The sequence below is a fragment of the Danio rerio genome, chromosome 16 (genome assembly GCF_052040795.2).
Source record: "Danio rerio strain M-AB ecotype USA chromosome 16, GRCz13ab, whole genome shotgun sequence".
NCBI lineage: Eukaryota > Metazoa > Chordata > Actinopteri > Cypriniformes > Danionidae > Danio > Danio rerio.
The window spans coordinates 7947493-8091671 of NC_141036.1; the positions used below are offsets into that span (position 1 = coordinate 7947493).

Here is a 144179-nt window from a genome sequence, read left to right on the forward strand (position 1 = left end):
CTCTTCTGTGAATTGCAAATAAGTAACTAATACATAACAATAGTCTAACCTTTTCAGTAAGTCTTTCATGTTTTGTTTAAAATGCCACATAAATAACAACAAAAAAAGTTTGATTCTTGTAACAGTATATAGCAAATATTTAGCTCTTTAACCAAGCACTCCAAGCTATAAGCCCTTGTGTGACTGAAGTCATGTGATGAGAGCCTTGTGTGATTATCCTATGAAAGTCATGAGACAGGAATCTGACTTTGCCAAAGAGCCTCTTTCCTACAGACTTACTTACTGTATTAGATTAAATAATCTAATCATTTGTATGTGCAAATAGGCTATCTTATTTATTAGTGCAGTTCAGATAAGTCCTACTGTTACAGTCACAGAAAAAAACGAAATCAGTTTTAATTGAAAGAGGCGACATAACTGTACTGCATTATTAATAAAACACGGTATACAAAAGGCAAAGTGTGTGACGCACGCACATAAACCGTGTAGTATGAATCCAGCCATTATTCTGTAGAAGACATTTAGGTGCCAAATGTTGTCATTTCATTGCTGTTCTATTAAACAAACGTTATCTTCCTCCAGGGGGCGCCCTGTGGCTCAAAATATTTGAGTCATTAGTAATAAATTGGGCAAAAAACGCATAAAATAAATATATATTTTACAATCATTTAATACAATGCTCATCCACACTGAAAAATGCTATTATAGTTTTTAGTTAATACTATAGCATTTTTGAACCATACAGTAGAATTAAAATGACAGTAATTATTATATATATATATATATATATATATATATATATATATATATATATATATATATATATATATATATATATGTAAGCTTATATTGCTGTTTTATTACCACATTGATAATATAGATTTTATGTAAAATTATCATTTTAATTCTACTGTATGGTTAAAAAAAAAAAAAAAAAAATATATATATATATATATATATATATATATATATATATATATATATATATTTTTTTTTTTTTTTTTTTTTTGAAACTATACAGTAGAATTGTTTCACTGGCCACTTTATTAGGTACACCTAGAATCAAGTTGGACCCCTTTTGCCTTCAGAACTGACTTAATCCTTCATGGCATAGATTCAACAAGATTGAATTGCTCTAAAATTTCTGTCCATATTGACATGAAAGCATTTCACGATTTGTAGACTGCACATCCATGATACGAATTTTCAGTTCCACCACATCCCAAAGGTGCCCTATTGCATTGAGGTGACTGTGAAGGCCATTTGAGTACAGTGAACTCATTGTCATGTTTAAGAAACCAGTCTGAGATGATTCGCACTTTATCACATGGCGTGTTATTCTGCTGGAAGTAGCCATCAGAAGATGGGTTCACTGTGGTCATAAAGGGATGGACATGGTCAGCAACAATACTAATAACAATACTAATGTGACCAAAGTGTGTTAAGAAAATACACCATTACACCACCACCACCAGCCTCAACCGTTGACACAAGGCAGGATGGATCCAAGCTTTCATTTTGTTGATGCCAAATTCTGACTATCTGAATGTCTCAGCAGAAATCGAGAGCCATCAGGCCATGAAATGTTTTTTCAATCTTCTATTGTCCAATTTTGGTGAGCCTTTGTGAATTGTAGCCTCAGTTTCCTGCTCTTAGCTTTAAGGAGTGGCACCCGGTGTGGTCTTCTGCTGCTGTAGCCCATCAGCCACAAGGTTGGACGTGTTGTGCATTCAGAGATGCTCTTCTGCAGACCTCGGTTGTAACAAGTGGTTGAGTTACTGTTGCCTATCTATCAGCTGGAACCAGCCTAACCATTCTCCTCTGACCCCTGGCATCAACAAGGCATTTGCGCCCACAGAACTGCCGCTCAATGGATATTATCTCTTTTCGCACCATTCTCTGTAAACCCAGATTGTTGTGCGTGAAAATCCCAGTAGATCAGCAGTTTCTGAAATACTCAGACCAGCCGGTCTGGCACCAACAAACGTGCCATATACAGAGTCACTTAAATCACCTTTGTTTTCCTATTCTGATGCTCGGTTTGAACTGCTGCAGATCGTCTTAACTGTGTCTACAAAATACAGGTGTACCTGATAAAGTGTATATACACACTGTATTACTACTGTGGCATTCATTAACAAAGTTATAAACAAGCTATACTATGTATAATACACTTGAATATAGTAGGCTAGGCTGTTTCACTGCCAAAACCTAAAAGAAACACATGACAGCTGTAATGGTCCAGCGTGATTCTAGTCATATTATCTAGTCAATAATTTGCACATTATAGAAATAATAATAATAACATTAACATTAAGCGACATTAACAAAGCAAATAAAAGAAATAAGTTAAAGTAGACCCGTCAAAACAGAAATCTAAGCTCCGCCTATTAGTGTTACCGCTATGATCGTGTGTTTCCTTTCTATTCATTTCGATTTCTGTGAGAGGAGCAGCGCATCGCCGCCGCATCTGAGCATCACAGTCACAGGTATGCGATTCATTCTCACTCTTTACGTATTGAAACCGTTCGCTTTGTTGACATTCGTGCAAGCATATTTACATAATTTCAGACGTACATAATTAGTCCTTGTTTTATTGCAGCGACAGGCCTGCTGAGCCGTTACCGACGTGAAATGTGTTGCGTTGCGTACGCAGTAGCCTACATTTTCTGTATTTGTTTCAGGTTTATTCATTTACGTGTTTTATCTACTGCTATTTTCAGAAATATGTAACCTGTACATAAAATAAGTCGTTTATTTATATTTAATGCGCGAACACAGTTAACCTAAAGTGAATGTGATTTATGGCATCTGATCATGCAGCTGTTGTTTTTCAGTCATCATGTCTTACGGAATGATGGACAGCAGCCACTCACAGTCACAGCCGAGAGATTTCAACAACCTCACGCAGACATGCAGCTCAAACATCCAGAAAATCACACAAAACAGTAAGTAGATATATTGCAGACACACTTAAAGTGATCGTTTAAATGAAATGCGTGCAATTACACTGCAAAAAATGCATTTCTTGCTTAGATTTTTTGTCTTGTTTCTAGTCTAAATATCTAAAATTTATTATGTCAAGAAGCATTTTCTAGACAAGCTAACCATATTGTCTTGAGAAATAATATGCCAATATTAGGTGAGTTTTTCCTTAAAACAAGCAAAATAATCTGCCAATGGGGTAAGCAAATTAATCTTGTTTTTTCTTTTGACGTAAGATTATATTGTTTACCCCATTGGCAGATTATTTTGCTTGTATTAAGGAAAAACTCACTTAAAATTGGAATATTATTTCTCAATACAAGACAATATGCTTTGCTTGTCTAGAAAATTATTCTTAAATTAGGAATTTTTTAGCTATTTGGACTAGAAAAATGACAAAAGATCTAAGTAAGAAAAGCATTTTTTTACAGTGTAAACAGTTTACTGACCCTGAAGATACTTTTCTTCTTTTAGACAAGCACAAAAACAATGACACAAAGTAGTTTTCTGGCTTAATTTTTTTTTCTACACATACACATCAATTTTAAAAAAGTAATCCACATGACGACTCCATGGGTAAAGATGGTTTCTGTAGTGAAGGAATTAGTTTTTGTCAGAAAAATATCCACATTTAATGCTTCTCCAGTGTGCACATTCTCAAGGGAAGTACCCTATGTACGATAAACCTGACTCTTACTGTAAATTATTCCCAAAATCAGAGGGGATTAATATACTGATGTAGATTTGCATAACCCTAAATGTAAGCCTAAACTTAAACATAACTGTAAACGTATTCCTTAAATCTAATTGGCTGATTGGAAACACAGATATTGATCCAGAAACATGTTGCTCGATGAATTCAGATGACTAACCGTAGGAGCATAGTGTAAATCTTAAATTAGAATTTTGGCAGTTTTGGATATCCTGTACATTTGTGTTATTATTTATATTAAAATTATCCATGTTTATGTCCTACTTCATATGTGATAGCTTGGCTCTTACTGTATGTCAATACAGATTTTTTTCCCCTTAGAGAGCATTGAATAAAACGCTGTAGTGATATGGATTATTTTTATGGAAATCTTAAACTGGGGCAGCATCAAATCCTATAAAAAATATGGGAAGTTTTTTTTTTTTAAATAACTCTGTGTTTGTCTGAAATAGAAAGGCATGTTGTACAGTACATCTAGGATGGCTTCAAGATGAGTAAATTATGAATTATATTTTTCACTTGGTGAAGAGTTCCTTAAAGAAAAGATTGCATTATCTGTTAAATCTTTAACTATTTAGTTTGAATAGGTATTAATGGGCAGTTCATTGCGCTGTGGCGACCCCGTATTGTTAAAGGGACTAAGTGGAAAAGCAAGGCAGGGCAAGTTTATTTATATAGCACATTTCATACACAGAGGCAATTATAAGTGTTTTACATAAACAGGAATAAAAGAAACAAGAGTAAGAAAATAAAAACAAATAATAAGAATTATAAAAATACGAATAAAAATAAATAAAACAGATAAAAATGTGTTAAAATATGTTATAAGATAATGAAAAAGAAAAAACATAATAGTGCGATCTGTCGATGCAGCACAGTGCTCATTCAGTAAGGGCACAGCTAAACAGATGTGTTTTCAGTCTTGATTTGAATGTGCCTAATGTTGGAGCACATCTGATCATTTCTGGAAGCTGATTCCAGCAGTGAGGAGCATAGTGGCTGAAGGCGGATTCACCCTGCTTTGACTGAACTCTCGGAACTTCTAGTTTATATGATCCTAAAGATCTGAGTGATCTGTTAGGTTTGTATTCAGTGAGCATATATGAAATGCATTGAGGTCCTAGGCCATATAGTGATTTATAGACCAGTAATAATACTTTAAAGTCTATTCTGAATGTAACTGGGAGCCAGTGTAGAGACCTGAGGACAGGTGTGATGTGCTCTGATTTTCTGGTTCTGATCAGAATCCTGGCTGCAACATTTTGGATGAGCTGCAACTGTCTCACTGTCTTTTTGGGAAGGCCAGTGAGGAGTCCATTACAGTAATCCACCCTGCTGCTGATAAAAGCATGAAGAAGTTACTTCACTGGAAACAAAGCATTCTGATTCTTGCTATGTTTTTGAGATGATAGTATGCTGATTAACTTACTGCTTTGACATGACTATTGAAACTCAGATCTGACTCCAGAGTCACACCAAGATTCTTGACCTTATTTTTTGTTGTTTGACCTTTAGTGCCAAGGTACGCATTCACCTTGAGAACCTCATCTCCGTTCCCAAACGCAATGACTTCAGTTTTCTCTTTGTTCAACTGAAGAAAGTTTTGGCACATCCAAGTGTTAATTGGAAAAGAAAATAAATGAATGAATAAAATGCATTAAATTATAAATGCATTTATGTGTGTGTGTGTGTATATAATTTACCTTTTATAATGTCTCACATTTTCTGTGCATAGCTGGCCAAATCAAGAGCATGCTGTTCCAACTTGGCACGAGACCAGACACACCTGAACTTCAGGACAGACTGTGAGTGCCGTTATTTTCATCACATCAGAGCCACAAGAGGGGGAGGGGGGTGTTGGTGTACAGGTCTATGTGGTTTATAGCGACACTAAGTTGTTCAATGACTAAAGGCCGGTATACATCAAGTCGACACTAAACGACTAGAGCTGACAAAACCCAGCTGAGTTTTTGCTTTGCGTCGGCTCACGTCTGGTTCGGTTTGTACCAAAAAGTTGCAAGTTCTGCACCTGTGCAATAACACGTGCACTTCCACAGAGGGCTATATGTGTTTTCTCATTCACAATGGGTAACCTGAGCTTACGACACAGATATGCAAAGCTCAAACAAAGCTCAGTATCACCGTAATTGTCACTCCCTCTGTGTTTCTTCTTGATTAGTATTGTTTGCTTGCTATGTCATGTCACTACATCACACTCGCGCTCTGATTCGTTGCAAAATAACCAGTTAGAGTGCTCTCTTTAGCAGACGGATGACGCCGATTGGACATGCTGAATTGGGCCAATGAATTCCGAAGTTAACCTAATGGGAGGCAATGTGTGGAGCACACCAAATCAAATAATCGGACTAACGTAGCCCAATGGCCAACTGTCAGCTTGGTGTGTCGCCTTAGTTGTACTCTATTAAGATGTTTTTTTGACATTCAAAATTTGCAACGGGGATTCTTCCATTGGGTTTAGGGGTAGGGCCATATAATTTTTTTTTTTCAATGTAAAATTTAAATTATGCTGGCATACATTACATTGGCTCAAATCTCTTTGTGTTGCAAACAGCCAGCAAGTGCAGCACTACACAAACCAGTTAGCAAAAGAGACCAACAGACACCTGAAAGACCTGGGCACTTTACCACAGCCACAGTCCCCTTCAGAACAGGTGAGTGTACTCTACTCCCTACCCACCCCCCTCCTCCCTCTATTATCAACCTGCAGCTCGCGCCATATTGACCAGGGGCCTCATGTATCAACGCTGCGTACGCACAAAAACTTTGCGTACGCCAGGTTTCACGCTCAGAATCGCTCACGTTTGGATTTACTAACGATGAACTGAACGTGGGAATGTGCGCAGCTTCACGGCAGCTTTCTGGCTGGCGTACGCACATTTTTTGTGCGTGTCTGTTTTATTTCCATTGGCGACTCCTAGAGGCAGTTGTGTTAAATTGCACTCTACAAAGTGTCTGATCCTTGCAATGGCAGCTATATGAGACGGGTTCATATAGTAGGTATGTAAGGTTTCCATACCATACAGTTGACCAGCTAAACATTAAAGCACAATTTGCAGCGGTCGCCTGTTTTCCCAATGTAATCTGAGCTATCTACTGCACGCACATTGCTATAAAGACACTATCTGAAGATAAATTTGCATGCGTGAATCAGAAACATTTCCATTCAATAAATGTGCAAATAAAATATGATGCACAAACTTATTGATGATTCCTACTTGTCTTTCTCGTGATAAATAGTTGGCAAAATCTGATATGTAGCGGGAAAAAAAAGAAGAAAGAATTCATCAGATGCTGGATTCGAACCGAGTTTGTGCACGAACGTGTTAGTACATGATCATATGCTTCTTATGAGGTGCGCCACTGAGACTGCTAAGAGTACTGCAACATTTTACAGTTATAAACCACACTATTTCTTTTTTAAATGCACTCAGTGCGATGTTCAGACCCAACTGTGTTAACCGTATCAGCTAAACTCTCCCACTCTATTTTTTTCTTTTGTTGTTAATTCCGGAGAACAAACTTGCAAATAACACCGCTTTTCTCCGTTCTACCTCCGAAAGCAGCACCTCCAATTCACATTCTGTTCAAAGTTTCTCTTTTTGTTTGATTTTGCCTTTGCTTTTTCGTTGGGTTTTTCCATTAGCATAGTCATTAGCATATTCATACGGGGGAGGAGGCAGGGAGGGGTTTTGCGCTCGTGCATGTTGCGCTCAGTTTCACGTTCATTCGGATGTACAAAAGAATATGCGTGAGATTCGGCGTACGCAGTGTTTCATACATCTGAATTTTTTTCTGCGTACGCACATTTACAGCTTTGTGCGTACACAATGATTTAGTAAGATTTCCACGCAAGTCTTCGTACATGAGGCCCCAGATGTGCTAATCCTAATGCTCTTTACAGCGTCAGCAGAGGATCCAGAAAGACCGGCTGATGAATGACTTCTCAGCTGCTCTCAACAATTTCCAAGTGGTCCAACGGCGAGCCGCAGAGAGGGAGCGGGAATCAGTTGCGAGGGCACGAGCTGGATCAAGATTCCAGGTAACAGCTGAAAAATAAACTCAACCGCCACTTTATATATATATTGCGATCGTAATTTTCGAAAGTATTACAGCGCTTTGAAAACGTTTATTATTAACATTTGATGAGTCTCCCTATGCAATTTGATAGATCCCTTGGACCCGTAAGCCGCTTTGCGTGATGTCACACTTAACAAGAGGATAGATAAATAATTACATTGTTTCAAATGTATAACATTAGAAAAACAGTAAGAGTACTCAGTTGACATACTACTTCTGGCAAGACTCTGAAGTGTGCTTCAAATGGACACTTTATTATCCTGTGATGCCACAAGGTAGAGTTTATGAATGAGAGTGAAGTTGCTAAACTGACATGGGATGGTCATGTGACAATGACAAAATGGCAGATGAAGTGTGTCTGGATTTCAATCACTGCATCCCAAATGGCACACTATACACTAGTGCACTTTGTACTTATGCACTTACACACTCAGCAGCATAGTATATGAATGTAGTGTCATCCCAATTGGAACACTAATGTTTTTTTACTAAGCGGAAATTCAAACCGTTTCCCTGATGACGTTTGTCGGTTGCCAAATTAGTGAAATAAATGACCAAAGTACCAAATATTACCTGCCATGAGTATAATCGCATTCACCATCGGAGGCGCCATAATCACTCTCGTAGGAGAATCTTGCTTTCACAATCCAAAATAATTAAAGGTATGCGGTCGGGCATTCCCATTTCACACTTCATTTTCCGGTTGAACGAGTGTATTATTGTGTAATTTAAAGTGCACTTATTATTATCATTATTATTATTATTATTATTATTATTATTATTATTATTATTATTATTATTATTATTATTATTATTAGAGTTTTCAGTGTGAACCTTCTACTTACACTATTTATACTACAAAACGGTGAAGAATAGTGCATAAGTATGCGATTTGGGATGCACCTAATCATTATAATCACATTCAAGTACATTTAAGTACAAATAGTATGGTACCTAGTTAAGTAGTATGTGATTTAGAATTCATCTCAAGTAGTTTTCATGGTTAAAAATGGCTTTTATTTTGCAGGTGGATGAGCTCAATCAAGATGAGCAGCTTGTGACATTTGAAAAGTAGGTCTAGCTTATTTGTTTGTGACACAATTCTGTCATAACTGTTCACTCAGAAGATCTGAAAATGTTATCGTTTATTCACCCTCATGCCTTTCCCAAATTTATATTTACAGATGCTTAAGAAATATGCTAAGTGAACATTCTTGTTTATCAGAATTACAATGCTAAATTCAAATATTCTGCTTTGAAAATGTGTTTTCCATGCCGGAATGTCTTTGTTTTGGTCCCTTTAACCCGCAGAATGCCAGTTTACCCAATTAAATTGCAATCCTCCCGGGTTGTCTTGGTGGAAAACTACATATTTGATTCATTTAGTCATTAAAGCTTCTAAAGTATGTGCACGTGACCAAAAATGCGACCTCTGGTGGACAGTGGCAGACTCCGAAATGAGAGTGAATGAGTTCCACATGAGGTGGTTATTAATTAGCAAATAATATAAATATTACAAACATAAACATTTGGTGAGCATGTTCTAGTGTAACCCTGTGTCCTAACAACATGCTACTTGACGAGATTTGCTGTGATAACCAATTTGGCTGTTTGCACCACACGCAACACAAACGGAAATTAAAATACAGCCATTCAGAAGCACAGAATAGTGCACTTACTGCACTCCAATAAATGGGTTAGGTATACAATCTAATTACTAAATATTAAACTTCTGTAACATTATTAAATGTACATGCTGAATCACTGATATGGGTTGACTTGAACTGAATCACAGTTCTAAAGTTCAATCTCAAACGGTTTATTTTATTTTCAAGATCTGAGGTAAACTATCTGCTGCTGCTTTCAGTAGAATAGCAATAAATGGCATGTAAAATGGCATTCAAACTCACATTGTTAGCATTTAACACTGGATAAAGCACATGATTTGTACCTTAGGTGATTATTAACAGTTTTCTGTTGTTCACCTGTGAGAAATACAGTAGAAGCTGTTTCTAAAATAGAACTGTCAGGGGTTTGTTAGGACAAAAACTCATTTTAATATGGCAAATATTCTTTCTATCACGTGCCTTTGCTTTTATTTAAAACAAGATTTAAATCAGCCTTTAGGGTAGTCAGACTCGCTCCTATTGATGTCATCAAATCACAAACTGCTCTTGCGTGTGGTCATCAGAGCAGGGGCAGAGTGAAAATGTGTTTTGAACCAGGAGTGCAATCCCTAATTGAACCACTGGGTGTCAAACTTACATATTCCACCTTTAGGGCTCTATTTTGACGGTCCATGCGCAGAGCGCAAAACGCAGGGCGCAAACGCTTTCAGGGCGTGTCAGGACACGTTTTTGCTAATTTAAGGACGGGAAATCTGCCTTGCGCATGTTCTAAAAGGGTTGAGTTTATTTTCTTAATGAGTTATAGGTGTGTTTTGAGAATAAACCAATTAGAGTCTCATCTCCAATTCCCTTTAAGAGTCCGCTGCATCGAGCCAAGAGCGCATTCGCTATTTACAGGACGCAAAGTAAGTATAAGTGGAAAAAATGAGCATTTCACTAGTAAACAGTTAACAGTTTTTTAACCGAAAACAGTTAAACAGAGCATCTACTGCGTGAGAATGAGAGATAATAGATCACTTTCACTTTCGCTCTTGGATTGGGAAACCTTTACGCACAGACATCAATTAGCCTATAAATAAATAATTTTGTTTGTTAAGCGCAAATATTCGTTTCAAAACTATTTCTAAATTCAGTTCTAATTTCCAGCAAACGAATAAATGAATAATAATAGCAAAATGTGCTCAAAAACCTGAGTTATATCCTCAAACACATGCTGTGCCCCATATGGTCTAAAACCTGACAGGTGGGCAAATCTAAGCTTGTTTTTAATAAAACAAATATAAATATAGGTATAATAAATAATACTGCTAATAATAATAACATTATACAAAAGCAAATTGTTATGAATGAACTGAAAAAGCCTCCCGAGATGAAGAATATTTATGTAGGCTAGAAAATAATATGTTTTGTAATATTTTAATCCTTTATATTTATATTCTATATCTATTCTTATTATATCCTATATATATCCTTAATATTTAAACTTTTTCATATGTAAAGATATTTGCCTATTGCTCTCTTGTGTGTATTAAGCAGTGCGTAAGCGAGGCGCAACTCTGCGCTGGAGTTTAGACCAGGTTAGTTTTGGTCTAATGAAAAATCTATTATAGTTTCTCAAAATAGCAACGCGCCAGCGGTCCGCCTTTGAACGCCTTCCTTTTTAGACCAGAACGCCTATGGACGCATATATGAGCGCTAATGCATTTGCTATTTAAACAGCGTAGCGCAACGCCTCAAAACGACTCTTGCGCCAAGCTGAAACTACCAAAAGACTATTGCGCCGCGTCTTGCGCCACACTGCGCCGGGTGTATGATAGGGCCCTTAATGTTAACTCTAATTAGCCTTCATACATTATTTGACCCTAAACTGAACCCAGGCATCCAACACCCTCATGAGCCTTTATTTTGATCAAAATAGACATCCAAAACACAGGATACAATATGTATAATAAGTTGATTTAAAGGTCCCATTCAATGAAAAAAAAAGGTGTTAGTATAAGTATGTTAGTGGTAATGCTATCTATAAGCTAGTGTGCTCAAAAACAGTGACACAGTTTGCATGTAGTAGATACAAACATCCAAAGCTTGCAGTTTGTCACTTGGAACAACTTTTTTTTTAACCTTACCTCATACTCCAGTTCCTCATCAAATCTTTTAACCAATCAAATGCTCTCTACATGCCCTGCCTCCCTTCAAGATGCTTCTCATTTGCTTTTGATTTGATGCGCTTGATCTCAACCACTCTCACTGGCAGAGCTGTGATAGAACTAAACGCTATTGGCTATTTTTTTTTTTAATAAGGAGCTACTATATGTCCTGCCCAGTCTTCATGTTTCAGAAAAATGCACAATTCAAAGCACTTCACGGGACCTTTAATGTGTATCTATTTTTTAAATGCAACAATACAATAGTAAAAGATCTGAAAGCTGAAATATTCATAGCTATTTTTATTTGAAAAGGAATGAAGGCTGGAGAATGCAGACAGAAGAGGAGCCTGTCACAGAAGAGGACCTTGAGCTTATTAAAGAAAGAGAGACCAATATCCGTCAGCTGGAGGTTAGCACACCTTACATACAAAAATCCAACATCACTAAACAACAACAATAAGAATAAGTAATGTCCTGGAGATTCATATGCATTCAAACACTTTTTTTAGTTTACTAATTTCTTACATAATTATTAAGACTATTGTGTTTATGGGAGTTGTCCGATTTTAAAGTATTATGTGCTATTTGCTTTCTGGTCTTGATTTAGTCAGACATAATGGATGTGAATCAAATCTTCAAGGACCTTGCTGTTATGATCCACGACCAGGGTGACATGATAGGTAGGTTAGTCTAGTTATTTCTAAACTGTTTTAAAAGGCATTTAAATTTCCATACAGTTATTTTGTTTTGTTGAACCCTGGTTTTGTCATGTCATGATACACAGATAGCATTGAAGCCAATGTAGAGAGTGCAGAGGTGCATGTGGAACGAGGGGCCGAACAGCTCCAGCATGCTGCATATTACCAGGTATGTTCACCATGGACATTTATATGACATTCATTTCTTTATATATACAGGGGTTGGACGATGACATTGAAACTCCTGGTTTAAGACCACAATAATTCATTAGAATTGTGAAGGGCCTCCTTTTGCAGCCTTATTCTAAAATGCGGAAGTGCGCCTGTTTTCGCGATTGTCTTAGAACTTCCGTTTCAGTCACCTATGGGAGAAATGACTAGGAATAATAAACGGCAAAAAACGGTCAAACTACTTGCTCTACAAACAAATGTTTGCATGACTATACAGACCAAGTAGAATAATATAACAAGGAAATATCAGACAGCGAAACGAGCAATTTTTAATGTCTAAAAATGAATGGAAGTGAATGAGACCGGAAGTCTCGTGCCAAAAAGATTCAAATGGCAGCGCCCGCTCGTCTGCGTAGAATCAGTACAGCATCAATTTGTTTTGGCAATGACTGATACAAGTCCTGCACAGTGATTGGAGGGGATTTGAGCCATTCTTTTCGCAGAATAGCGACCTGGTCACTACTTTATGCTATTGGAGAAAATATTTCCTAACTCGCTCCTCCAAAAAACCCCAAAGTGACTCAATAATATTTAAATCTGGTGACTGTGCAGGCCATGGGAGATGTTCGACTTGCCTTTCATGTTCATCAAACCACTCTATCACCAATCCTGCTGTGTGTATTTTTGCATTACCATCTTGACAAACGGCATCGCCTTCAGGATACAATGTTTGAATCATTGGGTGCACATAGTGCTCCTGAATGGTTAGTCCTTGGCCGTGATGCGCCCATCTAACACAAGTATTGGGCCTAGGAAATGCCATGATGCCATCAACAGTACAAAATTTACAAATTTGACCTTTTCCAAACAGGGGAAACCAGCAACAACCAAGAATGCTTGATTGTATGGATTATATGTCATGGCTTTGCAATAAAAAAGTAGTTATAGTGGAAGTCAATATGGCAAAATAAGCCACAAATAAATGCCCAGCGTGTACTGTTGAATTAATAATAATAGTTTCTCTGAAACACAAAGAAAATTGTGGCCTAATTAAGACTCAAAATCACCCCAGAGGTGATGAAAACATCCCCAACAGCACACAAGTGTTAACAAGACTGCATTTATTTGATGAAAATACAAAAAAAGTAATACTGTGAAATACTACTACATTTTTAAAAAAAATTGCTTACAGTGAATGTGACCGATATTGTACATACACATATGCTTTAAATAGTTTTTGCACTACTTACTGTAGTTTGTCCACAAGGTTCGACACTGAACAGTGTTATATAATGAGACAAAATGTCTTTATATTTACAAATATTTGTTTCAAAACTATTTCTAAATTCAGTTCTAATTTCCAGCAAACAAATAAATTAACAATAATAACGAAGTGTGTTCAAAACCTGAGTTATATCCTAAAACACATGCTGTGCCCCATATAGTCTAAAACTTGCAGGTGGGCAAATCTAAGCTTGTTTTTAATAAAACAAATATAAATATGGATATAATAAATAATATTGCTATTAATAATAACATTATACAAAAGCAAATTGTTATGAATGAACTGAAAAAGCCTCCCGAGATGACATAAAAGCAGTGATTTTACATATTTATGTAGGCTAGAAAATAATATGTTTTGTAATATTTTAATCCTTTATATTTATATCCTGTATATATATTCTTTTTTTCCTATGGAAAGATATTTGCAAATTGCTCTACATCTTGTGTGTAGGCTATTAAGAAGTGTGTAAGCGAGGCGAAACTCTGCGCTGGAGTTTAGACCGGGTTTGTTTTGGTCTAATGAAAAATCTATTATAGTTTCTCAAAATAGCAACGCGCCAGCAGTGCGCATCATAACGCCTTCCTTTTTAGACCAGAACGCCTATGGGCGCACATATGAGCGCAAATGCATTTGCTATGTAAAGAGCAAATGCACACATTGTGCCAGGTGTATGATAGGGCCCATAAACTCTAAAAAAGTGTTTCGAGTGTTCGTGTACGGCAATTCGTAACTTTTGATTTAGAGGCTAATTCATATGAATTCGTACAATCTCATTTGTACAATTTAGTACGATTCGCTTATCAACCAATGACGGTTGGGTTTAGGGTTGTGGTTGGGTGCTATGCCTACTTTTTTATATCATACATTTTTATACGACTGAACTTGTACAAATTAGCCACTTAACTGACAAAACGTGAAATTGTTACGTTTCCTTGTGAGAACACCTCAGTGTGGTATGGCAGGGCATAACTGTGGTCTTTCTGTCTGAGAATGCTGTCAAACCGATGCTGATTCAGTATTCTGAATTGGATTAAATTAACAGTTTGCAATTGCTATTACACCATCCAGTGGACACAATTGGAACAGCAGTTTCGTTTATTGAAAAATTGCAGCTCATTTTTATACTTTACAGAATCATCTCGCGGGCCAGATCAAACCCCTTTGTGGGCCTAATCCGCCCTGCGGGCCGTACGGGCTCTGATCTAAAGCAATGTGAACAGACGAATGTGATCAGTCCCTAAGAGACTTCAAGAGTCTTCAAACTTTTAACCTTTGGTGTATTTAACAGCTGCATATGCAATGTGCTGTACTGTTTTGAACTACTAATTTATTTATTTTATTTACACATTTTAGAGAAAGTCCCGCAAGAGGATGTGCATTCTGGCTCTTGTCCTGTCTCTAGTGGCCACCATCTTTGCCATAATTATTTGGCAAGCAATCAGATAAGATGAGAGCAGAATCCGACCAACGCTGAGGATCCAACTGCAGTGTGAGTGAATGACGTTTATGTGTGTGTTTACTGTGTGTGTGTGCATGTGCAGGCACATATTTAAGACAAATGAACTTGAATTTCTGTAGGAATGGCTCATAAAATGTGAAAAGTAATGTCTTTTTGACCAATATCATCTCTTCTTATCCGTGCCATTTCTGAAGCAACTCGATTGCACTTTTTTTAAAAAAATTTAAGGGTACTTGTAGTGTACTTACTTAAAGGTCCCCTGAAGTGCCTTGACATGCGTAAAGCTAAACATTCAATAGTGATGGGTCATTCTTGAATGATTCTTTCATTTTAAACGAATCTTTTATGTGACTCGAGAACAAGGAATCCTCTTATGCTGTGTTCACACCAGACGCGGAACGCGTGGATAAATCGTGCAATTCGAGCGTAAATAGATGCGTCAACATTTGAGTTTACTCGCTTCATTCGAATCTGCTTCATTGGAAGCGATAACACTTAATATTTGGCCCTACCCCTAAATCCAGCCCTTACATGCAATCTGTGTCAAATTTTAAATGTGAAAAAAGTATTATTTTTATTCATTTGCATTATGAGGACACAAGCCATGTGCTCATAAATCAACTTAATGTTATAATACCAATGTCATATCCATATCATCCCCACTCATAAACCACTAAAACCAGTACACACACACATAGGTTTGGGTTGCTTACGTGGACAATACATCGACATAATGTATTTTATACAGTAAAAACAGCCTACAACCCCTAAATCCAACTCTCACAGGAAACCTCTGGCAAATTTTAAATGTAAAAAAAGCCTAAATCTTATTTTTAACCATTTGCATTATGAGGACACAAGCCATGTGCTCATAAATCAACTTAGTGTTATAATACCAATGTCATATCCATATCATCCCCACTCATAAACCACTAAAACCATTACACACACACATAGGTTTGGGTTGCTTACGAGGAGAATACATAGACATAATGTATTTTATACAGTAAAAACAGCCTACGACCCCTAAACTCTCACAGGAAACCTCTGGCAAATTTTAAATGCAAAGAAGCTTAAATCTTATTTTTAACCATTTGGATTATGAGGACACAAGCCATGTGCTCATAAATCAACTTAGTGTTATAATACCAATGTCATATCCATCTTATTAATCAGTCATAAACCCCTAAAACCAGTAAACATGCGCACATTAGTTTTGGTGGTTTACGAGGACTCCCCACAATGGTTATGAATTTTATACTGTTAAAACGCATACGGCCCCCAAACCCAACCCTCACAGGAAACCTGTGGCAAATTTTAAATGTAAAAGCTTAAATATGATTTTAAAGCATTTACATTATGAGGACACAAGCCATGTACCACTAAAACCGATACATACACATTGGTTTGGTGGTTTACAAGCACTCTCCACAGCTGTAATGTATTTTATACTGTAAAAACACTTAATATTTGGCCCTAAGTCCAACCCTTACATGAAATCTGTGACAAATTTCGAATGTGAAAAGACCACATTAAGTATGATTTGTAAGAGTTTGTATTACAAGGAAACACGGCATGTCCTCGTAAATCAACTCAGTGTTGTAATACCAACATCCTATACACATTTGCGTCCTCGTAAACCACAAAAAAAGTATAGGTTATTATTCTCTTATGAATGTTTGCTAATGTGAATACATGACCAATTTGAGCCACATTTTGTACGCGAGAGAGCATTAGATTGGTCAGAAGATTTGATAAGAAACTAAAGTATGAGGTAAAGTAATAAAAATTGCTCACTTATTTTGGCGGCAATGACGAAAGCCAGGGTTTGAATGTTCGTATCTTGTGAACGATGCTTTCGAATTGTGGTGCTGGAGGCGAATAATGCATGGACAGCGAGGATCACAAACAAAACGATTCTGGAGCGTGTCAAACAAAATGTATCGCTAGAGGGCAAAATCACCAAGCAGCGTCTCTCGTTCTTTGGTCATATCATGCGAGCCAACTCCATGGAAACAGCTTTAATGCTCTGAGCAGTAAGTGGATCAAGAAGAAGAGGGCGTCAGAGAACACGATGGCTGGACACAATCAAGACTGAAGCGAACTTGAACATGGAACAACTGAAAGAAGCAGTCAGAAATAGGAAAGCGTGGCAAATTACGATCCATAAAGTGGCCGAAAGTCGGCGTCGACTGTTTGGCTAATCATCATTATCTTGTGAACATGAATTTTGTCATTGTTTTGAAGCACACTAGCTTATGGATAATCTTAAAACTGACATACATATACTAACACCCCTCAAAAACAAACTTTAATTTTGATTTTAGGGGATCTTTAAGAAAGTACTGGGTTTGGGTTAAGGTTAGGTTCAGGGGTAGGTTTATTAGTTATTACCGAGTTTATGTGTTGTCTATTATAAGTAGACGCACATAAAAAGAGGACTAAAATAAAGTGCTACCAGCATTTAATCAGCTTAGATCTTACAGAGGCTCACAGAGGCATACTGGCACTCTAAACAGTGTACTTAGTTTATTAATATGGATCAGATCCCAATGAGCCATTCATGCAGAAAAGCAATCACGTCAAAGTGTTCTCATTAAATCTGTACTTACTGTATGTGTTAAACATTGCTAGTAAGAGAATAGTCTCCTTTATTAAATGTGTGTCTATCAAAAAATCTGGAGCATAAACAGCACAACATATGAAACACAAACACAAGATGAAGATCGCAAGCCACTTGCATGAATGTAATTTTATTTTACAAATTGTTTAATGTTTTATTTTTAGCTTGGTCTCGGTTAATTTTTCATTTGAAATTATGCAAAACAATAATACTTACAAATAATACAATGAAAATGTATTCCTTAAAATGATTTCAATGAAACAGTTTTATTGGTGTGTATGTCTAATGCACAGTGCTCTGATTCTTCTGTAAATGTATTTCTTAGTAGTACATAATAAACAAGAAACATGTTTTAATGTATTGTTCAATTATTATCTGCATATGTATTTTTATTTGACCAGAAACAAGTTACTCATTAGTTTGTCAGATTTTATTTTCTTTTTTTTTTGAGTTATTAAAATTTATTAATTAATTAATACAATGAATTAAAACGTAAACTGCCCAAAAGTAAAGCTATACTACGTTATGAAGGTTTAGAGTTCGAATTTATTGCTTGATTGATTGATTGATTGATTGATTGATTGATTGATTGATTGATTGATTGATTGATTGATTGATGGCTGCTTATGTACAGTATAGAATATAAAGTCATGGTGCAGTGGAAAAAGAATTAATATTGTGTATGACTACCATGAGCTTGGACGACTGCATTCATACATCTCTGCAACGACTCAAATAACTTATTAATAAAGTCATCTGGAATGGCAAAGAAAGCCTAGCAGGACTCCCAGAGTTCATCAAGATTCTTTGGATTAATCTTCAATGCCTCCTCCTTCATCTTATGCCAGAAATGCTCAATATTGTTCATATCTGGTAATTGGGCTGGCTAATCCTGGAGCACCTTAATCTTCTTTGCTTTCAGGAACTTTGATGTGGAGGCAGAAGTATGAGAAGAAGCGCTATCCTGCTGAAGAATTTGCCCTCTCCTGTGGTTTGTAATGTAATGGGCAGCACAAATGTCTTGATACCTCAGGATGTTGATGTTGCCGTTCACTCTGCAGATCTCTCGCACACACCCATACTGTATGTAAACCCAAACCATGATTCTTCCTTCACCAAACTTGACTGATTTCTGTGAGAATCTTGGGTGTGGGCGAAGCAGTGGCGCAGTAGGTAGTGCTGTTGCCTCACAGCAAGAAGGTCGCTGGGTTGCTGGTTCGAGCCTCGGCTCAGTGGGCGTTTCTGTGTGGAGTTTGCATGTTCTCCCTGCATTCGCGTGGGTTTCCTCCGGGTGCTCCCCCATACTGAATGTGTTTCCCCCACAGTCCAAAGACATTTGGTACAGGTGAATTGGGTAGGCTAAATTGTCCGTAGTGTATGAGTGTGTATGTGTGTGAATGTTTGTGTGGAAGTTTCCCAGAGATGGGTTGCAGCTGGAAGGGCATCCGCTGCGTAAAAAACTTGCTGGATAAGTTGGCGGTTCATTCCGCTGTGGCGACCCCGGATTAATAAAGGGACTAAGCCGACAAGAAAATGAATGAATGAATCTTGGGTGTTCCAATAGATCTTCTGCAGTATTTGTGATGATTGGGATGCAGCTCAACAGATGATTCATCGGAAAAATCTACCTACTGCCACTTCCAAATGATCAACTATAAGTTGCTCTCAAAACTGGAATCGACGTCAAGACTTTTTGTCAGGTAGTGTATATATGTGTACAATGTTACGTTTTTATTGTCAGTCGAAATGTAGTTTTTTTTGGAAATAACAGATGTCTTTCAAACAAATCTTACCAACACCAAACGTTGATTTTTACCAATTTTTTGTTTACCAAATCTGGGTCTGGTGTGAACACTTAGCTTAGTATAAATCATTAAATTTGATTAGACCATTAGCATCTTGCTCAAAAATATGCGCCGCCTGAGAATCTTGCAACCATGGAGACATTTGTGAGTGATGATTCAGAACTATTTTCAGACAGTGTAATATCACTGTGCCGGCTGCAGTCATTTTACATAATAAAAGTTATATGATTATTACGTCAGAAACACACTAGTTCCTAGACATATTGAACTGACTAGCAACTTTTCCTTTTCTGTTAGTCTTACTACAGAGTAACTACAGAAGAAACTGGTAACTTCAGAAGTTTCAAGCTTTATATAGGAAAAATATAAAAACTCTTTGGTAATTTTTGAACGAGATGCTAATAGACTAATCTGATTCAATGACCTATGCTATGCTAAGCTAAAAGCGCTCATGCCCGTCACAGAGATCGACTGAACAGATTCAAAAATGGTAAAACTCAACTGTTTATAGGGAAGTTGAAATATAAGCCTGCTTTCAAAAAGTGCAGTGTTCTTTTAATATAGGTATATTTGGTCTATTTTCCACCATATGGATTTGGTGTCTTAAAATACATTCCAATGCACATTCTTTAAAAAAATATCAATATGCTGATTATCAAAAAAGTGAAACGCCTCTTAAATAAACAGTAATGTTGCAATATTTAGTTACAAGCAAGACAGCTGTTTCAGTAAGCTATATACCGTTAATAGTAATGTTCACAGTTACTGTTTCATCCACAAGGTGGCACAATTTTAACACCAATAATCATTGTGTCTCCATGGTCATCGAAGGTCACTGGTGCTTGTTGTTGTGAGTGTTTAGTTTTTCAGTCAGGATTCGTATCAGGGTTCCAGCTTCACAAATTCTAACTTTAAAATGTTAATGCTGAGCTTGTTGAAGTTATTTTTGAGTGGTCCTTAGTCGTCCTCTCATTGGCATAATCAGCAAGCAAAACACCCCCACTGTCCTCCACTGATTAGCATGACTAACCCTCAGAACAGATCCACATGCACATCTTATATTCAAAGTGACACTGGGGAAAGTCTTGATTATGATTGCACATGGAGAAGTGTTTATGGAGCCGCCACAGGGAGTGTGTAGGAGTTTGAGACTTTGCTTTGTATCTTAGTGACAACTTTAGATTAATGCAGCAATTTCAGAAATGCTCTTTATTTGAAGGCGCGTTAGATTTAGGGAAATGTTAACGCAAACAGGGTACACAGAGGTGGACAATTACAACCCCAAATCAAAAAAGTTGGGACAGATTGAAAATGCAAAAAAAATAATAAAATAAAAAAATGTAAGTATTTATTACCAGACTTTGAACATAGCATGGTTGTTGGTGTCAGATGGGCTGTTCTGAGTATTTCAGAAACTGCTGATCTACGGGGATTTTCACAAACCATCTCTAGGGTTTAAAGAAAATGGTCTGAAAAAGAGAAAGTTCTCTGGGTACAAATGCCAGGTCAGAGGTCAGAGGAGAATGGCCAGACTGGTTGGAGCTGATAGAAAGGCAACAGTAACTCAAATAACCACTCGTTACAGCCGAGGTCTGCAGAAGAGCATCTCTGAACACACAACACGTCCAACCTTGAGGCAGATGGGCTACAGCAGCAGAAGACCACACCGGGTGCCACTCCTGTCAGCTAAGAACAGGAAACTGAGGCTACAATTCGCACAGACTCACCAAAATTTGACAATGGAAGATTGGAAAAACATTGCCTGGTCTGAAGAGTCTCGATTTCTGCATGGACATTTGGATGGTAGGGTCAGAATTTGGCATCAACAACATGAAAGCATAGATACACCCTGCTTTGAGCAGTTTACAAAAAAGTGGCTAAATTAATATGAATGTGTGCCAGCTACAGCATTTTTCAAATAATCTTTTTTGTGTGTTCAGCATAAGGAAGAAACCCAAATAGGGTTTCTTGCTTCATAACTTGTACTCCGGTAAGCTTACTTCAGAACTTAAATGTGTCAGTAATTCGTAATGCAGTTCGTAATTGTTTTTTGTTTATGGGGTGGATAAAAAAAAAAAAAAACAGGTGTCTGGCATTTTTTAGCAGTCCAGTTCTATTCGGTGTCTCATTTTCCACGGTTAATTAACACAAGACATCTTGAAATTCTTTAGGAGAACAAAGAGTCCTAAAAGAAAGAAAAGGTAAAATCACCTCTCGTGTTTGGTTGCTTTTTTGTATGTGCTTTGAAAGGGAGAAAGGGGGGCTGTCTGTCATATTCCTTTTCATCTTAGACCACCTTTTCCCTTCAGTCTTTTTCATTTCCTGCTTCAGAGCTTATTCTTTGTAGAAACACGAGAACAAAGGAAATGGGAGTTGGTGGTCCTGAAATGTGTGCCTATGCGTGTGAGTCTTATTTTGCAAATCCAGATGGTGTTCTAGAGGCTCTAATGACAGTTGGTCTTATCAATTCTATGCTACACTTCATTGTTTGTAGCTACTGTATTGATACAAAACATATGAACATGAACATACAGTTGAAGTCAGAATTATTAGCCATCCTTTCATTTCTTTTTCCCTTTTTTAATTATTACTTTAATGATGTTTAACAGAGCAAGGAAATTTTCACAGTATGTCTGATAATATTTTCTCTTCTGGAGAAAGTCTTATTTGTTTTATTTCGGCAAGAATAAAAGCAGTTTTTAACTTTTTAAACACAATTTTAGGGTCAAAATTATTAGCTCCTTAAAGCTTTTTTTTTTTCCGATAGTCTACAGAACAAACCACCGTTATACAATAACTTGCCTAATAACCCTAACCTGCCTAGTTAACCTAATTAACCTAGTTAAACCTTTAAATGTCACTTTAAGCTGTATAGAAGTGTCTTGAAAAATATCTAGTCAAATATTATTTTCTGTCATCATGGCAAAGATAAAAAAAAATCAGTTATTAGAAATAAGTTAATAAAACTATTATGATTAGAAATGTGTGGAAATAAATCAGCTTTTTGTTAAACAGGAATTGGGGAAAAAATTAAATGGGGGCTAATAATTCTGACTTCAACTATAATTACAGTCAAGAAATATTTCTGCTGCTTGTTCAAACTGCTTATTTAAAATGAGTAGAAACAACACAATTTTTTTGGGACAACTTAATTGTTTTATGTTCAATCAACTTCAAACTGCAAAAGCAATTACGGTAAGTAAGACAGCATGAGGGAATTAAATTAACCTATTAGTTTTTACAAATTTAGGTGGATTGAACAGAAAACAATAAAATTGTGTTTGGGCCCATTAGTACCGATTATGCATTGTGTCAACGCCACAGCCCACCTAGTATTGTTGCTGACCATGTCCATCCCATGGCCATGCAGGGAATTTTAGGAAAGTCAATTTACGGTTATTTGCCATATATATAAAGGAAACATACTGTTAACCAGCTTACGAATTTTTACTGTAGCATTTTTACCGTTTTTTTTTTCTTTTATCACAGCCATTTTTTACAGTGTATTCATAGATGTAGCGTATAACCAGCCTGATCTCATGAGAAAAATGTAAGTATTTTACGTTTTGCCAGTTTAGTGGCTAATTTGTATGAGTTCAGCCGTACAAAATTGTACGATTTTAAAAAGGAGGCGTGGCACCTAACCCCACCCCTTACCCCAACCGTCATTGGGGGATGAGCAAATCAACCTAAATTGTTCAAATTAGATCGTACGAATTCATACGAATTAGCCTCTAAATCAAAAAGTTACGAATTGCAGTGAGATTGTGTTGGTATAACTTCACAAAGACACTGAAGTGAATATGCAAAGACAGAAGGTGAGGCTTCAGTCAACTGTTGCCATGTTGCAGAGATGATGTGTTTTACTGTGAAAACAAGCTAAATTGTTTGGCCTGGTAATCAACGGCTAAGATTTATTATCAAACTGTCCTTCAGTACAACCCAAAACTTTTTTGTGTACAGAGCATTTTCTAAAGGACAGCTTCCTGAAACTTCAAGATGATAAAGCAGGCTAAACACAAAGCCTATCCGAGGAAAATGGGACAGTTCCCACTTTGCTTTGACAGTCTTTGACGCTTCTGTATCACAACCTGTAGGCAAGTTGGACTATTTGATGAAGAATGTGCTAGTGGCGTGTTTAAATGTGCACTTTTATGTTGTGGCCCAGGGTTAAATTTCTGAGCTCTGTCTAAAAATGATTCTTACTGTGTCCCAGTTCAGAGGCTGCATCGTTTGAAGGCGTCCATAAAGGTTGAACTGAGTGTCGTTAAATGGGACGGTCAAGCCTATTGAGGACTATGTTTGTCGCCTAGCAACCATGACACAGATGAGTGTGGTGAAGGACGGTTTCTGAAACCAAATACATCGAAACCCAAAGTAGAGTGAGATTGTGGCAAAAGCACGCAGCTGTGATGCCTTTTCTTTTTTAGTTTGATTTGAAAACAAAGGGACTGGATGCGTCAGTCGATATTAAGCTGAAATATCATGCACAATGACAAGCTGACCGACCAAAGGATGTTAGGATATGCAGAAATGTCCCTGGGGGATTTACAAAAAGATGGCACGTATTAGAAAACATGGCCCAGTAACGTATTTAAGATTGTCAAAAATCTACACAGCACTCTCTAGTGGATTTATAAAAGCAAAACTACGGCTGCGTCCGAAACCGCATACTTCCATACTATACAGTATGCTAAAATCAGTATGCGAGGCGGGTAGTATGTCCGAATTTGTAGATATCAAAAAACAGTATGCGAGAAGTACCCAGATGACTTACTACTTCGAGCGAGATTCTGGAGTGCGCATCCCATGCACGCTGCACTAATCCATGATGCCCCGCGAGCGAATTCATGAATGGGAGTAAAGCGATGCAAATGACGCAGGTAGGTTACGTGACTATGTCAAAATGGTGGATGTAGTACGTCAAAATTCCATTCATACTTTTCACATTCATACTGTATAGAACATACTTTTCAAACGGCCAAGTAGTATGTTTAAATTAAAATGGAGTACCTACTGAGTAGTAGGCGGTTTCGGACGCAGCCCACAAGAAAGAAGTAGCCACATCTACATACTTCTCAGTTCCCAAAAAGGTATCCCTGGGCATATTATTCCAATGAGCTAGGGTTGACGTCTTGTCATCAAAGCTGGAATTAGCTTGGAATTCATGGCATTCACAGAGCTTCCCATCAGCCCAAGCAGATACTGGTGTGGGGTATTTTAATCACACACTCTGGTCCATGCTAATCACATTTGTCTTAGACATTTACACTTAATTCAAAATGCAGTGAAAGGGAAAACATGAGCAATTCTTAGGTTTGTAAATTGCTGAAAAGATGAGACCAACAAATAAAGTCGTCAGACAAATAAACACGTATACATTCTATAATTTGGCTAGTGAGATTACATTATTTTGTTATGCACTATGAACAACTTCAGCATTGAAACATTTGAAGTAAATGTTGTTCCTCACTTCATTTAGGAAATGACAGGGTCCTAAACTGGTTCTCATTTAGTCACATGCTAAAATTTGAAACCTCATACTCACATACAACTCCATTACTATTTCTGCCGTTTAATGATATGGTAAAAATAGTAAGAGCATGCCTGTACACAGTGTCTGAATTCAACATTAGTGAGAGGCATGTTTGTCACAATATGTAAAAAAATATTGTAACAAAAATTAAAAATTAAAGATTCTACAGGTTTTTAATCTCAAATTACACAATACTTTTTTCTTGGACTGCAGAAAATATTGTTTTGTTTTCAGATATTCACTACCTTACAAAAGTCTTGACGTTGATCCTAGTTGTACGAGTAAAAAATAATAACTTGACTTCTAGTTGATCATTTGGAAAAGTGTCAGAAGGTGGATTTTTCCGATGAATCATTTGTTGAACTGAATCTCTTTGATGTAGTAAAATGACAAAATATGGAATTGAAATAATAAAAAAGACAATACAACACAACTATATTAGTCAAAGGTTCTCAAAAGGTCATTTAAAAACATACAAATCTAATATGCACCGTATCAGCGACTAATGTGATGCTGTACAAATGAAAACTGTTTTTATTCCTGCCCTTTGACAAATCCAGGCATGTATTAGACATACTACTCATGCAAAAGACTCCCCGTGTGCACTGTCAAAGATATTTTAAGACGTAATAAGATGCAATTTAAGAAACCTCCAACAATGAGCACTGCACAGCTCTCTGGGTGGTGTTCTATTTTTCAGTAACACCTCTCAGCCAAGGTCCCAAAACTCAGTGCTGTTCTTCTAGATTAATGACCCAGCAGGTTCTTCATCTGTCAGCTGAGCATGTGAGCATTGACATACAACCTAATACAATAAAACTGCTGTGTACTTTTTCACTAGGTTGGAAGTACATTTGAACATCTCTAACCCCAGTTTCTAGCTCTAATTTCATTTCTCTCCCTCTCTCTTTTGAAAAACACACACGAACATACACACAGAGAGAGGGAGAGATGGTTGGTGGTTCACAAGGACTCTCCATATGTGTATTTTATACTGACAAAACCCCCTATTATAGCCCTGACCTACCCCTAGCCCTAATCCCAACCCTTATATGAAACCTGTGGCAAAACTTGAACATCAAGAGACCCCATTAAAGAAGGACTTTGAAAGGAACGTTGTTGTAAACCGTTGTAAAAGAGTACAAATTTAGGTCATAGCCATGTCATTATACAAAAAACTGTCCTCGTAAACCACCAAAACCAGTACACACACAGGGACTTTCCACATGCGCAATGTATTTTAAACAGCAAAAAACACTTATTATGGCCTGACCTACCCCTACCCCTAACCTTAACCCTTATAAGAAACCTGTGGTAAAATTTGAATATCAAAAAACCCCTTGAAAGTATGACTTTGAAAGGAACGTCCTTGTAAACAACTTTATTAGTGTTCAAATTTAGGTCATGCCTCGGCCCACCCGGAATCTGTGCGCGCAGAATTCCGCAGATTTTTAGCCCATCATTAATTCTGTTGATTTACTTGAGTTCAGTTATTTAATTAATATCAGTAATATTATTGACTAAAGTGAAAATGTTCATCTGATTTAAGTACAATACAGTTTGTACGGTATTATTTTCTGTCTTTTAATAGATAAAATTATATGACAAACTTGCTTTTTTACCAAATAAATTGAATCTATCATAATGGGCCCTATCATAAACCCGGCGCAGTGTGGCGCAAGGTGTGGCGCAGTAGTCTTTTGGTAGTTTCAGCTTGGCGCAAGAGTCGTGTTGAGGCGTTGTGCTACGCTGTTTAAATAGCAAATGCATTAGCGCTCATTTGTGCGCCCATAGGCGTTCTGGTCTAAAAAGTAAGGCGTTCTAAGGCGGACCGCTGGCGCGTTGCTATTTTGAGAAACTATAATAGATTTTTCATTAGACCAAAACTAACCCTGTCTAAACTCCGGCGCAGAGTTGCGCCTCGCTTACGCACTGCTTAATACGCACAAGAAAGCAATAGGCAAATATCTTTACATATGAAAAAATGTAAATATTAAAGATATATATAGTATATAATAAGAATAGATATAGAATATAAATATAAAGGATTAAAATATTACAAAACATATTATTTTCTAGCCTATACATAAGTATGAAAAACCACTGCTTTTATGTCTTCTTCATCTCGGGATGCTTTTTCAGTTCATTCATAACAATTTGCTTTTGTATAATGTTATTATTATTAGCAGTATTATTTATTATATCCATATTTATATTTGTTTTATTAAAAACAAGCTTAGATTTGCCCACCTGTCAGGTTTTAGACCATATGGGGCACTGCATGTGTTTGAGGATATAACTCGGGTTTTTGAGCACATTTTGCTATTATTATTCATTTATTCGTTTGCTAGAAATTAGAACTGAATTAAGAAATAGTTTTGAAATGAATATTTGCGCTTAACAAACAAAATTATTTATTTATAGACTAATTGCTGTCTGTACGTAAAGGTTTCCCAATCCAAGAGCGAAAGTGAAAGTGATCTATTATCTCTCATTCTTACGCAGTAGATGCTCTGTTTAACAGTTTTCTGTTAAAAAACTGTTAACTGTTTGCTGGTGAAGTGCTCATTTTTTTCCACTTATACTTACTTTGCATCCTGTAATTAGCAAATGCGCTCTTGCGCTCGCAGCTGACTCTTAAAGGGAATGGGAGATGAGACTCTAATTGGTTTATTCTCAAAACACACCTATAACTCATTAAGAAAATAAACTCGACGCTTTTAGACCATGCGCCGCAGCGCAAGGCAGATTTCCCATCCTTAAATTAGCAAAAACGTGTCCTGACACGCCCTGAAAGCATTTGCGCCCTGCACATGGACCCTCAAAATAGAGCCCTAAATCTTTAAAAATTAAATAAATGTTAAAAATATATAATTTTTTTATTTCATATAATAAGGTTTTAGTTATGATACTCCCAAAATAATTCCGCAGAAATCCACAGATTTATACCAAAATTCTCTGCAGAAATAGCAAAAAATGTCCGTAGAATCCGCCTGGCCCTATAGATGCTGTAGCCATGTCATTATTCAAAAAACTGTCCTTGTAAACCATCAAAACCAGTACACACAAAGGGACTTTACATATGTGTAATGTATTTTATACAGCAAAACACACTTATTATGGCCCTGACCTACCCCTAGCCCTAACCTCAATCCTTATAAGAAACCTGTGGTAAAACTTGAATATCAAAAGACCCCATTAAAGTATGACTTCAAAAGCAACGTCCTTGTAAACCAATAGTGTGCAAATCTAGGTCATGGCCATGTCATACAAAGAACTGTCCTTGTAAACCATCAAAATCAGTACACACACACGTACACAGAACCTTTCAATATGCAAAATGTATTTTATACAGCAAAAAAACACATATATAACCCTGATCTAGCCCTAACCTCAACCCTTTATGAGAAAACTTGAATATCAAAAGACCTGATTAAAGTAGGATTTTGAAAGGAACGTCCTTGCAAACTACATAATATAGTACAACTATAAGTCATAGCCATGTCATTATACAAAACTTTCCTTGTGAACCACCAAAACCAGTACACGCTCACACTAACACAGCCGCTGACAGATATTCTGGGGTCTGGATCTATATATAGATGTGCTAGGGTGTCTGATAGCCAGCATAAAGTCAGAGCTGTTCATGGCTGACCCTCCAATACACATCAACTCTCTGCAATTCTATGCTATCCTTGTTTTTTTACAAAGAGAATGCAATAGTTATACTGGGGAAACATGATGTTTATTGTATGCGATTGTAGGATGGCTGCAGAGATGGTCAGTCCTGGATTTCTTTCTCAGGTGAAGTTTGTTTTCATACCCCCAGAGTGTGCATGAAAGGCACCTTCAGCTGCCAGGCGACGGGATAGGGGGGGTGGGGTGTTTTAGCAATGAGTTATTTTCAACCAGAACAAAACTGCCGCTGCTGAAACAACCCGATTTGTGTCCCAATGAGAAATGAGCTATCCCAGTGTCATACATGATATCTCGGGCCTCATTATAGTGTGGTGGGTTTTTTTACACTGAGGGATTGTCTGACCTTGACATTCTCCCTTATACGTGAATTCTTCTTGGGAATTGTTCTGTGTATGCAGCCTTTATTAGCACAACAAATATGTGCTGTGGGGTAAAAATGTCTTCATTAATTTGAGGCGTGTTTGTACATTGGCTGTATTGTGATTGCGTGAATGAGTGTGTATGCATGTTTACCAGTACTGGGTTGCAGCTGGTTGGCGGTTCATTCTGCTGTGGCAACCCCAGATGAATAAAGGGACTAAGCCGAAGGAAAATGAATGAATAAAGTTAACTGAATTCCTTCATGTTTTCCCAACACTAATTGTGATTGTGTTGGATTACTGCTTCAGTGTCTTGATGACAAAGTCCTGGATAGCTCTTAATTTTTTAAGTTTCAATGAATAAAATGGAAGTCATGGTTTTCGGGGATTGCACTATGACTTTCACAGTTGATTTGAGTGCCCTAGCCCAGCACATCAAACCAACAATCAACAAACCATGGGGTTAAACTCGATACTGACCTAAAGTTGGACAACCAAATAGGGGCAGTTGTCAAGTCTAGCTTTTTCCAGCTGAGTACCCAGCTGAAAAATCCAGCTTGAACCAGCCTAGGCTGGTTGGCTGGTTTTAGCTGGTCAACCAGGCTGGTTTTAGAGGGGTTTTGGCCATTTCCAGGCTGGTTTCCAGCCATTTCCAGCCTGGTCTTAGCTGGTCAGGCTGGGAGATGACCAGCTAAAACCAGCTTGACCAGCCTAGCCAGGCTGGGAGCCCAGCCAAAACCAGCTATGTCCAGCTTAAACCAGGCTGGTCAAGCTGGTTTTAGCTGGATTTAGCTGGTCATTTTCCAGCCTGACCAGTTAAGACCAGGCTGGAAATGGCTGGAAACCAGCCTGTAAATGGCCAAAACCCCTCTAAAACCAGCCTGGTTGACCAGCTAAAACCAGCCAACCAGCCTAGGCTGGTTTAAGCTGGATTTTTCAGCAGGGTAAAATAAAGCCATTTCTCCAACTCAGGCTCATTCTGAAAAAGTAGTCCCATTGATGTTTCTGAAGACCACGAAATACATCCCGAGAGGTGCGTTTTTTTTTGCAGTTTTTGTTTTTGCGAACCCACGGGAGGCCGCTGTGTAGACTTTTTCGTATCTCAAAAGTGTCTCGCAAGTGCCGTACGCACACTTGCTGTTCTCGTGGAAACCCACCAGAGGCCGCTGTCGAATGACCGTCTGTCTGACTGACTGAAAGATTGACTGTGCGACCGGCCAATCGACTGACCCACCTTCCTCCATCCCTAAATTTTATAATTTTACAGATTGACCTGCCCACCCACCCACTTCTCTAAACCCAACCAACAATTTACAAAAGCCATCTAGGAAAAGAAAAGCCCTCTCTGATTTTTTCCTTCTTGCTGTGAGGCGATCATGCAACCCCCGCGCCCCTATTTAAACATATATCCTGAATCCAATTTGCATAAAAACACTACATTTAATAAAATTTATTAAATATATTTAAAACACATTGCCTCATTATTTGTTACAACAACATCAATAAGTCATTTATCATACTTAAACTAAAATGAAATTAAAACTGTCTGAAACAAATATTTGCATAGATTTGTCTGTATTCCATGCACTGTAATTCATGGTGTTACAAAATTAGATCTCTGGTGTGGTTTCAGACCAATTGCAAACACAACTTACTGATGTAAATTCTGAATCCAATTAGCATATAAAACACTACATTCCATTCTATTTTAAAACACATAGCCTTATTAACTGTTCATTAATAAGTCATTAAAATATTACACGTAACGTAAAATGAATTAAAAGTGGTTTGAAATAAATATTCGCATTTGTCGGTATTAGATCCAGAATAATTTATGGTGTCACTTACTTATGTAAACATAAATCCTGAATCCAATTTGTATAAAAAACTTCTATTTTAAAGCAGGTATCCTTCACTGCTACAAAATGACATTAATAAGTCATTTCAGCATTTTAAACTTTAAGCTTAAATTAGTAATGACTGAAAACGTATTTTCTGTATTCCATCCACTGTAATTCATGCTGTTATTAGATTAGATCTCTGGAGTGGTTTCAGATCGCACATACCTAAAATAATCGCAAATACTCTAGTACTTTATTGCGTCTCAAAGCAGCGAGCAGCCTCTGGGTTATAATAATTCCCTCTAGTGCAGCTGGAGGATTTGGTTTCTCTGTGCGCAAAGGAGAGCGCTTCACAGGACCTTCAAGACGATCATATCTCAACACAGGAATACACAGGGCGATTATTAACGCAGCATTCGTTCACATATACGATTCACACTGTTAAGATTATTCATAATCCACAATGGATCTTTTACCTGAGAATAACGTGACAGAAGAGGTTCTGGAATACCCGGTATGCTCGGAATGGAAGGAACATCCCGAAGGATCGGTGTTTCATCTCGCGCACATTTTGCTGGTTTTGGGATTTATGGGAGGCAGTGGCTTTTATGGATTACTCTACATGTTCTGCTTTTTAACGCTGGGCTTTTTCTGTTACTCGATCTGGGCTTGGTCTGACCCCTGCACGACCGACTCGTTTTCGTGGACTTTTGCGCTTTTCGCCTTCTGTTTGGGACAACTTATCCACGTGGCGTACCGATTACGAAGCGTCACTTTTGAAAAGGAGTTCCAGGATCTGTACGAATGCTTATTCAAAAAGCTGGGGGTGTCCTTAATACACTTCGGGAAAATCGTGGAGTCATGTGAAGGCGATGTGCACACTATTGAGAAAGACCACTTCTTCGCCATGGAGGGTAAAACGCCTATTGACAAACTGTCAGTTCTTGTTTCAGGCAGGTGAGTGGATTAACCCCTGGTGATGATAATAATAACAACAGCCCTTAGTGTTCTTATGTGTGTGTCCCAAAAATTAAAGTACTCGTTTACTTTCCCTTAAGTGAAGGAAGACATTTACATGTTTCTTTATTCTGTTGAACACACGCAAAAAAGTATATTTAGAGGAAAGCTAAAAACCATATTGACTTCAATACAGAAAAAACAAATACTATGGAAGTCAATGGTTACAGGTTTTAAAAATGTATTAAAAAATATTTACTTAAAATGAGTTGAAACAACAAATTAGGCTACTTGTTTTATGTGCATTCTACTTAAATTTGTAAAAGCTAATAACTTAATTCGTCTTATTGAGGGTTTTTGGGGACAACTAAATTGTTTTTGTTTAATCCACTTACAATTGTAAATAACTATAAGTTAACTTAATTCATTCATGTTGCCACAACACAAGTCGATTGTGTGAATTCATTCTTGTACAGTATTCTTTAAAATACACTATAAATTGTAACATGTCCAGTTTACTTAAAACAAAGTTTGGAAACCGATTGCCTTATTTTTGCAATAAAAACTTACAAGGAAATCTTAAATAGGTTATTGTTGCCTTAAAGTAAGAAACCTGAAACTTCCAAAGTAAACTAACTGGTAAAAATCAAGTTAGTTTAACAGAAAATGCTTAACATACTCTTGAATATTTTTAGGTTTTATAGTAAGATTACTTTATTAACTCTATTTAACCAATACAGTTATACCATGTTCAGTTAAGTAAGTCCTAAGTAATGTTGTAAACATTTTAAGTAATGTCAACTAAAGAAACTCTGTGCAATCGGTTTCCACATTTGCTTCAATTAAACTGAACATAAAATATGTAGTTCAACTTACAAGTAATAACAATACAGGTCTTAAATGTAAACATTTTATTTAAAAAAAAGAGCAGAGTTTCACAATACACTTGTGATATTTTAGTATCACAGTACACTTGTACAAAATCCATTTAGGTAAAAACCTGTTCAAAAGTGCACAATAGTGCTGTAAAATACTGCAAACAGCAATAGAGACAAAATATAATTAAAAAAATGTAAAACCTTGAAATACAAGGTTCTAAAATGTTTGAAAATCTATATTTATATATATATATATATATATATATATATATATATATATATATATATATATATATATATATATATATATATAAAAACTTAAAGTACTTGATAGGAAAAAATATATAATTAAATTAGTGTAATTAAACATGCCATTGCACCAGCACCTTTAAACATGGCAGCATAGACACTCACAGAGGAACAGATGTTTAGCTTTAAAGCTGATTTGTTAGACTGTGGAATTAAGATTTTCCTACAGAGAATATCACATTAGTGTTTTCAAAAGTATTGAGTTGGCTACTATTACTGAATTTTGGTATCAATCAGTACTGAAATATTAAACATTTGAGGCTATGAGCTCGTTCTTAGGGCCTACTCACACTATGCCATCCGTACCGTGCCCAGGCCCGTTTCCCGGATCGTTTGAGAAGTGTGAGTGCGCTGAATCGGGCTCAAGCACGGTTCACTTGGCCGGCCCTGGCCCGGTTGGAAGAGGTGTGCCTGAGCGCGGTACACTTGGGCTTTGGCGCGGTACGCTTGTGTGTGAGCGCGAAACGCGCCAAAGCCCGAAACCGAAAGCGAGACGTGACTTTTAAGGGACTGTTTGATATGGATTTATTAATCATTCTTACTGTTCAGTGATCGCAAACTGCCGTAGTTTATTAAAGACGCAAACTCCTCACAGCACGCCAGCTGCGCGCCTTCAGCAGATCTCCTCATTCCTGCAGCACGAGAGCTTTGATTGTTTACGAGCGCCAAAAGTGGCGGATCTGTTCGGTAAAATATCTGACTGTGTCCCCGCATCCCTAAGGACTGTTTGGCGAAATATTTGACTGCATGTCACTGCATAACAAACGACTGAAAGGATATAACTAGAGAAATCTCCACTGTGCTGCTAAATGAGAGCGTATGGCAAGCCGTTTTAACATTTAAACCTTGTTCTGACTATCCATAAATATATTTAGAGATATAATTATATATTTTGACAAGTCATTATTATAATTCGACTTGTCAGAATGACAATTAGAGATATCTGCAATTACAATTGTACTAGTACGAAATCAGATTGGAGATATCTGCAAATATATTATGACTAGTCATATTCCTCCATTGACTTCCATTGAAAAATATTTGCAGATATCTCTGAGTTTTGACTCGTCAAAAATCCAATTCAAGATATCTACAACTGTAATTCGACTATTAGTAAATTAATTAGAGATATCTTCAAATATATTTGTAAATATCTCTAAATATTACGAATTAAAGACATCTGTATGACTAGTAAAACTCAGTTAGAGATATCTCTAATTACAATTGTGACGAGTCAAAACTTATTTAGAGATATCTGCAAATATTTTTCAATGCAAGTCAATGGAGGAATATGACTAGTCATAATATATTTGCAGATATCTCCAATCTGATTTCGTACTAGTACATTTGCAATTGTAGATATCTCTAATTGTTATTCTGACTAGTCGAATTATAATTATGACTAGTCAAAATATAATTAGAGATATCTCTAAATATATTTATGGAGTCAGAACAAAGATTTAAATGCTAAAAAGGCTTGCCATAGAGAGCGCTTCTGAACAGCGCAGCAGCGATGACGTAAGCGTGCCGTGGCCCGGTATGGTGTGAGCGCGGGCCGTCGGGGGAGACGGGAGGGGGGACATGCGTGCTTTGGCCCGGTTCGAGGCAACTGTACCTAGTGTGAGTACGGCCTTAAACACCGCTGATTGGCCACTGTGTTCACATGCTCAACAGAAATGTAAAAAATAAATTTTGCTGCTTGTTCAAACTACTTATTAGAAATGAGCCGAAACAACACAATTATTGAGCTTTCTTTGGGAAACGTAATGGTTTAATGTTCAATCAACTTAAATTAGTAGCGTTATCTTAACGGATTTGTGTTGGGACTACATGAATGAATTGTGTGCAACCCTGCATTTTCTACTGTGTATTCTCTTGTGATCGACAGACAGAAGAAAAGACACCCATAAAGGTTTGAAACAAGTGAAGAGTAAATAAATGATGACTTATTTTAATTTGAAGTATTAGGTGAACTATTTAAAGAAAAGATTTACGACATTTTATCACTAAAACAGGATACGAGTGACGGTGAACGGGGAGTTTTTGCACTTCATCTATCCATTTCAGTTCCTGGACTCTCCAGAATGGGATTCCCTCAGACCCTCAGAAGAAGGTTTTTTTCAGGTAAATATATTTTAATACATCATTTGCTCGTCTGTATGTTTTGTTATTAAACGTCTTGCTTCATTGTAGGTTACATTACGCGCGGATATCCGTTGTCGGTACGTGGCGTGGCGGAGGAAGAAACTGTACCTGCTGTTCGCGCAGCACCGCTACATCGCCAAGATCTTCGCGCTGCTGGTGCGCAATGACATCGCGGAGAAACTCTTCTCCCTGAACGACAAGGCTTTCGACATACGCGGGTTCCGCTATGATCTCCGGTTACCGAGCTTCTGTAACGGGCCGGGCCCAGAAATAGCAAACACAAATGAATCTCGGCCAGTGCTGGGACAGAGTGAAACCAAACCGGCAGAAAGAGACTCGTGAAAAGCGCACACTCGAATGTCTTAAATGATTGTGGTCCTAACTTTTTATTCTCCATTTTTTATATATCTTGAATCTGCGTGAGAATGTATGAGTGCTTCTTTTTTTTTTTTTGTATATTATTGTATTTAATTTTAGTTTTCACAGTTGGGACCCTGGACCACTAAACCAGTATTACGTTGCACAGGTAAATAAAAATTATTAGAGTCTTTCATACAAAATAAAACATTAGAATAGTAAGGCATTGATACAAATGCTTCTTATACAGTTGAAGTCAGAATTATTAGCCCCCCTTTGATTTTCTTATTTTTTTTACATTTTCCAAATTACAGTATATCTAACAGAGCAAGGAAATTTTCACAGTATGTCTGATAATATTTTTTTCTTCTGGAGAAAGTCTTATTTGTTTTATTTCGGCTAGAATAAAAGTAGTTTTGAATTTTTTAAAAACCATTTTTCTGACAAAATTATTAGCCCCTTTAAGCTATATTTTTTGATTAACCACAGAACAAACCATCGTTATACAATAACTTGCCTAATTACACTAACCTGCCTAGTTAACCTAATTAACCTAGTTAAGCCTTTAAATGTCACTTTAAGCTGTATAAAAGTGTCTTGAAAAATATCTAGTCAAATATTATTTACTGTCATCATGGCAAAGATAAAATAATCCAGTTATTAGAAATATCTTCTCTCTGTTAAACAGAAATTGGGGAAAATTAAACAGGGGGCTAATAATTCTGACTTGAACTGTATATCAAAAAATTTTTTTTTTTATTCGTACGCCCTGCTAAAAACTTTACTTGGACAACTTTAATGGTGATTTTTAAAAACATTTATGTTTGTTGGACATCACTCAGATTCCAGATATTAAAATAATTTTCTACCCTGTAAAAATGATTGATGCTTTTATTTTTTTAGCTGAATCAAATAAACTTTTCTAGTCATCTCAACTTACATCAATCAAACCGACTAAAAATATAAATTTAAACTTAGTGTAACTTAAAAAAAATTACTGGTACCTGATTAACTTATTAAAATAAGTTAAAGCAACGTAAAACATTTGTTGTCTTGACTTTTTGTCCTTCGATTTTTTTACAGTGTAATAGCTACAATATCAATAGAAAGCTTATTCAGCTCTTTGATTATGTCCAAATCTTAATTTTCAAAAAAGCTGACCCCATATTATTGGTTTTGTTGTCCAGAGCCACAATTTATTTAAAATTTCCAGTTTCATGAGAATATGGTATTTAATAAAATATTATTGCAGTGTTTTTCTAGGCATGTATTTCTGAAAATGCTGTTTGGATGTATGAGAGATCCCACATGAAAAAAATATTATAGTAGTTTGTTTTGTGGTAAGTACTAGTGTTTCTGAACCAACGTATTGTTTATGAAGTTTTCAGCATACTGTAGTATAAAATAGAGAACTGATAAACTGTTATAAATACTATTGTACACTTTATGCTATACTACGGTTAAACTGATGTATTGTAGTATAATATTTAATTAGTATTGGGTAATATTTGCTACTATTGCTGTATCACCATATTAACAATGTGCAGATGAATTTTTTACTATGGTTAATAAACACTATTGTGTTACTATAAATTGCTGTAGTATTTTTTCATATGGGATTCATATAATTTTTGTGAAACCTTTCCTATTAAAGCACAAATATGTCAGTATATCTACTTTATCCATAAATGATTTCACAAAATAAGAATACATGCTCTACAGAGCTCTGTGCCGATGTGATATTTGACTGTTGCCTGTGTCGTGTTTGCTTTACACACATATTAATTGTTCATCTTAATGTTCATTATTGTATGGAATAAAATAAAAATGATAAACAATCAACAGAGGTCATTCCGGAATGGCATAATGTGCAAGATAAGCACCTTGTCACTTTCGCTCACAACATTCCTGGAGCTGTTGAAGTTATGGTAAACATTACTTGCAGGTGTAGCGTCCATCAGAATCTTGCCGGAAGTAGTAAATCTGGGTACTTCTTGCATAGGTTACTGCTTTTCGAATACTATGAATTCGGTCAGAGTGGCGCTGTGGGAAGCACGATCGCCTCACAGGAAGAAGGTCACTGGTTTGAGCCTCGGCTGGGTCAGTTGGCATTTCTGTGTGGAGTTTGCATGTTCTACCTGTGTTCTCGTGGGTTCCCCCTTGGTGCTCTGGTTTCCCCCTCAGTCCAAAGACATGCGCATAGGTGAATTGGGTAGGCTAAAATTGATTGTAGTGTATGTGTGTAAATAAGTGTGTATAGGTGTTTCTCAGTGTTGGGTTGCGCCTGAAAAGGCATCCCCTGCGTAAAACACATGCTGGATAAGTTGTCGGTTCATTCCGCTGTGGCGACCCCAGATTAATAAAGGGACTAAGCTGAAGAGAAAATGAACGAATTCGGACCTACAACTCGGATACTGTTTTTATCGTACTATATAGTAGGAAAGTATGTGATTTCAGGTTCAGCGAAGATGAACGTGGAGCTGCTTTTTCATTGGTGTCTGAACACAAAGTGCTGTATGATAAGTGCAACAGAAGAAGTGGAGAGTAGCAAATAGGATTTAAAGGTGAGTTTAAAGGTGCAGAAGGTGATTGTCTCCAGAAACATTTTTTGTTGTGCTGGTTGAAAGTCTCTTCACAGTCCAATAGTACTGATTAAAGTATGATCTAAATGTGTTTATATGTATTTTTATATGCTGTGTAATGGAACGTTCATCCATCCAGACTAAAGAATGTTCATCCAATTAAATATTGTCGGGCTGACAATTCTAACGCAATCTCGCATCAATTCGGAACTTTTTGCTTTAGTGGCTTATTCGTATGAATTCGTATGATCTAATTCGTACAATTTAGTACGATTTGCTCTTCACCCAATGATGGTTGGGATTAGGGGTGTGGTTAGGTGCCACGCCTCTTTTATAAAATCGTACATTTTCGTACAAATTAGCCACTAAACTGACAAAACGTAAAATACTTACGTTTCCTCGTGAGATCAGGCTGGATAATTCCCATAATTCTGATAAGTAGCCCAAACTGTCTGTCAGCAAATGTAGATTTAAACAACTGCGCACCCTTTCATGCAGTTCCGCCGATGCACGACACGAGTGACAGCGCTAAAAACAAATGCTGAATTAAAATTTTTTAAAGTCCATAATCAGTATTGGAGTTACTTTAACACACTGGAGGAAGGACGACGCTATGGCTGAAGTATTTCTTTTAGACATGTTATGTTTTAAAACTATTTAGGTGACGCAAAGCTGATGTATATTGTGTTGTTTTGGGTTATATGCACAGAAGTGTTGTTCAGTCACTGAAATCTTCCAGCGAAAGATTGATGTGACTATCTTTAGTTTCATAAGGGACCTTTTACAGCATTGATAATTTATCCAATCATTCATTCATTTCCTTTTTGGCTTAGTCTCTTGATTAATCTGGGGTCACCACAGTGGAATGAACCGCCAACTTATCCAGCACGTTTTAAACAGCGGATACCTTTCCAGCTGCAACATCCATACAAACTCATTTACACTCATACACTACGAACAATAGCTTACCCAATTTACTTATACCACGTCTTTGGACACAGCCTCCAGAGCGCCTGGAGGAAACCAACGTGAACACGGCAAGAACATGCAAACTCCACACACAAATTCTAACTGACCCAGCCGGGTCAGTGCTACCCACTGCACCACCATGCTGCCCAGCATCGATAATTTAGTTTAGTTTAACAACAAAACATAATAGCGCTGATCCGCCTAGCCTGCTTTACTAAAATTGGAAAATTGTTTTTTATATTCACATCGGTTTATTTTAGAACAATGACAGCATGTGACACGCTCCCTATATTGTTTACCATACTGTGCTGAATATTCTGTCTGAAATAGCATGTTTGGCTTAGTAATAAGTGTAATTTAATTGTATTAAGTGTAATTTGAAAGATATTTTGCTAACAGCTTAGCATTTGGGCAGATCACCTACTGCACCTTTAATTTCACTTTTCTTTCCTGACTTGCAAGTTCATTAAGTGCCATCTAAGGTCTGGGGGTAATTTTGTTCACTCTGATCAACGCTGATGAAAATCGACTGGGTTTGAATGCAGATAAACGTCTCGAAAAATGCTGATGATAAAAGTGAGCGAAAAGTGTCCCGTTGTGTACGAGCCCTAAGCAGTTGCTGATCAGAGATGACTGCGACATGCCATGAAAGCAGTGGAGCTTTTATTATGCCACAGTCAACCGCCTCAGATTCTTCTGGTTTAATCACGTGAGGGAAGAAACAGCGTTGTTTGCATTCATTCATTCTCTTTTCGGCTTAGTCCCTTTATTAATCTGGGGTCGCCACAGTGGAATTAACCGCCAACTTCTCCAGCATATGATTTACACTGAGGATGCCCTTCCAGCTGCAACCCATCTCTGGGAAACATCCATACACACTCACACATATATACTACGGACAATTTAGCTTACCCAATTCAGCTATACTGCATGTGTTTGGACTGTTGGGGAAACCGGAGCATCTGGAGCAAAACCACACGAACTCCACACAGAAACACCAACTGACCCAGATGAGGCTCAAACCAGCGACCTTCTTGCTGTGAGGCAATTGTGTTATCCACTGCACCACCGTGCTGCCCATCACCGTTGTTTTATCAAAAATACATTTTAGGGTTCTGTTATAATCTAGCTCTGTGCAGTGTAGTAAATTAAATTCAAGTGTCTAAGGTTTTAATGTTTTTTTTTTTAAACCAAACCTGAAATCAAGAGTGTATGATATCATATGGCGAACACACACACAATTTTATATGCAAAAATAAGTTTCTAAAGGCAATACCTAGATTTAATACTTTTCTGGCTCAAATTGCACTCAATATGGAATCTCTTAAGCTTATTATTAATATTAATATTAATATTAATATTAATAATAATAGGGGCGGGCGAGGCAGTGTCGCAGTAGGTAGTGCTGTCGCCTCACAGCAAGAAGGTCGCTGGATCAAACCTCGGCTCAGTTGGCGTTTCTGTGTGGAGTTTGCATGTTCTCCCTGCCTTCGAGTGGGTTTCCTCCGGGTGCTCCGGTTTCCCCCACAGTCCAAAGACATGTGGTACAGGTGAATTGGGTAGGCTAAATTGGCCATAGTGTATAAGTGTATGTGTGAATGTGTGTGTGGATGTTTCCCAGAGATGGGTTGCGGCTGGAAGGGTGTCTGCTGCGTAAAAACGTGCTGGATAAGTTGGCGGTTCATTCTGCTGTGGCGACCCCGGATTAATAAAGGGACTAAGCCGACAAGAAAATGAATGAACAAATGAATAATAATAATGGCTTATGATAATCTTTTTTCTTAATGATTGAGGCTTTGTAAAGCTTTTTTTTCTTTCTTTTCTACTTTCCTAATGTTTTTGTTAATGTACTATCACTTAAATGCAGTGATGTTATTTTTTCTTGTATTCGATTTAGAAAAATAAAAGAATAAAATGATTTTAAGGTTCTTTGAAACATTTGGGATAATGTAGGTGCATTAGTCAACAAAATATATTACAGTAATCTAGAGGTTGTGGGATATTTAAATGAAGACATCTTACCTTAAACAGGCGCCTCGTGGTCCCTCTAGTGCTGGAGTGGTGTGGTGCGCAGAGGAGTGGCCGCGTGGTTTGTGCCCATTTTAAGTCAACGCCTGTCATCTGGCCGGAATGCGCTCCTCACACACACACTCCGGCTCTCAGCTCTGCTAAACCTATCTCTTATCTTCTGCATTAACATTCCTCCAGACCGAGCACATTAAAGCTGCTTTCGACAACACCGGTGAGTAGAAAATGTTTTAATTTATAGACAGTAAGAAAATATTTCAAATATTGTTATAGTAGGCTATCTGAAGGTGTAAGTTGGAGATATGTAAATAACATAAACAATAACATGTCTCCATGAGTTCATTGGGGCACAGATCTGGAAAGTGGGTCTCAGATTTTTTCTATCATTTAAAGAAAATTCTGTTATGTTTTTTTTTTAAATAGAAAAACTGTAGTAAGCATGTTTTTTTCTTTGCGAACTGACTTCCGTTTGTGTAACCTCAGTTTTTACTATAGCAACCTTGGTAAAAACTATAGTTGAATTAAAAAAAAACACGTTAATTTGTGGCTACCATGGTTTACTATATTAGCCTCAAATTAGCCATGGTTTTGCAATACTAATCTGTATCATGGTAAATATAATACTGCAGTAATACAAACAGAAGTAAATACGTAAAAAACAAGGTTACAACAATTGTACTTAAAAAAAAAACATGGTAAATTTTCGTAAGGGTCGTTATATTTTCACGCCACTACGTTATTTACATTGACGCGTTTACACTGACGGCTGTACTGCAGTAAGAAAAACATTATAAAGTTGTTATTTAATTAATAAAATATTAAAACGTTTGCTATCATAGTTTAAAACATACACTCTTAATAAAGACTACACCTTTGAATCATAACAAAACTCTTCTGTTTTGCTTTGTTTATGATTGTGGCCGTCCTAGCAAACTCTCTGGCCATTTCCCAAACAGCTTGACCGCCTCAGAATGTCCAACACAACATCCGCGCTGCCCTCCAGTGTTCCAGCAGTCAGCTTGGATCCAAACGCCACACTATGCCAGGATTGGGAACAGTCTCATCACCTGCTGTTCCACCTGGCCAACCTGAGTCTCGGGCTGGGTTTCCTCATTCCCACCACATTAGCGCTTCATATGATCTTCCTCAGGCTGCTGCTGATGACAGGTACACAGCGCCATCTATTGGTGCTCTACGGGATGGTGATCCGCTTGTGTTTATAGGGTATATATAAATTTGAAGTCAGAATTATTAGCCCCTCTGAATTTTTAGACCGCTTGTTTATTTTTTCCCCAATTTCTGTTTAACGGAGAGATTTTTTCAACATATTTCTAAACATGATAGTTTTAATAACTCATCTCTATTAACTGATTTATTTTATCTTTGCCATGATGACTGTAAATAATATTTTACTAGATATTTTTCAAGACACTTCGATACAGCTTAATGTGACGTTTAAAGGCTTAACTGGGTTAATTAGTTTACCTAGGCAGGTTAGGGTTATTAGGCAAGTTATTGTATAACAGTAGTTTGTTCTGTAGATTATCGAGAAAAAATATATAGCTTAAAGGGGCTAATAATTTTGTCCCTAAAATTGTGTTTAAAAAATTTAAAACTGCTTTTATTCTAGCCGAAATAAAACAAATAAGACTTTCTCCAGAAGAAAAAATATTATCAGATTTACTGTGAAAATTTCCTTGCTCTGTTAAACATCATTTGGAAAATATTTAAAAAAGAAGAAAAAAATTTGAAGGGGGCTAATAATTCTATATATAAATATATTATTAATAATAATATTATTATTATTATTATTATTATTATTTATTTTTATTTTTTTACCAATGCTTGAACAGCAACAGAAAAGGCATCAATACTTCTTAGATTTACAAAAAAGACTGAGATAATCAAATTGAATACATTCACAATCTTTCCATTCTCGTTAATGATACAACATATATAAATAAATAAAATAACAAAAAATAACAAAAAGTTAATGCTAAAGAAACTTAAGTAGCAGGCGAGTAAAAGTTCTTAAAATATGAAACCAAAATCATCCAATGATGAATATAAATATCTTGCTTTTTGCCTATTCATCTCTCTTAATGTCTTCAAATACATCACAAATTCTTCTTTGAACACCACTAGTCTTGGGGGAATTAAAAAAAATTACATTTATGAATATGGAATTTTAAAAATAACATCAAAGTATTCATCTTAAATGCAAACTTATCTTAAGTGCAATTACTGTGTCGTTACATTGTATTTACATTGCCATTAGATTATAATTACATCCAAGATAATATTTATAAACATGTTTCTTTGTATATTTCAAGTACAGTATCGTGTATTTATATGTAAATATAAACAGTAGACATGAAACTACAAACTTTTATCTTGTGTGCAATTACTGCGTTGTTACATTGTAATTACTATGTCATAAAATTGTAGTTACAGCAAAGATAATATTCATAAAAGCAAATGTTTCATTGTATTTTGCATGTACAATATTTGGTTATTTATAATTGTATATGTAAATATACACAGTACAAATGTAATTACAAACTTCATCATTAAATTCTGATTACACCCAGGATAATATTTATAAACCTAAAATGTTTTTTATACAGTATTTGTGTATTTATAAGTAAATATACGCAGTACATATGTAATTACAAAGTTTTTTGGGGATGTAATTACTTTATCATTACATTACGATTGCTATGTATTAACATTGCAAATGCATTATATATAATTGCATGATATTGTAAATGTGTTTTTGTGTAATTCATCTACAGTGTTTGTAAATTGTAGTTATACACATACATACAGTACACATGTAATATGCAATTATAAACTTATCTTGTTTGTAATTACTATGTCGTTCCATTATAATTACTATGTCGTTGCATTGTAGTTACATCCAATATAATATTAATAAATGTAAATATTTCTTTTTATGTTGCATGTACAGTATTTGGATAGTTTTATATGTAAATATACACAGTACACATGTAATTACAAACTTTTATCTTATTATCAAACTTTTATCATATTATTGTGTCGTTACACTGTAATTAATATGTCGTTACAATGCTTTTACATTGTACTTACATCCAAGATAATATATAATCATGTTTCTTTGTATATTTCAAGTAAAGTATTTGTACAGTATTTTGCTATTGCACTGTAATTACACCCAATTTAATATTTAAAATCCTAAAATGTTTCATGTTCAGTATTTGTGTATTTATACGTAAATATACGCAGTATATATGTAATTATATAGTTTTTTTTTGGATGTAATTGATGTTAATTGGATCTAATGTTACCTTACAGTTGCTATGTAATAACATTGTTACAACTTTGTAATTACATATATGATGGAATTATATTGATGGTATTTTCTTATTATGTACATTATGTTTTATAATGTGTACTGAAGAGTACAATTGCAATAAAAAAATTTAATTACTACAGATTTATAGAAATGCCTAAAACTAGAGATTTTTGTAGTTTTCGGAAATCGTGATTTTACATTGAATATTGAATAGGGGTGTCACGATTTCGATTTTTAATCGAAATCGATCGAAATGTATGCTCATTTTCGATTATCGAATCAAAAAATAGAATCGTCGATGTTGCCATGCCCCCATGTCACGTCAGCTTGGCTTGCCAAGCGGGAAAAAAACAGGCTTGTTGAAGTGCTTGTTAAACGGCAGACGCAGGAGACCCGTCGACAGAGCTTAAACCCTCTCCTCTTTCAATGAAGTCGCCAGTGTTTAAGCATTTTGGATTTCTAGCGAGTTATGTTGACAACGTTCGTGTTGTCGACAAAAAAACACAGTTTTGCAAGCTCTGCTATGTACGAATTACGTACGGTTCGTCCGATAGACAACACCGGCATCGGGATCCTCCGCCCGCCCCCGTTGCAAATTTGTTCGCGAAAAGTACACACTCAGGCCCTGTTTACACTGTCTTTGTTTTTAAATGGCATTTTAGAACGACAACGATTTGACATCCACAGTGACGTTTGGCATTTCTGAGCAGCCCTCCTTCCTCTCTACCTCTAAAAATGCACATCACGTGACAACACAGACACAGACGCACACATAGCCATGCGCTCGAAACAGCAGGTCCAGGCAGTCAGAGGACTGCTTCAATCTTTCACTCACTTGTACTTAGTCATTTTAGCGAACACCTCAGATACTGTTGGCTGGTTCCTGTTGGTTGTGCGTCTTTTTTACCGACGCCATTATAACAACACAGATCACTGCCTATTCACGAGTCCCGCAGAAAAAAAGTGATTGACAGGTGGTAATTATGTGTGTATCTTGCCTTTATTCATTTACTGTATTACTTGTTTATGGGTAAAACAAAGACCATGCAGGTCAGGTAGTTTAAACGGTAGGCTACAAATAATTAATTAATTAATTATTCATAATCGAAAATTGAATCGAATCGTGCCTTTAGAATCGAAAATGTAATCGAATCGAGGATTTGGAGGATCATGACACCCTTAGTATTGAAGATTTCAATTGCAAAAAATGTTGAAATATAAGACTTTTTAGAGAGGGTGGCAATTTTTAATATCAAGAGATATAGTACTATATTCCAACTAAATTATCTACATTGAATAATTTTTACAGTGATGAAAGGAATCATCTTTAAGTCTTTCTGAATGGACGTTGTACAAAATCTATATTAAAATCAAAAAGAAACACAAGTTACATTTTTGATGTTTACTACAAGTGAATGATTTGAAAGAGAAGCTGACTTAAACTTGCTCAGACATTGAATTTTGGTAACCTGACAACCTAAATTTAATATTAACGTCTGTGTGCCTGCTGGAATCCCTTTAAGCTGCTTTGACACAATTTATGTTAAAAAAAAAGAAAGTGCTACATAAATAGAGAGGAATTGATAAGTCGCATTAAAATGTGTTTCTTTATTGTCTTTCAGGCTGCTCTTTGTTCATAGCGTGGGCTACGTTATATAGATGCACACTGGATGTGATGGTGTGGAATGTGGTTTTCCTTCTAGTGAACTTCATGCATTTCTTCTTCTTGCTTTATAAACGCAGACCGGTGAGTACAATCAGATACAGGTCAAAGTCAAACGCTATGATTTATCTTGAGAGAAGAGAGTTTTCGTTCTGATTTTCTCATTGCTGATGTCTTTAGTTGTAGTTTCTGTACAGGCTAGTTGTAAATATTGTAATTGTGAATTTAACTCAGAATTCAATGTACGTTTCTCCTGTTTAATTCCAGATTAAGATTGACAGGGAGCTCAAGTCTGTGTACAAGCGCATGTTTGAGCCCCTGCATGTGCGAGAGGCTCTGTTTCAGAGACTCACTGGCCAGTTTTGCACCATCCAGACATTAAAGAAAGGCCAGGTTTATGCAGCAGAAGACAAAACCTCTGTTGATGAGCGCCTCAGCATTCTTCTCAAAGGAAAGTAGGTGCTTTGCGTCACTAAAGTGCATGTGTTGTGGATGTTTAATTACAACTAGGGTATTTTAAGGATCTGACAACCAATGGCAGCTCCAGGTTTTTTTGTTGCATGTGCTGGGGGAGGGCTTAGGGGGGTGCCAAAAAATAGGTAAAATAATGGTCCATTAGTTAATGCATTTATTTACTAACATGAACTAAGCATGAACAATCTTGTACAGAATGTATTAATAGTAGTTCAATATTTACTAATGTATTATTAAATGAACAGCTGTGTGTGTTAAGTTAGGGATAAAGTACATCCAGGAGGTTGTTATCGCTGGAATAAAGCCGATGGGCTTATCTTGAGTGAAGCACTGTTGTATAATGCCTCATTCACACTAGCTGCGACTTTCTATCTGTGTTGCTCTGGGTGGTGACCTGCTCCAAACGCAGGTCTGTGTAGGTCTATACAGCATGGAGAATACAACCGGGCTCTCCAGGAGTTTGGAGAGGATCACACGAGCTCTACCGGTGCTCCTATTGGCTGTCGCTCAAGAGAGTTGCTCTTCATTTGCTTAAAGTGTGTCGCTTGTAGTGTGAGTCGCTCGTAGTGTGAATGAGGCTTAAGGCTGAAGGCCTGTATTCAACCCAGGCTCATTCTGATTATGTAATCCTATATACATTAATGGAGAAAGCAAAATGCATCCCAGGAGGTGCGTATGTTTTGCCATTGTTGTTTTCACTAATCCACCAGAGACTGCTGTTTGCGCTTTTTGAGACCTCAAAGTTCTCGCGCAAGTGCCATTCGTGCCTAATGTTTTCATATAAATCTATCAGAGGCCACCGTTGACTGACTGACTGACTGACTGACTGACCAATCACCCAATCACCCCACCCACCCCTTCCCTAAACCCAACCAATAGTGTTTTCAAAAACATCAATTGACCAGCGCCCACCCCCTTCCCTAAACATAGCTGCAGTGTTTTCAAAAGCAATCCAGAAAAAGAAAAGCCCTTACGGCAGCCTAGTTTTACCACGTCTTCAGATTTTACCACAGTCACACCCTGTTATTTACTTGTTTAATTTTTTTGGCTTTTGTTTATGTCTTACCTGCTTACCAGACAAATTGGTTAGTGTCCATACGGAGGAAAGCAGTCAGCTTGTAAGCGAGAAAATGAACAGCATTATGCCGTCCCATAGTGTTCATTTTAAAGATGAAATGCAGCCCTACGTACTTCTGTCTACATAGTTTGTAATCTCCAGAAATGTATATAGGGCTACGTTTTCAGAATGAGCCCATGTTGGCTTTTTAACTTTCACATTATTTTGTCACAAGATGGCGCCGAACAGTCAAAAACTGACAGACAAGCAGATACAGATATGTATGTATGTGCCTGTGTTATTTAGCGGTTGTTTTGCTGGAATAACATACCTTGGAATGTCACGAATAACCAGACATTAATAATCAGAATTCCAGACAGCCATGTTATAATGTTAGTTTTTTATATTCAAATTTTAATTATTTATTATGCATTTACTAACATGAACTAAGTACTTAACAAACAATAAACAATTTTACTTGAACACCAAAACAATAATGGCAGACTGCATGCATGTAGTTTCTCTGTACTGGTTTGTTTTCCATAATAGAACGTTTGAAATAATGTTGACAGATCTGTGTGATCTATATTATTTTTATGTAAATGGTGCTGACAATAATAAAAGATACTTTCAATTTGTTTGTGTATTTGTGACATATTTTATTCATTTGACACAGGATGAAGGTATCGTACCGGGGTCATTTCTTGCATAACATTTACACCAATGCCTTCATCGACTCTCCAGAATTCAGGTCAACTCAGATGAACAGGGGTGAACGCTTTCAGGTAATGGGTTTAAAGGTTTAGTATTAAAATTATTATGCATTGGATACTTTTAATCATACTTTTAATACTTTTAAGTGCCTGTACTTGCTACAGAATTGAGTATGTGCTTCATTCCAAACAGGATAAGTCAGCATGAAATCTGTAAATCAAAAAAAGAAGTGAATATGAAAAATGATTTTTTTTTGCATTTAACAATAGTATGGATTCCCTACACACAAATAAAAAAGAAATACATATTCCAGAAATGTCTAATAATTTAATAGAAAGAGTATACAAATATATGAGTTATCTGTCACGTAAAATATAGGTGACGATCGCTGCTGAGGAGAACTGCAAGCTGTTGTGCTGGTCCAGAGAACGTCTGACTTATTTCCTGGAGTCAGAGTCTTTTCTGAATGAGGTCTTCAGGTATCTTATTGGCAAAGACATCACCAACAAGCTTTACTCCCTCAACGATCCAACCCTCAGTGACAAGGTTAGAAAATATTTATTCATTACTAATATCTAACAACTGATTTCTTTATCTTTGCCATGATAACTGTACATAATATTTTACTAGGTATTTTTCAAGATACTAGTATTCAGCTTAAAGGATCATGACACCCCTCACTTTCGTTTCAAGTCTACCTCAGAATTTTTTCAAAAGATACATGATAATGGGCGTGGAGCTCCTCAAGCAAAGGGCAGGAGTGGGCGTGGCCAGCAGGGGAGAAGGAGGGGAGCGAACAACTGTTGTCAGTCGGCTTACAAAATGAGACACAACCCGTGAGCAGACGTTTGATTTTATAGTTTACAAAGTTAAAATGCAAAGAAATAAACAGTAATGTAATGCCCTGCTACTTTTGTTATTCATTATTTCATATACAGATAACCACTATTTATATCATTATAAAGATAATTGTGTTCATATAAACACTATAATTGAGGACTTTTCCCTCAATCCCCGGGTCTGAATGCAGACTCAGTGCAGCTGGTCTCTTGCCCTGTCTATTTTAACCATTAGCCCTGTTGGTATTCTAGAGGATTAAGGCAAACACAGCAGCACGGCGATGTGTCTAAATGTGAACGAACTCCTGATAAAAGACAACATCCGCCATTCTCCAATTCTTGTACTGCTCTCCTGACAAAAATGCTTGCTGCACACAAAATGCTTTGCTGTATTGGCCCCGGAAAAAAACATGCAACAAACCCCGTGGATCATGGAAACAAACACATACGACCCTTCATGAACAGCTAAATACTGTGTGCCCTGGGTCCGTGTCTCACAGCTTGGCACTGGCAGGTCTGCCTTGTCTTCGGAAAGCACGTGCAGTCATGAATAATTAAGAAGCCGGCTCTTCTCATTGGATGAGAAAACTCTGCTATGAATAATAATGAGAAAGCAACGCGTCATCTTTGCACTTGCAGTTTTGCACTTCGTCGCCGATTTTGATCTCGTCCCAAAAATCATTTTAAACCTGGAAGCTGAAATTAGCTGAAAACAAAAGCTGACAGGTGCTAATATTGTCTTAACTCATGCTCAACACACACAAATCTGTTAAAATCTTCAAAAAAGTACTCGAGGGTTTAGTGAACCTTTAAAGTGACATTTAAAGTCTTAATTAGGTTAGGCAAAATAGTGTAATTTGGCAAATCATTGTATAACAGTAGATTGCTATGTAGACAATCAAAAAAACATTGCTTAACAAGGCGAATAATATTGACCCTAAAATGTTTTTTAGAAAATGTAAACTGCTTTCATTCTAGCCAAAATAAAACAAATCAGACTTTCTCCCGAAGAAAAAATATTATAGGAAATACTGTGAAAAAATCCCTGCTCTGTTAAACATCATTTGGGAAATATTTGAAGAAGAAAAACAAATCACTGGAGTATTAGTAATTATTACATTGATCAGTTTGCTTGCCTTGTACGTCGGATTTGGGACACAGAGTGGACCGTGGTTTGAGGACACTCAGGTCTGTAAAATCTCCAGAAACTGTACCAAAATGTTGTGTATCTTTACGAACTAGATCATGTCCCCATATAAATTAGACCACTTACCTCCATATAGGAGCACTTTGCTCGGTAGCTCGCCTTGTATATCAGATTTTATAATGTAAAGTGGAGCATGGTTTGAGGACACTCCAGTCTGTAAAATTGACAAAAAAAATGTACCAAAATGTTGCGCACCATTTAGAGCTAGAACGTGTTCCTGTATAAATTGGTCATTGACCATTTTGATGACTAAAAATGAAAAATATTCATTAAATATGATATATTGTTTGCTGATGATTTGTTTATAACATTAGCAGTTTTTACAACTTACTTGATGTGATAGTGATTATAACAACCTCATTAGAGGTATGTGCCCAGGCCTATATATTTGGGAAACCACAAAAATACGTGCTCTGGTATACATCCGGCTGCATTTTGTGTGTTAAACGAACGCTATAAATCAGTCATTCTTACATCACTGACAACTTCTATTCCTTTTTGGTCTATCATTGACCGCTTTCATCCATATAGAAGACTTTTCCGGCAAGATCAGTTTGCTCGGTAGCTTGCCTTGTACGCCGGATTTGAGACGCAAAGTGGACCATGGTTTGTGAACACTCCGGATCTGTAAAATCTCCAGAAACTGTACCAAACTGTAATGCACCTTTAAGAGCTATAACATGTCCCCGTATAAATTGGTGGTTGACCATTTTGATGGCTAAAAAAAGGAAAATAGTCACCCGACTGTATTTCGTGCTGTTTCACATCGCTGACAGCTTCTATTCCTTATCACTCTACCCTTGACCACTTACCTCCATATGAACGGCTTTTCCAGTGAGATCAGTTTGCTCTGTAGCTCACCTTGTATGGTGTTGGACCTGGGACACAGAGCAGACTAGGGCTCGAATCCAGTGAAGAACAATTTTAGAGGCAAGTTGTTTTTAAAAACACTATGTGTGGGTGTTTGGGCCAGTCAGTAGGCAAGTTGATATATGCTTGTGATATATGTGTGAGAAGGACGTGAAAATGGCATGTATGAAGAGCAAACATGGTCCAGTAGCTTATTTGAGATTGTTAAAAATGCCCTCTAGTGGACATTGCCTTGTTCATGTACTTCACGGTTCCTAAAAATGTAGCCCTGGGCACGTATCTCCAATGAGCCTTGGTTAAGAGCCTCTAAAAAGTGTTGATGATTGATCTGCAGGCTGTTAAGAAAATGGACCGCCAGCCGAGTCTGTGTTCCCAGCTGTCTATGATGCAGATGAGGAACAGCATGGCGAGCACCAGTGACACCGACGACGTGCTCAATCAGATCCTGAGAGGTGGATCAACTGGCTCATCACTTCGTAAGTATATTCACCTTGCCTTGAGCCACTGTCTGCAACTAATCTGCCAATGCTAAGCTGCGTTTCAAGCACTAACCACAGTTTACCCAGCTGGCCTGATATTTCACCCTTCATGCCCACAAATGCTGGTATAAACTAGGACACATGAGTTGGCTCCACCATTCGTTGTCTTTCCTAAGCTTCATTTAATGCATTCTCCACTTTAAACTCCATCTGTTCCAGTGCAAGTAGACACTAATAGACACTAAGTTTGTGATTTTGCACAACACACTAGTGTGATTTCAAAACTATTAATATGGAGTGTCAGCATATCCCTGATGTTGTCTCCTCCTGTTCCTCCTCTAGCTGTGACCTCAGATCGGGCCTGATGGGGTGTAAGATAGTTTTCTTTTTCCTCACTGTCTTTCTATTTCTCAACCCCAACAAAAATGACCCAACATAACCCCAAAAAAGTAGATTAACTCCCTTCTAGTCCTCAGAAGAAGTGACTTCTGTTAACCAGACCTGCTATGACGTTAACCTTTAACATACCAGAATTGCATTTGGTTGAGTTTTCCCATAACATCATGCCATGAAGCATATTGTCATACAAGTTTCACCGTGTCTGTATGTAACAAGCACTACACAGTATATGTATTTTACATCTGTATTTTGTTTCTCTTTGCACTCCCAATTTAAATCAGCACTTCATTCAATTTGTTTCCTAACTAATTTCCTAATTTTCCTAGCTGAAAATCAAGCTGTAGAATGGCCCAGCCAATAACCTGACTTGAAAACAATAGAACATACTAAATGAAGCTCAGATTTGATAGATGAGAGCCACAGAACCATTAAGACTTTTACACTTTTAAAACTCACACCCGAGCAATGCATGTGACTTCATTCTCCATATAAGAAGCGTCTTTAAGGCTGCCATCACCAAAAAAGACTTTCATATCCTCCTGAGACCAAATAAAATTAAAAAAATAATAATAATAATTCTGTGATTTCTTACATCCTTTGGGTTAAAAATTTTTACAATTTAGAGTTTTCACATTTTGTTTTGTTTTTAATTTTACTGCATGTCCACTTTAGTGGACCACAGGACTATTTTAGTTCGAAATGACCACCACTCTGGACTGTACGGGATATGGCTGTAAAGGGATATTACAGTTTTTCTTGATAGTTTTGATGCAGCCGTCGACTGAAACGTTACATTTTCAAAACAGTTAACACACAGGCCTAAACAGCGGCACTCATGGTCAAAATGACACATTTTGCTTGCAAAACACTCATACCGTGTCGAAACATTTAAAATATGCAACAAAAGCTAGTTTTACCTTCAAACAACACAACTTGCAAACAAGTATATAAGCTCTTTCAATTAATCATTACACAATTTACAACAAAATACACAACCCACTGTGAATCAGTGCACCATTGCTTGCCATTGTAGCCTATTGCTAATGCCGTTTGTTGTCTTTCTATTTGGGCTGTCAAATTTGCCATTTTGCAAAGAATTAAACCAAGAATAAGAAATGCTTTCATTACAGTTTTTCTAGTTTGCTTTGACCTGGTTAAAGAAACTAGGTTCCTCTTCATTTTCCTCATCACTATCCCAGCAGAGCAGAAGACCGGTCTTGCAAATGTATAAACCCTTTCTCATTGGGTTGACACATTTTCCCCACCATTTTTCCAAACAGTTAACACAGATGTCATTCAAGCAGTCCAAACTCCATTGTTTTAGTTTTGGTAACCAAACAGAATCCATCTATTCCTAACTATTAGAAACTACCAACATGAGTATAAAATCACTGAAGCACCGGTTTGACACTCCTTCACACAAATCTTCAATTAGCCATCATTCTGCAAACCTTATAAAAACGATGGAAGGTCTGTGTTGTTCTGTGCCAGCATTGATGGAGGAGGTCAGTATGGCTATGTCCTATACTCCCAATACTTTTGACTGTATATTAGTTTACTTGTGTTTTCTCTAATATTTACAGTATTTTATTACTTTTGTCTGTTTTTTTATATACAGTATTTCAGTTTTCAGCCACAGTTTGAAAAATGTCATGAATTCAATATATATTCAATCAAAGCACATCTTATTCTTGATCCAATTCTTTGCAAAAAGGCGAATTTGACAGCCCAAATAGAAACAACAAATGCCATTGGCTATAAGCTACAATGGCAAGCAATGGTGGTGCATTTTGAGTTCTGTATTTTGTATTTTGTTGTGCATTGTGTAATGATTAATTGAAAGAGCTCATATACTTGTTTGCAAGTTGTGTTGTTTGAAGGTAAAACTAGCTTTTGTTGCATATGTTAAATGTTTTGACATGATATGTGCCTTTTGCAAGCAAAATGTGTCATTTTGACCATGAGTGCCGCAGTTTAGGCCTATGTGTTAACTGTTTTGAAAATGTGGAGTTTCAGTTGACAACTGCATCCAAGCAATCGAGAAAAACTGTAAATTTATATTGAATTTATGACATTTTTTAAACTGTGGCTAAAAAAAATTAAATACTGTAAAAAAAATCTGAAAAATGTAATAAAATACTGTAAATATTAGAGAAAACACATGTAAACCAATATACAGTCAAATCTATTGGGAGTATAGGGAGTATAGTCACTATTGAGCTCCTCCATCCATGCTGGTACAGAACAACACAGACCTTCCACCATTTTTAATGTTTGCAGACTGATTGCTAATTGCAGATTTGTGTGAAGGAGTCTCAAACCGGTGCTTCAGTGAATTCATTCTGACCTTGGTAGTTTCTAATGGTTATGAATAGATGGTTTCTGTTTGGTTACATAGCTAAAACAATAGAGTTTGGACTGCTCGAATGATATCTGTGTTAACTGTTTTGAAAAATGGTGGGGGAAATGTGTCAACCCAATGAGAAAGGGTTTACACATTTGCAAGACCGGTCTTCTGCTCTGCTTGGATAGTGATAATGAAAATGAAGCCGAACCTAGTTTCATTAACCAGGTCAAAGCAAACAAGAAAAAATCCAATATCATAGATATATACACTAGATATCGCATAGGGACCCTGAGCATGCGTCAGTAGCGCTGCCATATTTGTACAGTGCTACCAGGACATATGTCATTCAACCGCACTAGTCAAGACAGTGTTATTACATGTAGATGCGGGACTTTAGCGCTGTCTATGGGTGTAGTGACGAGCAAACAAAGAAAACAAAGCACAAAGGCAGAACATTTCATAGGTAAGATTAAGTTTTTTACATTTTTGTATGTTCGGAACTTTTGTGCTAAACAGGTAACGTTATTGATGATAATACAGTCTCTTACTGCATTCACCATAAGGCAAAGCAGCACCAACTCGCACTAAATACTCGGCTTATGCTAGTTTTGTTGAATAAAATCAGCAAACAATGCAAAAGAAATATGACAACGAGATGCTGCGCTGCCAAAAACTTGTACTATTGTCAGCTAGTGAACGAGTCGTTCATAACGGAGATTCATTCACAAACGAATCGCTCCCTCCGTCAGTATGAGAAGTGAAAGCAGGAGAGGAGGTGTGTTTCAGGACACGGATTAGATCAAATTTAACAGGGAGGGTGGATAGTATAATTCCATACACACAAACACAAGCCTTTTGTCAGGAATGCCAGTGCCATCACTGATCCATCAATGTAGAAAAGTGATAAAATAAAATAAAAAATTGCATACTAACATCCAGGAAAACTCCCGATCATAAATATATGTGTATATCTCTGGCTTTTTATGGCCACAGTCCTCCACTGTACCTTGGTCCCGCATTCATTTCAAAGGAGCGCTACCCTGTTCCAAAATGGCGGCTCTATTGACGGATTCCTTCCAATAGACAACAACAGGGTAGGCAACATCTAATGTATATATCTATGGTCCAATATTAATGTAACAAAAACTAAAAAAAAAAGGCATTTTTTCCTTTTGTATTGAAATTCCTGAAACAGTTTAGACTAAAAGAAAGCCGAACTCAAATAAAAAAAAAAAAAGTGATGTTATTCCAAAACAAATTTAATATAAAAGCGATTTAAAATTGATTGTCATTCTCTAATTGTCTCTAAATCTCTACTTGTCTGATTGTCAGACTCTAAATCAGAGTCTCCCTCAACTATCTTATAAAGAATCCTCTCTGCTTCAGTTCTGCCCCTACAACATACAGTCATTGATTACATTAAGATGGTCCTGGTGTCCACTATAGTGGACATTTAAAAAAGGAGGATATTTTGAAACACAAACAAGTTAACAGCTTTGAAAGCTAAATGTATTGTTCCTGACATTTAATAAACAAATATACATGTAATAATAATAGTAAAAAAACTATGCATACCTCCCATAAAATGCGCTTTTTTGTATGTCAGCCATTTTGGATGCAGTGTAAGTAGTGGTTCCTAGCATGCCAGCCAATCAAATGACATATCACTAGAAAGCCCAGGATGTCCTCTGAACAGTACAACAGGACTTGATGGAGTAGCTCAAAAAAATCTAAGAAAATTCATGAAAACACAGGCTGTTTCTCAATATACGTTTTTCAGCGGTCTTGCGTCCTCGTGTTCTTGTGTAACGTCATCATCAGCTGCTTTATGCCGAGTTCAGACTGCATGATTTTCAAAATAGTCGTGTCACAGATGTTTTCACACTGCATGACAATCTGGGCTTGCGTTTCGTCGCTGCTTTGTTTACACTGCAAGATGGATCGGCGACAGGGACTTTCACATGGGATGACTTTACAATAGAAAGAATCGCCGACAACTTCGTCCAAACTACGTCTCACAGCCAAAAACACGTCGTATATCTTTTGTTATTAACTACATAATGAGAAAGAAGCCTTTAATGGGGTAGAACATGTACATATTTGCTCACCAGGGTTTAAAGGGAATTAGCCATTTCTCCTCAACTTAAGTTGATAATAAACTAATTTCTTAAAACGTCAAACAGACACAGTTGCTCCTGAGTCCTGTCAATACTCAACTAGCTTTTCCTCCATTTCGTGGGTCCAAATAAACCGAAAAAGAGCGCTTTTAACTTCTCCCCCAGCCTCCCGCTGGCCTGCAGCAGGTATACACACACACACACACACACACAAGTGAAAGCTGCTCTCTCATTGGCTGTAGGCGATCGCTGATGTTATTTTCAGTCAAAACTCAATTCACACGGCATGATTTGAATCGCCGACAGCTCCAGATATTTAGCACGCCAAATATCTCACAGGCATCGGCGACTCATCAGCGATTCTCTCAGATCGCGTCTTTGATAGTTCACACTGTGTGATTGTCGTTCACGTGCACGAGCACCGATTTGCCTGTGATTTCAGGCATTTGTCTGCGATTTCTCAAAACCTATCGAAGAGTCAAAATTGGGGCTAAAATCACGCAGTCTGAACTAGCCATAAGTTCAGTTCCAATACTCAAGACCGCAAGTACGGAGGACGTGTGAAACTTTCCAGATGTGATCTTGATATCGAGGACGCATCGATGCAGAATTGAGCACCAAACTCGCTCTGGGAAGTCCCAGAAGTCATTGCGACGGAAGGTGGAAAGCGCAGAATTTTATTTCGATTTATTATTAAAGTTCAGAGATATCATTTATTTACCTGAGGAGTTTCCCTAAATGAAACGGTGAATATAAACATTACCATGAACATCTTAATAAAGGAATAAACACATTAAGGGTGTTTGTTTGCTGAAATTCATATCGGGTTTTTTTTTATTGAGTAGAGTATGTTTATAATGTTTTTATGCAGATAATATACAGTGTGAAAAGAGGGAAAACAATAAATCGCTGTATGAATGCTGCACTGTAAATAATTTACCATTTAAAACGCGTGAAGGTCAAGTGACCATCAGGAGGAACGCAGCATCTCATTTCTCAAAGGACGCGTTCTCTGCCTTCGCGGTCTCCTGAGTTCTTCTGAGGACACCTGGCACCTGGTCTCCACAAAAATACAAGTCCGTTCTCTTCGTTCTTGGAATTGAGAAACAGCCTCAATGTCCACTAAAGAGGACACAAGTCAATGAGCGGGGTCTCAGGAGGATAAAAAGTATTAAACACATTTCAGTAGTTCAGGACTTTCTGCTTGTGTCATTCCATTGTCCTTACACACAAGTCATTTTTCAGATTTGTTTGATTTGTTTTATTTTTATGCTTGTATTTTTGGGGTTTTTACAAAATCTGGTTACATTTTAAGTCAACAGCTCCGAATTATTACTCTCATGAAAAAAACATGACATGTTCAATACTTATTTTCCCCGCTGTACATGTCAGCATACAAACATGCATGTGAGGAGCAAAACACATTTTGTAATGCATTGAAATATGATGCTAATGGAAAAATTCCTCAAAAGACTTGCATCATATTTGATACTGACAAATTTAAACCATCGTTTTAATAATTTAGTGATCTCAAGTTTGTATAGTTATATACATGTATATATCAAACACGTTACTGGAGGAGCACCAACACTGCATGTTTTGGATGTCTCCTTTGTCTGTAACACCATTACAGGTCTTTCATTCTCAGCTAATGAGCTGGGCTCGGTTTTTCAAAAGTAATCCACTAGGATTTTGGATGAGGGATTGGATCAAATCTTAAAAAAAAAAATGTGTGCTTTTATTTACAATCCCAAAGTGAACAACAACAACGAATTAATCAAAAATAAAGAAAAAGTAAGCAAGGCAAAAATATACTATTTACAATATATACAACACTGAAACAAATAAGCACGGGAAAAACAAGAGAGCTGGCAGAAGGGACGCAGGCGGCGCTAAATAAATGAAAAGAACAAAACCCAAACTAAATCTAACTTCCCAGAAGCATCTAGCTAACTAACTATGTGAAAAACAGTATAATTAACACACGAAGATCTTCCGAGTCCTAGCTATCTACTCTATCTATCTATCCAAAAAGTGCAAGGAGTGGCGCTCGCCCCTAACCTAGTGTACTAGACAGCAGAGTAGTCCTATGTGTTGCGAAATGTGTCACGTGACCTTCTTACCTGTCCGCTTCGTCCAAGCCTCGTAAACAACGATAAACTAAGAACAATGTACGAATAACGGACAGATAACGTGCACACAGAACGACCAACAACAAAATACACAGTTAGACGGGTTATTTCAAAACGCACGCTATAAATACAAACAAGCGACAAAACAGAGAAAAATGCAAGCAAGAGAAGGCGAGTGGTATGGCGCACGCTTTTAACAACGCTTTTCTTATTGGATGTGACGTAAGAGTGACGTAACCGGGGAGGAATGACTGACAGCTGAATGGACCAATGAACGGAACCTGAGAATACATGAGAGCAGATATGGGAGAACAGAGCGAGAGAGAGAGAGAGAGAGAGAGAGAGAGAGAGGGGAAAAAACACAGAGAAACAGAGCACAAAAAACACAAATACATAACACTTATATAATCGGATTAGATCATGTAATCCAATTTTGGTTTTGATCCAGATCAAAACTTTAGTTTGGGTTTTTCAGACCTTTTTTTGTAGGATTTGGATCATTTTGATCCAAAAAACTTTGGATTAAACTGATCCCATCAGAAAGGTGGATTCAGCATGGATTTCATGCCCAAAATGTAATGAAAACTTAAAGTATCAAATAATACTATATTTGGATCATGCAGTCTCTTACAAGATATCCTATTTATTCATAAGGTTTTCATTGTATTAGTACATCTGTCAGGTTACAGTGATTAGGTAGGCTTTAATGTATTCAACCTTTCAGTAAAGGCCTACAGCAAAGTAGAAAGAGTTTGGCCTCATAAAATAATCCCCCAAACAGCTGTTAAAATAAACCAAAAACAATACATTTTATTCTGTAACTAATTATATATATATATATATATATATATATATATATATATATATATATATATATATATATATATATATATATATATATATATATACTCATCACAATGGAAAATATTTTTCTTTTCAGATTATTTATAAGTGATGCATGTAATGATTACAGAATAAAATAAAATAAAAAATGGCATTGTCTGATTTTTTAAATCACTTTCCACAATTGCAAAAAGAGACTGAAAAGGCAGAAGCACAGCTTCATCTGGCAGAGGAACAACTGACTCTGACTAAACTGCAGCAAACCAAGACCAGACTTGAGATCCGCCTCCTAAAGGCTACGCTCAGACAATCTGGTCTCTCCACATCAGATGAGGAAGTCTGAAATTATTGTGGAGGTTTTGACAAAGTCTTTTTTAAAATTCAATACATCAATATTTAAACCTATTATAAATATCCTCAATGTACAGTGTTTGTGTTGTAGATCTCAGATGAGCATGAGATGAACTGCTGGAAGAGGAGGGGGTGGGTTTTTTCTTGTTTTTAGTTTTTTTGTTAAATGTGTGGGTTTTCATTTCAAATAAAAATAACGTTATGTTGACCCCACACTGGCTATTCTACTTGTTGCTCTTTACATATCTGTAGTTCTATATTGTGATTTCCCATCCTGTTAGAGCACTGGTTATCCAGATTTAGTGATCCTGAAAAGTTCCTATCCAGATCAGATCGATCCAATCTGATGTTGCTTTGAAAAACTGGCTCAAAAAGTAAGCTGGATAACATGATCACGGATCGCAGAAACAGGATTACTAAATAAGGATCAATTTTATCCGATTTAAACCTTTTGAAAAACCGGGCCCTGATGATTAAGCCTGATCTCCCGAGAAAACGTAAACATTTTCTGTTTTATCAGTTTAGTGAATAATTCGTGAGTTCAGTCATAGTAAATTGTACGATTTTAAAAATGAGGCGTGACATCCAACCCCACCCCTAAACCCAAACGTCATTGGTGGATGAGCAAATCGTACTAAATGGTACGAATTATACCGTATGAATTCATACGAAGTAGCCTCGAAATCAAAAAGTTATGAATTGCCATGAGGTTGTGTTGGATGATCTAAATCAGGTGTGTTTAGTTAAGAAGTATGGAAAATGTGCAAAGCTGGTGGTCCTCCAGGAACATGGTTGAGAAACACTGATATTCAATAACCAAAGTTACAGTGGAAATGCAGCTAATAACTAGTTTTTTGACATTTATTGTTTTTCTCTTGCTCCAGAGAAAAATCCTCTGACGAAAACATCCACGACTATGAAGCCAATCGAAGAAGGACTGGAAGATGATGTTTTTGAATCCGAGTCCCCCACCACCTCCCAGAATGTTTCAAAGACCACCAAAAAAGACATTTAAACGTATTTGATCAACTCGCAGTCTTAGCCTTTAGCATTTCACTGCTCATTCGACAGAAACGAATGTGAGATTACACTAGTATGAGTTAAGAGACCCCTTAGGCAGGCAGATTTATCCTTGAAAATATTTTCGGATATCATGTAATCAACTGTAGTATTTTCTTGCTTCACATAACAAACAGTTTGACTTTTCCATAATTTCTCTAATGATCAAGTAGAAATATAGCTTATGCTTCCTTGCATGCTCCTGATTTCTCAAGTCCTATTTTCACATGTGATTATGTTCCAGTGTTCTATTATGCGGATTACACCATTTGTGCCTTTGATTTGATCCCATAATGTTACTGAGGAATCACTTAGTTTAAGCAATGTGTGTTACATTTGAATGTACTGAATGTCCGATTTAAAGCATTTTGATCTCTTGTAAGTAGTTTATTTTATTCTGTGATTATAAGGATGAGACGTTTGTGTGTTTAAAATCATACAGATACTTGAAATCACTTTTTAAATTAAAGTTTTGCATCATGCTGTCTTCGTGCCAACCTGGATGTTTTCATAAAAACAAAGAACATTTATGATGCAATACTGTCTGAAATTCTTTTTTTTACTCATATCTGGTCATTTTTGTGGTACACTGTAAAAAATGGCTGTGATTTCAACGGTAAAAAACTGTAAAAATGCTACAGTAAAAATCCGTAACCTGGTTAACGTTATGTTTCCTTAATATATACGGCGAATAACCATAAATTGACTTTCCCAGAATTCCCTGCATGGCACATCACTTTTTATGCATTTTGTTGACATTAATATGTATCTTTTTAGTTGTTTCCCCATCAGTTATGTACATAAGAGATTTATGTTACATCTAATGTTGATAAACAATGTTTATTTCATGACTTTAATTTTATGTGTGTTACCATACTGGTGTTTAGTAGCTGTGTGAATGACACTGAGCACCTTCTACATGATGATGCCCTTTTCTGCTAGAGGGAAAAGTTGATTGTAATGAGCATTAGCTCATCACCACCTGCATGTGGTGTAGCTAGATGGGGAGTTCGGATCATTTTACTGACTCGGATCTTTGAGTCTCGTTCATTAAGATGAACGAATCTTTTTCCGAGCCATTTCGTTCATTTGGTTCAATTTGGCAAAATATTATTAAAATGTTTCGAATTGCTTCCAAACACATCTACAACTAGCCCAAAAGGTTGATTGCACGACAAATAAGTAATAAGTAGAATATAAGAAGGATAAAATAATAATTCAATGTTTACCTGCTATTTTGTCTTTGAAGGTATTGTTGTCTCTTTGCTCAGCTCACCTCTTCATGTCTTCAAATGTCAGGGGTTCATTCACGTTACACTGCCAGCCACATATAATCTTAACCACTGCACAGTCTAAGCCGATAGGAGCCATGATCGTTCGTTTATCACGTGACAGAATGACTCAAACCCGAGGACTCGAGAGATGAACGGTTCAATTCTTTTTCCGGCTCTAAACGCGAATGATTGGACCGTGAGGAACGAGTGACTCAGACCCGATAGAGGACTCGAGAGATGAACGTATCAAAACTTTTTCCGGCTCTAAATGCATATGATTGGCCCGTGATGAACGAGTGACTCAGACCCAATAGTGGACTCGAGAGGTGAGCGGATCAATTCTTTTTCCGGCTCTAAACGCGTATGATTGGCTTCTGCCAATGTGATGAAGACTTGAAAGTCTTCCCTCACACAACATGGTTCATATAGCTATGACACAACACCGACCATTATGTATGTGTGTGTGTGTATTAAAAAATAAATAAATAAAAAAAATAAAAATAAAAAACATTTCAATTGCTGAAGTAATAATTTGCATAGCAGTTATATTGATAGCTTCTGTTTTTCTCTGTTGCATCAAGTCCTGCTTTTTAAGTTACAAGTTTGCTTTATTTAGCTTAATAGCCACAAAAATGACCAAAGTAATTTACATATTTTAAACAGCATATATCAATCATCAGTTGTGAGTTCATACACACCTGATCATCATTTCCCAATCAGAATCATCCAGGATAAAGCACCACATTCCCACTTACCCACTCTTAAAAGCTACGTTTTTTGGTGTTTTTGTTTTGGCAAGTCTACCAGAGGTTGCTGTGTATACTTTTACAGATCTCAAACTTCTCTTGCGAGTGCCATTCGTGCCTGCTCTTCTCGCGTAAATGCACCAGACGACACTGTCAACCAATCCCCCCACCCTCCTCCTTCCCTAAGCCCAACTAATAGTGTTTTCAAAAGCATAGATTGACCTGCCCACCCACTTCCCTAAACCCAACCACAGTGTTTTGAAAAGCAATCCAGGAAAAGAAAAGCCCTCGTCTGATTTTTACCACGTTTTCAGATTTTACCACATTCTCACACTGTTATTTACTTGTTTATTTTATTTGTTGGCTTCTGTTTTTGTTTCATCTCTTTTCTGGAAGTGTTCTTCACCGGACCTCATCATTGTGGTCAACTCCGCTCTGCATCTCGAGTCCGCCGACGTATGTGTCGAGCTACCGGACAAACTGGTAGCAGCGGAAAAGCCGTCCATATGCAGGTAATTGGTCAACGGGTAAGCGAGAAAAGGAACGGCATCATACCGCCCCGTAGTGTAACGGAGGCCAGCTAGTGAGTGCTGTGCAGGTAAACCTCACTCCTCTCACCTCTAAAGGTGCTCTAGCGACAGACGCTAGAGGCCATGGTCTTTAGCCTCCTTGGTAGAGCACCCGACTCCCATGCGAAAGGTCGCCGGTTCAATCCCAGCTAACAGGGAACGTTCCCAGAACATTCACTAACGTTCTAAGTTGTGGAAATGTTTGCATAAAACGTTATCAATAGAACGTTTTTAAAAAAGTCTCATAACGTTGTTAATGTTCTTGTAACGTTGTAAAAAAACGTTCTTAGAACAAAGTTCTTATGAAGTTATTTGTATTTCATAAACATTGTCATAATGTTGATGGAAAACGTTCTTAGAACGTTATATTTTGGTGGAAATTTAGGGTTTGAAAACGTTGTAACATTATCCTAACCATAAAAAAATGTTCTAGAAACATTAAGCAAACTGGACATTTCAACATTCTTGGAACATTCCGAATAAATGTTCTTAGAACGTTATATTTTGGTGGAAATTTAGGTTTTAGGAATGTTGTAACAACGTTATCCTAACCATCAAAAAACGTTCTAGAAACATTAAACAAACTGAACATTTCAACGTTCTTGGAACGTTCCAAATAAACGTTATTAGAACGTTATATTTTGGTGGAAATTGTGGTTTTAAAAACGTTGTAGCAACGTTATTCTAACCATAAAAACGTTCCAGCAACATTAAGCAAACTGGACATTTTAACATTCTTGGAACGTTACAGATAACGTTATGAGAACGTTCTTACAACCGAAATTTGTTGGGATACCAGCTCGGAGTGGGTTGGGTGGCATAGGACTGGCGGGGTTACAGTAGAAATTGTTTTAAAGACGAAATGCAGCCATACATAGCTCTGGTTACATAAATCGTGATCTCCAGAAACTTATGTAAGGCTCTGTTTTCAGGATGAGCCAGTGTTGAGATTATAATGAAGCACTTCAAGAATTTTCCTTTTGGTGCATCTATATAAAACACTAGAATATGTTTCAGCTTTTAATTGCTTGCATTTCAATATCTGATCTTGTTGTTTGCAGTTTCAAAATGCAACACTGTATTAAGCTAAGGTACACTGAGATCAGATGAATCATTTGTGACTAATCCCAAGTTAACTTGTAGCAATCATGCGATTAGTCACTCACTCTCCTTCGGCTTATATGTAATGCGAAATGAATGGGAGAGTACTCTGGCATACATTTTACCAGTGAACTCCCTTCAAAATTTTACTGAAAGAATAATGATTTTGACTACAACTGTACATATAAAAAATCTTTATTTAGTCACAATGTATGTTGATCCTAATCTGCAGGATCCTCCAGTGAGATGACAAACAGCCGAGGCTATTTTCCACCACACTTGCTGCATTGTTGTGTTGACTCGATCCCGACCAGGGTAAAGCTGCATCTGCTGCGTTCCCCAGATGCTCTGCTCCTGAAACTGTATCTGCTGATCATCTGGAACCTCCAACTTTTTTCCATCCGATGCCTGTTCTATGGGTGAGCCAGCAAAGACCCCATCACATCTGTCTCCAATATGGACTAGACACACTCCTAGACTGCAGGAGATGTGTGCTTTAGACACTCTGTTCTACGTCATATGATAGTGGAAGGCGATTGTTCTGAATAAATAAATTAATAAATAAATAACACAATAAATGAATGAATAAATAACACAATAAATGAATGAATAAAAAACACAATAAATGAATAAATAAATAACACAATAAATGAATGAATAAATAACACAATAAATGAATAAATAAATAACACAATAAATGAATAAATAAATAACACAATAAATGAATGAATAAATAACACAATAAATGAATGAATAAAAAACACAATAAATAAATGAATAAATAACACAATAAATGAATAAATAAATAACACAATAAATGAATGAATAAATAACACAATAAATGAATGAATAAAAAACACAATAAATAAATGAATAAATAACACAATAAATGAATAAATAAATAACACAATAAATGAATGAATAAATAACACAATAAATGAATGAATAAAAAACACAATAAATAAATGAATAAATAACACAATAAATGAATAAATAAATAACACAATAAATGAATGAATAAATAACACAATAAATGAATGAATAAAAAACACAATAAATGAATGAATAGAAAAAACACAATAAATAAATGAATAAATAACACAATAAATGAATAAATAAATAACACAATAAATGAATGAATAAAGAACACAATAAATGAATGAATAAAAAACACAATAAATAAATGAATATATAACACAATAAATGAATAAATAAATAACACAATAAATGAATGAATAAAGAACACAATAAATGAATAAATAAATAACACAATAAATGAATAAAGAACACAATAAATGAATGAATAAAGAACACAATAAATGAATGAATAAAGAACACAATAAATGAATGAATAAATAACACAATAAATGAATAAAGAACACAATAAATGAATGAATAAAGAACACAATAAATGAATGAATAAAGAACATAATAAATGAATAAATAAAGAACACAATAAATAAAGAACACAATAAATGAATGAATAAAGAACACAATAAATGAATGAATAAATAACACAATAGCATACTTTAAGTGATGATTCCACTTACCCTCCACTGAGATACCTCCACGTGTTCTTAACCTCTTTGCCTTTTTTTCCGTCCGTAGACACAAACATTTTTTGATCAATGCTGGAAACCTGTAGCCATTTAACTTCCACAGTATTTTTTGCTCCTACTATGAAAGTCAACAGGTTTTCAGATGTCTTCAGAATACTTTCATCAGTGTTCGACACGAGAAAGAAACTAATATTTAAAAGTTTGGAACCATTTGAGATGAGTAAATCATTTTTGGATGAACTCCTTCGACATAGCAAAGTTTCTTTTCATTGAGTAACTTACAAAATTATCAACAAAAAGAAATGTAGTAAATGAAGTTATACTTACCCATCTCGAAGTTGAAATGTCAGAATGTCATATTGTCACAGATGTGGTGTGATGCGACGTTTACATTAACATATCACACACTAAAATGCCATTTGAATGAATGAAATGTGCAGAACGATGGAGAGGGAGGCTAGAAGGGATACAGCTGTAGATACTCACATCAATATAGCATCGTTTTTGCAACACAGCACAAGAATAATGAATATTTTTACACTACAGTGAGGGTTGGGTTTAGGGTGTTAACAAAATACAATTGAATGTGTAATTTAGTACATAATATGAATAACTCAGTTTGTACATTACTGGGAGGATTGTGTTTAGTTTCAGGGTGGGGGTAGATGTTAATACAATACAATGAATGTTTAATTTCTATAAATAATTCTGGTTAACTTCCTGTGGCAGATGTATCCATTATAGCAACAAGCGGGCAGGGGTTTGCGAGGACTGGGGTCGAGAAATACTGCTCGATAGTAATACTTGGTGAGGAGATTAAAATTAAATGAAAATAAATTGAAATTTATTACTTGATCTATTGTAGGTCTCGTGGCCAGTCGTGTCCTAAAAAAACATTTTTTAATGTTTCCTATGGCTGATTTATACTTTCGCCTGGCGCCCCGTCGTGAACCTCCAGTTAGTGCGCTCGCAACTCGCGAAACGGACATGACTTTTATATGTGTTCGCCATTGAGATATTTTTTTAAAACAACAGGGGCGGTCAAAAGGAACCTACTGTAAAATCAGACGGAGAAACCATTGTTGCCAACTTAGCGACTTTGTCACTATATTTAGCAACTTTTCAGACCCAAATTTTCAAAAAAGCCACTAGTGACAAATCTAGAGACTTTTTTGTGCGCTACTGGAGATTAGGGTTGGTCGATGTCGACCAATTTGGCATCTAACGATGTCTAATGTGAAACATCGTGATGGAAGATGGCATCGTCGTCATAGGCGAAGGTGAATGAATTATTTATGAATAATTAATTCATTCATAACGAATTATTTGTAGCCTAATGTTTCAACTACCTGATCCGCATGGTCTTTGTTTTACCCATAAACTAATCATAAATGAACAATTATAAGTTACACACAAATTACCACCTGTCAATCACTTTTTCCGCAGGACTCTGGCATGAATAAGCAGAGTGATCTGTTCGTTATAAAGCCGTCGACAAGCTTGGTTGGTAAAAAAGGTGCACAACCAACAGCTACCAACCAACATTATCTGAGGTCTTCACTAAAATTACTAAGTACAAGTGTGAAAGCGAAAGACTGAAGCAGTTCACTGACGATGTGGCATGTTACCTAATAGATTCAAAAGACCGAAGAGTCGTTAGATAGAGACAAGATTAATTAAATATCCCGTTTAACAACTATAGTGAGACGCGATCTAGCGGTACATCCTTGATAAACTGTCCAACGTGTTCTGCTCTCTGGAGCTCAGACAAGCGCATGACAGTGTGTGTGGCTATGTGTGTGGTCACGTGATGTGCGTTTTCAGCGGACGGAGGGCTGTTCAGAAATTCTAAGTACAACAGTGTGGATGTGGATCATTTTGTTCTAAAATGCCAATTTAAAATTAAGATGTATCAATGTAATCATGGCCTAAGTGTGTATTTTTCACGAGCGGGTTTGCGACGGGGCGGAGGATCGGCGATGCCGGCTCAGCATCGTGTTGTCTATTTATTCTGTACCTAATTACAACACATTTGATTTCTCTGGTTAACCCTATGATCACGCATGGACGGGTCATACAGATGTCTGTACAGGCTTAACAAAATCTCTTTAAAGTGATTCATATTCAACTCAAATGAATCGCAGCACTACGCAAACTGTTCGCTCGGGTCTCAAAAAATTGTATGCGCTCCACCAGCCGAAAGCAAGTCGCATGCATCCAAAGCCAACCTCTGCAAATACCACTGTGACGTCACATTCGTCGAGCATACTCAAGCGAACTAACAAGTATAAATCAGCCTTTAGTAAGTCAAGTTGCTCCAAATTCAGCTGTATCTACAGGGTTTGCATTTTGAAATGTGATTCTTCCGAGACCCCATGAATCAGGCTTATGCATCCCAAAAAGAGGAGATGCACTCTCATATTCAGCTCTATTATGTCTCTAGACTGCTTTCATTTCCTTCTCTAAGTCATCCAGGAACTTCCTAGACAATAGCCCCTTTCACACATACAGACCTTTCCGGAAAATTACCGGCAATTTTCCGGAAAGGTTGTATGTGTGAACAGGGCCTTTTTGAAAATACCGGTAAATTCGTTCTGGCTATTTTCCGGAAAGAGAAGTTGTAACATTACCGGTAATTTGCCGGAATGCTGCGCTGTGTGAATGCAGAAGGAAGATTGCCGTAATAAGCGCGTGCACGTCTAGAACGGGCTGACGTGAGACACCTGCTTTAGCCAATCACAACAGTCAGACGCATCCACATGCGCGCGGTTTATGAGAATAAAAGCCTTTGAATATTTTTTCCAGACACATTTAGCTGCTAGATGTTAGTCAGATAATGTTTCTATGTTCCTTCTTAATGCTGTGTAAATAATTATCGATAAAATGTTTATAAGCCGTTGTTTGTTTACCTTCAAGCTTTGCGTGTGCCCGTGAGCGCCCATAGCGCCAGCACACACACATATCAAAGTGTTTCCCTATGTTTTCATTAGAGTTGTACTCAATACTGATCCATCCGAAGAGTTTGTAATGTAGTCAAATGTTTACAAACACAAGCGCAGCCGTTTAGAGGTCATTTGTGGTGAATGATGTCAGAATTTACCGGTATTTTGGAATGAATGCGTGAATGCTCTTTTCCGGAAAATTTCCGTAACGTCCTCACCTGTGTGAACAGCGCTTTTTTGAATATACCGGTAAAGTCGTTCCGGAAAGTTTCCGGATATTTACCGGTATCACTGTGTGAAAGGGGCTAATGAATCCAAAATGTGGAACTGTTCCCCTACCTGCACCTTGGGTGTCTTCATTCCTTCAGACCTGCTGAAGCCATTGGTGCTGCAAGATCTGCTCCAATGTTGCTCTCCCGCCGTCATCTTTTTTATGGCACTGAGTTATCAGATCTTGAAACTCTGTGAAAGATTTCAAAAAGAAAAGTCGATTAGGCTCTTTATAACCTATACATGTTGTCACAAGAGCTGTTATGCGTGTGTGTTTACTGGTGTTATTGTCATTGTGTGCTGTTGTCTTACCTTTGGAATATCCTGGAATCAACTGATCGTCTTTTCTGGTCAGAAATGACATAAAATGCTGGCCTCCGCTCACCATTTCTATAAGCAGATTTCGCAAGCTGCAAATGGCTTCTTTCATGGCCCATTCATGATCTGAAATTAAAGCAAGACAGTGTTTTTAAGCTTGCATGCATATCAGCCCACTGTTGGGGACCAATCCAACCCCAACTATGACATTTTATAATGCATAATCAACACACTCAACTCACTTATAGAGGCAGGGTTCATAATAAGCTCACTACAGCCAAAGTCAATCAATTTGAGCTGCAGCGTGTCCGTGTTGATCAGGATGTTGTCTGATTTGATGTCTTTGTGGAAGATGCTCTGGTCAGCGCAGTGTTTGGCTGCGAGCACCACTTGGCGAAATAAGCCACGAGCCACAGTTTCTCCTAGTGATCCTCCTTTGCCACTGATGAACATTTCCAAGGTCTCACATGGATCTGGATATTCCATAATGAGGATGTACTTCTCTGGCTCCTCAAACCAATCGATCATTTGTACGATGTGGGGGCTTTGGGATTTGCGCAGCAGCAGATTCACTGCAACTTCCGCAACCAAAGGTTTGGCACATCCAGGCTGGAAAATGTCATTTGATAAAAGGTTAGCTTCGATGTTTCATGTTCAAATGTGCTTTAAATATGACCCTGGAGCAAAAAAACAGTCTTATGTTGCACAGATATTGACCTTATTCTGCAATTCGGAAGTGTTTATGCTTTTGCCATTGTTTTAGAGCTTCCGATACAGTTGCCTATGAGAGAAATGACTAGGAATGATAAACAGTCAAACTACTTGGCAAGGCAAACGTTATGCATAGAGCACAATTTTACACAACCGTAGTTGATCCAAAGTGCTTTACAATAAAATAAACTAGACAATAAAACAAAAAAATGGTATTAAAAATACAAAGAAATATGTTTAAAAGTAATACTACAATACAAATAATAAAAAATAACATGCATGCGTCACTCAAAGGCAAAAATAAGTCTTTAAGTTAGATTTAAAAGCATCTAATGAAGGAGAGATTCTGATGTTCAGAGGGAGACTGTTCCAGAGCCTTGGGTCCGCAACACAGAACGCTCTATCACCTTTTGATTTGCAGCGAGACCGAGGGACAGACAAAAGAAACTGGTCATGGGATCTTAATGGTCTACAAGCTGTATATGGCCTAATAAGCTCGCTGACATAGGCCGGGGCAGAATTGTGCAAAGCTTTATAAGTGAAAAGAAGAATTTTAAAATCAACTCTGTATTTTATAGGTAGCCAGTGCAATGAGGCGAGGACAGGGCTCTACAAACAAGTGTGTTCTTGACAATACATGAAAGGTTGAAGAATGTAAGAAGAAAATAGTTTGCAACATCAACGCGCTGCATTTAACATCTGAACAATGTGAATGAGAATCGAGCCAAAAAGAATTTAAAGTCTGCGCCCGCTCGTAAATAAAGAATAAGGTCAAAATTAAACTAAAAACTAATATCATAATAGCTAATATGTGTAATATTCTAAGACATGAATATATCTGTAAATATATCAAAACTTAATTTCTGATTAGTAATATGCTTTGCTAAGATCTTAATTGATCAACAGGCTGCATTTAACATCTAAACATCAACGGAAGTGAATGAAACCGGAAGTCTCGAGCCAAAAAGATTTCAATGGCTGCGCCTGCTCGTACATGAAGAATAAGGTCAAAATTATTGATTTCTTTTATGTCAAAAATCTAATATTATAATAAATGTCATATTCTAAGACATTTTGTGAACTTTCTACAGTAAATATATCAAAACCTAATTTCTGATTAGTAATATCCTTTGCTAAGATCTTAATTTGGACACCATTTAAAGGCATTTTTCTCAGTATTGTGATTTTTTTTTTAACCCTCAGATTCCAGATTGTCAAACAGTTGTATCTCTGCCAAATATTGCTCTATCCTAACAAACCACACATCAATGGAAAGTGTATTAATGCAGTGTTTAAGATCAGGTATAAATGCCAATTTTAAAAAATGGACTCTTATGGCTGGTCTTGTGGTCCAGGGTCACAAATGTAAATGTCTGTATTGAGAGAAGTCTTGTCAACTCACCACATTGATAAACTTGTCCCATGTGTTCTTTTTAAGAAATTTGACAGCAACCTGCAGGGAGAAAAACAGTTTTAAAAGTGGTTCTGCAATTATTTATATGTTACATTTCACACAAAAGGAACAGATGAAAAGACTAGAAAAAAACTAAGAGAAACAAATGGAAGTAAGGATAGTTTACCTTCTGGCCATCAAATCTGCGTCTCGCCAACTTCACAATGCCATAGGCTCCACTTCCCAGAATCTTTCCCACATCATAAAAGGAGTAAAATGATCCTGATGAAACAAGAAAAAACACATTAGTTGCTACTTTCAATGATAATCTTGTATAATAATATAATGTACATCATGTTGAAAACTGAACAAGGAATTAAACAAGAAGCATAAATATCAATTACGTCATTTATGAAATGTTACGTAAAGAAACTACTGTAGGGCTAGGAGATCTAATTTCACAATAAAAGTCCCCTCATATCCTGATAATGATAAATATCACGATATATTACCTTTTCTAGAAATTCAACAAATTAATAGTTTATATATATATATATATATATATATATATATATATATATATATATATATATATATATATATATATATATATATATATATATATATATATATATTGTTTATATATATTGTCCACATGGAAAGCATTATGTATTTTGTACAATTTAAGATCTTTATTTTGAGCAAATGTTCGATTAAAAAAATAGAAATATTAAATAAATGTTTATAAATTATAAAACCCCTTTCAAAAAACTAATGATTACAGGTATGTTGCATAGTTTTCTTTTAAATATCGCTGAATAAAAAGCAAAATGCAAACATTGTACATTCAAGATTTTATGTTTCTGTCTGCATCCTCGTATTGTTGTGCACTAAATTATGAAAAAGTTTTAAGCAAGGTATTTTGTGACACCATATTTATAACTATATATCAATACCATCATCATCATCTTGATCAGCCCTACTATACTGGAAGTTGTCAAAGTAGACCAATAATTAGAAATCACTCACCTTTACCCGGCCAAGAATAAATTGGACCAGGCGTCAGCTTACAACTGGATGGACCCGATGCAGATGATGGCTCCAGATCAGGCTTTACTTCGTGACTGGATGATCCTAATTCAGATACTGCCTCCAAAACAAGATCGGATAGGCCTGGATCTGGAGGTGAACTGAATGAATCAGCACAAATATCAACTGGATCCTGGTAGACCACGGGCTCAGGGCTGGCTGGACATGGGTCTGTCTTTGGCTCTAGGCTGGCTGGACATGTGTCTGTCTTTGGCTCAGGGCTGGCTGGACATGGCTCTGTCTTTGGCTCAGGGCTGGCTGGACATGGCTCTGTCTTTGGCTCAGGGCTGGCTGGACATGGCTCTGTCTTTGGCTCTTGGCTGGCTGGACATGGCTCTGTCTTTGGCTCAGGGCTGGCTGGACATGGCTCTGTCTTTGGCTCAGGGCTGGCTGGACATGGCTCTGTCTTTGGCTCAGGGCTGGCTGGACATGGCTCTGTCTTTGGCTCAGGGCTGGCTGGACATGGCTCTGTCTTTGGCTCAGGGCTGGCTGGACATGGGTCTGTCTTTGGCTCAGGGCTGGCTGGACATGGGTCTGTCTTTGGCTCAGGGCTGGCTGGACATGTGTCTGTCTTTGGCTCAGGGCTGGCTGGACATGGCTCTGTCTTTGGCTCAGGGCTGGCTGGACATGGCTCTGTCTTTGGCTCAGGGCTGGCTGGACATGGCTCTGTCTTTGGCTCAGGGCTGGCTGGACATGGCTCTGTCTTTGGCTCAGGGCTGGCTGGACATGGGTCTGTCTTTGGCTCTGGGCCGGCTGGACATGGGTCTGTTTTTGGCTCAGGGCTGGCTGGATAAGGTTTAAGTGTCACCTCAAAACCAGATGGAGCTGGTTCAGTTAACGCCCAAAAGTTTCCACTTAAACGTGGACGGAGATCTTCCTTCTTTTCCTTCCTCCTTTTTCTTTGTGTTTCTGTCAAAACAAATTGAAATTAGCACTAGAATATACTGAGACTAGACATAATGAAGAAACCTAAACACTGAGTAAATACATAAAGGTGAAACAACTGGCAGGATAAAACACTGAAGTTTAACTGTCTCTGTAATATTCATTCTTTTCTAAATATCTGTATGAGATAATGCTTTAGCTCTGAATTTGAAAACAATTTATGCCACATTTGAGCAGAATAAAAGGCAAATCTAAAAATAATTCACACATGAATGTTCCTTTTCTTTTTTTGTGACCTTGATATTATTTGCTATAGACCCCTTCATTCAACTTTTCACTATTTATATTTATATATTACATTAATGAAATGTAGTAATACTAATAAAACTACACACAGGAAATTAATTCCAATATGAAGAACATTAATAATACAGACTAGCCAGATATAAAACAGCAGATTAGGGGAAAAGTCAAGTAATACAACTAGACAGTACATAATAATATTGACAGTAGACTCACCGACTGCTGGCAGGAGATCTTCCAAATACTGTGGAGACACTGGGACGCCAACTGGATCTAGGCCCACTTTGTTGCCCCGTCGCCAGAGGAGGACACGATCCTTAAAAGACTTCCATGTCCGGTTGAAGAATGCACAGATGGACTTTCCCGTCTCTATTTTTGTTTGCGTTTCGAAAGAAAGAAAGAAAGAAAGAAACATAAATCATAGATCAAATACAGAGAACAGACTTCATGAAGAAGGAATGTAAGCTGGTGAAGTTGTCTAACTAATGCAAGATCCATCATTAAAGTGAAAGTTCACCCAAATAAAGAAAAGTTTGTCATCATTTTCGCACCCTTTACTTGTTCCATGTTTGATTTTCTTTCTCCTGATGAACACAAAAGAAGATATTTTGTAAAAGCTGTGAAACCTGTACTCATTGACTTCCATAGTATTTGTTTTTCCCACTATGTTTGTCAATGGTTACAGGTTTTCATCTTTCTTCAAAATATCCTCTTTCAGTGTTAAACAGAAGAAAAAACACATGTTTGGAACAAATTGGTACATTTTGGAGTGAACTATCTTTTTAAACCCTATGCTGCATGTAAAAACTCTAAACAGAGTAATAAATACGGCAAGTGCATTTAATACACTGACAGTGGTATAATAATGATGAAAACTTACCATTATTTGGCCCACAGCCAGATGGACCTGATACAGGTGTGATCTCAGATGCAGATGGAGCCGAGATGGATGGAATCTCAGAATCAGGTGTCAGACTTGACACAGGTTTTACCCATGTAAGACAATCTGGTTCTGGCATCGGTGTTACCTCGGATAACAGACTGGATAGATCTTGGTCCTCTAAATCGATCTCGAGTAGACTTGGAACAAGTGATGGCTCCAGATCACTGTCAGATGTCAACTCAACTGTTGATGGACCTGATATAGATGGTGGCTCAGGATTGGCACTAATTGGCAGCTCAATACCTGATGGGCACGGATCGATTGATAATGCCCATTGGAGGCCAGATAATTCTGGCTGGGGTTCATTGGGTTTGCTGCATGGAAATGGGATCAACATGTTCTCTCCAGGCCAACAGAGGGTGCAACGCTTGAGCCCCTTCCCTATTCGCCGAAAGAATGCACGGATCCCTTTCTTCCACCTTTTTGCTTGTTTATCTACAAAAAAGAAGAAGCAAAGAAAATAAAAATTAAAAAAATTATTAAATAAGCATATAAACCATTTTCAGGAACGTAAACTTTAACAATGGTCCTAACATATTTCCTGTTTTACTTTTTTCATTTTCAAAGCTTCCGAGACTCCAAAAAGGTCCACATATTGATAAATAATGTTATGAGAGCTGTTTTAATGTTGAGCTATGATTGAATTCCCTGTTTTTTACAGTTATGAAACAGTTTGACAACAAGAAGGAAATGTTCATGGGCCAATGACATCCCCATGTTGAAATGGTCTATAGGGCTGCTGGATATTGGAAAAATCGGACATTGCAATTTTTCTGCAAGATATTTGCGATATGAATACAATTTCACCATATGACTTGAATAGCTCTATTTAGAAAGAATTTGATTCATTAAGATCGATTCGGGATGATTTTGTTGGGGAGGGAATTGTGCAGAAAGTATAATAAATGACAAGAGTGATTAATACAGAGCAATAAACCATACTTTTTGGTTTCTGGGTAGTCAAGCAGTATTTAGGGACAAACATTTAATAATTAAATTAAAATGACACTGCAGATTCTACATTGTTCAATTAGATAGAATTAATCATTAAATATAAAATTCTAATTGCACAAATCAGTGTGCCTTTAAATACATTAAACTCTCTTGAAATATTCACAGTCATAACAGAGCTATTTAATATTTTTCTTATTGTTACTAAAAAGTATAGAGAAATTACAGGTACTCTCTCATTAGTGCTGTATATATATTTGTATATAAACAATTTAAATTATATATTAACATTATTTTCTAATACAATTCAACTTTTATCTGATGTGATGAAAACTAAATAAATAAACAGTCAAACATTTAGCCAATCAGTAGCTACAAACTCCATCTCTAATGTCAAAGAACAGTTAACATTAATCTGATAGATGGTTTTGTGTCTCTCATATCTCAATTGATTCTGTCTATTTACCAGTTGGGCTGTTCTCCATAGCTGCTGCTGTAGGAGAAGCCTCCAATCCTGTTGAGCGGGTGGTCTTTCCTGCAGCTGCCCGTGCAGAGTCACTCACCCTCGGCTGAGCTTCTGCGGACATCGGGCTGCTGGTTTGTAACGAAAAGCGTTTAAACATGCTGTTATTTGTAATATATAAAGGTGCTTTGAAACCACCTTTATCTAACATACACACTAACTGCTCTCAAACTATGTTTATAGTTATCGACTGTACGTCAAGAAAGATTTCTAGTCGCTTCTCAAGTGATTTTCTTCGCTACTGCTTGGATCTTCACTGAACTGAGCTGTGCGCGCGAACACATTCTATTCTATGACGTGACAGCCAATCGAATGTGGGCGGGGCTGCGCTGTAAATACCTGATCAGTGTTATATTCAGCGTCCCATTAAATGTTTTCAGAGCGGCTCAGTTCACAGGAAAACAATATTAACCATATGAACAGAGCTTGTAAACCAGAGGTATTCCCCTATTCAAACCTCTGTCATATAATTGCAACATTTTTAATACAACTCATATTTTAAAGATTGGGTTTAAGCATTCAGATTTTACATCAGCGCTTGTTTGCCTCCCTTTTTTAGCATTATATGTATTTATAATAATTCTGTCTAAAGTACAACTTTACTGGGATTTTATTTTTAAGTCAACCAAAATAATTCAATTAATAAATCATCTAAAAAAACAATATTTTACCTTTGATTCAATGTATTTTAATAAATGTTTAAATTAATATTAAAATACTTTTCTTTTGTTTTTTTAACCATGACAAAGGCATTTTAAAAAAGTTTTCTACTTTGTACTAAAGTAAAAAAAAAATCTATATTAACCATCACCGGCCACTTTATTAGGTACACCTGTCCAACTGCACTTTAACACAAAATTTCTAATCGGCCAATCACATGGCAACAACTGAATGCATTTAGGCATGTAGACATGGTCAATGCGATCTGCTACAGTTTACACGAGCAACATAATGGGGATTTAAGTGACTTTGAGTGTGGTATGGTTGTTAGTGCCAGAGAGGCTGGTCTGAATATTTCAGAAACTGCTGATCTACTGGGATTTTCACGCACAACCATCTCTAGGGTTTACAGAGAATGGTCCGAAACAGAGAAAATATCCGGTTAGTGGCAGTTATGTGGGTGCAAATGCCTTGTTAATGTTAGAGGTCAGAGGAGAATGGCCAGACTGGTTTCAGCTGATAGAAAGACAACAGTAACTCAAATAACCACTAGTTACAACCGAGGTATGCAGAAGAGCATCTCTGAACACACAAAATCTTGTAATATCTGGCAACACATGCAGGGCAGAGACTCGGAGGTGGAGTTTGAACCTTTCCACTAAGGTGTGCCTATTTTTTATTTTTATTTCTTACGTATTGTGATAATTTGCACAATATGTCAAAACGTTATTTGTCTAGATAATAGCTGTATACTGTATTTGAGTTGTGTACGATAATTATCGTCCAAAAACAACAATTATGAGGTTCTGGTACGATACTTTGACATTTCCAACCTGAAAACACTGGCCACCAGTCTGTAAGGACAATGTTATTTTGTCGTCCAATAACCACATGAAATGACGTTGATATTTTGTTGATTGTAGCATGTGCTGAAAAGTAACCAAAATCCATTGTGGAGCCAACGTCATATTGACGTCATATACTGACATTTATTCATCAATATGGCAAACAAAATCCACCATCTGATAGACGTCATATTGGTAACATTCACACATTGTCAAGCTGTAACATCATTAGATGTTGATATTTTGTTATTTTTAGGTTGCGTGGGAAAGTAACCAAAATGCAACATCTGTTCGACGTTGGACAATGAGGTCAGCTTGACATTGGGTTCTGACGTCGACCTGGTTTTCTTTACAAACAAAATGCAACATCCCACAACGTTGGGTTACGAAGTCAATCTGATGTCATGTTGAAGTCAGAAGACAACATACTTTTTTTGCACCGCAGAAGAATTTGGTAGAAAGTAAAAACATTTATTACTTTAAAGTTTCTGTTTTAATTAAATACAAGTTTATTCGTATAATACTTTTCACAATAATTATTGTTTCAAAGCAGCTTTACAAAAGGTGTTCCTGTATGCATTATAATCAAATTCAGAAAGATTAAGGCTATCAGTTACGATAACTTTATAATTACTAACTTTAAATTATTAACTAGTGATTAATAGCTTTTAACCATCAAAGTTAATATATATATATATATATATATATATATATATATATATATATATATATATATATATATATATATATATATATATATATATATATATATATATATATATATATATAACCTGCAATTATATAGTATGATGTCTATGTGTACATGTTCAATGAAGTTTATTTGTGAATTGTGTTGTCCCTGAAAACTTCGATGGTTCCCATCATCTCTAATAATTTTTTGGATCCCATCAATGGCGCTGCACAATCCCCATAGAGGCCTTGGGAAGGGCAAACCCAGGTGGAAATAGAGATTAAAGAAAATAGTTAGCGCAGCTGTTCCTCATAATGTATTTGAACAAGAGATTTAAAATGTAATATATAAGTGAAGTAAAAGTATTAATAATTATATTAATATTAATTTAAAAAAAATAAAAGTATTAATAATTGTAATAAATTTTCGAGATGGGCCGACCCAATCAGAGGTTACGCAGACGTAATCCAAATCTGGGAAGAGTGTCAAACAAACAGTAAGTGCAACACAAGCTAATTGTCAGAGATGGACCGTAAAATAGGAAAGGCGGTGCCGAAAAGCTCTGAGAAAGCAAAAAAGTGCTCCAAAATCAGATGCTGCCAAATGCATAAAATTAACTGAAATGGTCACAAAAGGGAGCAACGCAGTGGGTAGCACTGTCGCCTCACAGCAAGAAGGTCGATGGTTCGAGCCTTGGCTGGGTCAGTTGGTGTTTCTGTGTGAATTTTGCATGTTCGCGTGAGTTTCCTCCCGGTTTCTCTCACAAGTCCAAACACATGTGCTGTACGTGAATTGGGTAGGCCTAATTGTCCATAGGGCATGTGTGTGAATGTGTATGTATAGGGGTTTCCCAGTGATGGGTTGCAGCTTGGAGGGCATCCGCTGCATAAAACATATGCTGGATAAGTTGGAAATATATGAATGAAATGACTGTGTGTATAAATGTGTTATAAATGGGTTGTTTTTGTTCCAGTCACATACATTAAATGTTTAAATATCTATTACATACGGTACTGCTTATATTATTTCACCATCTGTACACCAATATAAGTAGTGAATGTGCGTGTTGGTGGATGGGGCTGTGTCGTGGTGGTAATGTGGGCTGATTTTTAGACCCAGTCCAATTAAAGATACTTTAATCTACTTTTGAACTGACAGAGTGTGTCTGGGCCTCGGACATTAAGCTATTCAGGAGCCAAATATGAGAAGGCTCGACCTCCTTTGCTGGGAACGTGAAGGTGCAAACTATCAAAATGGATCTTTTGTAAACCTTACACATTTTTGAAAGTCATTTTCCATACCAGCTTGCAAACACCTCCAAAAATCTTTTTTTTTTTTGGGGGGGGGGGGGGGGGGGTAAACTGACCCTTTAATAAACAACAACATACTAATTGCATTTGCTATATGAATGCAAAGACACTGACGAACAAAAAATCCCAAACAAATCCCCAATTGCGGAAAAATGATAAACAGCTGTGCTGCGTTCAACTGTGAGGCGCGTGCACGCGAAGGAGTGCCGTTTGTCTGAGCCAGATTACTGTACAACATATGCACGATAGCCTATGCTGAAGAATCCATGTAAGTTTTCGGCCTTTTATATTTACATATTTAAAATGTTTCAGTGCGGTACCTTTATTTTGACTCGCAACTTGGTTGTGACATTTTACGTTAAACGTGTATAAGTTGACGCGATTGCTATTGTGAAGTGTCGTTATATATGAACGCTTTTTGTTTTGTTTTGCTTTTTAAAAACATCCTACAAACACTGAGTCTGCTTTAAACCGATACTTCATTATACAAACCTGACTGACACTCGGACACTTGTGCTGCTCTGCGTTTTCTCTAAAAAACTTCGCTCTTCTAAAGTGTTTTCTTTCGTTTTTTCTTTAAATGTGACACTTCATGAGGAAACAATAGACACACTGTTAAAAACAAGAGGCCTGACAGGGTAACAGTGGCTAGGTGATTAAAACATTTATTCAGTGTAATAAAAATGCTAAATTTAAGTTCTTTTTTTCTTTATACCTTTACTGTGGTTTTTGTCCCAACTAAAATATAACATCTGGACCTCAAAAATACAATACATTTACACATAAAACAAGTTGCTTATTATTACCCCATGCAAAGATCATACGAAACCAGTATAAAACAAACTGAATATTTTTTTTGTCTTCTAAAAACCTAAAGAAATGTTAAGATAAGTGTTCAAATTTCAGAATACATTATCATACTTGTAATATTAAATGACTATATTGCATTGTATGAGCTAAAATTGTGTTCTTTGTGTACAGAGCTAGAATAAAGTCATTATCATGACTGAACTGATGTAAGACCATCATTAGCAATGACAACACAAGAGCTTTTGGACATGGTAAAATGAATTAATTTGGGTGAGACAAAATGGGTAAGACAGTGGCTAAGGGGTTTGCACTGTCACGGTCACTGTGTGAAGTTCCGGTTGGGCCAGGAGGTCTTTCTGTGCAGAGCTTGCATATTCTCTTCATATTTTTGTGGGTTTGCTCTAGGTGCTCTGGTTTTTTCCTATAGCCCAAAGACATGTGGTATAGGTGAATTGGATAAAACTAAATTGGCTAAAAAAATGATGGGCATATTTATGGCCACATATGGGAATATGTAGATATTGTAAATTTCATAAAAGTTCAGAAAATTCTTGGAGACAGAGATGTTATAGACATAAATGCATGCTAAACTTCAGTGGTTAGAGGTTTTCAGCTTTCTTCAGAATATCTTCTTTTGGGTTCACCAGTAAAATTAAACTGGGGAAACCAAAAGCACTCAGAGGAAACCCAGACTAACACAGGGAGAACATGCAAACTCCACATGCAAGAGCAAATGCTTTCTCGCCCAACAACTTGAACCAGCAACCTTCTTGCTGTGAGGTGACAGTGCTAACCACTGAGCTACCGTGCCACTGGAAATGATGTATTCTCTTTTTCTTAATGGCCAAACTATCGAAATGCAGCCGTTCACAGCAATTAGCTCAAAGTGAACACAACTGGACTGACTGCGGCTTTCCCTCACAGCCTCGTTTTTTATTTTAAAATGTCTGCCGCATACATAAGGTGTATAGGAGCAAATTTGGATAAAGCCTAAGTCCTAAATAGTCTAGGGCTGTTTCTCAATATGTGTTCTTCAGCGATCTTGTAATGTTTTTATGCAGAGTATATATTTTGAAAAGGAGAAAAACAATAAATGTATGCTGTATGTTGTATGAATGCTGTAATGTTTAAATAATATTCCATTAAAAACATGTGAGGGTCATGTGACTATCAGGAAGAATGCAGCATTTCATTCCTCACAGGACGCGTTCTCTGCTCTCTTGGTTTCCCGAGTTCGTTCTTACGAGGACACCTGGCAAGACCGGTCTTCACAAGAACGCAAGTCCGTTATCTACATTCTTGGAATTGAGAAAGAGCCTAGGACAGGGGTCAGCAACCCGCGGCTCTAGAGCCGCATGCGGCTCTTTAGCGCTGCCCTTGTGGCTCCCTGGAGCTTTTTCAAAAATGTTTGAAAATGCAAAAAGATGGGGGAGGTTAATATATTTTTTGTTTTAATATGATTTCTATAGGAGGACAAACATTTTTAACGTTTTCAAATGCTGTCAAAGTGTGTAGAATTAATATTTAATTTCAACATTTCTGTCAACAAAGATTTGCGTCATAGCCTGCGACACACGTTTCTATCAGCAGGGCGGGATGCCAGGCAGGTGGCTGTTGTAAACAAACCAGGAGATAATAAAGCATGGAAAACCGTTCAAAGATGCTATGACATATTAGAACACCTGTTTGCAAACTTTAAAAACAAAACCAAAATAATACAAAAAAATAAAGATATACCTTTCTCCACTAAGACAGTGAAGGAAAGGGCTATTAAAATGGTAGGTAACATCACCGATCAGCAAACCAAGGACATTAATTCAGTGCCAGCATACTCAATTGCCTGTGATGTGACCGATATTCAATGCGCTTTTATGCAGGTATGTGAACTCTGATGGGCCGCAAGAAGAAATGATCAAATTAGTAACACTAAAAGACAAGAGCCTGTGCTGAAGTGTTTTAATGACAACAAAATAAACACCAACCACCTGATTTTAGTGGCTATTTAATCATGAAGGCTCATTATGTATTTGTAGCCAGCTTAGTCATTTTGATAGTAGGCTAATATAGCTAATATAGATACATACAGCATGTGTATCTTTTATTATAAGGCTTATATAAGGCTTTACATTTTTTGTGGCTCCAGACATATTTGTTTTTTGTTTTTTTTGGTCCAATATGGCGCTTTCAACATTTTGGGTTGCCGACCCCTGGCCTAGGAGATATATAACAGCAGGGATCAAGTAATCAAGCCCGTGGATTGTGGGAAATTGAGTCTTAAGTGTGTATCAGTGGTAGTAGTAAATTACTTGTTCATTCATTAATTTTCTTTTCGGCTTAGTCTCTTTTATAATCAGGGGTTATTAAAGACAGCGGAATGAACCAGACAGCGGAATTAACCACCAACTTATTCAGCATATGTCTTACGCAGCGGATGACTTTCCAGCTGCAACCCAACTCTGGGAAACATCCATACACCCTTATACACGTTAGACAATTTAGTCTACCCAATTCACCTGTAGCGCATGTCTTTGGACTGTGGGGGAAACCGGAGCACCCGGAGGAAACCCACGCGAACGCAGAGAGAACATGCAAACTCCACACAGAAACACCAACTGACCCAGCTGAGGCTCGAACCAGCGACTCTCTTGCTGTGAGGCAACAGCACTACCTTCTGCCCCACCACATTGCCTTAAATGACTTGTTATCCTAGTTATTTATAAATTGTAGTTATTTGTAAGTTATTTGTTTTTGCAAACTAACTCGTACGTCACTGCCATACTTTTTATTTTATTTAATTTTTTTTATGCGAAGAAGTCCCACCTCAGGGCGGTTCAGGATATAATACTGTACTTTCTGCTTTTTTTTTAGAGTATCACAGGACTTTCACAGATTGACCTGATATAACCAAGAGACATGTCAGAGACACAAGTGTCTGGTAGGTGAATTAACAGTCTATTTAATGTGATAATGCTACATGTAAAAGTTAATCTTTCTTATACTTTAAACTTTTATTGTGTTTTTATCATAATGACAATTTAAAGAAATATATGTTACAACCTAAAAATTACAACACATTTAAACATTTAATAAGTTACTTATTATTATACACTCACCGGCCACTTTATTAGGTACACCGGTTCAACTGCTCGTTAACGCTAATTTCTTATCAGCCAATCACAAGGCAGCAACTCAATGCATTTAGGCATGTAGACACGGTCAAGACGATCTGCTGCAGTTCAAACAGAACATCAGAATGGGGAAGAAAAGTGATTTAAGTGACTTTGAATGTGGCATTTTTGTTGGTGCCAGAAAGGCTGGTCTGAGTATTTCAGAAACTGCTGATCTACTGGGATTTTCACACACAACTATCTCTAGGGTATAAACACAACTATTCTCTAGGGAAAAAATTCCAGTGAGTGGCAGTTCTGTGGGCGCAAATGCCTTGTTGATGCCAGATGTCAGAGGAGAATGGCCAGACTGGTTCCAGCTGATAGAAAGACAATAGTAACTTAATTAACCACACGTTACAACCGAGGTATGCAGAAGAACATCTCTGAACGCACAACATGTCTTACCTTGAGGCAGATGGGCTACAGCAACAGAAGGCCACACCGGGTGCCAATCCTGTCAGCTAAGAACAGGAAACTGAGGGTACATTTCACACAGGTTTACCAAAACTGGACAATAGAAGATTAAAAAAACGTTGCCTGGTCTGATGAGTCTTTATTTCTGCTGCTACATTCGGATGGCCGGGTCAGAATTTGGTGTCAACGCCATTTAATAGAGCATCTTTGGGTGTGGTGAAATGGGAGATACACATTCATGAATGTGCAGTCGACAAATCTGCAGCAACTGCGTGATGCTATCATGTCAATACGGACCAAAATCTCTGAGGAATATTTCCAGTATCTTGTTGAAACTATACCATAAGGGAATAAGGCAGTTCTTAAGGCAAAAGGGGTCCAACCGGGTACTAGTAAGGTGTACCTAATAAAGTGGCCGGTGAGTGTATATGTGAACATTTAGATAAGGATCAGTTTACAACATGCACAGATCATTCCCAACCATGTCATGAAGCACAAAGTGAAGTTTAAGTTGTTACTTTATTTATTTAAAAAAAACAAAATTATTGTCTTCTTAGAAACTAAAGAAATGTTGATAAGCTGTGTTAATATTATGATCTTAGCATACATATATTATAAGTTTACATTTGTTTTATGGCCTAAAATTGTGTTTTTTGTGTACAGATTTTGATGATTACTACAATTATAACGAAACTGAACTTGTGTCACCACCATGCAACCATTCCAAGATGAACCTTTCAGTGAGGTTTTCCTTCCCACCCTGTACAGCATAGTGTTCATCATTGGCATCATTGGAAATGGTCTGGTCGTGTGGGTCTTCATCAAATATCGTCAAAAATCCAACATGACAGACGTGTGCCTCCTCAACCTAGCCTTATCTGACCTACTCTTCCTTGTGTCACTTCCATTTTGGGCTCACAATGCCATGAATGAGCGGACTTTTGGCAAGTTTATGTGTCACACCATCACAGGTCTCTTCATGATTGGTCTCTACGCCAGCATCTTCTTCATGGTTCTCTTGACGCTTGATCGCTATGCCATTATCGTTCATCCCAACTGTATGTTCTTCAGAAACCGCTCTGCAAAATTGGGTTTGGCCTTGTTGGTATGGATGCTCAGCCTGTTGGCGTCCTTACCTAACATCATTTTTGCCAACGAGAAATTTGATTTAAACCACAAATCCTGCCAACCTGATTTTCCTGACAATACATCCTGGATGTCCTTCACTTACATTAACATGAACCTTCTGAGCTTGGTTTTCCCCCTGATTATCATGATCTTTTGTTATTCCCGTATTATCTCTACTCTATTCAGAATGAAATCAGAAAAAAAGCGCAAACTGGTCAAACTGATCCTGGCTGTGGTAACGGTTTATTTTCTCTTCTTTACCCCATACAACATTGTCATATTTCTTCTGTTCATGCAGAGAATGGAGTACTTCTTTTCTTGCGAGTGGCATAATGATTTGAGTCTTGCCATGCAGTGGGTGGAAACCATCGCCTTGAGTCACTGTTGCCTCAACCCAATCATCTATGCATTTGACAGTCAGCAGTTCAGAGGAGCAGTCAAAGATCAGTTTCCATTGTGTTTCAGGCGATACGCAACTGTCTCTCAACAGGCATCTGAAAGAAGAAGCTCAATCTTCTAAAGATCTTCTGAATATTCGACCACAAAAATTACATAAAGCAAAAATGTTCCTTTTAGAGATTTTTATTTTCCAGATTAAATGACCTTACCTTTTTACCAACCCTAAGTTCCCCATAGTAATGAACTTATATCGAGTTCACTTTTAAAGTTGTCAATTTAGTTAAGAATAAGCTTGTAATAAAAAATACACAACTTGATGTTAGCATGTATAATACTCATACAATAGATTTGATACAAATATGCAAATTATAAAAATAACTTGTCATAAGAAGTTCATGTGGGTTGGTTTTAAACCAACTGTTCAGAGTCAAATATTATAATTGTTTTTTTTTTCAGTTTTGGCTTTTTGAAGTCTTTCATCAAGTATTACATTTCAATATTCAATAAGTCAACTTCACTATTAGTGTTTAACTCTCAGGCTCAAATTAAGATTTAGAAACAGGGAAAATCTGATATTTGGGGAAAATTATCATATGGGGTAGTACAATAGAATCCTGACTTTATTTTTAGAGGGACCTTCACATGCAAGGCGTTCTGGGATGTTGCAGATTTGCAACATTGGCCCAGTGTGGTAATTAGACACTGAGAACTGAATATGATATGAACAATAACTCTTTATATACAACTTTTCAAACAAAGTAACACATTGTTTTTTTTGTGGCAGAACAACAACAAAAACAATATGGGATCCAAATCCAATATCTCAAATCCTCATTGAGTAGGTCATGTTTCCAAGCAGGCCCGGCCCTAAGCAATTTGGCACCCTAGGCAAGATTTCAGGTGGGGCCCCTGTCACATCGCAGTAAATTCCACTGTATAGTCATAAGAAACTAAATAGCTTTTTGATCGACTACTACAAGCTGGGAAAACGTCAGATAAATATGCCAATGCAATTAACATTAATGCTGAAAAGATTTAATATTTACGCATTTGCTTGAGGAAGGAATGATGGGGGTAGATACATTACTACTATTTTCCATAACATCTATGCCCTTCCATAACATTAGCTGATGTCAAAACTAACAGATAGCACTATAGCTGTTTATTGATTAGCAATCTGTCCAACGTTGGATGTAAAAAATATGGGACAACAAATAGCTTCAAATTCTAGAAAACATAGCAAACATTAGAAAATCTTGACAATAAAATAAAAGGTTTAGCCTATTAAAATCAATGCCCTATCCAGAAATTAAATAAAGCTATAAAATCTACTTCACTTTTGATTGTATTTGCATATTGATTAAAGTTACTATAGTTATTTAGTGAAGAGCAGCTAGTAAATCTCTCATTGTGATTTGTTTGATAACGGAGATGTTAATGTAAGAATGCACAGATCCATAATGAAGCAGTCGACTACTTTAATACCTGTTTGTGCTCATTTAAGAGAAAATTAGTTGTGTTTAAAATAAAACACGCAGGACGGAGCCAAAAAAAAAAAAAAGCACTTTTCCGACGGTCCCTTACTAAGACCTCCGCTCGGCGTGAGCTCTCCCGGCTGAACGCATATTGGCGAGGGCTTAAATGGAGCAGTGGTCGTAATGTTGAGCGAAAAAAAAAAGAAAAAGACAGCTGTGAAACATAAACAGCTTTTCCTTTTTGTAGGAAACACACTTTAGATCTTTTTAGGGTAAGAGGTATTTGAGAGTAGTTGCCGTCTATCACTGAACGTGTCAGGAATACCGAAAACAAAACCAACTTAACCGCTCTCATTTGTGGCGCCCCCCTGGATGTACAGCGCCCTTAGCATTGGCCTATACTGCCTATGCCATGGGCCAGCCCTGTTTCCAAGTCACTTTATGCGGTACTCCAAGAAACAGTTTTTGTCTTTTGTGTCATCTGGTGTGCAAGTGGGGAAACTGTTTGTTTCTAATGGACAACCAAGTCCTGCAGTGGTACTTCTGGGTAAAAAAACTCATAAAATATGTATCTGGAGTAATAAGGTAGTTAATTTTTAACTGTTGCAAATCTGCAGCGCCTGCCTTGAGAGGGTTAATGGCTTCTAATATTTTTTGTAGATAATTCAAAAAAAAAAAAATCCAAAACTTATTTACCGAAGTTATTATTTACCGACTTATAACCACATTTGTGTAACTGTTTATCTTTCTGTGCTCTCTGCAAAATATATGTTGCACAATCTGTACCCTATACATCCTGAATGGCTTTATTTCTTTTAATACACCATTTTCAGTCTTCATAAGTTTTAGTAGAAGAATTGTTGTGGTTGATTGTTCATTTCGGGTGACATGTTGGCTCGGTGGTAAACACTGTCGCCTCACAGCATAAAGGTCGCTGATTTAAGCCTCGGCTGGGTCAGTTTGTGTTTCTGTATGGAGTTTCCGTATGTTCTTCCCGAGTTAGCGTGGGTTTCCTTTGAGTGTTCCAGTTTCCCCCACAGTTCAAAGTTGTGCGGTGTAAGTGAATTGAACAAACTAAATTGGCCTTAGTTTTTGTGTGTGAATGAGTGTGTATGGATGTTTTCCAGTACTGGGTTGCAGCTGAAAGGGCATCCGCTGCTTGAAACATATGCTGGATATGTTGGCGGTTCATTTCACTGTGGCGACCCCTGATGAATAAAGGGACTAAGCCGAAGCTAAAAATTTGGTGCATCTTTTTATCAATTGAGCAATGTAATTGTTACATTTTCATAACTCTGACAAATGTTTATTAATAATCCTATAGAAATGAGCACATAGTCATTAACTTGTGCATAGTGCTTCATAGCAGCATCACCACTGCCACTTATGTTGATTTACATTTATTGTATTATATTAATTGTATGATTGTGTTAACTTTTTGCATTTTGTATTAATTTTAATTTGTAATTTACATTTTGTATTATTTTACTACAGTACATTTTAAAAGTTGTTTGAGGTGTGGCTGCATTCACCATCTATCATCTATTCTATAATGGTGTCAATAATAATTTTTTGTGTGTGTGTGAAAAACAGTATAAATACAGACATTAATTTCCCTAATCCCTACAAAATAAAAAAATGCTATTCTAAAAACATTTTTGTTGTTTTTATTTAGCTAAAAAATGGAAGAAAAAAAAGGCATCAAAATAAATATATATATAATATTGTTAGACAGAATGAATTACAATATGGAGTTAAATATGAGTTAAAACGAGTACATCCTCTTTAAAAAGTAACATTTTAAAACATTTTAAAACAATATGCCAATGGAAACAGACAATATTCAAAATGTTGTCAAGACTGTTTAATACATCTGATATCTAAAATATATGTTTTACATGTAACATAAAAATAAGGTTAACAAAATAACTTAATTACTATTTTTTTGTTTTGTTTTACTTAAATTAAGGTGGAGAAAAAAATTTGTATACAAAAAAAAAAAAAAAAAAAATATATATATATATATATATATATATATATACATATATATATATATTTATATATGTGTGTTTGTGTGTCTGTGTGTGTGTGTGTGTGTGTGTGTGTGTGTGTGTGTGTGTGTATATGTATGTATGTATAAATAAATTTGGAGAAAGAAGCTTTTTAAAAAGAAGGAAAGTCTTTTTTAAAAGACAACACTGAAGAAAATACCATGTACTATTATAATATAATACTCCAACAAAAAGTACTGCTAATCTGTTATAAACATCCCATTTTGAAAGTCAAGTTAATTTATTTATAACATGTTAGTATTAATATGTAATATGCCAGTCCAAAACTATTAAAGTAACTTAAAGTAATTTCACCTAAAAGTGACAGTTTCAAGAAAACAAATATGGTTAATTTATTAAACATTCTGTAAAGTAAACTATTAAAAGTGCTGATAATCACCAGTCTATGATTGTAAGAGTTGTATTGTCGTCTTTCAGGTTGTATTTCAGCTTTGTCTGCTTTTTAAATGAATAAATAAAAAACAAAACAGCTGCTTGTCATGGGGCAGTAGCGCAGTAGGTAGTGCTGTCACCTCACAGCAAGAAGGTCGCTGGTTCGAGCCTCGGCTCAGTTGGCGTTTCTATGTGGAGTTTGCATGTTCTCCCTGCGTTCGCGTGGGTTTCCTCTGGGTGCTCCTGTTTCCCCCACAGTCCAAAGACATGCGGTACAGGTGAATTGGGAAAGCTAAATTTTCTGGAGTGAGTGTGTGTGTGAATGTGTGTGTGGATGTTTCCCAGTGATGGGTTGCAGCTGGAAGGGCATCCGCTGTGTAAAAACTTGCTGGATAAGCTGGATGGTGAAATGGGCGCTGCTGTTGCATTGGGACGTTCTATTGAGTGTCGCTTCTTGGTCATTCTAAGCTCTTTGAAGATACGCATCAAGCTGCAGACCAGAAGTTCAAAGCATCCTTCTTATGCTTACACGCAAAGCATAATGGGCAATTGTGCATTTTATGAAAAAGGTCTAGCACACCTACTTTTCTAACGGACTAGTTTGTAGTAAAGGGGCGAGGCGAATCTGTCATGGTTACAGGTGTTCAACTGTAGAAAGTAAGTCAAACAGGTTGTTTAACGATTGTTAAACGATGACAGAATGTTAATTTTGAGTGAACTATAAAAAAAATTGTTGTAGTTTTTCCTCCAAACCGATAGATGTCAATCGCGAACATAAATTCCGGTTTGAAAAAAACACTCGCGCGGCGGTTGTGGGTAATATTCATGGCGGAATTCTGAAGCTGCTAAGAAGAGACACACCTTCTCCGTTTTCTCTCCGTCGGTTCAAATTGTGGAATTATTTACACCTTTATCGGTTGAAAAAGTGAATTATCGTCCATATAACTAAAGGAATGGCTGAAACAGGCTCAGGTAGGCGGCGTGTTTGACATACAGCGGGTCTTGCAAAACACTGCAGCTGTTCTCCAGCGCAGCCGGGCATGTAAACAGAGGATTTTTCCGCAAACAGATTCTTGTTTTGTTTATAAGTTTTACATTTGTAGCTTTCTAAAAGTTTGTAGTTTGGTTTACAGTGCATAGTTTGAATAACAACGTCTAAATAGATAGCTAACTGTTAATGATCTTGCCCAGTACTGCTTGTACGTTAAATGAGTTATGTTGTTAATAGTTAGTTTAGAATATAAATAATGCTTTAATGTATATTATTGTGTAACATTTAGGCTTTTGAGTTAGCATTTTATTTAAATGCCTGTTTAAATATATGACAAATGCTTTTGTTTTTATTGTTTAGAGCAGTTTGCAGTCATATAATGGCTGTCAGTGCTGTCCGTGGATATTCATTGAGGTAATAGAGGTAAAGTTGGTTTTATATTTGCACATTCAGACTTTTCCTTAATAATATAATTTCGTAAAATTATTATTTGCAAACTCTAAATGGCGAAATCATACTAGCAGCCAGTGACTATCAAAGTCAATTAAACAGTGTTGATGTTGTTTTCAAGTCACACTTGCATGCTAATTCCGATCGAATATTCAAAGTACCATGGTAAACAATATAGAGACTTCCAAATAAACAAATGTGCAAATATAAAACCAACTTTGCCTCTAATAGGGAGTGTGTCACAAGTTGACACCGAATTAATGTGTAAATATAAAACCAACTTTACCTCAGTATTGAGGTAAAGTTAGTTTTATATTCACACATTCTGACTTTTTCCTTAACATAATTTAAAAAAAAAATATTATTTGCAAATTCTAAATATTGAAATCATATTAGACTTTTAAAGTACAACATTGTTCACAGTCAAATAAATAGTGCTGATGTTGTTTTCAAGTTATACTTCGGTGTGATTTCAGACTGAATATATTTAAATTACCATGCTAAACTATGTAGTGAGCATGTCACAAGTAGGCTAAAGAATTCTCACAGGATGATAACCTTGGATAAAAATCTCATGGTTTCACATTATTTTGATAATTGCTCTATTATTATTAAAAAAAAACTATTCCCCATTGAACTCAATATATTTTATTTTGAGAAACATTTATAATATTTTGGAGCTCTAAACATGTCAAACTACATAATTTAAATGAGTCATTGACCTCTGCTGTCTTCATTATTTTCAAAAACACTGATTTCATTACAATTTAAAATGGCATCTTTAAATATATTTTCTGTTGGAGATACTGTTATCCTAAAAAACGTAAAAAAAAAAAAAAAACATTCTTACACTTATCTTAGGAATGGTACAGTAGAGCATTTTTGCGGGTTTAAAACCTTGACTTTTTCAAACCTGGTATACCTTGTAAACGGTTATTGCCCAATGCCTAGTCACAAGTTGTTTTCACTGAACGAATGTGCGAAAATAAAACAATCTTTACCTCAATTGAATACTGCATGAGTTGAATATGTCCTGTCATTAACTGCATCTGTTTTCTTTTAAGATCAATCTGGTGACATGAAGCATGACATCGCTTCATCCCCTGGGATGTCGGATTTAGAGAAAGAGGTTGCAACCAATGCTTTCGAGGCGTTTAAGGTAAATAGTTATTATATAGATGTCTGTGAAAGACATATTTTTTGTGATTATTTTTTCCAGATCTCTGTGACATTATATTGCGTTTTTCTTCCAGACTGGAAGCTATGACGAGTCTCTGAAATATCTTGACAACCTTCAGGAGCTGAACAAAGAGGACTACAAGATTACAATGAACAAAGCGGTCACTGAGTTTTATAAAAGTGGGCAGACAACAAGCAGCACCTTGAAGCAGACGCTGATGACCTTGAAGAATCAGGTATGGTATCACTGATGTCTCTATTAAGGGATGCTAAAAGTGAAGGCTTTGAGTTGGAGAGGAAAATTAAGGATGCACCAAAATGATATTTATTTTTTAATCATAGGGTTTAATCTTTTTTTAATAAATTATTCAATATTAACATATATAATATATTTTTTGAGATAAATGGCACATTATGGACACTGTTTTATTCATCTCTTTCTATATATTAAACATTGATTTAGCTTTGACATATGACATCAGTATGATTCAAATATTTTAGAAAAAAGTAATTTTTGATCAATTTATTACATTCTTGTAAATAATAGTCATTTTTATTTACCAACATCTTGTGGAATGATTTATACCATGATGCAAGAAATCTAGTCGAGTCCCGCAGCTCCCATTGTACAGCCGCAGGACTCGACTAGATTTCTTGTATCATGGTATAAATTTCTAAATTAAGTGTGGGAGCGGTCGGTAACTGTTGTTATTTGAATTGGAGGGGGCGGTCTAACAATATCGCTCTCGACTCCCGAGCGAGCACGTGTATGTATGTGTGTGAATGTGAGAGTGTGATGCTGTGTGTCGCTTGCTTGGGGCTGTGCATCTATGTGTGTGTGTGCTTATACAGACAGCTTGTTATAGGCTGTCTGGACCCTGTATCATGTAGCTGGGTGGTTTTTGCCTTTGCTCCTCCGTTCGCGAACACATCAACCCCCGGGAGCGGGATTACAAATTTTAGATCTCTACTGCAGCCCACACATCGAAACACTTTTGGGCCCAAACTGATGTTTCAGAAAAAAAAAATAATAATAAATTAACTGAAGTGTTGGTGCATCAATTTGATTTACCAATTTTGTTTAACAAATGACAATAAAATGACTTTAGACTCTTACTTCTACTAATAATAATAGTTGTTGTTGTTTGCAGATGCATACAGCTGTGGAAGATATTGATGGTTTGGATGATGTCGAGAACAGCATCCTCTACTACAATCAAGCAGTGATCCATTACCACATGCGTCAGTATTCAGAAGCCATATGCATTGGGGAGAAGCTCTACCAGTTTCTCGAGCCATTTGGTATGTTTCAGAATGCAAATGAAATTGTTTTTGTACAGAAAAGCAGTGTTATAAAACAATGTATTGCACTTGGACTTGCTAAAGTCTTTTAGCTGGTCAGGTGCAGTAGTATGGCATGGCTTGATGGCTTTCTCTGTCCTAGAAGAAAAGTTTGCTCAGGCCGTTTGTTTCCTGCTGGTGGATCTGTACCTCCTCACTTTCCAGCCTGAGAAGGCACTGCACCTGCTGGCCGTCCTGGAGAAGCTCACCGTGAAGGACGGGACCAGTAAAAATGGCAAAGGAGAGGTGAGAGATGTTTGACTCTTTATACCGAAATTAAAATTGTGGTAGGCAAGTGAAACCATCACACTGGAGTGAAATGTGTTTGGACATTTTCTTTTTCAGAAAACATTTAATGCATCCCTTCTCTTCAAAATTATTAGTGATTGATTGTTCCTTACTCACTAGATCTTTCATTTTTCTAAGGGTTGTTGGCTTTAAGTGTGCTTTCAGTTGTGACATTCAAAAAAATCATGTAATATTTTAAAAATGATAGTAGACTAAAGCACTTTATAATACAAATACAAATAATATATTTTTCTTAAGACCTGTGCACTTTATTCTATTTTTTTATCTGTTATTGTTTTCAACTTTTGAATGATACACTTTAAAAAAATAATCATGTTTGACACTTTTTACAACATAGTTCACCCAAAAATGTGTCAATTTAATCGTCTTTGACTATTTTAGTCTTTCTTTTGAACACAAAAGAAGATATCTTTTGTATAACGATGGAAACGGTTACCGTATTCCAACATTCTTCAAAAAATGTTTATCTGTTACTATTTTCATCTCTAGAATGATACGCTTAATTAAAAAAATAGAAATTGTTTTATGATCTCTGTTAGCATCTTTTAAAGTCATCGTTCACCCAAACCTTTTGTCAATTTACATATCCTTGACTAGTTTTATCCTTCTGTTAAACACAAAAGTAGATATCTTGAAGAATGTTGGAAACTGGTAACCGCTGACTTACATAGCATTTGCTTTTTTTTTTTTTTTACTATGGATGTCAATGGTTACTGGTTTCCACTATTCTTCAAAGTTTTTTTTATCTGTTATTGTTTTCATCTTTGCTCATCCTTGACTAGTTTTGTTCTTCTGCTGAACACAAAAGAAGATACCTTGAAGAATGTTGATGTTAAACATGTTAAACATTCTTTAAAGTTTTTTTTTGTTATTGTTTTCATCTCTGGATTGATACAATTAATTAAAATAAAATACATACATGACCCGTTTTATGGTCTTTGTTAGAATTTTTAAAGGCATTTTTCACCCCCAAATTTAGTCAGTTTATTCATCTTTCACTTGTTTCTTTCTTCTATTAAACACAAAAGAAGCTATGTTGAAGAATGTATGAAACTGGTAACCATTGACATTCATTGTATTTTTTTTTCTACTCTACCAGTTTCAAACATTCTTCAAAATAAATTTTTATTCGAAATAGTTTTCATCTTTGGAATGATACACGTAATTAAACAAATATTTATTGACTTATTTTATGATCTCTGTTAGCATCTTTCAAAGGCATTGTTCACCCAAACAATTTTTGAATTTGCTCATCTTTGACTAGTTTCATCTTTCTGTTGAACACAAAAGAAGATATCTTGAAGAATGTTTGAAACCGGTAACCAATGAATTCCATAGTATTTGCTTTTTCTTCTATGGATATCAGTGGTTACTGGTTTCCAACATTCTTCAAAAAATGTTTTATCTCTCATTTTTTTTCATCTCTGTAATGATACACATAATTAAAAAATAATAAATGACCAATTTTATTATCTCCGTTAGCATCTTTTAAAGGCATCGTTCACCCCTGAATTTTGTCAGTTGACTTTCATAGTATTTGTTTTTTCGATGGGAGTCAATGGTTACCTGTTTCCAACATTCTTAAAAATGTCTTCTTTTGTGTTTAACACTTAAACTCAAACCAGTTTGGAACAAGTCAAGGATGAGTAAATGATTACAGATTTTAGTTTTTTGGGTCAACTCTATCTCTTAAGTATAAAAAATGTTGTGTAATAAGCCACAGCGACATTAAGTCTTTTATGATTACCAAAGCTAGTTTTATCAAACCCATAAGGACAATTTTCAGCAGTTTTTACTCCAATTTTCAGTGTAACAGAAATGCTTTTATTTAATGCATCGTAATTGAATAAAAGTGTTGTTAAAAAATCTTTTTAATTGCGTCTCTGTAAAATTTAGAACATTCTTGCTACCAGATGACCAATAAGTTAAATATGTCAGACCGTGGAACGCTGCATTGTAAGTTGTTGTTTCAGAATCAGTTTTCTCTATTTTTCCATTAAACTTCTTCTATCACATGTTATATTTCAGAATGCCAGCAGCACAAATAAGGAATCTGCTGCTCTGAAAGCAGAGTTCACAGCTATGATTGAGGCCGCTAAATCAAAGATGCACCAGGTAATGCACTGAGTTTAAAAAAGATTTTAAAAAGTCAACAGTCTGTTATTAGAAGGGGAAACCCCGCCCATGACTGATCTCTCCCTCATTGGCATAAACAGCCCTGACTGAGAAGCCGCCGTCCATCATTCGTTTTCACACCATACCAGCTGAAGATAATGTCTAAGTGGCATGTTAAATGTTAAGTTTTAAAATGCACAAGTGTACACTGTAGTCTCCATACACTGCCTTCTTCTGAGCCACTTCTTTTTAACATTTTTAGTTTTTCACACCTTTTTTAAGCTGCCAATTAGGCATGGGCTGGTATAAGATTCTGACGGTATGATAACCTTGCATATAAGTATTAAGGTTTCACTGTATCACGGTATTGAGATTACTGGTCTTAAATATTGTCTTTTTAAATGTCTGGGTAAAAAAAAATATATATATTGTGTTCAAAAGGGAAAATTTTTAGTTTATTTTGAGAAACATTTCAAATATTTTGTTGCAGTGAAAATGTCAGGCTAAATGAATAGGGTACATGCCGAAGCATGCTAATGGGACTTTTAATTTGCCAGTAACCTGGGTTAAGCGCTTCCGGCGAACTGTATGCCAGTGCAAAAACCAGCACGTTTAAGGTCTGTTTTCTTTAAAAATCTGCGATCTCCACTGGCTGAGTGATATCCAATATAAAGTGGCTTTCAGATTGTACAAGGAGCACTGCATTAAATTACATTTCCCCCCGCCATGTCTTTATAACATGTATTTAGAATATGATCATATTTATTTTACCCCAGTATATTCAATGGAACTTCTGCGCTAGCCTGCCAATTCTGACGGGCATGTGCGAGTAAATGGCTTTTTGTCTAGTTTTATGCTCGAGCAACTAAATGAATGCCGGAGTTTATTTAACTAAATGTATTTTAATGACATTACAACATCAATGCTGTAAAATGAACTGTATAAAATGGAAAAAAAGTTCACAATAACAGGTCACCGGACGTTTATCAGTATGGGAAAAACACTAGCTCGGCATATACCCTATTATTCAATTTTGTTGTCTTCATTTGTTTCAAAAACTGATTTTTTTTTACAATTTAAAATGGCATCTTTTCTGCTGGAGATATTGTTGTCCTAAACCCCCCCTAAAAAAACTTAAAAAAAACAAAAAAAAACGTACAGATACCTTAGAAGCGGTATTGCAGAAAATTTTGATGGTTTTAAAAAACCTTGACTTTTCTAAACCCCAGTCTACCTTGACAAAGGTTATCGTCCCATGCCTACTGCCAATACTCTGACTCTATTTGTATTCGCCATCTTTTGAAAAAAGCATTCAATCTCATTCGAATTTAAAGTGACCGTCACCTAAACAGCACAATTTGTATCAAAGCATAAAAGAGGCAGTTCAAAGAGTTATTAAAACTCTGTGGAATTTGAGTTTACTGTGGAGTATTTTAAGTTGAAACTCGTCCACACACACAATCTAGGCACATCAGAGATTTATTTATTTTTTTGTCTTGTAAAAATGAACATAATAGGTCCCCTTTAAGTAGGGCCAGACAAAAATGTTTATTTCTGCAAAGAATTTTCTGCGGATTTATGCAGAATGATTTTAAAAGGTATCATAATGAAAAAAAACAAAAAAACATTTATAATACATTAATAATGCATATTATTAATAATTTAACTTTTATTCAATGTTTACAATGCAAATCCAATTAGATCCACTTATTTGGTAAACAAAGCAGGTCTCAGGGTATCCTGAGAAAGCAGGTATCTACAGAAAGACAGAAAATATGACTTAACCGTATGTATTTTTAAATAAATCATATAAACATTTTAATATAACTATTATTATATCACATTAATATAAGTGAAATTAATTTAGAAACTGAATAAATATAAATTTACATGTTTACACAAGTAAACGAACTCAATGATGGGCTAAAAATCTGCGGAAATCTGCGCCCACAGATTTTGTGGGGGCTTACTTATAAGTGGGTTTTGTTTTGATCCTATGCTATATAAATAAAATAAAATACATTTATTTTAATGGGAGTGACGTTGGGGAGTTGGGGTGAACCTCTATCACAATGGTAGGGGAAACATTGAGTCCTTATTAAAAAGACCTTTATATATTTTCAGCTAACAGTCATAAGCAACAGCTGTAGTTTGTTGTGTTTGTACTTGCAGTATAAAGTGCGAGCCTATATCCAGATGAAGTCACTGAAGGCCTGCAAAAGGGAAATCAAATCTGTGATGAACACATCTGGAAATGTGAGTAAATTCACATGATGTACATGAACTGTAAATGTCCACATGTAATACAGTATATGTGCCATATACGTTTAGTTAATTGACTGTTTTACACATTCCTCCCTCAGTCTGCACCATCGCTCTTCCTGAAGAGTAATTTTGAGTATTTGAGGGGAAATTATCGTAAAGCTGTGAAATTACTCAACAGTTCAAATATTGCAGAGCACCCAGGACCACTGAAAACAGGTACACAACCTTTATAATATGCACCACATTAAAAACAAAAAACACCTATGGATGTTATATAAGTGTTTGTTTGACTATAAAATGCAGACACCGGGTTCTGCCAAAACATGTTTGCTTAATTGGTGTCTAAGAAGCAAGCCACCAGACTTGACTGATTCCCTAAACCTTTTAACCTTGTGTTTCTTTTGTGTTGTACAATCAACTGAAACTGAATGAGCAGGCCAGAGAGTAACAGAGGCAAGAAACAAAGTAATGATAATGAAAATGAACATTTGGATGATCTTATTAGCAGTTTTACAGTGCTTAGACTTGATCTGGTCAGCATAGAGATAGCAAGTGTTATTACAAGCGGTCACAAAATCTTCCAATAAAATGTTCGTTGAAATTATATATATGAAGACCAGCATTCTGTGTAAGATCCTTTAATCATATGGTTTAATGATAATGGCAAACATTGCAACAGCAAAGAAAAGAATAAAAAAGTATACTGAAAATGAAAAGCAGTTAAAGTTGCTGTAGGCACATTTTTGACACTTTTAAAACATGAAAATAACACGTTTGCAGATGTTTAAGAAAAATAGCTAGTAAACATATTTGTTTATCTGAAAAAAAGAATGCTAAAATCAGCTGTTCTTATTTGAAGATCTTTGATCTGTGTTGGAATGTCTGTCTTCGTTTTGGTTTATATAACCAGCACACTGCCAGTTTAGCCAATTATACTTCAGCACCTCTGGTTGTCTTTGCAGAAAACACAGTGAATGTAATTTAATTTCTAATTTTAATTTTACACCTCAATTCTGCACCTTAAAAATAAATGTTAAATTCTATAAATCATCTAATACAGAATGCTTAAAGGTGCAATATGTAACGTCGACACCCAGTTGCCGAACTAGGAATTGCATTTCTGGATCAAAACAAATGCAAGCGCAGGTTGCCAGATTGGAGACCAACAGGAGTCTGACTGTCGAGCCTAAAGGCTGATTTCAATCGTGTTCTATATAAAAGCAACGGCAGGAAGGAAGGAATATTTTCCATATTAAAAGGAGTTTTTGTTCTAACCAACATCTCCAATTGGTATATTAGAAACCGCTTCTATTTCTTGCATCTGAACAACAGAAAACTTAAAATTATTACCTCAGGTACACATCATGTGCTGTATTCAGTGTTAAATGCTTTTTTACCTGACATTTATTGCTATATACTGAAAGCAGCAGCAGATAGTTCACCTCAGATCTTGGAAATAAAATTAATCATTTGAAAATTAACTTTCGTTGGAGTACATTTTTGACGGAGTGCAGTAAGTGCACAATTCTGTGCTTCTGAATTGCTGTATTTAAATTTCTGTCGTGTTTCGGGTTAAAAGAACCAAAACAAAGACACTGTTCCAGCACGTTACACACATTTTCATAGCAGAATATCTGACTTAAGCAATGTTTTTCAGATAAAAAAGAATGTTCACTTAGGATGTTTCTTAAATATCTGCAAACATATCATGGTATTTTTATGCTTTACAAGATTCAAAGACTTGCATACAGCACCTTTAAAGTTACTGTCAATCTCTTTAAGCTATACAGAGGGAACAACTAATACAGATTCTTATTGTCTTTATATATGTAAAAATGTAAATATGTTCCATAACGTGATATCTAGCATACATCTTAATAAATACAATTTACAATAAATACAATTTGCATAAATTCTTAGTAACATAGCTTGCTTATTAAAAAAAATTCCAGTTAAAACTTCTCTCTCTCTCTGATGTTTGTGCTTGTGCTTTTTTTTCTCCACTTTCCAAAGGTGAATGTGTGAGGTGTATGTTTTGGAATAACCTGGGCTGTATCCATTTTGCCATGGGGAAGCACAACCTTGGTCTGTTTTACTTTAAAAAAGCACTTCAAGAAAATGACCACACATGCGCCCAGATTGGCGACGGCAGTAATGCGCAGGGTAAGATGATCAGGACTTGAGGACAAATTGTGATTTATGGATATCTTGCAAGTTTGTTAGTTAACATTACAGGCGTAGGATATATTGAAAAAATATCAATACTGTGATAATAGTATATGTAATACATCACTTACAATTAAATATATTTTTGTGCCAAGCATTTGTGTGCTGTATACATGGGTTGTTTATTTCCGCTAAAGTTTTCAGTCATTTTTAAAGTCTTTAAGTTTTAAACCTTGACTGTTAAAGTAAAAAAAAATTACATTTATTTATTTATTTATTTTTTTTATTAATTTCCAAAATGATGATTAACAGCAAGGAAATTTTCACAGTATTTCCTATAATATTTCTTTCTTCTGGAGAAAGTCTTATTTGTTTTATTTTGACTAGAATAAAAGCAGTTTTACTTAAAAAAATAAATAAAAAATAAAACATTTTAAGCCTTTAACTGCCTGCTCCACCAAATGGTTGACCATGTTTTGACTGTTTTCAATAATGACTGTTAAAGTCATTTAAAAATGACCATTTTAAATAGTAGTTTACACTACACAGCGTTGTTGATTCACAAAAATATCAAACAAACATAATCCCGTTGCACTACTAAACTTGATTTTGCTTTTATTGTAAAAAAAATAACAAAACAGCAACATGTTAAATGAAAATATGAAATATTTTATGGCATACTTAAAAAAATAAAGATAATTTAGCATTCAAAAATGTTTTGGTTTGATAATTTATTCAAATAAATTGGTCTTACGCTATATTTTCAGATTTTTCTTAGTCTATGTATTAATTACGGTACTTTTACCATTTTTAACAAAGTGACACACTTTAGAATTTTTATCCTATATTAAAATCTTATTTAATTTATGTGCTCGTTTGTTTTTTGTTTGTTTAAAACCCACTACCGCCCATCCCCCTGGTAGACTTCAAAAGATGAATAAAAAAATTATAATAAATAAAATAAAAATAATAAATAAATCAAATAGTTTTACAAAGAAATTCTACAAAAACTTTAAAAAGAATGCATTTTTTGTTGTTTTTAATTGTACATTTATTATTGAAATGTTCTTGCCATGAAAATGGCCTGGGTTGCTGACATGGCATTAAATAAAATAAATACCTTGTATTATTCAATTAGCTCAGAAAAAAATATTAATTACCTGCTTATTTTAGTATGATCATACCATACTTTTTTTTTTTTTCAAGTTAGTATTGTAAGAAATATTGCATATTCTCCCAGCCTCGTACTTAACATTGTTTTTTCCTCCCCCATAGCATCTAAGAAGTTCAGTGGTATCCCCATGTGTGCTCTGTTAGCGAATAAGCGCTATGAGCTGCTGTATAACTGCGGGATTCAGCTACTCCATATTGGCCGACCGCTGGCAGCGTTTGAGTGTCTGATGGAGGCTGTACAGGTGTATCACTCCAACCCTCGACTCTGGCTCAGACTGGCAGAGTGCTGCATCACAGCTAATAAAGGGGTACAGACATTAACCCACATCTGTTTTTTGTTTTTACATGAAAGACTCCCCCAACCTCTAAATAGTACACTTCCATTCAAAAGTTTGGGGGTAATAGTTATACCTAGAAAAGTGTCATTAAAGGGATAGTTCACTCAAAAATTAAAATTCAATCATCATTTACTCACTCTTTACTTGTTTCAGTTTCTTTCTTCTGTTAAACACAAATGAAGATCCTTTGAAGAATGAATAAAAACCTGTAACGATTGACTTTCATAGTACTTTTTTTCATTCTATGGAAGTCAATGGTTACAGGTTTTCTGCTTTCTTCAGAATATCTTTTGTTTCAAACTTATAAAAATTTGTAAACTCTTTAAGGTGAGTAAATAGTGAGTAAATAATAATTTTTAGCTGAACTATTTTTTTAAATCTATAAAATAACAACTTTTTTTAGTGTTTACTAATTTTTATTATTTAAATATTGTTATTTTGAACTTAAAATAAAACTTTGAACTTTGAAACAGAAATATAAACATATCAAATAGAAATTGGCGGTTCATTCCGCTGTGGCAAGCCCTGATTAATACAGGGATTAAGCAGAAAAGAAAATGAATGAAGTAGAAATTGAAACATACTTCTTTTGTCGTATTTAAAGTCTGTTCACGTCAAATGCTTAAAACCATTTGCATGTTTTTAAAATTATTTTGGTATGACCAGATTTGTTAAAGTTGGAAACGCCTTTGTGTTGTAGGCTGATGATTTTGAAATATATTTGACATTCATATTTATTTTAATAACCTTTCCTTCATTTGTTTCCTCTTAGAGTTCGGAGCAGGAAACAAAAGGTTTACCCAGTAAAAAGGGCATCGTGCAGGCGGTTGTTGGGCAGGGCTACCATCGCAAGATTGTTCTAGCATCACAGTCCACACAAAACACCATCTACAGGTATTAATAATTTTGGACTAATGAACCATGATTTTGCTAATTATTAATGGAGTTACAAAATGTAGCTGCTTGAGATTGTGTCTGCCTGATTGGAGGGATGCGATTTCCAATTCATGCACTGTATGATGCACTGTAGTGACAGGGTTTCACCAGAAGATGTCATCCTGTTGCACTTATTCTTTTCTCTCTCAGAACAAATAACATTCAAAGACATTAAAGGGATAGTTGGCCTTTTAATCAGCCTTTATTGTTCCAAAACTTTTATGTAATGGGTTTGTATGGGTACTCTTTGAACAAGGCATACATTGAATATGCTTGAATTTTAATCTAGTGTTGTAAAGGTTTGAAAAGTACTTTGATACTTTAATTTTTGGATAAAGTACTTGAAACAACTTGAAATTGCAATTGTGTAAGTTTCATAATAATTTATTGTACCAAATAGTTTCCTATTTAAGCACAATATTAATACATATTTGCTTTTTCATCAAATGAAAGCTATTATTTATTCATATATTATAATTACTGTAATATATTATTACTATAATATTACTATAATATACCATTGAAATCAGAATTATTAATTATTAAATTATTAAACTAATGATTTTGAAGAAAATGAATATATTTTAAAGAATATAAGAAACCAGTATTCATTGACTTCCATTGAAGGAGAAAAAAAACACACACTATGAAAGTCGATGGTTACAGGTTTTTATTTGCTTAATTACTTATTCTGTCCTCATTTACTCTCGATTCAAAGCCGCATGACTTTCATTCTCTGTTGAATGCAAGAAAATATATGTGTTTAAGAATGTAAGTTACCAGTATTCGTTGACTATAGTTTCTTTTTTTGCCATAATGTGGCTCTCCAACATTCTTCAAATATATTATTTTGTATTGAGAAAAAATAAAACTTGTAATGAATTTGAAGAAAATATATATTTTGAAAGACCGCAAGTAATATAAATATATATATATATATATATATATATATATATATATATATATATATATATATATATATATATATATATTTTTTTTTTTTTTTTTAAAGAATGTAAGAAACTAGTATCCATTGACTTCCATTGAAGGAAAAGCACAAATACTATGAAAGTCGATGGTTAGTGGTTTTTATTTATTTAATTACTTATTCTGTCCTCATTTACTCGCTTTTCAAACCCTCATGACTTTCTTTCTTTCTTTGTTGAACACATTTTTTAAGAATGTTAGAAACCAGTATTCATTGACTCTCATATTTTTATTTTACTTGGCTGTCCAAACATTCCTCAAAATATCTTATTTCGTATTGAGAAGAAAAATACAACTATTGACTTTGAAGAAAATATATATTTTTAAATAATATAAGAAACCAGTATCCATTAACTTCCATGGTATTTTTTTTTGCCTTACTGTGTGGCTATCCAACATTCTTCAAAATATCTTATTTCTTATTGAAAAAAAACAAAACTTTTAATGATTTTGAAGAAAATGTAAATTTTCAAAGAATGTAAGTAACCAATATCCATTGACTTCCATAGTATTTTTTTGCCATAATGTGACTGTCCAACATTCTTCAAAATATCTTAATTTGTTTTGAGAAGAAAAGCACAACTTGTAGTGGTTTTGAATTATTTGAGGGTGAGACTTTAATTTTAGGTAAACTTTACTCTTTTAAAGCTTCTTACTTTATCAAAGATCAGTAGAAATAATTCTGATCCATTAACCATCCTGAAACCAATGGACCCATCTGCTTGTGTTTGTGTGCAGCGAGGCGCAGTCGGCAGCTATCCCAGTGGCCAGTATGGAATTTGCAGCAATCTGTTTGCGGAATGCTTTACTCCTGCTGCCAGAGCATCAACAGCACGACAGTAAACCAGACAACGGCTCCAAGAGCTACAGTCAGTCAGGCGGCACAGAAAGCGGCAGCGAGACCAGCGACGCCTGCAGGTACCTGTACATCCATGCAACATAAGCACTGAAAATAACTGATCATGAAGTAACCTGAATTGACTGAACACAATGAAGAACTTGTCAGATACATTCTTTTCACCATCATTTTTTTTTATTTGCCTGACAGTGGGAAAACCCAGGAAGGGGACAAGTTCATTCCTGCTGCCCCCTCATCGCCCTTGAGGAAGCAGGAAGTGGAGAATCTCAGGTGAGCTTACAGGAGACTTTATATGGACTTGCTATAAAAAAGGCCTGAGGTAAAATGGTCTCTTTTAAACGCATTTGATTTAGCTCCACCAATTGTTTGACAAATTATGTATGTCACTGCTAAAAGAAATTTGCTTATTTTTCCAGTATAATTTCCCAAAATATTCCATAAAATATGTCATATGAAGGGTTTAAAATATACTTTCCCCTTTGAAAATTATTAAGCCTAATTTAGATATTTTTATTTCTTGTTTTAAGCTTAGTTGCACATAATTTACACACACGCACACACATATATAAATATATCTGTCTACATACATACATACATGGCTTGCCACTGTGGCTAGTAGTTTTCCACCGTTAACAGCCACTCACCATTTTCACTGGCCATAATTTTGTAGTTGGAAAAATATATTTTATATGCATAATTTTGACTTTGGCATGAGTTGCGGCGTGCTAAAATGACTTCATTTAGATTTTGTGTCGTTTCCACTTGCCTCCTCATTCATTTAACTTTTTTTCTTTATAAGCTTACTCAATGAGCATGAGCAAATGAGTTATGCTTTCATAAAAAAGTGTCGCATTGAAATTAGTTTTCTTTCACTGGACTTTTCAGTGCTCAACACAATACGGATTTACTTTTTTTTTCTCTGGCCACACCAAACTAATTATTTCCTTGCCACAAATTTTAAATAATGTGTCAAAACAAGCAAAACACTGCTGTATACATACACTTTTTATTCAACAAAACAGCTGACATTTAAAAATATATATATTCTCACGCATCTAAAACTATGCACATTTGTGCATAGGCCTGGGTGTGGCCTGCTGGGAGCACATGGTCTTTAGACCTTACCTTCAGTGTTTGATGGCCAAATTCGTTTGATTTTGTTTATTTCATATCAGTTTTTTGTTCAACTAGCTCTGCAACAAACAGCAACAAATTAAGACTTGATGTTCTATGTATTATTTGCAAAGGAAGCGTCTAAACGCCTCAGCAGATCCAAGATGTGACAAATTTGAAACATTCAACAAGGATAGTCACAACAGTCTGTTCTGTTAACTATGCATACAACAACATATTAAAGCAATATTGTTGTAAAGGATGATTATTAAACTATATTAACAAAAATAACAGCAAGCAAAAGAAAGCTGGTAAAAACATTCTGTGCGCAATAATGAAAGGATCATGCCACGCACACAGTTATTGTTTGGCCAATTAATAATCTGTACAAAGAATGGTTAAAGCAAAAGCGACAACAACTGCTGCTTACAAAGAATCTCGAGCTCTTGAAGGACTGTGGGTGCACGAGCATAGGACTAGTTTCATTTTCAGGCATAGTTGCTTCGACTGAGGAAACTGCACAGGAGCTATTAAACAGTGGCACGCATCAAATCACCTGTGCGCACAACACTAAAGCCCTCGTCAGTGAGTGTGAAAAGCCTCTCATTCACCTGCTTTCTTTTGCTTGTGTGAAAAGTTGTTTTTGTCAGTCGTGCTGCTTCTCGATTCTAAGATCACATTTGTACACAAATAGACAAATGGACATAAACTAACAGTGTATTCTGTAGTGACGACGAGCCAGCACTGGCAATTTAAAAATTAGTTTTAGCCAGCCAAAGTGGCTAGTAGGAGTGGCTGTCCTACCCGCCTCAACCAATATCTACCCGCATTTGGCGGGTGTTAATGTAAAGCCCCGTGTATATATATATATATATATATATATATATATATATATATATATATATATATATATATATATATATATATATATATATATATATATAATTTATATTTATATATTTTTTTTTAAATTAGCTATCCATTTTTCTATAAATCACAATTATTCAATTCAATTTTATTTCTGTAGCGCTTTTACAATGTAGATTGTCAGCAACATAACATAGAAGTTACAATTAACAGAGAAGTTCTAGTAAATTGCGCCAGTCCAGTTTTCAGAGTTGTTTTTTTGCTGAAAGTCCAAACCCTGAAGAGCAAATCTCAGCCAGACATTTTTATCTTTTTCTCACTTAATTTAGGGTCTTATTTACAGTGCTTTTGATTCATATTTACATTAACATTTTTAAGTAATGTTTGATATTTATATTGTAAAACCAGGCAAAAATACTGAGCAAGCAAAGCATTTTTGTATTTTATATAAAAAGCAGTCCTCAAGAGGGCACTTGTCAGCACAGAAAGCATTTAAATTTTTCAGTGTTTTTTTTTTCATTTGGTAACTGCTGTAAAGCAATTAACCTCCATTATTTTTACTCTGTTAGTTTCCTCTGACAACAGGTTTTGTTTCCTTGACTAGCTCACAATGCACCTCTCTTTCTTATTGTAAACACACACACTTCACTGTTCACTTATGCAATCTGCTTTTTTTTTGCCTTGAGAATTGATTAGACTTTCCACCCCACCTCCATCCTGCTCTCGGTCCCCTTCCCCCTCATCTTTGATCCAGGGGGACGGTCTGCTCCAGAGGGCTGGCCGGATGTAGGTCCCTGTGAAGGGAAGGGGTGTGGAGTGTGGATTGTGTTGACCCTGCACTGACACCCTGATACACTGACACTTTTACGAGCCCCTGGCAGCATTTACTCAAAGGGCTCTTCCTGGAAACCTATTGTGTCACAGGCAGCCGCTCAGAGCACTGAGTATTTCTCTGTTTTGCACTCTATTCTTTACCTACTCATACCCTCTTACGGAGCATCAGCAACAAAGTTGAGCATTTAGGAAATTAGCCTATCATGTTCAACTTCACCTTGATGCACACACAAGTTCATGTGCATTTACTACTGTCTGTTAATATATAAAACATCTAGATTCACCTGCAGGGACATTGAAAAACCAGATTATTTTGAACAATATTACAGTTGTTAAAATGTAAAATAAATATATATATGAATCCTTTCTGAAATATTAGCTCCTTGTATATTTTTTCTCTCTAATTTTTACTTAAAGGTAAGAAGTTTTTTTTTCAACACATTTCTAAATATGATTTTAATTACTCATCTCTAATAACTGATTTATTTTATCTTTGTGAAGATGACTGTAAATAATATTTTACTAGATATATTTAAAGATGCTCGTATTCAGCTTAAAGTGACATTTAAAGGCTTAACTAGGTTAATTAGGCAAGTTATTCTATAGCGATGGTTTGATTTTTAAAATGTTTTTCAAAAATTAAAAACTGCTTTTATTTTAGACAAAATAAAACAAATAAGCCTTTCTCCAGAAGAAAAAATATTATCAGACTTACTGTGAAATAAATCTTGCTCTGTAAAACTTAATTTGGGTTATGTTTGTAAAAGAAACAAAATTCACAAGAAAGCCAATCATTTTGACTCACCGGCCACTTTATAACGTACACCATACTACTACCGTGTTGGACCCCCTTTTGCCTTCAGAACTGCCTTAATCCTTCGTGGCATAGATTCAACAAGGTACTATTTTGCTCCATATTGACATGAAAGCATCACGCAGTTGCTGCAGATTTGTCGGCTGCATTTCCATGAAGCGAATCTCCTGTTCCACCATGTCCCAAAGGTGCTCTATTGGATTGAGATCTGGTGACTGTGGAGGCCATTTGAGTACAGTGAACTCATTGTCATGTTTAAGAAACCTGTCTGAGATGATTCACGCTTTATGACATGGGAATGGAAATGGGGGCACCCTGAGGAAACCAGGGTGTACATGCAAACTTCACAAAAAAATGCCAACTTTCCTAGCCGGGACTCGAACTAGCGACCTTCTTGCTGTGAGGCAATCACTGAATTTTATGTACATAAACTGATATTAGCTTTTTTGCCTATGTGTATTAATTCCTGTAATTACCATATTGTGGATGTTTTGCAAAAAAAAAAAAAAAACCTTCCTTAAATTCGATTTTCGAGGCAGCTGGCAATTCTTGTGGTTGGATTTGTTGAAATTGTCCAACACTGAACCTTGCAGAGTGTATACAGGGTGCCCGCGGGGTCTTAAAAAGTAATAAAAGTTAATAAATCAATGTAGAGAAATTTAAGGCCCTAAAAGTTTTAAAGTCTTAAATGCTATTTTGCAAAGTATTCAATTTTATATCATTTTCAAATATGCAATGTATGGTTGTATGCTAAAGTTCGCCTGAATTAAATCTTCGAATATCAGGATGCTGTGTAGTTTATGAAATCCTACTAGATTTGACATCATGCTGCTTTGTTTACTGCAGTAATAAAGTCAACACCTTTATTTCTGCAGTTTTATATGCGCCAACCTGCTGAATTAGCTAAATTAATTAGATTTCTTTTCAGTATATGAATAATGTTTAGTTTTGTATTAGTCTCTTACATAATATTTAGTAAATATGAAAGTTAAAATCTCGCCAGTGTTTCCGCTTAAAACCTAAACTGGTTATAAGGTCTTAAAATGTATGGGAAGAATCTTAAAAGAGGTCGTAAAAGGTATTTTACTCTCTGATTCCTGCATATACTCTGGTTACTCTGGTATAACTCTCTTTACCAGAAAGAACTGTGAAAAGTCACTTTAAATTCTGTGAAATTATTTTGTTGGTTGTAAATGGTTTAATCTGCTTGCTTCTCTCTTCAAAGGTGCTCCATTCTAGCCTGCAGTGCGTATGTGGCTCTTGCTCTTGGGGACAACTTAATGGCTCTTAACCACGCAGAAAAGCTCTTGCATCAGGCAAAACTGTCAGGATCGCTCAAGTGAGTCCGTCTCTCCATTTCTGGCTGATTTACCTCTTTTATGGGTCCTGCTCTCACAACATTCAGCAAATATTTGCCCTCCTAAAACAGACAACCCTGAGCGACATGGCGTTTGCTATGTGGTTCAACCAGTCAAACAAAAGGTCCCACCTTGCCTGACCACTTCATTTTCACAATTTTGTGTTTTTTTTTGGTGGGGTCAGTGTTTGTGAGGAACTAAAATCACTAAACGCCTTTTTTGTGAAAACAAACGTTAAGCTTCATCAGTGGTTAAAACTATTCAGAGAATCAGTTGTATTATTCCCTCATCATCTTCAGCTTCTCAAAATAATGAATGAATGAATGATGGTGGGATTTTTTTAACATTTGACTTGCGACAACAGTCCCACTCCTACCTGACGGTAGAAACAAGTACCCGACAGAAAAACTGCATTAAGTGCAATGCATGTAATGTATGTGGTAATTTTAAGTTCTTGGATAACAAAATAAATGTTATTCAACCTATTTTTTTTAAGTGCAACATATTCTAAAAGATCAGGGGCTTTTGACAGTACATCAGGGGCTTAACCCGAAAATGAGTATTCATTACATTTCTCAGGGAATATAGGTCATATATTTTGGTGCATTTGAACAAAACACATTTAGTTAAACAGATATATTTATTCAAATAATATTTTAGTCACCAAACATATTTAGAAATAGAAAGAAAATACGTTTAAATGCATGCAAAGTATTGGAAAAAAGATTACAAAGGACATGTTTGACAACTACACATGCTTAAGAAACAATGAAATTTATGACACTATATGGTACACATGAAATATTGTGTCGTTACTTTAAAACATTTAGGGCTCTATTTTAATAGGTACAGAATCTAAATCTCAGGGTGCAAAAGCATTAAGGGAGTGTCTGAATCCACTTTTGCTATTTTAAGGATGGAAAAACCCGCTTGGCCTAACAGGGTTGTGCTTATTCTCTTATGAGTTCTGGATGTGTTTAGAGAATAGACCGATCAGAGTCTTATCTCCTATTCCCTTTAAGAGTTAGTTGTGTCGAGCCATGGCGCATTTGCTATTTACAGTTAGGAATGTAATGCTTTCATTGTAGATCTGTGCATTTTTAAATTGACACTCCTGTTATTTAATGCAATCAAACGGAAAATCTAAGTGAGATATTTATTCGTGGCTCTTTAATCAGAATGTTTAAATTATACAGTGAATAAAGCACATGTTCAACAACCTTAAAGTACACATGAAATCAAAACTAACCATATTGATTTTGTGAGCTCACATTGCTAGGCTTGTGGTGAACAATTCATCTGTGCATGTCATTAAGAAAAAAAAAAATGCCCTTGTAATCCAAAATTGAAGACACTATATGTTTGTTTTTAGATAAAGTCTCAGATTACGTCTGTCTGAGGCATTGGGCGTGGCTAACATACTTAACCACGCCCCTCCAACTGTCAGTTTTGACAACAGAAATGGTGAGCAGGGGGTGTCTGTTAGGTTGTAATGACTTTCCCCAAACCCTTTTCCCAAAGTTTTCTTAATTAAATGCCTACTTTTCTACATCCAATGAGCACGCAGTAGAAAAAACAAGCCACACCCACCGTCTTCTCATTTACTTTAGCAATTTCTTTATCACAGAACAAAAAAAAAAAAACTAAAAATAGTCTCAGTTTCCGGTTCATGCTGAGTTTAAGTTTGTCCAAAAATAAGCGAATTCAGCAGAATACATACATGTCTGTCAGAGCACTTAATTATTTTCTTTGCAATCCAATTTAAATACAGAATCGATTCTGAACTTTTAGGATTCGATTCAGAATCGCGATTAATCGATTTAATTTCGACCTTCTTCACATCTTTTTCTTCTTAATCATCTTAATATACTAAAATTAGTGTTGTCCATGTACAAGTATTGTTTGTTTGTATTGGTTCGATTTCCCAGGCACAGATGAAGCTTAAACTAACGCTGGGAGTCAGTGCGCACAAAGCAGTCAGTTTAGCTTTAGTCTTTGTCTTAAGAAATGGCTTTAAACAATGTATTCAGCTGATCTATAATCAATTTTTAATGAGTTGTGGTTGTGTGTCTGTGTGTCTCAGGTTCCTGGGTCACCTATATGCTGCTGAAGCCCTGATCTCGCTGGACAGGATTTCTGATGCTATTGCACATCTCAACCCGGAGAACGTTACTGACGTCTCGTTAGGGGTGTCATCCAGCGAACAGGACCAAGGTATTGATACACACAGGCATTATCAAAATCTATAAATGATCATTTACATGGTGTGTTATTTATTGACGTGTGCTGTTAATGACAGGTTCTGATAAAGGAGATCTGGAGCCTGTGGAGTCCTGTAAGTCACATTTGATTCTTGTGGTTTTAGTTTATTTAAAATGGAAATTGTAACAATGCAGTCAAGTTTTATTTGCCAACATTAGTTAACTACATAATTTAACGTTTACAAATTATGATTTTAGTAGTGTATTTAGTATTTATTATTATAGTATTTATATATAGTATATGTAGTAGGTTTATTAATGTTTTATTAATGTTTATTAATATTTATTAATGTTTATTAATGTTTTTTTCTTAAGGATTTTTTTACTCTTAAAAAGCAGCTTTATGTTTATTAACCAGCATTACAAATGCTGAAAAATACTGCAAATATATTTAATTCATTACTGTCATTATTAAATATTGATAATATTACCTTCATTATAAAATTCATAAACTAAATACATTTTAGATAGCGTTTTTAATATTTGAATTAACAAAAAAACTGTTTATTTTGTTATAGTTGCTTAACTTTAACCCTTTGGCCATGGTTTAACTGTTTCAAATAAAGAATGTTTAAGTCATTTAAAGAATGACTGTTTTATCATGAAAAGCATGAAATATCTTTCACACAGCAATGTTGGTTTACAAAAAATCAAACAAACATCCTGTTGCACTGCTACACTTGATTTTGGTTTAAACAAGAACACATGTTAAATGAGAATCTGCAATATTTTATGGCGTACTTCAAAAAATAAAGATGATTTAGTGTGTAATTTTGTTTTATTTTGAATTTTTATTTTGAATATTATATAAATAATAAATTGGTCTTACATTTTATAATTTTTACAATTTTCATAGTTTATGTATTAATTCCGATACTTTTACCATAAACGAACATATCTACCATTTGTTAGAGGCTGAAATTATGGGATGTGTTGAAAAAAATTCATTGAGTGTGTTACCTAGCAACATTAGGAGTTAAGAAATGCAATCCAAACATTTTTTGGTGGGGTAGTTAAAAGGTTGAATGGTTTTATTTATAGTTTGAACTTGTTTTATTTACATTTAGTTTTTTGTGTGTGTGTGTGTGTGTGTGTGTGTGTGTGTGTGTGTGTGTGTGTGTGTGTGTGTGTTTGTTTGTTTGTTTGTTTGTTTGTTTGTTTGTGTGTGTGTGTGTGTGTGTGTGTGTGTGTGTGTGTGTGTGTGTGTGTGTGTGTGTGTGTGTGTGTGTGTGTGTGTGTGTGTGTGTGTGTGTGTGTGTGTGTTTGTTTGTTTTTGTTTGTTTGTAAATGTATAGTCAAGTCCGAAATTATTAATACGCCTGGCAAATAAAAAAGTGGAGAAATATTTTTTCCACAGTGATGCCTCTTATACATCATCATCTCATCTTTTGGAAGAAGCCTGTGTCATTTCTGGTATCTTTAAAAGTGCAGTATGTAAGTTTGACACCCAGTGGTTAAATTAGGTATTGCACTCTTCGTACAAAACACATGCAAGCGCAAGTTGCCAGATTGATGACATCAACAGGAGCGTGTCTGCCTATCAAGCCTAAAAGCTGATTTAAGTCGTTTTCTAAATATAAGGAACATCACATGATAGAATATTTTCCAAATTAAATTGAGTTTTTGCCCTAATCAACACCTAAAATGTGTATTTTAGAAACACTTTTAATTTATTGCAGCTAAACAACAGGATAAACTGACGATGACCACCTCAGATACACCTCATGTGCTTTATTCAGTGTTAAATGCTAATAATGTGAGTTTGAATGCCATTTTACATGACATTTATTGTCATACCACTGAAAGCAGCAGCAGATAGTTCACCTCAGATCTTGAAAATAAACCATTTGAAATTGAATTTGAAGCTTCAGAACTGTGACTCAAAACCAACACAAATCAGTGATCCAGCATCTACATTTAATAATTTAATAAAGAGGTTTAATAAATAGTGCACTTTTCTGTGCTTTTGAATGGCTGTATTTAAATTTCTGGTGCAAAGAGCCAAATTGCTTATCACTGCAAATCTCGTCACGTAGCGTATTGTTAGGACATGGGGTTATAATGTAACCTGCTCAGCTAATGTTTACATTCATAATGTTTATATTATTTGCTAATTAATAACCTCCTCGAGTGGAACTCTGAATCTGTGTCTCATTTCCACCGGAGGTCAAATTTTCTGTCGCAGATGCATACTTTAAGCCTTCCTGACTGAATGAATCAAATAAGCTGTTTTCCACCAAGGCACCCAGGGGTGCTGAAATACAATTGGCTAAACTGGCATTGGACCAAAACAAAGACAGATGTTCCAGCACGTAACACACATATTCAAGCAGAATATCTGACTTCAGCATTGTTTTTCAGATAAGCAAGAATGTTTACTCAGCATGTTTTTTAAATATCTGCAAACATAGTGTGGTTTTTCCATGCTTTAGAAGAGTTACCTACCTTCAGAATTTGCCAGGGGTTTGAATAATTTTGGTCTTGACTGTGTATATTACATATAATTACACAAAATATGTATACATAAATATGATTGTATGCGTTTTAATTCTTTTTTGTTTGTATTTAAAACAGAGAAAAAATTTAGTTATTTGTCAACCATGACATTAATAAACATGAGTATTTACCTAAATATGTCTTAAGACTAAATAATATTGTAATGTATTTGTTTTAAAGTACACTAACAAATAGTTTTCACTTTGGTGTAGTAAACTACAGATTTAAACATTATTCTTTGAACATTTGTTAATAAGAATGTTTATTTTGTATGTATTTATTTGTGGTATGCATTCATCAGCAGGGAAGCAGACGCCTCTGTGTTACCCCAGCTCTGTAAGCTCTGCCCGTGCCACAATGCTCTTCAACCTGGGCAGTGCATATTGCTTGAGGAGTGAATATGAGAAAGCCCGCAAGTGCCTTCATCAGGTAAACAAGCAGTCGATGCAGTTGAATCAAAATCACAATAATATAAAGTGAGTCCAATATCACATACACATGCGCTATTCCATGCTATTTTATAGTAAAAATAGAGTAAGAAAGCGCACTCTAACTGAAAACACCATGCACTCGATGATCACAGTTTTGCTGATGTAGTAGAAGAGCAGGAGCTGAGTGAAATGACCAAACTTTAATTTCACGGTGTGAGAAAGTCTATTTCACGGTGAAGATATCTTTCACAACATAGTTTTTTATTAAGGTAGTTATTACATAAAATGTATAAACAGGCTTTATATAATTCATAAGCTTAAATATCCAAGCAATGAAAGGGACTTGATCTTGTGATTATTATTTTATTTTATTTTTAACCTTTATAATACAAAATATGACTTTAGATGAACAGCTTTATGTGGACAGTCATTATTATAAATATTTCCCAAGTAACATCTTCTCACAGATATAAAATATTCCCCAAGGTACAGGAAAATAAAACTTAAATATGAATATATAAATATTTAAACACTTAAAAGAAATATAAAAAAAAATCTTTAAACTTATGAAATATAAATGACTACAGTTGTATAAAATATTAAAACTTAAACTATACTTTCTTGCTGAAAATACAACTGGCAACATTGAGTTGGTCATATATATAGTATTACGATGTAATGTCTCGGCTGTGTATTTAAAAATGGCGGTTCGTTTGTTTTCATTCTCCTGCTTGCGCATGCGCTAGTGATGTTTCTCTGTAAACCAATAGCGTTTAGCTCTGCGTCTACTCTAGCTCCACCTTTTGGTACCCTTTTGTCGTTCTAGGTAGCCTTTGCAAAGGAGACCCAAAAAGTTGTATGGTACGGTTCGCTTTTTGGGACCTTTTAACAGTGGAAACGGCCATAAAAGTGTACCGAACTGTACCGTACCACTCAGCGGAAACGGGACATAATATGCATAATCAATAATAATGTAACACCTTTTCTGCTTATTTTTTCTAGAGTTCTAAGTTTCAAATGTTCTGCAGTCTTTGTATCTGTTTTTGAAAAATAAAATATAATAAATTACAATCATTTGACAGAGCAAAATTAAAAGTTACATAAACAGTGCTTCATGGTTTGCTGTGGAGTCTTAGAATATTCAAATACAAAAATGTAACAATCAAACATAAAATCACTTGTTCATCATCGTATCAATAATTTTATAGAATATTATAAAAATAAAATCTTTATTTTAATGTTTAATAGATAATCTAATCCTGTGATGTGACTTTTGAGGATGCACACGTTGCGATATCAATGCTCAAATGATTTATTGTGTGGCCCTAGGATGTACTCATGACAGGTATTATTTGTTGGTATGGTCATTTATTTAAATATTGTTTGGCAACAGTTAAATGTCAACAGAGAAATGGTTTAAATTTCTGTTTAGTTTACAAAAAAAAAAAAAACTTGTGTTCCAATTGGGACAACACTACATGGTTGAGTGTATAGTGTGTTTTTTGGGACGCACTGTAGTTATCCTCACTGGGCATTAGATGCAAACACTTTAACATATGTAAAGTATATCTTCAATCTATTTGATTTCTGTCTACATAGGCTGCTTCAATGGTGAACACTAAAGAGATTCCCCCAGAAGCTATATTACTGGGCGTCTACTTAGAGCTGCAGAACGGTGAGTCACACACCCAGATCTCAATTACACCGTGACTTCTGGGAAATGCTGCTGTTTTTTTTTTTTGAGAGGGTAAATCATTTGACACTTAATTATTTTCTCCTTGATCAATCGTTTTAAACCGTGATTATCGCTTCCGCAGGAAACACACAGCTAGCTCTACAGATCATCAAACGCAACCAGCTCCTCCCCTCCGTCAAGCCCGGCTCTTCTCCAGACTTCCGGAAGAAACCGCTTTCTTTCCAGTCGACTCAGCCTGTACAGCCCATCCAGACCCCTTCGTCCTTCACACAAGTACAGCGCAAATGATTCCACTCACACTACAGCCCCAAAACACCAAGCGTATCTTTTTAAATTTTATTTATGAGGCTGCAGCAAAACAGATGAGGGATTGCAGGAATTGGGTGGTGCTTTTGTCGCAGTCTGTTAGAAATATGTATGCGTTTTGGGGTCTATGAAATTATAAATAAATTTTTATTTACACTTATTAGTGGTCTGACATTTATGGGATCAGTGTCAAAGATGAAGTTACAGAATATAAGATTGAAAATCTGCATGGATCTGCAAAAAGATCACCTGGTTGTCACAAATCAATGGACCAAAGGTCACTGTTAAGATCTAATTAGCATAAATTCATGGACCGCTTGTAGAAGCTTTTAAAAAGATCTCCCTTGTATGACTTTATTCCTTCTCTACTGGTGCATAAGAACTCAAATAAACGTCCTGATTTCTGAAGGCTCGTCCCTTGCGTGGGTGGACAGATGTCGGCTTTCTTTCATGTGTGGTCTCTCTTTTTTTCCCTTAGGGTGGCCCATCACCTTTCTCATGCTGGCTCTTTCTTATGCTAAACCCTCCTACCCCCACACCTCTTCCCTTCCACCCACATCTCTCGCCATTGTTGCCCCGATCTGACGTGCTGTCAATGATGCCTCGGAGAAAAAGAGCTCTTCTTTAAGCCTTTGTTTTTCTCTTTAGCCATCTGATGCTAGTGCCTACATGTGGCTCATTAGATTGCTCCCCAAGAGGCTTGTCATTTTAAAAAGAATGAAAGTCTTTTTATAGAGCATAACGGAGGATCAATGCATAACAAATAAAGGCAAATTTCTGTCGGTTTCTTAAAATAATTACAGCTGAGCAAATATTCTGACTCACAGCCATTGTGTTTTATGTATTATCAAAGATTAATTAGAGACTTTAAATGCGAGTGTATTAATGTTAAGTAATTATTTTGGCTAAATGTTTATGTATAGCAACCCATGGTGCTCAAAAACAAACATTAGCTGTGAATTAAATGTAATTAAATGCACAAAACTGGAATATAATGATGATAAAAAGACTTAAACTACACTGTTAATGCCCGTGCACACTGGGACGCTTTATGCTCGCATTTTCAGTCAACGTTTAACGCCTCGTGACTAAATAAACGGCGCCAACGTGATCGTGCATACCAGCGCAAAATGGCAGGTGTAAAAGCGTCATTTTTAAAGAAACGCCTCATGCTCGTTTTTTTGTTTTGATGCGCCTCGTCAAAACCTTCGCCTCCAATCACATTGGCACTTTTGTTCACATGCACAGAGCTGCTGAAGTTACAGTAAACCGCACTTGGAGGCGCTCAAGCGCAAAACTGTAAAGGCAAGCACACATTGAAGAAGATGCCCAGAGGCGATATGAATGTGGAGCTGCTTATTGCTGAACAGTAATCATTTCTTCATCGCTAGAGCTGGAGCTGCTGCTTGAACCATCCATGCTTGTTCGAGTCACCAGTAACTTTAACAACAAGCGTGTGAACTTCCTCCCTTCCCCTTCTTCTGTGTTATAAGCGGGTGTCAGAAGCTTACAGTTGTGTAGCGCCATCTAACATCAAGGAGTGATTTTGCATACTCTTCTGTTTGACACCAGTGAAAATGGCTTGAATCTGGAAAAACATGTCGTAAAACGCTGACGATAAACGCTAGCGAAAAGCGTCCTGGTGTGTACAAGCCTTTACATGTAGGGGAAAGTGTCCGTCACACATTTCAGGGGAAGACCAGTCAGACAAGAGGTAGCTTTAGAAAGAGGAAATATGATACATAACGGCCCGTTTGCACTGACTGGTGCAGTAGAGTACAGTATGGGTCACCTTTATCAGGCTTGCGTTTCCACTGCTTAAAAGGTACCAAGGTTACCCTTTTGGTGGGCGTGGTGTACGACAAAATTTTAGTCGTCGTCATTCTCGCTCGAGGAAATGTCAAAGTAAAGCTGTACGGGTCGTTTACATATCATATGAGAAACACTTCTCACAAAACAGATGCTTTATACACAAATACTTGTGTATAAATGATCATTACTAACTTTTCTTCGAACATGTTTTGTTTATAACTACAGATCAATGATAATGTGAAATGGCCTACTGCAACGTTTGCGGTTATATCAAATAAATAAATTCAACATGTATGAACACATAAAGACCCTTACAGTCTCTGATATGATACCAACTACAGAAAAATTACACACAGCATACATTTAGCCCTTATTTAGGTTCAAAAACAACACACACATATAGCCCAGTCAATGCAAACCTCTCATCTGTGTCTTTAACCTGCAGCAGCACATGTAATCTCTTGTTAAAGAGTGATTCCGTCATTCCGAGTTCATAATAGTCCAACAGGTGATGATAAACATGGCAGTGTGTTCTTGATTCATGTTACTGAAACAATTTGCTCCTTTGTTTTTTTGCGCTTGACCTCGCGTTTGTCCGTTTCTGAAAGGGTCAGGTGTTGGAAACACTTCTATAATCACACGCACGTTATTATCATCAGCTCAAGAAGTTCCTTATTTCAAATATAGATGCAATCACGAGCTCCCTGGAGAAAGCGAAACCGCCAGCTCTTTTAGACGGCCTTGTAAAACAAAAACAGGACACGGCAGATTTTGTTCTTCTTGGCTTTGTGTCTGTTCATCAAGATGACGACAAGGTGTGTTTGAGCTCGGGCCCAACATGGCACGTTATTATATGCATATAGTATTATGATGTAATGTCTCGGCTGTGTATTTAAATCATGGCGGTTTCTTCGTTTTTATTCTGGCTAGCTCCACGAGCGAGTGACGTTTCTATGTAAACAAATAGCGTTCAGCTGCGTGTCTAGCTCCGCCTTTTGTTTCCCTTTGGTCCTGCTAGGTACCCTTTGCAAAGGGTAACAAAAAAGTGATATAGTACGGTTCGCTTTTAGGTCAACGTAAAGATGCATATAGACATCCTGAGGCATGATTTGCGCTCAAGTTCGAAAAATCTGAACTTCAGTGGACATTCGCACCTCATTAACTGATCTGGTGTAGGGGTGTGATTCTGAAGTAGCGCCTGTTGTTGGTGCCCCAGGGGAAAATTCTCCAGCCGACACCGGACAACAGCTCATCAAACTGGGCTCGGCTCAGTCGGAAGCACCGCTGAAAGCTTCCATCATCCAGGTTAAGTGTCTGGAGGAGTTCAGACAGAAGCCCTGCCCATTACGTGAATTCACATCTATTGTTTAGTGAATTTGATGTGCTAATGAAGCGAGTAAACTCTGTTCATGCGTCTATTTATATGGGTATATCACGATTTAGCCGCACACTCCCCGTCTAGTGTAACCACGGCATAAGAGAACAAAATCACCACTTGAGCACAGATGCTCAAGACTGTTCTGATTGTTCTCAAAACTTTATTCCTATAGCGCTTTTACAATGTAGATTGTGTCAAAGCAGCTAAACATAGTAGTAAACTGAAACTGCACCAGTCCAGCTTTCAGAGTTCGGATTTGTTCAGTTCAATGTGGTTTCTTTTTCACTGCTAAAAGTCCAAACACTGAAGAGAAAACCGATGCACAGTTCCACAAGTCCCAATCCAAGTAAGCCAGTGGCGAGGAACAAACTTCATTAATTGACGAAAGTGAAGGAAAAAAAACTTCAAGAGAAACCAGGCTCAGTTTGGGCATGACCATTTCTCCTCTGGCGAAACGTCTTGTGCAGAGCTGCAGTCTAGGCACTGGAGAACGCTGGACATTCATCGTTAAAAAGCTGCAGGTGTGAGAAGGTCACAAGCAGGTGTTCAGGCTGACCCACGGGATCAATTCGAGGACTCGTCTGTCACTGGGGTCTTTCTGGAATCAGTCTCATGCTCTCCACTCCTCCACGACCACTACAGCATCTGCTCAGGATACGACCAGGTCCAGGATTATGGAGACTTTGTGATGATGAAAAACAGACTAACATAAGCGAAGATGCCGCTCAAATAATAATCTCTTTTGGGAAGTGTTACTGGCTACGGTTGACCTAATGTATGCAGCTTAACAATTCTTGGGGACTTTGATAAAAGGTAAACAAATAAAAACAATCCAGTCTACAATTACTTTTTATATTGAAAATACGTCATTTTGTGTGCGTTTTTTTTTTTTTTTTCACGAAATCAGTGACATCATTTATGAATTTGTCAATTAAAGAGTTCAGATTCTGCAATTTTCTAAACAATTTGGTAGTTTTGATCAGGACTAAGGTTAATTAACAGATTTATGCAAAAAAAGAAAAGAAAAATATGTAGTCACCTTGGAATTATAAGGTTCTATTTGACATTTTTGTCAAAACTGAGTTATTGACATATTTATTAATTGACAACTTATTTACATTATGGGATGTTTTTTTATAAGTTGTTTAAATTTTAAGAGTTTTTATTTAAAAACAAATGTAACACACATACAGTTTAATATCTGCTTGTTAAGTGTGACGTCACGCAAAGTGGCTTCCGGGTCCAAGCGCTCTATTTAACTGAATGGGGAGACTCATGAAATGGTAATAATAAACGTTCACAAAGCGATTTAATGCTTTCGAAAATCACGATCGCAATATATATATGTCCATGCCTAATATCCGATGGCCAGAAAGTGATTATTTTTTTTATAAATTGTTAAAATTTTGGTATTTGCTAGGCTGCAAGCCCAGAGATTGTTGTTTACACTTTGGTTTTATATAAAATTAACTTTAATGTGTGATAGGAATAAAACGTGATCATAAACTAATGATTTCTCCACTCAAATGAATGGCGACTTGGACCCGGAAACAGTATTACATACGTCAACACTTAACAAGCGGATGGAATGCAAAAACTTTGAAGGTCACTATCTCAAAATAATTCAGAATGCAGATAGAACCTTATAATTCTAAGGTGACGATGTATCTGATGCATTTTTACAGCAGTTTAATTTAGTGGATGTTTTCAAATCTAACATAACAAAAGGGGTAGTAAATTTGCCCAGAGTGTAGTTGTTGTTTTTTTCAAAGCATTTGCTCAAAATTTATCACCAAAAATTATTCTGCTAGCTGAAAAACAGAAAAAGTTATGGTGAATTTAAGACTCAAAATCAACCCATAATGGATGAAAACATCCCCAACAGCACATAAGGGTTAATCTTGTGCTGAAGAAAACACTTCTTGGAATAAATTAAGAAAACAAACAGAAAAAAAATTAAAATAAGTAGCATTTAGTGTAAATTATCCCATTAAAATTTTAAAGGCCGGATGTTATGAATCAAAATAAGAGACTTGATTATAGATACTGGAATTGACTAACAAACAAACTACAAATCCATATTATCTTTTTAAAATGTGAACATTCCAGTTCTCTTTAACACCCTTTCTTATCATTATAGACACCAGAGTCTGTCCCATCTGCTAGACAACAAACATTTTCCTGCAGGCTTAAACTGACCTTCTGGGCTATGCCCCGCCCCACTCTGACCTTTGACCTGCTGGTATGCAGAGACGCCCATTCCTCAAACAGCATTGGTGGCCTTAAGAGGCTTTTGTTAAGTAATTTAGCCAAAACAAAGACTCCTTGTGATAGTACTCTTTAAACAGGACGACAAATATTTCAGTGAGTGATTTAAGGTGCAGTTACCGTAACCTTGTCTTTAAACGCTATCGTAGCGAAGATCGTTTTTCTGCAGCCTCTTTCATTGGGGTGAACAAATAAAAGCTTCTGAGATCTGAGAGACGGGCTCAAATACTCCCCTCCAGTCATCAGATGTCAGTTTACAGCATCCTGAGGTTGCTTCCATCAATCATGAGCAGGAGGCGTCTTCCTTTGCTGTCAGTGAGAAGTTCCACAGTCGTTCACAACAAAGAAAGCACATCGGGTTACACAGATTCTACACTACAGAGCTGATGTTATGTGCGAGTCGTCCTTGTAGATTGCAGTGAAATTACTGTCCTAATTTTAAATATAGAAACTTCCAGAACCTTTTATTTCAATGTTCCTCACTGGTGGAATGATCTTCCCAACAGGGCTGTACAATTAATAATAATAAAAAAAAGATTGCGATCTCGATTCTACCCTACACACGATCTTATATTCAGCTTTTCTACGATTCAGCAAATTATATTTTCAAGATCAGGAGAGAAGCGTAAATGCGGACGCACAAGTCTTCTCATTGTTTTACATTCGCTGCTCAGCAATATGTACCCCTCCAGTAAACTCTGGCCACCCCAATATAATTTCGTTGTTTATGTTATTAATTTAAATGTAGTTACGGAGATTCACAATGTTTCAATTAATAAATTAATAATTTGCAACCACTAAGTTATTGTGAATTGATTGACGCCACCGACGTAGCTGATTTACTGACCCTCCCCAATCGTTGTTGACAGCACGAAAACGCCTTCGACAGACACTTATGGCAATTATTAAAGGAAACAACAACGGGTATGTTTGTCATACATCTTCACTTAAGTAATTATTCCATACTCTCTGTTAACCTTTCTAGTGTTAACGTTACTTAGCACAGCTCAGAATTAGGATTGGAATTTACTTTGAGAACTGGAATTTACAAAATTAGAATTAACTTTGATTTTCATTGTTTAATGTTTTCGCTTTTTTACAGAACGTTCGCTTTTGCTGATTAGGCTACTACACGTTTAAAAATAAAATTAAGGGTAAAGTTTTTATACGCTTTTTAGTATTGTTTGTGGGGTTTCTGCACAACTTTGGGTTCATGAGATGGACACTTTTTATAAAAACAAATCTAGCTTATTTAGCACCTCTTATTTAGGCCTAATCCCAATTATATTTTTGTACCCCTAATCCTTCCCCGAGGGATAAGGGAAAGGGCTTCAAAATTTACCCCTGAAGCCTGGTTTATACTTCTGCGTCAAGTGACCGGCGTAACCCACGGCGCATGCAACGCGCGTAGCTGTGCATTTATACTTCTGCGCGCTCTCTGTTGGTCTGCATTAACACTTCCGAAACGCTAGTTGGCAGTGAGGTGTAAATGTTCCTCTGTGTCGAGTTTCTTCGCTGATGTTTTGCTTTTCCTGAACACTTCCTGAATGAAGTGGCTCAAACTCGCTCATTTTGAGGCAGGAACCGGCGGACTTGCAACAACTTTAACTATGAGGTAAACACAAAACAAAACTTTCCATTCGGAGCTCCTTCACGGGACTCCACACTTGTAAACAATCGCTGCATCAGGCTTGCGCCATTCGCGCAGCGCTCGGTCCCGCCCAGACTCGTCAGCGCTACCAAGCCAACCAATCACAGAGCTTGCGCTACGCGTTGTTGCGACGTGGTTACATTTTTTGAGAGGTGCACGTCAGTGACGGCGACAGCCACGGCGTAGGGCTATGCGTCAGCGCCGTAGCATACGTGTGCGTTTGTCGCAGAAGTATAAATCAGCCTTAAGAAATGGGACAGCACTACAGCACTTGCACACGTCATCATATGTCATCGCGATCTCTTGCTTCATATGAGATCAGACGATGGCGACTGCTGTAGTTATTCCAGTTGTGTTATTTTTTGGTATTTATCTTCAGGAAATCACTGAAGGCATATATCATGTTATCATAACGATCTGATGTGGCAATAAGATCCATACACAGTGGCCATATTCATCTGTGAACACACCAAAAACAACATTAAGATTATAGCAGACACTGTAAAAAGCTCATTCCCAGCCACTAGACTTTTCTGACAGGTTATTCGAGTGTCAGAAAGTTGTGGGACTGCTGTACAAGAGTTATTATTAGGCATCATAGAACGCGGAATGTAGCGGTTTTTATTTTAGCGTTTTTTTTTTTTTTTCACGAACGCGGTTATGAATATATCAAAACGTGTTTGTTTGTTGTAAAAATTTGTAATAATGACAAAAAATACTAAATTGTGAATCTCCTTCCGGGTACAGCTGTGGCTGGTGTATTCTGGGAAAGTTTTCTTACCTCTTGGTTTTGAGTGTGGTCCTGAAAAATCTTCATTTGAAGGGTTGTGTATACCCCTTGCCCTTAGCCTTCAAACTAAAGAGAATTGGGACAAGGGGGTAAGGGGAAGGGCTAAGGGGTAGAATTGGGATTGGGCCTAAGCGAGGTCTGGAGAACAGACCCGATAGCACTCACTTCCACAGTTAGTCAAAATGGCTTTCTTGTTCCTCCATGAGTGGGTGTGCTGCTGAATAAAGCTGTTCCGTTAGCATAACAATGGTAAGAGAAACCATGGCTGCTTATGCTGCCGACTTGTTCCAGTGACCCCGGAGGCAGTGTTTCTGCACAATAGACCTTTTTAAATGGATTTCAGAAAGACTTCTGAGACAAATTAACAGATTTAATCAGATAGAGAGTGCTTTGGTGATAATTGAGGGGATATTTGCTAACTACAAAAGTATCTTCTCACTAGAAATCCCATCAGAAGTTGGTCAAAAACTTACATTTACACCTACATTGTGAGCCAAGCAACGCTTTGAGGTTCCATCCTTTATTTTTTAGCTCAACTGTCAGTAATGGAGTGCACAGGCTTGTCGGATGTCGAAGGGCTGTGACGAATACATCAACTCCTTGTTATAGTAACCGACACCTATACAAAGAATCGCCGGTTCAATCCCAGCTCAGAGTGGGTTGGGTGCAGTAGGACCAGCGGGTTACACGTGGGGGCTCGTCCGGGATGGGAGTGAGGTTTAGGGGCAGATTGTAACAGAGGCCAGCTAGCAAAGTGCTATGCAGGAAAACCTCACTCCTCTGACCTCTAAAGGTGCTCTAGCAACAGACACTAGAGGCCTTGCTCCTTGATAGAGCAACCGACTCGCATAGAAAGAATTCCCAGTTCAATCCGAGCTCAGAGCGGGTTGGGTGCAATGGGACCAGTGGGTTACATATATTTATCTGGGTTTTATCATTTTGGTGTTCATCTTTGTAGAGTTTTGACAACCGACATTGTATATAATGCATTTACAAATAAAGGTGACCTGACTAATCTCTCCAAACACCCCAAAATCATATACTTTTAAAAGGTGTGTCCCTTTAAACCAGCTTAATAGTGTACATCCAATTCAAACAACTGTCAACATGCATCTTAGTTTCCCAGTAAACCCCTATAAACCTGTACACACACAGGCTTTAACAGTTATACAACAGACTTCAATGTTTAAAAGCTTAAATATTCATAGTTTAATAATAATAATAATAATAATAATAATAATAATAAAACACTCAAATACAGAATCCAAAGAGGTACAACTTTATTTAATTGTAAACAACCAAACATTAAAAAAAATAAACTGCATAGGAAATGTTTAAAGTCCACAAAGACGATAAAACAAGACCGCAGACCACTTCATATTTTATATAGTCTCGTCAGCCTTATTCAGAGTAATAAATGACCGTTCTGTTGCTTTGGTTGAGGGGGTGACTCTGATCTGATGTAAAGTTACACACACACACACACACACACACACGCGCACACAAACACACACACACACGCACACACACACACGCGCACACACACACGCACACACACACACACGCACACACACACGCACACACACACGCACACACACACGCACACGCACACACAGACGCACACACACAAAAACCGAGAGAGATGTCAGGCCTCTTGGAGGGCTCCTCAGCCAATATAATCCACCTGAGAAGACAACTGACCTGGAATCAGCATTTGCTACTTTGATTCTACCCTAATCGTTGTATTTTAAAAGGCAAAATTGATTCCAGGTCAGAGCTTTGGGGCAGAATCTCCCCAAAGCCATCGCTTAGCCAGTCTCACAGCCAAGCCTCTTAAAAAAAAGCACTGAGACTTTAAGGGTTTTGGAAAGTATTGATGTACATATGCCAGTGCCTGAAAAACAGGTCTAAACATCTATCCGAGAAACACAGTTGCCCAAAACTAGTGTCTTATCAAGCTTGAAGGCATTTCTGATCATCTCAAGGCAAATGAAGTTTGTAGCAGCCTTTGAATGCAAACATTCCATTCATCTGGTAATTATTTCTTGTGATGGTAGTTTAAAACAAAACAGAGAGACGCATGCTGGTTTAAAGGTTATGGATTGTTCACCCCCTCACTGTGACATGGATGAAAATGATCCCATGGAATTCAATAACAGCATTATTTTACCATCAAAACAACACACAAAAAGCTCATGAGGTACTAAACAAAAGGATTTCACTATCAAACTGTAGGAAACAAATATTGAATTTTAATCAAATCTCTACAAAGCTACCTGAGTTGTTTTAATGTGTGTATACACATCTCTTTTTTTTTTCCTTAAGATAATACAATCAATAAAAGGGTCTACGACCACACAATTCTGAACTTACATTTTCTGTTATTCCCCAGTAAGGAAGAAGTCATAAGCTGGAATACACCAGAAATGGTGACAAAACCCGTACAATTAGAGACCAGAGGTCCAAAACAAAACGAAAACAAACGGCTATGATCTGAAATTCAAAGACACGGACTGAGTTCGACTAAATATCTAGATCACAGTTTCAGTCCTTGAATTGTCTCTCAAATGTACACTTGTAACGTGTCCAAATCACCGCTAAAGGGGTTTTACATACTTTTATCTACACTGATCTCTCTCGGGTCGTCAAATCCCACATAAAACGGCCGCCTGATTCTATAGCCAAAATCAACACTACCACCACCACACAGTCGGAGATCAGTTTTCGATGATAACCGTGGGAGCTGGATTCAAACGTTTACTTTAATATTCTCTCCATCTTTGGTCCTGCAGGGCACCTGCTCAAAACCTCGTGTTTCACACAAACTCCGACGTCCTCGGTTAAAACAGACAGCGTGTTCAAATATTAGAATGATCGACGCCAAAATGATTGGACAAACTAAAGCAAATAAAATAAAAGGTTTTCATAAATAACATCCACACGCGGAGGCTTCACTTGAACGAGGTCTTTGGCAGTTTTCCAGTTCTGATTCGATTCCAAAAAAAGCTAAAGCTAAGCTGTGGTAAGGCATCTGAACGGATGAGGTTACCTTACTCTGAAAAGCTATCTAGGAATAGTACAATCATATAGTCAACCACTCACCACAACTTAAATGATAATTCACTTTTTTGTTTGTTTGTTTGTTTTTGGTACAGTATAAAGTCCTTCCTCCATTTTACATCCACCAGTCTACAAGGACTTTAACAGCATGCAAAAATAATAATATAATATGAATAAAAGTACATTTAAAGTTGCCTCTTAAAGAGAGCAGGGGTGAAAACTTTACCGCTAAATAGTCAACAGATCAAACGTGATATTAATACTGTAAGACAGGGAAGATCTGTGTTGGTGGAAGCAGCAAATCTTTCTTTATTGCATAAACTCTTTACATCCATCAAACGGGGGTCTTCCGATACCCACACTAGTCCTATCGATTTTCGAAATCTAACTGTCTACTCTTAAAAAGTAACATCATCATGTAATAATAATAATAATAATTCACATCTCTCCTTTAAATCGCAACATAAATATGCCTGAGGATCCACATTGAAGATCTTGTTTAGAATGAGGTAATACGCAAAGAAACGAAAAAGATCCACTTTAGAAATACTCAAAAACCGTGACTTTCGGAATCCTTTTTTGGCACATGCCTACTTCCTATAGTCACCCTTTGGCAAAGACATTCAAATTTCGATTTATCTAGCATCACGAAAGGCACAGGTAACTACATGCAAGCACGTTAATACTCATGACAGGACACAAGCTGACTGCAGCCTACAGGAAAACGCGAGCACTTTCCGAATTAGGCCTCCCACGATTTCCCGATTTCCAATTTTACCTCGAACGCAAAACATCATGCTAGTTAACCCCAAAGGTTAAGGTTCTGGAAGTGGGCCTGCCACACATATGTACAGACTAGTCGGTGGTGCGGCACGCATTCAGAAAGCAGTTCCTATAAACGCTCATATGTTAAGACGAGAAGAACGGGGAAACATACAAAAACGAGCAAGGACCGGTTAATCCCAGAACGACTTTAGTGATTAATTCTCATTCGCAAAACTTCCCACAACAAGAAACGTTTTGAGGTATGACGTAATCTTAGTGACCTACACGTTTTCCTTCCGAGAGAAGTTTATATTGGGAGACTCGTGTGCTTTTGTTCCGCTGAATACCAGTGCTATATATTTCTACTCCTCTTTCTTCTTCTAATCAATTGAACGCAGAAGCAAACAACACTTTAAAGTGGTTACCCACAAGTCAGGCACAAACTATCCGATTTCAAACTGGGCTCAATTGATTCTAAGTGTTTTCAAATGATGTTACGCTGACGGAGTGGATGGTCTCCCTTGAGATCCTGCTTTAAATGGGCACAGGAAACACTGTAGGCTATGCTGTAATCAATAGAACAACAAAAACCAACTTGTGATCTGATGCAGCTGTTCATAATGAGACTCCTACAAGCTCGGCCTCAAAATAAAACAAAAATGAAAAAAGTCCTGGATTATATCCTTGTTTGTCAGTCATTCATTCATGTGCCTATATTTTAACGTTCTTTATAAATACCTTGCCTGAATCGTGCATTTGAAAAAGAAAAAAAAAAGATAAGGGCTAGGCCATTTTTACACTTCGATATTCTAGTTAGTGTCTACATTCTGTCAATATGTCCCACCGCGAAACTAAAAGACCTGAAGATCTTCTTTGAAGAAGATCCACTACTTTTTTCATAATTTCTAAAATAGTCATGGTGTTTGTTCTGCTGCTGCGTTTCTCACAGTCAGAGCAAAACTCTTGATTATATTATGAAGGTCTTAAGGTCTTTAAATTATTAGTCTAGCTTTGCAGTCTCTTTCATCAGTTACACAACATTCATTTTTGGTAACTGCTTGCATAATTTTTCAAATGGAAAAGACCATAAAGTGAGGTAAATGGTGTAATGAGGCTCATGGACCCAGAGGTATAATACGGTAAATGAGGTAATAAGTTTAGATGAGGTACGAGATAAAGATGATGTCCGATTTAAAATGTACACAAAAAAAGAACACATAGCAGTAGATATATCAAAACGTTATCCTAGTGTTTCTGCCAAAACATGCAGCTCTGTTTTCGTCCATAGTTATGAGAAACATTCAGGGATATAACTTGCGTTCTGTGCACAGTAACAATCAAGGAAAAATTGTGCGAACTGTGCAAATATCCAAACATTGCTTCATTTAAGTTTTTTTTTTTTCGTTTGTCTTTTTTTCTTTTATCTGTCATGTCCCTCACATTCTACGAGAAAAAAAAAACACTGAGGTAGACAATTTTTTTTTAACAAAACTTCACCGACTAGGTCTCTGCACAAACGCGAGTACATTCATACATAAGCTAGATGAGGTAGGTGTAATGCAGAGAGAAATTATTTCAAGAATGCAAGAAATTCCCTGAGAAAAAAAAGGAAAATAATAATAAAAAAAAAAGATTTGAAGACACATACCAAAAGCGAAATGCTCTCAGCTTGCAGCAGTCAAAACTGTGCTGTAACGGCAAGCATTTTGGTGTTACGTGATCATTGAGAATCGTACAAAACTATAAAGTCCTACAACTGCTGTCACCTCGCTAAGATCAAACTGCATTTGCTCCTGATAGATGTGCAAAATCTCCTTTTCTATTTGTCCACAGTTTTGGATTTCAAATCTTAAAAAGGTCAGAACATGAGGATTCGGTTGTTTCCGAAATCCACGGCCACAATCACTCCATCTGGGGTCACTGCTATACCAGAGGGGCGATCCATTTGCCCGAAGCCATTACCGTGAGTCCCAAACTTGCATAAAAAGTTGCCGTTGGGTTCGAACACCTGAATGCGATGGTTGCGGGAGTCCGCCACGATAATACGATCCTCCTGGTCCACGGCTACACCTTGTGGCCGCAAGAACTGGCCATTCCCAGTTCCCTCGGATCCAAGGAAGCGTGCAGACTGGCAGTCAGGCCTGATGACGAGCAGTCGATGATTGTTGAAGTCAGTCACAACAAGGTGACCTTCCTGATTGAAGGCCACGCCACGAGGGGAGTCGAAATGTTTCCATAGGGCACCTTCGAATCCATACTTGTTGAGGAAAGTTCCGTCAGGCCCAAAGAGTTGCACGCGGTGGTTGCGTGTATCTGAAACCAAGATCTTCCCCTCGAAGTTGACGGCCACATCCCATGGGTAGTTGAACTGACCATTTTTGGTTCCCTTCTCACCGAACTTGAGAAGAAACTGCCCATCGAAGGTGAAGATCTGGATGCGGTGATTGTCCTTATCTGCCACAATGATTCTCCTCTGGCTGTCACAGGCGACCCCGGCAGGGCGGTCAAACTGGCCCGGTCGTGAGCCCAAAGTGCCAAACTTGTGGTGGAATGTGCCACAAGGCTTGAAGATCTGCACACGGTTGTTGCTTCGGTCAGCGACCACCACATAGCCCTCCTTATCCACGCAGATCCCCCAAGGTCGACACAGTTGCCCGTCCCCATCCCCTTCTCCACCGAAAGACGCCATGGGCAAACCGACACCACCGTAACTGCGACCCGACTTCACCATCACCTTGAAAGGACTTCCCTCAATGTGCTGATTGCATATAAGCACAGACAGCAAATGCTCCCCCTCGCCTTTAGGCAGATAGCTGACCGTGTACGTTCCATCTTGGTGGTCGGAAACTTCTGCACTGGACAGATTACCATCCGGACTCATAAGCACGACCGAGACACTGTCACCACCGGACAATCTAGGCTCTCCATCATGATCATATCCTACAACGGTAAAGGATGCTGGCTTTCCTTGCAGCGCTCTCTTGATGCCTTCTCCGTGAGCTTTGGATGCTGTGGCGAAAGCTCCACTGCTGATGAGGCCCAAGGACTTGATGGCAATAAGAAGAGCCTGGTCTGGAGGGGTGAACATGATGCGATCGTCTTCTTGGGGCTGAAGAATGCAACGGAGGGATTTGAGCTCCTGTAGTTGATTTAACATGTGCTCGCGGGCTAGCAGGACGTCTATGCTACGGCCCTCTTCAAGAACCTGTGTCACTGTGGCAATAGTACTATCCAGCTTCGTGAGATTCTGGTGTAGTTTCTCAACCTGCAGGTAGAGTGACTTTGCCTTCACCTGGCGGATCTTCTCCACCTGTGCGGAACACAAAAATGGTACCTGATGTTTCAGAAAGTATTTCAATCCAAAGGAATGACTATCATACCAGAATTTACAGACAGACTTTCAAAAGAATTTCATTTACCTTCCAAAGCAGCTCGCATTCCCGTTCTTCCAGGGCTTTCTTATGACGGAGAGTGATTGTTTTTACTTCTGACTGCACAACCTTAGCCTTCAGCTCCACCTGTTCAGCAATGGCCTGGGCTTTCTCGATGCTCAGCTGAAAGAAAATTCAAAGAAAGGGCTTAGAGTTAAATCCATTTAGTAATTTTCAGTCACAGTTCCCGCATATCGTAATAACTAATAATATATAATAACTAATAGATAGACCTTCCTAAAACAAAAGAGCCATGCCTTGATTTCAAATGATGCCACACAATGGAGCGCAGGTGTCAAAGCCAGTTCCTGGAGAGCCGCAGCTCTTCACAGTTTAGATTTTAACCCTGCTTCAACACACTTACCTGTAGGTTAAGTTTTACTTTAGGAAATTAACAATGTCGTTTTTAAATTTATGGCAAAAAAGGTTTGGGTGAAGTTCTGGATCACCATGGACCAGGGATATTATGGAGCAAGTCAGAAGTTATGCTTCCATCATCTCTAATTCCAAATAGGCATCATATAGTTTTACTCTACAATTTACACTGTGTGCGCACATTTGTCCTCAAGGTGTGATCTGTGTTGCCCGCATGTTTTACCAAGAAGATTCAACCACTCTTAACACATCTCAGGAAAACTGGTTAAGATCATTTGTAGAACCATCAAGTTAATCTGGTCTTTACCAAGGATTGTTGGGAGGAGAGAATTAAACTCACAATCGGCCTGATTACAACCTGATCAAAACTCTGACCTAGGTTAAGGGTTAAAAAGATTAAGAGGAAGAAAGTGTGGGAAAGATGTGGGAAGATTGAGTGTGAAGGAAAATACAAGATCACCTAATCGGAATGCAAGGATAGAAGAGGGTAAGTGGGTCTAATACAGAGCCTGAACATCACAAATCAAATCAATAAATCGATATTCCAAGCTCAAATGTAAATGTGCCCTGAACAAAAACGAAGAGTCACTGATTCATTTGAGTGTCTTCTAAGCTGTTTCCATACACATTTTGGATATGCGCTTGTGCACATGCATTTTTTATGGGATAACAAAAATGAGAGTGACGGGATGGAATTAATGGACAAACCAGCAAACAGGCCACATTGCACAGCATTAGAAATGTTCTTCTGGAATTTTAAAATCTTTCAGCCAAAATCCATCAAAGTGGTTCAGTATTATTACAAAACTTTCTAGACGTGAGGTGTCCAAACTCAGTCCAGGAGGACCGGTGTCCTGCTGAGTTTAGCTCCAACACACCAGCGAGTATATGATATTTAGTAAGAGGTTGATTAACTGGTTCAGGTGTGTTTGATTAGGGTTGGAGCTAAACTCTCCAGGACACCGGCCCCTCAGGAGCAAGTCTGTACACCCTGTTCTACAGCATCTGCACCCCCAAATAGTGGTCAAGTGCCTTCAAATCCACAGTATGTTCATTGGGTTTCATCTTCTGAAGTACAGGTAATTTATTATATTTAAAAAAGCCCACAGTTGCTTCTAGTCTAGCAAATTCTTTTTTTTTCTGTTAGAGATTTAGTGCCAGTATATTAAGTGACAATTTTGTTCTCTCTGACTCATTGGATGGAAACTGTGACTTATTAGGCAAATGTTTTATGCAATATTCCAGTTTCGCACATAAATCAAATGTGCATCTTCGAATGGAAACGGCATCTGAAATATCTGGCACTACACCTCTTTTCTCTGTGTTCCCCTTTGAATAGTTACTTGTTGTGGTATAGCCAACAGTTTTTTCTAAAATGGAATATTACTTGATAAAGAACGAAATTGTCGGCACAGTGGCTCAGTGGTTAGCACTGTCACTTCACAGCAGGAAGGTCACTGGTTCGGGTGTCTGCTGGGTCATGGCATTTATGTCTTTTTCGATAAAAATCTATTACCAAAAGTGTTGGCGACAAATTTCATAATCGATACGTTATGTCACGTGACGCTTGATTATTTAAAAAAAAAAAAAAAAAAACACTTTAGTTCAGCACGGAGCGAAGTAAACACGGTCTATCTCATGAACTGATACAGAGTTCGGCACCTCATAGAAAAAGATGAGGAGGAAGGAAGTTTAGCAGCAGGGTAAATCACTACAGAATTCTAACTTTTTTCCATTTTGAAGTTAGAAACGTAAAGTCCCTGGTGCTGGTCTTTGCTCTTTATCTAGCTCGACAAGCATGACAAGTTTGCGTCCGCTCGTTAACCCTTAGCGGCGACTGAAAGTTTCAAACTGAGCTTTGGTGAGTTGGCTGGCGCTGAGCCAGAGAAAGACTTGTCATATTATCACAGTTATGCAGCATTTAAACCACCTAATGCTTATTTTATGTTTTATGTTTATGCTTATTTTATGTAAATTTACACAAGCACTGGTAAAACAATACATTTAGAGTTTGTAAAACACACAAGACTGTCCATGGAAATCTAACAATCCATTCAAATACAATTTGCCGATGTGTTTAATTCATATCAGATACACATAGTGAAACTAAAGTTAAATCTATTCTACTCTAAGTTCACCAGCCACTCATTTGCATGTATTTGTGGAGTAACTGATGAATTTATGTGCTGAATCCTGCATTTTCCGCTTTTATGAATGAGGCAAACACGCGGCCACGAGTAAACGCCCATCTTAAATTATAACCAGGATCAAGATCATTTATACAGGTAGCTGATAACATGAGCAAGTGTGTGATTATGTTGAATTAAACTGGAAAAAATAAATAAAGAGATACATCTGTCATACAGCGATATTGTGGCTGCTTTGTCACATAACAAACATAACAAACGTCATTAAAACATTAAGCGGACGTGCAACAACTTTAATCATAAGGTAAACACAAAACAACAGTGTCCATCTGGAGCTCCTTCACGGGACTCCAAACTTGCTCCATCGGGCTCGTGCAGCTCTCATCTCCCCCCACACTTGTCAGCGCTACCAAGCCCACAGAGCTTGCGCTATGCAACAGAATAATCGATTATTAAAATAAGCGTTAGTTGCAGTCCTATAATTATTATTTTTTTTAAGGTTTTCACCATTAATGGGTAGGACAGTAGAGAGTATTGAAGGGAAAGCATGGGGAGCAGAGAGAGGGGAGGGATCAGCATAGGACCTTGAGGTGGGAATCGAACTTGGGTCGCCGTGAGCACCGGAGTGTCGACGCACTACCACTACGCCATTGGTGCCACCGTTAGTTGGCATTTTTGTGTGGAGTATGCATGCTCTCCCCATGTTGGGTTTCCTCCGGTTGCTCCACCAAAGTCCAAAGACATTATAGGGGAATTGAATAAACTAAATTGGCTAGTGTAGGTGTGTGAATGCGAGAGTGTATAAATGTTTACCAGTACTGGGTTGCACTGGGTGTAAAACATATTGGATAAGTTGGCCACTGTCATTCTGCTGTGGTGACCCCTGATGATTAAAGGGACTAAGCCAAAAGAAAATGAATGAATGAAGAAGGAAATTAATTCTTTATTATACAAACGTCAACACGGTTTGATGCTCTCCGCTTGTAAATATTTACAACTGTCCCTTAAAATTGAGCCATCAATCACTGAACACAAACCAGTTAAGAGCCACATATGGGAACTGGGCGGACGTAGTAAGCAGCAGCAAAATGACAGGTTCAAATCCAGTAAATGAGATTATGCAGTGCTAAGGAGGACTAAGCTGTCAGGGGTCGGTTATGGAACGGGCCCTTCATGGCCAGCGTGCCTCTAGAATGGAGATTAGGTCCCTGAGCTGAGGTTATTGTTAAAACCTTGCATGCGCTTTCAAACCTATAACCGTTGGGAGACTTCCCTTTTAACACCATCTAGTAACAGGATTAGAGACACACTAGAACAAGCAGCCAATCAAGCACATGAAAACACAGGTCAGGCTCTTTCAGTGTTACAGGGCTGAGCCTGATCAACCTTTAGGAGAGGTTTATGTAATGGCAGTGTAAAGCGGTCAGTATGTTTGTAAATAATGGCTGGTGCAACAGAAGTTATCCATAAAAAGCAGCACAGACGAAACATCAGTATTCTACATTTAGGGCAGGGTGATGAGATAATAATAATTATCATAATTTTAAAAAACCCTCGATGAAATTGACACTTTCAATAAAATTCAACATAAAGCAGGGCTCGAAATTGCGACCATTTTGGTCGCATATGCGCCCGAAATTTTATCTATGCGACCTTAAAATATATTTGGGAGCATTTCTGCGAGTGCTTAAAATTGTTATGTGCGACCAGTTTTTACTGTAAAATGTTCACCACATGCGCGGATTCGGGAGAAATTCACGCAGAATGCATCTCTGCACTTGCAACGCGAAACGCAGCGCTCGGGAATGGTTTAAAACAGTTGTCATGTCAACTTGCTTCAGTAAACAACACTTGTCCAAGAGTAGAAGACTTCCATTGGCTTCAAGTCCGCTATAAAAAGTCTGTGGGATGGAGTTTTCAGGTAACTGTTTGCCACATCTAGCACGAGAGCTTCTGTTTAATCTCTTATATAATCGGCAGATAATGTCCGCCATGCTAGGGACAGCTATATGTCAAATTGAACACCACGTACACTATCGCGAACGGGCTTGCATTGAGTAAACTAATATCGCTACTCATAAAAATAAACCGGTATTGCTATTAACATGTATGCATATAATAAGCTACAATCTGTGTCAAAAGCATTAGTGCAATATCAGACAGTACTTGTGAGAACAGCACAGTTATACCGTTAACAGATTCATTTAAGTGCGTGCAGGGCAGGTGAGCGCTCCGTGTATGCTTTTGCTCACTCAGTTCTATTATAAAAATCTATTTTCTTGTGATAACGGGATTTCGTTGAGACATATTTTCCTCACGCTTGCATTTATATATATATAATTTTTTTTGCTTGTTAGTTTGATAAGTGTTGATTTCAAATACAATAAATATGTTTGTATAAAACGTGTAGTAACGGTGCTCATAATTGGTGGGTGCGACTAAATTTTGTCTGATGCGCCTAAATGTTTAAAGTTAGGAGCACCGGTGCTACCAAGCAAAAAGGTTAATTTCGAGCCCTGTAAAGGTTATGTTCCTTGGTGCCAGACGGGCAGGTCTGAGTATTTCAGAAACTGCTGATCTTCTGGGATTTTCATGCAAAACCATCTCTAGGGTTTACAGAGAATGGGCCGAAAAAGAGAAAATATCCTGTGAGTGGCAGTTCTGTGAGCGCAAATGTTGATGCCAGAGGTCAGAGGAGAATGGCCAGACTGGTTCCAGCTGATAGAAAGGCAACAGTAACTCAAATAACCACTCGTTACAACCGAGGTGTGCAGAAGAGCATCTCTAAACACACACCACGTCCAACCTTGAGGCAGATGGGCTACAGCAGCAGAAGACCACACAGGGTGCCACTCCTGTCAGCTAAGAACAGGAACCTGAGGCTACAATTTGCACAGGCTCACCAAAATTGGACAATAGAAGATTGGAAAGACTCTGCCCGGTCTGATGAGTTTCGTTTTCTGTTGCGACATTTGCATGGTAGAGTCAGATTTTGGCATCAACAACATCAAAGCTTACATCTATCCTGTCAACGGTTCAGGCTGGTGGTGGTGGTAAGCCGGTGTGACTAATTTTTTCTTGGCACACTTTGGGTCCATTTGTACCAATTGACAATCGTGTCAACGCCACAGCCCACCTGAGTACTGTTGCTGCTGACCATGTCCATCCCTTTATGACAGGGGTGTTCAAACTCGGTCACGGAGGGCCGGTGTCAACACACCTGCCTGGAAGTGTCTAGTATATCTAGTAAGAGCTTGATTAGCTGGTTCAGGTGTGTTTGATTAGGGTTGGAGCTAAACTCTCCAGGACACCGGCCCTTCAGGACTGAGTTTGGACACCCCTGCTTTATGACCACAGTGTACCCATCTTCTGATGGCTACTTCCAGCAGGGTAATGCGCCATGTCATAAAGTGTGAATCATCTCAGACTGGTTTCTTGAACATGACAAGGAGTTCACTGTACTTAAACGGCCTCCACAGTCACCAGATCTCAATTCAATAGAGCACATTCGAGATGTGGTGGAACGGGAGATTCACATCATGGATGTGCAGCCTATAGCAGATGCTATTATGTCAAAATGGAAAAAAATCTGAAGGCAAAATGGGGTCCAACCCAGTACTGGTAAGGTGTACCTAATAAAGTGGCCAGTGAGTATTTTACAATGAATGAGAACAAATTATTTCCATTATTCTCTTAGCAAATCACAGTACTGACATTTTTATGTACATTTAAAAGTATTTATGTTTTGTCCATTTGTATAATAGTGTTTTATAATGTTGGTAGTAGAGGTGGAATGGTTCACACAGCATAAAATACATAGCCTTATACAGTAATTTTTTTAAAATATTGTCAAGGTCATGTAATAAATTTTAACTTTAATTTTTGGGGGAATTATCCCGTTAAGAAGATAATATTGAGAAATGTCTCTGAAACTGGGTTAACAAGATTTTTAGAAAGGCGACATGACATGTTTGGGTTTTATTATCTAATTAAATTGCTTGTATTTGGCAAGTGTAATTCCACACCAGTGATATTTATAATCACATCACATTAAGTTCAATAGGAAAAGTCAAGCACAATTCTGTATCATGAAAAATCCCATGTGTGGGAAGCCCATTGGGGATGTATTCAAATGTTCCCGGCATGTTTGAAAAGCCGAAGCACATAAACTGCAATTGGAATTCCTTCCCTTTAACAGAAACCTCTTCTGCTTTTCACTTTCAAATTCACTTCGAGGTTTCCATGCCAACCAACTCTGCGTCAGTGGAAAAGGATGGATCTAAACAGCCCTAATGGGTGCTGTTTTCTCCCCCCACCGAGCCTCTTTGAAGAGCGTCAGAGAAATAGAAACATTTCCTCTGTGAGCGGCTAATGATACGCCCAGCGAGGGCCATCAGGGCGCTGAATAGAGGCAGTAAGCGAGCGCTGGCCTGGTGTTCTCCCTCTCTTCTGTTCTCTTCATTGAGGTTGAGTGGGGGGTGAAAAGCACAGTGATGCTAATGGAAAGTCAGCTTGATTCTACAGGCCCCCTTTTTAAAAACTCGCTTTACTTCCACAAAGCTAAGGGTCATGCAGTTACAATGTGCGTTAATGTACAAAAATCAAGTATTTAAATCAATTTACAACAGACATCTATGGAGCGAGTGCACTGGAGAGTGCTGAAATTATTTTCCAAAACATTTTTATTATTATTAGTCATTCAATATCTAATGCTTCATTTATTTAGATATTGGAACTACTTTTGTATTTGAACGAGTTTTAGATCTTTATTTATTTGACAATTCTTTAATTGTATGCCATTGCAGAGTTCTACCATGTATTTTGGTGATTTCCTATTAAAATTGAGGTCAGAAGCAGCGACCTTAAAACAGGGTTTCTGCAGATATCATAATGTCAAATTTAAGACTTATAAGACCTTTTTATGACCATTAAGTATTAAATTTAGGACCTACATCGCAATATCAAAAACACGCGAGAGAAAATGTAAAATCACTAAATTAGGGGTAAAATAAATGTATTTAAAGACAGGGTAAACGCACCATTGACCTACAGAAAAAAACAAACAAACATCTTAACGCTGATTTATACTTTCACCTGGCGCCGCATCTCGCACATCATGAAACGGATGAGGCTTTTATACTTGACGCGTTTGCCATTGAGATATTCTTTTAAATGACACGGGAGGTCAAAAGAAACAGACAGTAAAATCAGACAAATAAAAAGATTATTATTAGCCGCTTTCACACAGTGATACAGGTAAATATATGGAAAATTTCCGGAACGACTTTACCGGTAAATTAAAAAAAAGCGATGTTCACACCGGCGAGGACATTACGGAATTTTTCCGGAAAAGAGCATTCACACATCCATTCCGAAATACCGGTAAATTCTGACATCATCAACCAGAAATGAGGTCTAAACGGCTGCGCTTGTATTTGTAAACATTTGACCACATTACAAACTCTGTGGATGATCAGTATTGTGAACAACTTCAATGAAAACATATAGAGAAACGCTTTCACATGTCGAGTTGTACATGATATGTGTGTGTGCTGACGCTCACCGGCTGTTTCACGGGCACAGGCAAAGCTTGAAGGTAAACAAACAACGGCTTTTCATAAGCATCTTATCGATAATTATTCACACGGTTGGCATTAAAATGAACATATAAACGTTATTTGACTTATTTCTAGCAGCCAAATGTGTCTGGAAAAATATTCAAAGGCTTTTATTCTCAAAAACTGCGCGGATGTGAATGTGTCTGACTGTTCTATTTGGCAAAAGCAGACGTCTCACGTCAGCACGTTCTAGAACTGCATACACTCTTCCTGGCAATCTTCCTTCTGCGTTCACACAGCGCAGCATTCCAGTAAATAGCTGGTTATGTTACAACTTCTCTTTCCGGAAAATAGCCAGAACGAATTTACCGATATTTTCAAAAAGGGCCTGTTCACAAATACAGACCTTTCCGGAAAATTGCCGGTAATTTTCCGGAAAGGTCTGTATGTGTGAAAGGGGCTATTATCATTACTATCATACTACATATAGGTATCATTACTACCTTTTACAACCCCGCGGACACCCTGACATTTGAGCTACATTTATAGCAATAGCCAAAAATAGTGTCATATAGCAGATTTTTCTATTATGTCAAAAATAGTTAGTAATAGATATGTAGTATATCAAGTAAAGATCCTGTTTGATGAAGATAACTCCCACTGCCACAACCACAAATAAAACTAGTTTGCTACTAGTTTTTTTTACTGATATTCAGATTTTAAACAAGGAATCTCAAGTGTTGTTGCATACAAAGTAAAAAGACCAATTATTCAAATCCCCCCGGCAGGTGTTTGCATGTCTGTTTTAGAGAGGTTATAGGTGTTGTCTAACCTGTATGGCCTGTCTGCCCTGCTGCGCGTCTGCGAGGAGCTGGATGGTCAGCGCTCTGGAATCCTGCAATGCGTCCTGTAGGTATGTGAAGCTGTGACCCGCGTGTCTGCCCAAACTGCACTCTCTACAGATCGGCACGGTGCAGCTGTCGCAGAAGAACCGCAGGACCTGTGAACCAAAACAAGAAAAGCTAGGTCAAATTAACTGAATCAGTGATCAACTGTGGAGGACATCACAGGCACTTTAACACTCATAGACTCAAGCACTGGAGACAGTAAAGGTCTTTGCACACTGAAGTATAACATTTTTGTATGTGTTTTTTTTGTGTTTTCACATCTTAAAAGTTCGCCATTTAAATAAACCTTACACGTAGTGCAAGTGTTCATACAATTTCAGAAAAGTAGAACAAGAAAGAGGAATAGACGACATATTGTGTTCATCCAATACTGCATAGAAGGAGAGGAGAGAGTTCTGCTCATCAAAAGTGTATTAATCAGTGGAAATCAAGAAATTGGTGGAATTTTGATACATTGCTTGTGATTTTTGTACGTAAAAACAACTAAAACAAATCTGGAACGGAGACGGGTAGTATGCCAAAACATTTGGACGGACAGACACACACCAATCAGCAAGTGTCCATCACATTCAATCTACATTCAAGCACTGTGTTTGTCAAAGTTCTCTCGACAGATCTCACTATGAGTGAGGCAGAGAAAGTTCAAAACAAGGTCCGCTTGTACGCTTCAGCGTAAGTTTATAAGTTGAATAACCAATCAGTGTGCTCTCTTCAGCCGACGGCCAATTCTACACGTTGAATTCGACCAACAAGCTCCACCACTAACCCAACTAGCCAGCCAACAAAGCCCAAAAGCTACCCATCAGCTTGGTGTGTCCCGGCCTTTATATAGCATTTTAGTACGACATCCTGAGCCATCTTGTTTAAAAAAAAAAAATAAGAAAAAAAAACATAAATATTTAGAAATGATTTTGATAATTTGACTAAAAATAAAGTCATTAAGTTGCCACCTCGACAGGCATCCGACTGTAAATGTGTTTTCCCAGTTACCCCCCATTTAGATCAAACTGAACACAAATGTAAATGTTAATTCAACATGTGAAAAGAAAGCAGATTAAGCTAAAACCACTCTATAACTCTGAGCTCATAAGCAGTTGCACATTGGTCAGCAGCCAGGAACCTAAGTGGTAACAGTAACATGCAATAAAAAGATGTGTTTATACATCTTAAACATTCTTATAGGAGCCAACAGTAAATAAGCACACTCAAACCCAGTACTTTTTTATTCTAAAATAAAACCAAAGCTAGAATATTTCGTCACCTCTGACACCCACACTTTAACCCAGGTTAGGGACAATGCATTAAATGTAATTATAGCTACAAGGAATGAGTTACAATCATCCAACAACTAGCCAAACTAGCCAATTACTTGACTACTTTATATAGGTTTTTTTACAGAGTGGATCCATGATCGAAAAATAGCCTACTGAGCTTTTACCATCTAAATTGTGTTTAGTCACAGGGATTAAATGGCAAAACTAAGTCAATCCACCACTTAAAAACGATCAAAATTGATTTAATTGGACGACGATGACATTGAGAAAACTGTTCTGTGATAATGACAGCCGTTTGCATAGTCATTTAATGAACTACAGCTCATGTGAAAATACCACTATAACGTGATTTTACTCCAAACTCACTTCATAACTGCTAAATTATTCTGTAAGTGGATTCCATCTTCATGTGATTATTAGTCACGCTAAACCAATGAAAGCAGTTAAGCATGTTTATAATGCATCTCTTGTGTTGGGACAACATGAAGGAATCAAATGAACTTCTTTGTTTTTATAAATCTAAGTGGATCGAACATAAAACTATTAAGTTGTCCCAAATAAAACCCTCAAGAATTGTGCCGTTTCAATTCAACTTAAATAAATAGCTTCAATAAACAGCAAACATTTTTTGAGTGTATGAGGATTTCCTGGATTTCTTCTTGGTGGGTGTTTAGAGTTTCCATGTGAGAAAGCGACATATTTACTACTGATTACACAACCATTGACGAGATGTGCATGACAATCGCAGCTTTGTTATACTGAGTATGAGAGTGCATCTCAAACCTTACTTCCAATGCAGTGTTGTGACAACCCAAATAGTTTAAAGGGCACCTTTTTTACCTCTTTTTCAAGATTTAAGATGTGTCTTTTGTGTCTCCAGAATGAGTCTGTAAAGCTTTCAGCTCAAAACACCCATCAGATTATTGACTACACCTTTCTAAATCTGAGACATTTGAGCTGTTATGACATTGTAGCTGTTTTTTGTTGCCTGTTTCTTTAATGCCATAGAGCTCTCTCTGTATTGCTCTGATGTGTGTATCCTTCACTTAAATAAACAGCACAGTGACAGACAAGAAAAAAAGCAGATCTCCCTTACTACAGTTATTTGATGTATTTGTGGAGTAAATTCAAGCCTTTCTGCAAGGATGAGTCACACACAATGCCATTATAAATGTTCACGCAAACACACAAACGTTTAGCTTTACACGGTTTTTGCACGGCAAATGTGACAGGATACACAATAATATCCACTGCTGTATGGACATCAGTTGTGTTAATGTCCAAATTAAACCTGATTTAAGTCCTAAAACCAGGATTGAAGCGTCTTCTTTTATAATTGTACTGATACCCGGCTGTGGTGATGAATTACAGCAATTTTACAGTATTTAATACAAA

The 144179-nt window shown here is 36.8% G+C and overlaps 7 protein-coding genes across 75 annotated transcripts in view; 5 read left to right on the forward strand and 2 right to left on the reverse strand.

Moving 5' to 3' along the window:
* Positions 1-2425: 2425 nt before the first annotated feature.
* On the forward strand, positions 2426-18162 carry stx12l (syntaxin 12, like). 3 transcript variants are annotated; one of them, XR_015511005.1, is made up of 11 exons: positions 2426-2489; positions 2838-2948; positions 5433-5502; positions 6270-6369; positions 7620-7757; positions 8823-8866; positions 11883-11979; positions 12178-12250; positions 12355-12437; positions 15078-15930; positions 16191-18162. XR_015511005.1 is itself a non-coding variant. In XM_087286659.1 (10 exons), exons 5-10 carry the CDS (start codon positions 7650-7652, stop codon positions 15168-15170), a joined length of 498 nt encoding a protein of 165 aa, XP_087142785.1. In that variant the 5' UTR covers positions 2426-2489; positions 2838-2948; positions 5433-5502; positions 6270-6446; positions 7593-7649; the 3' UTR covers positions 15171-18162. The 3 variants fall into 3 exon arrangements, 2 of the variants coding, with proteins under 2 accessions (XP_087142785.1, XP_087142784.1); XM_087286659.1 differs by having other exon boundaries at positions 6270-6446; positions 7593-7757; positions 15078-18162; XM_087286658.1 differs by having other exon boundaries at positions 15078-18162.
* A 13232-nt stretch (positions 18163-31394) lies between these two features.
* popdc3 (popeye domain cAMP effector 3) lies at positions 31395-37534 on the forward strand. Its single transcript, NM_001001848.1, is given in 3 exon segments — positions 31395-32003; positions 35206-35314; positions 35384-37534. Coding segments are annotated over 3 exon segments (897 nt in total). The 5' UTR covers positions 31395-31509; the 3' UTR covers positions 35678-37534.
* A 3836-nt stretch (positions 37535-41370) lies between these two features.
* On the forward strand, positions 41371-61697 carry popdc1 (popeye domain cAMP effector 1). 5 transcript variants are annotated; one of them, NM_001001847.2, is given in 9 exon segments: positions 41371-41485; positions 42201-42438; positions 46231-46355; positions 46539-46726; positions 48479-48587; positions 48895-49062; positions 51767-51908; positions 52254-52282; positions 60985-61697. In NM_001001847.2, coding segments are annotated over 7 exon segments (951 nt in total). In that variant the 5' UTR covers positions 41371-41485; positions 42201-42242; the 3' UTR covers positions 52277-52282; positions 60985-61697.
* A 3331-nt stretch (positions 61698-65028) lies between these two features.
* pimr209 (Pim proto-oncogene, serine/threonine kinase, related 209) lies at positions 65029-76999 on the reverse strand. 47 transcript variants are annotated; one of them, XR_015510964.1, is made up of 13 exons: positions 76680-76999; positions 75200-75697; positions 74536-74688; positions 73717-74040; positions 73072-73616; positions 72230-72324; positions 72052-72102; positions 70181-70547; positions 69933-70064; positions 69690-69812; positions 66736-66865; positions 66400-66564; positions 65029-65390 (listed from the first exon to the last, which is right to left on the reverse strand). XR_015510964.1 is itself a non-coding variant. In XM_087286594.1 (11 exons), the coding sequence occupies exons 4-10, from the start codon at positions 73725-73727 to the stop codon at positions 69715-69717; spliced, it is 1299 nt and encodes a 432-aa protein (XP_087142720.1). In that variant the 5' UTR covers positions 73728-74040; positions 74536-74688; positions 75200-75697; positions 76680-76999; the 3' UTR covers positions 65029-65327; positions 69690-69714. The 47 variants fall into 47 exon arrangements, 5 of the variants coding, with proteins under 5 accessions (XP_087142720.1, XP_087142719.1, XP_087142716.1 ...); XR_015510961.1 differs by having other exon boundaries at positions 66400-66594; XR_015510959.1 differs by having other exon boundaries at positions 66736-66880.
* A 65-nt stretch (positions 77000-77064) lies between these two features.
* On the forward strand, positions 77065-89281 carry LOC147840125 (C-C chemokine receptor type 2). 2 transcript variants are annotated; one of them, XM_087286654.1, is made up of 3 exons: positions 80089-80510; positions 83921-83987; positions 85300-89281. In XM_087286654.1, the coding sequence occupies exon 3, from the start codon at positions 85349-85351 to the stop codon at positions 86282-86284; it is 936 nt and encodes a 311-aa protein (XP_087142780.1). In that variant the 5' UTR covers positions 80089-80510; positions 83921-83987; positions 85300-85348; the 3' UTR covers positions 86285-89281. The 2 variants fall into 2 exon arrangements, with proteins under 2 accessions (XP_087142782.1, XP_087142780.1); XM_087286656.1 differs by lacking the exons at positions 80089-80510; positions 83921-83987 and adding an exon at positions 77065-77869 and having other exon boundaries at positions 84520-89281.
* Positions 89282-90232: 951 nt separating this feature from the next.
* cnot10 (CCR4-NOT transcription complex, subunit 10) lies at positions 90233-117775 on the forward strand. 16 transcript variants are annotated; one of them, XM_087285644.1, is made up of 20 exons: positions 90886-91124; positions 91434-91487; positions 92588-92682; positions 92777-92938; positions 93854-94004; positions 94150-94289; positions 96381-96467; positions 98640-98723; positions 98831-98948; positions 100746-100895; positions 102174-102379; positions 103182-103303; positions 105071-105250; positions 105381-105461; positions 110045-110158; positions 112261-112391; positions 112477-112512; positions 115236-115363; positions 116965-117040; positions 117183-117775. In XM_087285644.1, exons 3-20 carry the CDS (start codon positions 92602-92604, stop codon positions 117347-117349), a joined length of 2214 nt encoding a protein of 737 aa, XP_087141770.1. In that variant the 5' UTR covers positions 90886-91124; positions 91434-91487; positions 92588-92601; the 3' UTR covers positions 117350-117775.
* Positions 117776-126522: 8747 nt separating this feature from the next.
* Positions 126523-144179, reverse strand: part of trim71 (tripartite motif containing 71, E3 ubiquitin protein ligase) — a 50644-nt gene continuing 32987 nt past the window's right edge. Inside the window, 3 exon segments of the mRNA NM_001301331.2 lie at positions 126523-132401; positions 132511-132645; positions 141435-141602. Coding sequence (NP_001288260.1) covers positions 130950-132401; positions 132511-132645; positions 141435-141602 — 1755 coding nt within the window. The 3' untranslated portion in view covers positions 126523-130949.

What these genes read in the sequence shown, in the direction of transcription:
- stx12l (XM_087286658.1), top strand. Translation starts at nt 2,843, where the DNA reads ATGTCTTACGGAATGATGGACAGCAGCCACTCACAGTCACAGCCGAGA. An exon ending in CCAGAAAATCACACAAAACA is followed by an intron (nt 2,949 to 5,432) that starts GTAAGTAGATAT and finishes TTCTGTGCATAG; the next exon opens with CTGGCCAAATCAAGAGCATG. An exon ending in AGCATGCTGCATATTACCAG is followed by an intron (nt 12,438 to 15,077) that starts GTATGTTCACCA and finishes TACACATTTTAG; the next exon opens with AGAAAGTCCCGCAAGAGGAT.
- pimr209 (XM_087286590.1), bottom strand. Translation starts at nt 76,887, where the DNA reads ATGTTAGATAAAGGTGGTTTCAAAGCACCTTTATATATTACAAATAAC. An exon ending in AGATCTCCTGCCAGCAGTCG is followed by an intron (nt 74,041 to 74,535) that starts GTGAGTCTACTG and finishes TTGTTTTGACAG; the next exon opens with AAACACAAAGAAAAAGGAGG. An exon ending in GCAGATTTGATGGCCAGAAG is followed by an intron (nt 72,103 to 72,229) that starts GTAAACTATCCT and finishes TTCTCCCTGCAG; the next exon opens with GTTGCTGTCAAATTTCTTAA.
- cnot10 (XM_087285639.1), top strand. Translation starts at nt 92,602, where the DNA reads ATGAAGCATGACATCGCTTCATCCCCTGGGATGTCGGATTTAGAGAAA. An exon ending in GTAAAAATGGCAAAGGAGAG is followed by an intron (nt 94,290 to 96,380) that starts GTGAGAGATGTT and finishes GTTATATTTCAG; the next exon opens with AATGCCAGCAGCACAAATAA. An exon ending in GAGACCAGCGACGCCTGCAG is followed by an intron (nt 105,251 to 105,380) that starts GTACCTGTACAT and finishes TTTGCCTGACAG; the next exon opens with TGGGAAAACCCAGGAAGGGG.
- LOC147840125 (XM_087286656.1), top strand. Translation starts at nt 85,349, where the DNA reads ATGCAACCATTCCAAGATGAACCTTTCAGTGAGGTTTTCCTTCCCACC.